Source organism: Oenanthe melanoleuca, chromosome 23 (genome assembly GCF_029582105.1).
Source record: "Oenanthe melanoleuca isolate GR-GAL-2019-014 chromosome 23, OMel1.0, whole genome shotgun sequence".
NCBI lineage: Eukaryota > Metazoa > Chordata > Aves > Passeriformes > Muscicapidae > Oenanthe > Oenanthe melanoleuca.
In genome coordinates, this window is record NC_079356.1 from 1,636,748 (window position 1) to 1,777,505 (window position 140,758).

A 140,758-nucleotide genomic window follows, 5' to 3' on the forward strand; every position below is an offset into this window, starting at 1 on the left:
TCCAACCTCATGGTGATCCTATTCTGTGAGTCCAGAGGAGGATCAGCTACACTGATCCCAGGGCTGAGCCCCTCTGGAGCCAGGCTGGGAGAGCTGGGGATGCTCAGAGCCCCTGCAGGGCCTGAGGGGCTCCAGGAGCTGCAGAGGGACTGGGGACAAGGATGGAGGGACAGGACACAGGGAATGGCTCCCACTGCCAGAGGGCAGGGCTGGGGGATCCTGGGCAGGAATTGTTCCCTGGGAGGGTGGGCAGGGCTGGGATGGAATTGCCAGAGCAGCTGTGGCTGCCCCTGGATCCCTGGCAGTGCCCAAGGCCAGGCTGGACATGGGAGCACTGGGACAGTGGGAGGTGTCCCTGCCATGGCAGAGTGGCACTGGATGGGATTTGAGGTCTCCTTCAATGTAAACCACCTGGGATTCTCTGATTCTATCTCCACCATCATGAGATGCTTTTGTCAGTCAGGACAATCACACTCACTTGTGGATTTCATCTGATTTCAATTATCTCTGGAGCAAAACAGACCCTGTGAAGTGCAGGCTCCAAGCTCATTACAGAGCTCAGCAGAGCTGCCCTCCTGAGCCACCCAGTCACCAAGAGAGTCATTTATTCTGGGAGATAACCACAAGGAGCCCCATCCACAAGCCAGATTCCATCAGATTCAAGATTTGTTCACCTATAGGCAAAGCAATATCTCAAACTCCCCATCAGCAACACCCAGACATCAATCCCAAAAAGTGCAGCACCAACATTTCAGTGTGTCCCAGCAGTCACTTGTTGCCATTTCCCTGCCTCTTGCCTGCTGGCCCCTGGGCTGCTTTCTAAAGAAGTTCCACAGTGAAACCAGCCAAAGTTGAGAATTTCCAAGAGATGTGAAAATAGCAGAATGCAAATTTTGTGGAGGCTTGAAATTTCAAGTGATTTACCGGTGTCAAACCCGTAAAATCAATTTGGCAGGTGTTCATCGGTTAAAATTAGTTTTAACTGAGAGCTGGAGGCATTATTGTGGGAGTCTTTGAGCATTGTTTGGATGCACAGGGCACAGGCAGGACTGCACACCACACGTGTGGTGGGGTTAATCCTGCTGGAGCACCTGTAATGCTGTTTGTGGGCTCAGGGAGCTCTGGGGCTCAGGCATGGGGCAGCACCACAATCCAGCACTGGCAGAGGTTTTCTGGTGTTTCCTCAGGCTCTGGGGTGGTTGGTGTGTGGGGGTCCCACCCCAGAGCAGTGTGAGTGCCTGGGATGGGCTCCCAGGATGAGAACAGCTGAATTCCAGGGGCAGTGAGGGGAAGAGATCCCTGGTGAGCTGATAGAATCACAGAACCACAGAATCCTTTAGGTTGGAAAAGACCTTTAGGATGCTCATGTCCAACCATCCCAGCACCACCACTGTGTTCATCACAGGGACCCCCACACAACCCATCCTCCCAGCAGAACCCAGCACAGCCCCCTGTGCATTCCCCCCAGTGCCATGGGGATGCCAGGCTGCCCCAGACCCTGCTGCACTGCAGGACCCCCCTGACCCCACAGGGTGCTGCAGCACCACAGGCACCAGTGCCAGCAGTTCCCTCTGCCATTCCCTCCGTCCCATCCCTCACACCAAGCTGGCAGTGATCCCCACAGCCAGGGATTTTGGGAGCTGGTGCTGGCAGCCAGGGTGGCCTGCCCTCTGTCATGGTGCTGGGTTGAGGGGAGAGCCCTGGGGTGCAGAGGAACAGCCCCCAGAGCAGGTGTTGAGTCCTTCAGCACACTGTGGAAGCAAAACATTTTGAACTCCATTGTCCCCATCAAATCCTCCTGCTCTGGTCATGTCTGACCTCCTCCCTGTCCTCTCAGCTTGTGGCTGGAAAGAAAAGCCTTCCCACCCCTCCTGCTGCTGCTGTGCAGCAGGGCTGGAGCCATGGGGTGCCTGCAGGGGCTGTCCCCAGGCTGTCACCATGTCCCCAGACAGGCCAACACCTGGGACTCCTCTGGGGGTTTCACTCTGGGGCTCCTCTGCAGCCTGAGACATCACCCAGGTCCCCAGACAGGACCCATTCCCAAAAGCTTTTGGGGATCAGAAGCTGCTCCAGGACCCCAGTTCCAAGGGAGAGGGCTCTGGGCTGGCTCTTCACTGAGCAGCAGCAGGGCTGGCAGCAGCATCCTGTCCTCACTCCGGGGTCAGCAGTGAGTCCAGAGGGCAGGGCAGGGCAGGGCAGGGAGCCCTTCATCTTCCCTTTGGAAATTAAACAAGAAGCAGAAAGGGTTTGGTTTTCATTAATATTTTTCTTCAAAAGTTTTCTGGCTTCCCTTCTCCATCTTCTGCCAATATTTCTTCAAGGGGGCGGGCAGCGAGGAGCAGGGAACGTCTGGCAGCTTTTTGTTTTCAATTTGCACAAACCCATTCTGTGTGTGTGTTTTTTCTCTTTCTGGAAATTCTCTGCAGACAGGCACTTCCTGCAGAAATCATAATTTGCAAGGGAAAAATATCTAACAAACGTGTTTTTTCCCTTTCAGTTTGCCCTGGGTCTGCAAAGCCCTGGGCTGGGCTTTGTGCTGCTGAACCTGTCAGGCAGCAGGCACCAGTAACACCAGTAAGAGCCCTGCCTGTCCCATTCCCTCTGCCAGCCCAGCACAGCATCACCCTGGGCTGCCCCATCCCTGTCTGGGTTTGTCAGAGACCTGGAGGCAGCTCCAAGTGGTGGGGTGAACACGAATTTGGGGTTCTGCCAAGAGAGGGGTCGTGCTGGTTGAGCTCCACCAGTGTGTCCTGCCCAGGTGGGGCAGTGACGTCCTGCCTTGGCAGAAGGCCACTCCAGATGTTTTACCAGCTGCTCACATCTGGTTTTCTGAGCTTTGGAGGACGGGCAGGCAGTGATGGCCACAGCTGGGCAGGGGCACATGGGAGAAGAGGGGGAACCTGCAGCTCTCAGACCTGTGTGGGATTTGGTCTCTGCCCAGCTGGGTCCCCTCTGATCCCATCCCATCCCAGCCTGGCCTTCCCTAGATAAGGTTCCCTGGTCCTGGAGTCTGGGCAGGCACGGGGGTAGCCAGGAGTGTGAGGTTAAATAATTCATTCCACATAAATCTTTCCTAGAAACAATTTTTTTTCTTCCCAGGGAGACACATTACCACCTCACACACACAAACCTGACCAGGAATTATAAGAGCGCGTTTCTGCCGCGGCGAATGGGGCAGGGAGAAGGGAGAGGAGGGAAGGAATAAAATATAGATTCTTGAACTCAGACCTGGGAAGCGGCAAGGCATCAATCTTGTTAAAGGACTAGTGTGGACTCTCCAGCCAGCCCACTTCATCCTGACTCCTGACAGGCCCCGATGATTTGTGCCTGCTCAGCACAGGAGAAGTCCCATAACTCACCCAGCGAGACGGCGTGGGATGGAGGCAGGGATGACTCACACACCCCGCATCCTGCCGGGCACCGCGGCTCCTGCCGTGCCCAAAGCACCTGGGACAGCCTGGGCACCATCCCCACCTGGCACTCAACCCTGGCAGCGGGGCAGATTTGCTCAAAATTCTATGGGGCTCGTGGTGTTGTTAGCCATTGCACAATCTGGATTATAAGAGGGGGGCAAATTCCTGGATTGTCCCAATTTTACTGCGCTGCTTGCCTGGAAAACAGGCGCAGCAGCTGTCCCCTGTCTTGCCAGCCAGGAGGATTTGCTCTTTCCACCCAAGGCTCGCCGAAGCAGAGGAATCCTGGCACTGCTGGCAGGCCGGGCCCGCAGGGCTGTGCGGGATGTGCTGAGCATGGAGATCGTCCCCGAGATGGACGAACCTCTGCTGCGAGCCCTGCCCGCAGGCGCCGGAACTGAATGCTTGATTAGTGCAGAATCCCAAGCAAGGAGAGGAAATTCTCCCTGGAGCCTTGCCAGGCCAAGCCCGCATCCAAAAATACATCCTGCCGTCCTGCTCGGAGCCCAAAGGTTTTTTGGAAGGGAGAACGCAGCTGCTTTGCAGGCAAAAAATAACAGCAGCCCTGAGAGCCCCCCTGTCCTCTGAGCAGGGCTGGAGTCACTTTCAAATCACAGCACTTATTCCAAAAGAGAGATGGGGAGAAGAGAAGAAAAACACACATGCACCACCACGGATCTGGCAGGCAAACACAGCTCCAGGGCTTCTGTTTGCCCATCACAGGAAGATTTACTAGGGGAAAAAAATATAGGCTGATTAATTATGCAGCCGGTTTGGTCCATTATATCATAAAACCCAGCTGTGTAGGACAACCTTGGAGATGCTCCTCTCCAGCATTATCTCAGCCTGGAACCAGGCGCCTGGAGCCAGCAGAAGCTGTCTCGGCACCGAGCACTCGCCGCCGCGCCGAGCGATAGCGTCTTCCCAAAGCCACCTTTTCCATTGGAGATTAGGAGTGCACTGAACTTTGATACGGTACCAGCGCTAATTTCAATCGGCAGGCCCCTCGCTGGTGTCACCGGAGGCCTCGGGTTCATTCAGAGAGCTGCAGCAGCGCGAGGGGAGGAGGGAAAACAGCCAAAGACTCCCCTTGAATATTAATGAAGCATCAAAGCTTTTAGCTGCATGGCCGTGTCTGAGCGCGACTGCTCTCCAGGGCTCTGCTATGTTTGGCACAATAAAGCCTTGGTAATTATTTCCAATAACTAATTTAGATTATCATTAGCCCCACATTGGAGGCACAGAGAATGCTGCCCTTTCAAACACTTGAACCACTGAGCCTCAAAAATAAAACGTTCGCTCTCTGCAAAGAGATCCTTGCCAGCTCTAATAAATTAGAATATATTTGTGTGCGTTAGCGCCTGTGGTGGCTCCGGATAATGAGAGCAGGTTGTGTCTGGGAATGGAGGAGAAGGCGGCACCTCCCCTGCCCCCTCCTCCTCCCGCTCCACCAGCACATTCCTTCGGGCCCCAATTTGTCCCCATTATCCTCCCAGACCCCTCAACCCCGAATCACCCAGGCCTGGCAGCTGACCCTGTCACAGTCAGTAATAAGCCATAAATCATTCCACACCTTCAAAGAAAATTTCTGCCTGGTGTTAACAGGTTCCTGTGCCCCCGCCCTGGCCCCGTGCCCAGCTGGGCTCTGCATCCCAGGGCGGATGCTCTGCCCCAACCCTGCAGCCTCTGCAGCCAGGGGGGCTCCAGCAGCTCTGCTCACACCTCTGCAGTGCCCAGGAGAAGCTCCCCAGCTCCTCAGCTGCCTGTGTGTCACCGTGGCACAGCCAGCAGGGTCCCAGCACTGTCACCCCAACACCTGGGGCTCCTCCAGCCCACGGAACAGCCCACACTGCAGTGTCTGCATTCCCTGCATTGCCCTCACTGCCTGCACTGCCTGCATTCCCTGCACTGCCTGCACTGCCTGCATTGCTGCACTTCCTGCATTGTCTACACTGCCTGCATTCCCTGCACTGCCTGCATTGTCTACACTGCTTGCATTCCCTGCACTGCCTGCACTGCCTGCATTCTCTGCACTGCCTGCACTGCCTGCACTGCCTGCATTGCTGCACTTCCTGCATTGTCTACACTGCCTGCATTCTCTGCACTGCCTGCACTGCCTGCACTTCCTTCATTGCCTGCACTGCCTGCATTGCCTGCACTGCCTGAATTGCCTGCATTCCCTGCACTGCCTGAATTGCCCTCACTGCCTGTACTGCCTGCATTCCCTGCACTGCCTGCACAGCCTGCAATGCATGCACTGCCTTCACTGCCTGCATTTTCTGCACTGCCTGCAGCCACCCACTGCACAGCCCTGGAGCAATCCCAGCCAGCAGGGATGTCCTGGGAATGGGGAACACTCCCAACCATCCAGCTGAGCTCCCACTGCCCCAAGGCAAGGCAAAGCTCACAGTGCTCACCCCAAGCCCTGCACCGTGGCTGCCTGGAGCTCCTGGCTCTGCCACCACAGGGGCCTGGGGACCTTGGGTGGATCTCTCCAGCTTTCACAGCCTCCGTTTCATCAACCATGTCATTAGGCTAATGATAATTAATGCCTGCAAAGGGCTTTATACTCTTCAGCTGGAAGGTGATAGTGAAGGGTAAATTATTGTTATTACCATAAATACAGGGTACCTGCCACTTACCAGGGTGGGACCTGCTTTCTGACTTGCCTCAGCTCTTCTTGGACTGGGACCAGGGTCAGGTGTGGGCTTTGCTTCCTCTGCTGTTTCCAACTGATACTGTGCTTGAGCCAGGCAGGACTCAAAGCTGAGAATTTTTCATGCAAAGTCTCAAAAATAAGGGTTCAGTTCATTCCATGGAAGTGTGCACATTGGGCACTACTGGGTAGTTCCTTCACTGTCCTTGATGGACCAGGGCCAGTCTATGATGTTCAACAGGTTGGTGTGCCAGGTTCTGAACCTGGGCCATGAGAGCCACAGGCAGTGTTTTGGACTGGGGGCAGAGTGGCTGAAAAGACCTGCAGGTGCTGGTTGGCAGTGGGTGAACATGAGCCCAGGTGTGCCCAGGTGGCCAAGAAGCCCAGTGACACCTGGGCTGTGCCAGCCATGGTGTGACAGCAGGACCAGGGCACTCACCACAGCCCTGGGGGACCTCCAATCCTGAGGTCAGTTTTGGGTCCCTCATGACAAGAAGGACACTGAGGGGCTGGAGCATGTCCAGGGCAGGGAACGGAGCTGGGAAGGGTCTGAGCCCCAGGAGAGGCTGAGGGAGCTGGGAAGGGGCTCAGCCTGGAGAAAAGGAGGCTCAGGGGCCCTTGTGGCTCTGCACAACTCCCTGACAGGAGGGGACACTGGGGGGTCGGGCTCTGGGAGCAGGAACAGGGACAGGAGCAGAGGGAACGGCCTCAGGTTCTACTGGGTGAGGATTCTCCAAGGGGATGGTGACCTCCCCTTCTGGCTGTGAAACAGCTGAGCTACACCCCTGCTGCAGTGCATGTGGATGTGCAGGGCGGTGTGTGCACCAGGAATGTGTGGGTGATGGGAAACTCCCTGTGCATTCCAGCAGGGATGCAGCAGGAAGGGTGTGCAGACATCCCACACTGTGACCCAGCACAGCCCTGTCCCTGGAGCTGTGGCCCCACACAGGGCAGCTGATGGTGATGGGATCTGAGCAAACCCTGCAGCCCCAGGGCAGCATCCACATCCCACAGTGCAATTCCCATGTCCCAAACCTTCCAACACAACTCATCCACACCCATCTCCACCACGGCTGTGCATCCCAACACCCTTCCAGTCACTCTCACACCACTTCTTCCCTCTGCTTTATTAAACTTGTTTGTGGTTCATATTTGGTTGGACGGTTGATTGACTTCATTGTTTACTTTTTTAAGCTCCTATTCCCTATGGATGGTTTCAGTTTTCATTAAAAGTCTTTCATCAGAAGGAGCCAAAATTGTCAAAGGCTGTTCCTGGGTTTTCATTAAAAGCTGAAATCTGCAGTGAAAAAATAATGTATTAGCCTCCATCCTTTCCCTTCTTTCCTTTCCATTTTTATTGAAATCTTCCATACAGAAAAATCCTTAGCTGATCTGAGGTGTTGCCTCACATGGAGCAGGGGCTCATTTACCCTGAGCCAGAGAGAGCAGGAGCATCACTGAGCCGTGCTGAAGGCTCACAGCAGGCTCAGACCAGGGATGTGGTGCTTGCTTGTCTGTTGTGCCCAAACTGGGATATCAGTACCTGGCATTAAAATCACAGCATTGTCCAAGATCTGAACACTTTCTGCCACTCACAGGTGGACCAGGAGCATTCCCACAGCCAGCTGCTCCAGGGGACATCCCTGCACCCTCCTCCCAGGCTTCACATTTTGTTCATGCCATCTACATCACTATCTGTGAAATGCAACTGCCTCTTCTCCTTCCCTCTCCTGCCCCAGTTCCTCTCTCTCAGTCCCAAAGTGGTTTCTTCCAGCCCTTGTTCTGTTCCTGGAGGAAATGAGTTATCTTTCCTATCTTTCCATATGTGCAGAATCACAGCTCCTACCCCCCGGCACATATTAATGGGGAGGAGGCTGAGATTGAAATGTATCAAAATGCAAGAACTCAGCTCTGCTTTTGCATCCTCCAAAGCCTTATTTTGCTTTTTAGGCCAACATATTGTGCATTTTCTGTAACAATGCACTTCTCACACTTATTACAATAAACTGAGAAGGCACTTCCCACAGTAGACAAAAATCCCACAGATTGACTTCAGCTCTCAATTATTTTTGGATTCCATGGGTTTTCCAACAAGGGGAATATCGTGACTGCAGCCAGTCCTCGTGTGAGCACAGCTGATCTCCAGGCAAGGGGATCTCTTGCTGCTCTTCTGTCCCCTGGGAGGGAGCAGCTGGTGCTGTGTCCTTGCTCCCTGGGGAGTGCCAGGGCATTGCTTCCCCTGCCTCGGACTCATCTGGACATACTGGAAAATATTTATTTTGCACTCCAGGGTAAGTCCATCCCAGCACTGTGATCACCCAAGGCACAGGGACTTTTAGGATGTCCCACCCAACCTCTGCTACCACCCACTGAAGAGCAGTGCAGAAGTCTTGAGCACTGTTCCTTGGGTTCCTGACTGCAGGAGGCAGGGAGAGCCTCTGGAAAATGAAACCAGGCGTGTGTCCCTGTGGCTTTGCTCTCTTGCTGAGCAAGATGAGACAAGAGGTCTCGTTCACACACTGCTCCACCACAGCTAAGCCACCATGGCAAAAATCCCAAGCTTAGCAAACATCTGGCAACTACAGCTGGAGCATTTCCCTGTGTGACAATCCACGGGGACAGCAGACACTCCCCTCTTTGGACCTCCCCCCCTTACCTCTGCAGACACCTGGTTGCACATTTCAGAGCTCCACCACCACCTGCATCCATCACATCCCCACCCAGCAGTGCCCAACCACCATCTCTAGGGGCCACAGAGAGAAATCAGCTTACAAACACACCAGACAGGGAATAAAAGTGTTTTCCTCTTCACACAGATTGGCCAAACCTGGAAGATGCTTCATGGGGATAAATGCTGAGGATGCAGCAGCCCACTGCCAGCTGGCCAGACTGTCCCTTGAAGCACATTTGGTGGAAATAACCAGCATATCAACCTCTCTGGGAAATAAGAGTGCTGTGCCACGATAAGCCTGGTGGCACAGAGTCACCCCATAAGTGACTCTGGCCTGTACAGGGCAGGATCTGGGGCAGTGGGGAGCTGCGTTCTGGCACATCACCTCCATCCTTCACCTTCAAAATTGAAGCGTGCAGAAAACGAGAGCAGAAATGCCTCCACTGACAGGTTGGAATTAGAGATTCCAGCTTTTTATAAACAGTCTTCGGATTTCCTGAAAGTTACAGCACCGGGCATCATTTGTATGCAGGATGTGTTGCAGCTCAAAGGTACCAGAACTAATGCTGTCCTGTTAATGAACTGAGTGAGTAATAGCCATGGGTATAGAAAGCTTATGTCTGAAACTAATCCTAGTTAATGAATCTATTGTTACAGGTATTAAATGGTGACAGGGGGTTTCATCCATCAGCCCTCCATTAATCACAGCGTCCCTGCCTATGCTTATTATTTAGAAGCCAGCAAAGGGATCTTAATGATATTAGTAATAGAGCGGTTGTGGTACGTGACCTGGGACAAGCAGGGGATTGGAGGTGATAAGTGTCTGATGGCATAAGGCATTTTAGAGGTGATCCAAGCAGCTCTGCTCCCCCATGGCATGTTATCTTGTCTCTGCCAGCCTGCTCTGCTCAGCCAGCGCTGCTCGCAGAGCACCGAGCCGTGGTGGCCACGCCAGAGCCTCCCCTGCCTGCTGCTGCCTGCAGGAGCTCCCACTGCTCCAGGGGCTCCAAACCCCTGCCTGCTGCTGCCTGCAGGAGCTCCCACTGCTCAGGGTGTTCCAAACCCCTGCCTGCTGCTGCCTGCAGGAGCTGCCTCTGCTCCAGGGGGCTCCAAACCCCTGCCTGCTGCTGCCTGCAGGAGCTGCCTCTGCTCAGGGGGCTCTAAACCCCTGCCTGCTGCTGCCTGCAGGAGCTCCCTCTGCTCAGGGGGCTCCAAACCCCTGCCTGCTGCTGCCTGCAGGAGCTGCCTCTGCTCAGGGGGACCAAACCCCTGCCTGCTGCTGCCTGCAGGAGCTGCCTCTGCTCAGGGGGCTCCAAACCCCTGCCTGCTGCTGCCTGCAGGAGCTGCCACTGCTCGGGGTGTTCCAAACCCCTGCCTGCTGCTGCCTGCAGGAGCTGCCTCTGCTCAGGGGGCTCCAAACCCCTGCCTGCTGCTGCCTGCAGGAGCTGCCTCTGCTCAGGGGGCTCCAAACCCCTGCCTGCTGCTGCCTGCAGGAGCTCCCTCTGCTCAGGGGGCTCCAAACCCCTGCCTGCTGCTGCCTGCAGGAGCTGCCTCTGCTCAGGGGGCTCCAAACCCCTGCCTGCTGCTGCCTGCAGGAGCTCCCTCTGCTCCAGGGGCTCCAAACCCCTGCCTGCTGCTGCCTGCAGGAGCTGCCTCTGCTCAGGGGGCTCCAAACCCCTGCCTGCTGCTGCCTGCAGGAGCTGCCTCTGCTCAGGGGGCTCCAAACCCCTGCCTGCTGCTGCCTGCAGGAGCTCCCACTGCTCCAGGGGCTCCAAACCCCTGCCTGCTGCTGCCTGCAGGAGCTGCCTCTGCTCAGGGGGCTCCAAACCCCTGCCTGCTGCTGCCTGCAGGAGCTGCCACTGCTCAGGGGGCTCCAAACCCCTGCCTGCTGCTGCCTGCAGGAGCTCCCTCTGCTCGGGGTGTTCCAAACCCCTGCCTGCTGCTGCCTGCAGGAGCTCCCACTGCTCCAGGGGCTCCAAACCCCTGCCTGCTGCTGCCTGCAGGAGCTGCCTCTGCTCCAGGGGCTCCAAACCCCTGCCTGCTGCTGCCTGCAGGAGCTCCCACTGCTCCAGGGGGCTCCAAACCCCTGCCTGCTGCTGCCTGCAGGAGCTGCCTCTGCTCCAGGGGCTCCAAACCCCTGCCTGCTGCTGCCTGCAGGAGCTCCCACTGCTCCAGGGGCTCCAAACCCCTCCCTGCAGACACCTCCAGCTGCCCAAGTGTGCAGGGGATGCTCTCATGGGCACAGGAGGGATCTGTCTGCACAAGTAGCCAGGTGCAAGCCCACGTGCACGAGCACAAATACCCACCCACCCACACAAGGCTCAGAGCAAATGACTCAAAGGTTTCTCTGGAAAGACGTGAGGAGCATCTGATATTCTACGCTAATTCTCCATCTGGATGTTCCCGGCGTGTGCGTCGGGATGAGATTCATCTCATCGTGGTGCCCTAAAATCAGAGATATTTCTGCCCAGTGGAGGCACCACCATGCCCAGAGCAAGGCAGGGTCTCTGAACGGGCCAGGACAGTGTCTAGGATGAACTAGGCCACTGGAACTGCCTTGTGCTCTCCATGAGGTTGGCTCACACCTCATGCACCTCGTTGGGATGCTGATGGTGGGGATGAGCTCCAGCTTGGCACAGCTTGGCTCTGAGCAGGAGAGGCTGCATTGCACGAAGGGGCCAAGGAGGAGCAGGTTTGGAGAAGGTCTTGCTCTGAGGGTTCAGTAGTTCCCTCCATTCTCCTGAAGAGTGGCGTGCCCTGAAGATTTTTGAAGAGGTGGAGGACACCCAGTGCATCAACTCACTGCCCCCATGGCAGCAGCAGGGCCAGCAGCTCATCCTGGTGGGGTGGGCAGGGATGCTGTGTGAGTCAGGGCCTTCCCTCAGGGCGTGAGTGCAAAATCCCAGATATAAAAACCTACAGCATATGAACAACCCCGAGGTCCCTGCACAGCTTTCATGTTCAGCCCCTCTGCAGTTCATGCTCTACTGAGTTTCCAGCTGACAGAGCAAGCTCCTCAGTGGTGCCACAACTGCAACAGCCCTGCTGATGTGCTGGAGCTGATGGGAGCAGAGAGGTGCCACACACACAGCCATGGCCCTGGAGGAGCAGCAGGATCCCCCTGACCCCACAGAGCTCACAGCATGGGGAGAGCTCCTCTGCCAGGCCAAGGCTGTCAGGGACAAGACGTGCTGGTTTAATGGCCAAATGCAACACAGAGTCACTGAGCCAAACCCTTCCTCCCAGTCTCGTTCTCATAAATCTCCTCCCTAGATAAGGGAGGCCAGTGGCACCTGGGCTGTACCAGCCACGATGTGGCAGCAGGACCAGGGCAGGGACTGTCCCCTGTGCTGGCACTGAGGAGGATCTCCAGTCCTGGGATCAATTTTGGGTTCCTCAGGACAAGAAGGACATTGAAGGGCTGGAGTGTGTCCAGGGCAGAGAACAGAGCTGGGAAGGGTCTGGAGAGGCTGAGGGAGCTGGGAAGGGGCTCAGCCTGGAGAAAAGGAGGCTCAGGGGCCCTTGTGGCTCTGCACAACTCCCTGACAGGAGGGGACACTGGGGGGGTCGGGCTCTGGGAACAGGAACAGGGACAGGAGCAGAGGGAATGGCTTCAGTTTACACCAGGGGAGGTTTGGGTTGAATGTGAGGGGAAATCCCTGTCCAAGGCAGAGGAACCTGCCCTGGCAGCTGTGGTGGGAGCCCCACAGGACACCCACCCTGTGTGTCCTGCTCTGGGGCAGAGCTGAGCTGTGGTCAGCGCTGGGCTGGGATCAGTGCTGAGCTGGGATCAGTGCTGAGCTGGGATCAGTGCTGGGCTGGGATCAGAGGTGAGCTGGGATCAGAGCTGAGCTGGGATCAGTGCTGAGCTGGGATCAGTGCTGAGCTGGGATCAGTGCTGGGCTGGGATCAGTGCTGGGCTGGGATCAGAGGTGAGCTGTGGTCAGTGCTGAGCTGGGATCAGAGCTGAGCTGGGAGCAGTGCTAGACTGGGATCAGAGCTGAGCTGGGATCAGTGCTAGGCTGGGATCAGTGTTGGTGCCCACACAAGAACTGGGCACCCTCAGGGTGTCTCTCCTCACAGAATGATTTCTCAGGGTCATTCCCTGGTGCACTGGCACCAACAAACCAGGCATGAGGCAGCTCTGGGGACCTGCAGGGGGATCAGCCCTTCTCTATTCTCTGCAAGGACTCCAAGCCCTGCATTTCTGTGGAAAACCAAGACAGGTGATCTGCTACTTGGTTATATTTTTAGGCTAATAACAGATGTGTAAATATATATATGTCTCATCTTCACAGGTACTCAGAGCCAGAAGCTCACCACTTGCCAATGTTTAAAACAAGCCCAGAGATAACTTGGTAAACTGACAGTAAATCCAGCTCTAAGCTGACCCCCAGCTCCCAGGCTGAAGCTGCAGAGCTTCCCACACAGCTGACACCAAAATCTGCCCACAAGCAGAAGTGTGATCCCTCCAGCTGAGTGCTGGTCCCAAACCCTCCTGCCACAATGTTTTTGGGGGTTGTGTTTTCTTGCAGTGTCAAGAAACCATCCTCACTTTCCTGCCTACTGCAGAGGGAGAAGAATGAGGGCTCCAAGGGGTGCAGACACCCACAACCCAGGAGACTGCCTGGAAATCTCTCTGTAAAAGGGTAAGGAACCTCGGTGCCTTAGCCTTGTCAGTCTGTACTCACAGCTTTCTTACCCATCAAAGAGGGAAACTGCTTTTATCCAGCAAGGGGAGCTGAGATCCTCCCATCCCCTGTGCCCAAGAGCACAGGTTTTCAACAAAAAAAAACAGGGTCTGGCAAGCAAGGCTAAGCAGGATGTGGCCAGCAAAAGCAGCAGAGCCTGGTGAGCCCTGGCATGGAGCAGGTGGGTACCTGGTCTCCAGTAGTGCCACACTGCACCAGGACAGCAGCCAGCAGAGGAGGAAAACGGGACAGAGATAATTATTAGTGATTGAAATTGATTGCATGAAAGAAGGACAGATGTTTCTAGTTGTGCTGGTGTGCCTGAGGCTACAGAGCCATGCAAGAGACTGGGGAAAACTCCTTCTCAGGCTGGGAATGCTGTGGCACTGAGCCGCATTCAAATGAGGGCTGAAACCTCCCTCTGACTCTTTCAAATCCCAGGATCTGGTTAAATCACCAATCTCCTCACTCCCTCATGCAGGCAGGTGATGTCCATTACAGACCCCACCCCCCCTCCAGGTGCTGCAGAGACTTCCCAGCTTCTCTCCACAGCCCAGTCCTGCTGCCATCCCAGTAAGGGCCAGGCTCTGGGAGATGATGGGACTGGAGGAGCACAGCCAGGCCAGGCAAAGCAGGTGGGGAGATGAAATTTTGAGCAGAGCATCTATAAAAGTACAGGACTGAAGTCACCCTGCTGCCAGAGCAGAACAGCCTTCCTCTGAGAACAGGAGACTTCAGCAGTCACCATCCTCCCTTGCAGGACCTGGCATGGGGCATCCTGCTGATGTTTTCCTTGAGAAAGGATGGTCACCCATGGGGAGAGCCAGCTGGTGTCCTCACCAGGCTGAGGAGAGGCTGCTGAGGAGACACAAAGCCCCTGTGGTGTGTTCTGTGGGCTGTAGTGCATGTTTAATGCTATAAAATATGCAAATAGAGGCTTGTCTTAGCGATGTTACTGATGGTGGTGATGTGCTCCTGGCACCGGTTCAGCTGGCTCCAGTGCTGAGGCAGGATGGAGCCAGAGATGCATCAGGGAACTGAGCAGGGGTCTTGTCCCACCAAAGGAGGAATCAGCCCCCCCAGCATGGCCTGGCTGCCTTGGCATGGCCTGAGCTCCTCCCTGGGCAGCCCTTGGAGGCACCATCCTGCTTGTGACCATCAGGACCCAAGAGCCCCAAGCAGCGCTCGAGGGGCAGAGGGGCTGCAAAAAAGGATCTGGTGCTGACAGTGGCTGAACATGGACCCAGGTGTGCCCAGGTGCCAAGGCCAGTGACACCTGGGCTGTGCCAGCCATGGTGTGACAGCAGGACCAGGGCACTGACCACAGCCCTGTCCTGGCACTGATGAGGCCTCTCCAGTCCTGGGGTCAGTTTTGGGTTCCTCATGACAAGAAAAGACACTGAGGGTCTGGAATATGTCCAGGGGAGGGAACAGAACTGGGGAAGGGTCTGGAGTCCCAGGAGAGGCTGAGGGAGCTGGGAAGGGGCTCAGCCTGGAGAAAAGGAGGCTCAGGGGCCCTTGTGGCTCTGCACAACTCCCTGACAGGAAGGGACACTGGGGGGTCGGGCTCTGGGAACAGGAACAGGGACAGGAGCAGAGGGAACAGCCTCAGGTTCTACTGGGTGAGGATTAAACTGAATATTAAAAAAAATTTCTTCACTGAAATGATGATCAAGCTCTGGCACTGCTGCCCAGGGCAGCGGTGGAGTCACCATACCTGGAGGAATTTAAGAAGTACAGATGTGGCACTTGGGGACATGGGTTAGTGATGGGCATGGCAGTGCAGGAGTACAGCTGATCTTGATCTTAAAGTCTCTCCTAAAATTCTGTGTCTCTGTCCAGACTTTGCCCTGCTTTGGTTTTACTTGAAAGAACAGTTTGATAACCTTGGATACAGGGAGGCTCTAGGGAATGTCCGCGGGAGGCAGCGGGGCTCAGACCAGAGCGGGTCTCACTCCAGGAGGAACCCAAGGGAGATCCAAGGAGCCAAGGGCACAGCAGGTGGGTGAAGGTGACACTCAGCCCCGGGGGTGACACCACCAGCGCCTGCTGCCGGCTGACCCAGAGCTCAGTCACCCCCGCAGGTCCGTGTCCCGGGGGATGGCTCTGGGTGCCCCGAGGATGAGGAGGGGCATTTTCCCACCCACGCAGGGCACGGGGCTGGATCTCTGCCCCACTGCTGGCTGACCGCAGGGTCTTACCTCCATGCTGGACTGGCTGTAGGGCCGGTCCCTCTGTCCCGGGCTGGCTGCGTGGACACCGCCTGTCCCGGTCCCCCTGTCCCTGTCCCCTGTCTGGGATGGCCGCAGGGACATCCTCTGTCCCGGTCTCCCTGTCCCTCTGTCCCTCTCCCCCTATCCCCCTGTCCCTCTCCCCCTGTCCCGGTTTCCCTGTCCTTCTCCCTCCTGTCCCCTATCCCCCTGTCCCCCTGTCCCGGCCGCCCCTGTCCCATTCCCCTTGTCCCCGTGTCCCTGTCCCCCTGTCTCCATCCCCATCTCCATCCCTGTCCCTGTCCCTATCCCCCTGTCCCTGCCCTGTCCCTGTCCCCGTTCCCGTCCCGCCCTCCCGGTCCCGCCGATCCGCGCGCGGCCACTGCCCCCTGGTGGGGACCCGCTGCCGGGCCCCGCGGTTGCCACGGTAACGGGATGTTGGCTCCATCACCGCCCCCCGAGCCCGGGCACAGCGGGGGCTGCAGGGCCGGGGGCACAGCAGGGGCAGCAGGCCGGGGGCACAGCCGGGTATTCAGGGGCCCGGGGGCTGCAGGGGCCGGGGGCACAGCCGGGTATTCAGGGCCAGTGCGGGGCTGCTCCCGAGGCACGGCTGCTCATCCCCCCCGTGAGCCCTCATTGCCGTGGAGGCAAAGGATCAGAAACTGGCTTGGCTTGGAAAGGACCTCAAAGCTCTCCAGTGCCACCCCTGCCATGGGCAGGGACACCTCCCACCGTGCCAGGCTGCTCCAAGCCCTGTCCAACCTGGCCTTGGGCACTGCCAGGAATCCAGGGCCAGCCACAGCTGCTCTGGGCAAACTCTGGCCACTCTTGCCTCTTCAGTTTAGGGGAAAGCCGCTGATCTTCAGAACATCAATCCTTCTTGGCTGTTCCTGCTTGTTTTGGGAACACCCATGCATGTACGGCCTTAGGATGGCCGTGGTGGCAGCCAGGGACCAGCCCCAGGGTTTCTCCAGTTGCCATTGCCCTGCACTGGCCACTGCCAAGGCAATGCTGTGTTTGTCCCACTGGCAAAAATCACCTTCCTCCAGCAGCGAAGGGCACTGAGCTAAGCCTGGTTCTTCCACACTGCAGACATTCCCTGGATGTCACGTCCCCATGTCAGGCTCCCAGGGTGGGCTGGTGCTTCCGTGTACAAGCCAGTGACATCTCCATGCCCAGCCACAGCTGTGCCCTGCCCATGGGGCAGATCCTCCACCACTGTCCTGGCCTTTCTCAGGGACCAGCAGCTGCAAATGCCAGTTCCTTGTGTGCTCCCTGCCTGGGCAGCTGGTCCTGTCCCTCTGGTGGGATTCAACCCCACCCTGCAATGAAGGAACAACCCATGTGCTGAGATAAAAGCAGGTTAATAACTGAAATTAGGTCAAACATTATAATAATACTAGTAATAATAATAATAATAATAATAATAATAATAATAGCAATGAAAATGGAAAGGGATATAAAAAGAGGAGAGAGAGGAACAAAACTCGAAAGAAATAAGTGATGCCCAATACAATTGCTCACCACTCACTGCCCAGCCTGGCCCCCAGGTGACTCCCCCAGTTTCTACACTGGGCACGACAGGCTGTGGTGTGGAATGTCCTCTGGCCAGTTTGGGCCAGCTCTCCTGACCATCACTGGCAGAGGATGGCTACTGAAAATTCCCTGATTTAGAGAAAGCACTACTCAGCAGCAGCTAAAACATCACTTCATCACCATTATTCTCATTCCAAAACCCAGAACTGTACCAGCTACTGGGGAGAAAATTAACTCCACCCCAGACAAAAGCAGGACAGCCTCTGCCATGTCAGGCTGGCACCAGAGCAGGTGAGGACAGTCCCCTGGCAGGGGCTGTGCAAGTCGCACTCCTGAGGCTCTGATGCAGCCACTGATCCAATCTCTGCTCCCCCAGCCTGCCTTGGCTGCACTGACCCTGCTCCAGCAGATCCAGGGCACGGGACAAGCTGAGCACAGCCCTGCTGCCTGCACCCCCAGCAGCCAGGCAGCTGCAGTGACTGCCTGAGGCTGTGCATGACCCAGCCCCAAACCAACAATCAGCCTCCAGCTCCTGCTACAGCCTTGGCCAGACTCCTCTGCATTTCCCCAGGACCTGAAATCACACCCCGGAGCAAAGGGAAGCTCCTAACAATGGTTTAATCACAACCAAATCCTCTCTGCAGGAAGTTTGTGGTTTGGGAAATCGCTGCTCAGTTTTTGTCCTGGTGTAACTTGGTGTTCCTGACTCATCTCAAAAGGACTCTTGTTCTTTCATCACTTCTCCCCTCACACTGGAGAATAATATTTTCACTCACACGCTGAAATTAGATCCCGGTGTTTCTGCCAGCAAGGCTTTCAATAACTCGCTTATGTTCCTGGACAGAAGTGCCTGGCAGACTGGGAGTGTGGAAAAAGCCCCATGAATTCCCACAGCAGCCCCCAGGGCTGGCTGTACCACCAGAGCCAGATGGGATGGGCAGAGAGTGGCAGACAGGGGTGACCCCTCAGCACAGCACAGGGGGATCCTCTTTGAGCTCTGGGGGCACCAGGACTCCCTGTCAGCACCTTGCAGCTCCCTCACACGTATCCATAAGGCCCAGATCATTCCAGCAAGAACTCTCTCCAGGAGACCTGCAGGGCTCTGACAGTGGATGAGGGTGCCAGCAAGGGGGACACAGGTGTCCCTGCCCCACTGTCCCCCTGGCAGCTGCAGCAGCAGACCCCAAAGCGCTGTGGTGCCAGAGATGGGGTTTAGTTTCAGGGTTCCTCAAGCTCACAGCTTTCCTGCTGGCCAGGCAGCACCTGGAAGTCCTGATGATTGCAGGTGCTGAGCACACTGCCAGGTTGCCGAGTGCTGGGCCAAGAGCCCTGGGGAGCAGGCTAGCCCAGGGATGCTGAGAGCCTGCCAGAGCCAGCAGGGAGCAGGGGATCCCTGCCAGCCCAGGGGTCCATCTGGCACGCTGTGGTGAGGATTGGCAGTCCCCACTCTGCAGCAACCTGCGTGGCAAGCTGCTGGGGGCTCAGCGAGCCTGGAAGCCACGGGTGCCCATCTGCCAGCCTGGAGGAGCCCCAGCTCCCAGCACCAGCAGGGAGGAGCTGGGAGGCAGCAGAGCATCCTGCAGGCCACTGGCAGGAGTCTCAGCAAGCTTGGCAGGGGCTGGAGAGCCCCCACCACTCTTAGCCACTTCTTACCACACCTCCAGCAGCAGCTGCTGGTCATTCATGTCACAATCAGCTGTGCAATTTGGAGATACCTCACTGCACTGCCAGGGGGGACAGGATTGGGCAGCCAGAGCTCAGCTCTCCCCTTACGCCGAGCAGGAGTCACCTGGTCTGTCAGGATTTATGGCCTCTGTAAAGGGGCACGATTGGATGTTTGCTGTTATTATGGGCTGTATTTCTCTCCCTCAGCAACCTGCAGCTTTTACCCCCTGTGGCAGGTTGCTGCTGCCATCACTTGCTGGAACCTGCTGGGTTGGGAAGAGCTGGGTTTGGGTTCTCAGCCTCATCCCCTCCTCTCAGGGAGTGCACAGCACCATGGTGCTGCAGCCCCTACAGGGGACATGAGCTGACCAGTGGGACCACACGGCCAAAGTCCCCTGGGGCAGAGAGTTCTTCTCTTCCAGCCTGCCCATCCACCTGGAAGGCACGGCTGGGAAGAGCTGCAGCAGCACAACCCAGTCCTGGACCCCTTCTCTGCCTTCCAGGTAAGGGGTTACAATAAATGAACCACTCATGTTAAAAGTGACACCATTCACCCCTCGGCTGTGGTATTGTAAAACAATCAACTCAATCAATGAGTACAAACTGAAGGCTTTGCCTCAGAAGTGTCTGCTCTGGATGTCCCCACCAGGCTCTTCTGTAATGAAAGGTACAGGACCACACACAGCCAGAGGGAATATGGAGAGCCTGGTTCAGTAGCTGCCTCAGTTTCCCCCTTTGGATACTAAAATAGTCCAGCACCAAGGACTCAAACAAACTATTTCCTAATAAGCATCCATACCCATCTTCTTCAAGCTCTCCAACCCATCTTCTTTTCCTTTTCCCTGATGTGATCAGCTTCAAGGCTATTCAAGAATCGGCCTCAGCTTCACCCACCCCTCCTGGCCAGCCCAGAAAGAAAAACACTTCATTTTAAAATCCTGATATCACAACTTCATCAGTTTCAAAAAATAAGTTTTTTCCTACCCTATGCTGGAATTTTTGTTTTCCTTTCTCTTCTAAGCATTTTCTCCTCTTTTCACCATCCTCTGCCTGGCTACCAAAACACTGTACCCTGGAAAGGATGCAAGCAAGACCCCAAAACTGCCTTTTCTTCACTGCTAATTCTGTCAAATTGGAAATGTAAAAAAAAGTAAGCTTCTCCAGGCATTTTTCCCCCTCATTTAACTGAAGGCTCTGTGGCAGGGGAGCATCCCTCTGAGCAGCTGTGCTTCCAGGCTGCTCACAGTGTCTCCTACCTGTGGAAGCAGATGGAGGCCCGTGGCACCTGTGAGGTGTTATCTCCTATCTGCTGTTCTCTCTCTTTTTCATGAGCATCATGTGTTTATGTGTTTATTCCCCCTTTCAGGCTCACAAGTCCCACTGGAATTGCCCCATGTTTTGCATTACTTTGGCTCTTCCATTTTTCCTATATCCTGATCAAACTTACACATCAGCAGATCATTCTGTCTAGGATTTTTTTTAATGAGCTTGTTGCTACTCCCTTACCACAGGTTAAATTCCACCAGGTTTTTAGCTCACAGTGCTTCTCTTCCTATGCTTAAGCTGCCACAGCTGCTCCCAGACACAGTCCCTTGGAAAGAGACTTGTCTGATGTCTTACAAAGTCCCTTGTCTGATCTCTGAGCCCCTCCTGGGGCTCATCTCATTCTGCCTTTCCCACACAGACACATCACACTCTTCTGGATTATCAGTGGGAAATAACTGCTGGACACTCCACAATGCCACGAGCAGCCACAAGCTCAGCTCAGCACTGGTTTGCCCCTAAAATAAGAGCTGCTCCCTAAGGAGAAGTCAGAGCTCTTTTAAAAAGAGGAATATTTTGATTTTCAGCCACTGCATGAAAACTACTCCAGTTCTTCTCCACCACAAAATTTGGATCAAAAAGGGACGTGCCCTTCCCTGACCTACCGAGGACCAGGGGAGTTTTTGCTTCCTTCACATCAGGAGCATCCCTCACCTCCTTCTTATCTGGCTTATTTCCCTAATTTTTGGACAGCAGGAGCAGGAATCAAGGCAGTAGCAGTGCCCATTCTGCTGCCTCCAGAATGGCTCCAAGGCTCCATGTGCAGCATCCTGAAGATCTCGTGTCTCTGGCACGGTTGGTGACACTGTAATAAACACTGAAACTAATAGCAGGTATTTTTGAGCCATGTTTTGTTCTCTGCAAAATGTTAATAGAGAAAAATCTGCAGCACCATGCCAGGAAATCTTTTTATATCTTATTTCCAGACTACCCTAATAACAATTTATATCTGCAATTCAATTAATGTTCTGGGAGAGGCAAATTAGCATCCCCTAGTCCCTCCTGTCTCAGAAAAGCAAGTTCCCATGGAGAGAGAAAGTCTGGCACAGCCTCTTTCAGGGGCTCAGAGTCGATCAGTGCAAGACACCAAACACACAGAGATCCCCTAAAAAACCAGGGGGTAGCTTCAGACATGTCCTGAAATACCTTTTGTGTCATGAACCAGCACTTAACCCCTCCTGAAACTGGTAGTGGGGTGCATGACACTTCACCTGTACATCTGCCTGCTATGTTTGAACTCTATAGATTTAAAAATATGAATCAGATCAGATGATGTCACTCAGCTGTGCATGCATCCAATGGATTTTATGCTCACAGAAGCAGCAGGATGCTGCAATTTTAATTTATGCAAAACAAGGGAGCTGGTCTTAAAAAATAATCAGGGCCCATTCTCAGCCTTCTGAGGACACTGCCTCAAGTTGTGCTGAGGGAAGTTTAAATTGGATAATAGGAAAAGGGTGAAAAATAGGAAAGGGCATTAGAACAGGCTTCAGTCATCCTTTCTAGGGTACAGTGTTTTGGTAGCAAGGCACAGGATGGTGAAAGGAGGAGAAAATGCTTTGGCACTGGTGGAGTCACCACCCCTGGAAGTGTTCAAGAAGTGTGTGGATGTGTTTTAGTAGCAACCCTGGCAGTGCCAAAGGCCAAGGTGTAGGGAATAGGACAACTCCCCTTCAAAATCCCTGCACAGCACAACCCACTGCAGACAGGGTGGGACCCTCTGCTCCACGGCTTGGGCAGAGGCAAAGCCCTGGAAATTAAAAAACTCCTCATGTAAGTCTCCTCAGCATGCTGGCAGCGTCCCGAGGAGAGTGAAGACATTACTTAGGAAAAGGACTTCTGAAAGCAAACAGCTCCATTTCCATACTGAGCAGCCCCATCCCAGAGTTCATGTCCTGAAATAGCCCCGGGAGCCATTTCCCAGCAGGATTGCACAGGAACCTCCCCCTTTCTCCAACACAGGCTCTGTGTTTTTATCTGTACTGATGGGCAATGAATAAAGCAGTGACACATCTGCAGGAAAACACAGGATGCCCTGGAAAATGCTCCAAGCCCAGGATCTGCCCGTGGCCCCTGATGCCTGCATGTGTGGGAGCTGTGTCCCACAGAGCCCAGCCACCCATGAATAATCCTAATGAACAACTCACAAATTAATTCACCAAAATGATTTTCCAACTGGCTTCGAGCTGAGCATGCAGTCGAGGATCTGCTGCAAGTGGTGGTGAGGAAAAGGCAAAGGCAAGGTAGAAATGGTTGCCAGCTGTTGATCCAGGGAGTGGGAGCATCCCTGTGGCACCAGGAGCAAGGAGTCTGCAGTGAAATTTGGGCAATTCCAGCCCCATAGTAATGGCCAAGGGCTGGCCCTGCTTTCCCACCATCACTGGGTAGAGGATTTACCCCCTAGAGCAAAGGAAAATGGTTGATGTCTCTTGACCTGGGAGAGGCAAATAGGAAATAATTCCATCAATTTGGAAGACATTAATTGGCCATATGGCTATTTCTGCCAAAAGACCACAGAAGGACTAGAGAAATTAAAGCCAAAAGTAACTGTTAGAGACCACTTACTGCAACTTTTATGTGTCACAAGTCTCTGCTGAGCCCAAAGATTGTAGTGAAGCTGAATATTTCAATCCTGTAAAACTCAGTTGCCAGAAGAAAGGGAGCAGCAAGGCCACTGGAAGGGGTGGGATCCACCATGATCCCCCCCAGGAGAACATGGAAACCACTTGCATTGAGTGAGATGGAAACCCTCAGGTCTCTGCCAGCCTGAGGAGTAGGTTCCTCCCAAGGTTTGTGCTCCATTAAAATACCTAATAGACAATTCAGGGCCCTAGGTGAAAGCAGAGTCCACCATAGTGCACTTCCAGGTGGAGCAGGCCTGAAATAATTTGGAGAAAGGAAAACCCAGAAAGGCAGGACAAGTGTTTCTGCAGTTCCAAACAGAAGCTCCATATGTGCTGTTTAAATACAATCTCTGCTCTGGAGTAGGAATTCCTCTTTTCAGCCAGGATCAGTGTGAAGGGGTAGAGCCCCAGAGTGAGGTGCTCAGCCTCTCTGGCCAGGCCACCCCTGGCACTGACATCTCTCCCCTCCCATTTTCATTCCCAGCCTCTCCATCTCATTGCATCTTGCAGCTACTTCCACACGAGCAGGGCACACGCCATGGCAAAGATCCTTCAGCTTCCTGTGCCAAGCATGAAGAGCTCCTTGACCTCAAGTCAGGGAGGTTTTCTAGCCCCCAGAAGACTTTTGTAGCTTTTCTTCCTGCCCTCTTTGTGCTTCCACAGCCCTGTCAGAGGCTGACAGCAGAGCTGCTGTGTTGTTCCTGGAATAGCTTTTCCAACGCAGTGTGAACGATCTAGGTCACTCCTGACTCTTTGCTCTTCCCCTTTTTATAAACCCAGTGTCAGGCAGATACACAGGATGACTCTGAAGCTGCCCTGAATGATGCTTTGTGAGATGGAGTCTCTCATCTTGGAGTATGCATTTTCCAGGCTCTCGTGGGTGGATTTGTGGATGGCTTTTCAAATACATTGGCTGGACTGGGGCTATTTAATGGTCCCAAGGGTTTGGCACCCATAACCTCAGGATTGCTCAAGATTTTTTTCACCTGCAAACCTTATTGTAGATTTTATGATTGTTATCATCTTTACTATAATTATTTCACAGCTCTGTCTTTCTAATTTCCAGTCCCAGTAGGAGCAGCACCTCTCCTTCATCTCAGCACAGTGGTGCTGGTCAGAGGGTCTGTCACAAAGCTGGGCACAGCTGACATTTAACATGCCAGTTTACAGCATTAATGATGTCCTTGCTGGTGCAATAGATATGGAGGCTTCCTGGTGAAACTTTGTTTTCAGATGCTCAGAATGGTCACATCACTGCAAGGAGAGCAACAGCTGAAATCTGTCCTATTTCACTGGAAAAGGAGGGGAAGAAATAGCAAATTGATGATTCCAAATTGATATGTATGTGTCAAAAAGCGGTAAGGGCAAACAAATAGCAAGACACATAAATAATAACATTTTATATTGATCAGTGAGTCCAAGATGACCCTGAATCTAAGCAATGCCAGAAATTCAATGGGAGGTTTGAGAAAAGATGACTCAAGTTGAATCAATACCTTGAGCTGTTTCCTCTGTCCAATAGTTTATTATGATTCTGAAAAATTTCCTGCTTGAAATTTTTTACAGTAATTCAAGAAGCTGAGCAGGTGCTGTGTTGGTAAAAATGGCAAAAAGGAAAGAAGGGAGAAAGTGCAGGAGGGGGATTGGACATGAGAACTCCTCAATTAAATTAAATTAAATTCCTCAAATGGTTTGAAAATTTGGGTGGGAAAATTTTCAGCCAGCTCAGCCTTGCTGGGTGTCAGGGGACAGCACTTAGGGAGGTTATTTACACCCTGCCACATCCCTTGGGAAGGTTCTCCCCTCTCTCTTGGCACTGGGCAGGGAGCAGTGAGCGCCAGCTCTGCCACGTCCCTGCTGCTCTGTCCCCTGTGTCCCTACCCCTTCCCACAGCCCAGGGCTGCTGGCTGGGAGCCCAGCAGCAGCTCCCGTGCTAATGACCCATCACAGCAGCCTGGCGTGTCCCGGGGAGCCGATCTGGGGATCAAAGAGGGCTCTGGAGCCGGGAATCCCTGCGGGAGGAGGAGAGGTCGGCTGGGATTAAGACGTGCAGTAGAAGGATTCGTGGCTGGCAGGATCAAAGAGCAGCAGTAGGAAATGTTTAGAAGGCACTGGGAACAAAGGGAATTCAAACCCATATGAGTCCATTAATAGACACAGGAAATTTATTAACAGCGGCAACAAATCAAGTGTTCAATAACTTCCTAAATTCTGCTTTTGCAGAGAAACCAGATATCTTTTCATAAAGCAGATGAAGGACTTGCAAGACTGCTATTAGCCAAGAAATTTAAACAACATACCTAAAAATAAACTGATATTTTACACCTACACCCAGATAACCCAAACACAATCATCCTTAAAGTGTTGACAGAAGTGCATAGCAGTCTTTGAAAATACCAGACAACTGCCAAGTTAGGACTGAGTTATTGTGACAACCTGAAATCAGGTAATTATGGGTTGTATATTGACATTAAGTAATAATTAGATAATTTCATATTAGAATAACAGAAGGATTATAAATCTGTATGCAAGCTTGGTGACGTGCTAAGCAGCAAAGGTGGGGTGGGATCAAGAAAGCAGCAACTCTGTGAAGAAATTCGGGGTGAGCAAAGCAGACCTGAACTGCAAGGAGTGAGTGTGTAACAGAGGGGTTTTAGCTTAAATTTGGGTGACAGGAATGGGTACATTTCACCAGGACAGGAGGTGCAAGCCATGGACATGGCACAGTGACACCCTGGCACTTTGGAGTCAGGCTTGTCATCCACCTGGGATGTGGAAAAGATAGAAATAGTTATGAAGAGCCATAAGAAACAGTAGAAATAAATATGTGTTATGGTGAGAAAATGTGTTCTTTTGCCTCAGGAGGATTTTGGGGGCTCAGAGGGGTTTGCAGCAGGCAGCCCCTTTCAGAGGGTCACTGTGCAATTGGACAGGGAAAGGCAGAGCTGTTTGCACATGTCAGGAGATTTCCTACTACCAAGAGAGCATTCTGGTATTCACAAAGGTGATTTTCCAGGATATGAAGTCTTCAGAGCAAAAATGGACTCTAGGGCAGACAGACCCTGGTAAACTCAACAGCTGGTCTCAATATGAGACTGCTTTGGGAGAGGAAACTTATGGCAGGCCTGCAAAGTGCTCTGCTGATTGCTGGGGCTTTAAACTCTGTAAATAACCTCTTCCTCTGCCTTTTTAAGGCATGGGGAGAATATTCCTACCTCCCCTCTCCAAGAAAGTTGTCAGGTCAAAGAACATATCTGTGAGAGAAGCAGGAATACTGGGTGCACATGTTCCTCTACATCCATCTCTGTGCCCTCTTATTCACCTTTTAATGAAGTATCAGATTCAGGATAAAAGGTCATGGACCAGATGACATTAGGCTTTTTTTATTTCAAGCAGAACATGCTCTATATTTTCACCAATGCCAGACTGAGGATCAATTTGTGGCAGAAAACGAAGTTCATTAATGGGAACACTGCAAATAGTGGGAATCAGACTAGGAGGGCATTTGATGCTGCATTGCTGAAAGCATTAATGGGGGGGAGGAGAAGGGAAGACAGCAGGAGGTTTTCTTCCCAGTCACGTTGCCTTATATTCCATTCCACCTTCTCCTCCTGCAGGTCCTGCTCCAGGGTGCCCAGCACCCTGTGCATCAGAACACCAGTGTCCCTTTGAGGGGTTCCTCCCAGTGCTCATCTCTGGGAGCTGCTCCAAACCAGGCTGCAAATGTGCAGAGCTTTCCTGGCAACACTTCAGAATAAAGGGCAAACCATTTCTGCAGCTCCTTTCCATTGTAGTATTAATCAAACTGAATTCCTGTGGTGCTCATATGGATGTCATATGTAAATCCCACTGCTCATTCCAAATTAAAGCCAATGAAGAAATTGCACTCCTTTCTCTATCTTGCAGCTCTGAGCTCTTGCACATTTATTCCCTTCATGAAATCCTGATTACTGTGGACATGAGGGAATACCAGAGTTGATGACACCCATGAGAAGAGTTGGTAATACTTGTCAATTTATTGAGAAGGTGGTCAGGTGCAAGGCTGAAGCACACATACTTCCATGTCCTACCTAAACCAAGTGCTCACATCTCAAAACAGAAGCTCTCACCAGCATTTCAAACTGTCCATCCCCTAATGTATTTCAGAACAAGAGGTTTTCCAGGCCAGTGCTGGCCCTCAGCAGTGGCCAGTGTCACCATTGAGAAGAAGATATGAGAATCATCCAAACAGCAGCTCTGGAACAGTTTCAGAATTTTCCCCCTCACTATTAGAAATCTCACCCTGTTTGATGGAAGTATATGACTTTATTTAGATTTTTTTTTTTTTTTTTTTTTTTTTTTTTTTGTTGTTGTTGTTTTTGTGAGAGACAGGTAAATACAGGTTTATTTTGTTCTGAGAGTATTGATTCCTTTTTATTCCCCTTGAGAAGGGGGTCAGAGCTGTGGACAAATTGCTGGACCCCAGAAGTTAGCTGCTGATCAGGCAGAAGCTCCTTTGGCCTTGGGCAAAACCTCCATGTAATCTCCCAGAACAAAAAATCATTCCGGGGCAGGCTCCTACATTAGCTGTGTCATGACAGGTACTTTGGAAATTGTTCAGGTGCTTTCTCGCTAAGACTTGTCACACATGTCTGGGTCACTCCAAAGGTATGGAGGAAAACATATAGGAAAATATATTTAGGAAAAAACTCTTCCCTGTGAGGGTGGTGAGGTCCTGACACAGGTTGCCCAGAGAGGCACTAGCACATCTCTGGAAGTGTCCAAGTTGGACAGGGCTTGGAGGAAGTAGAAGGTGTCCCTGCCAATGGCAGAGAGGTGGAACTGGATCACCTTTTCCTCTTCCACACCAAGTCCCCAAATACATCTGTACATCTGTGTCTCTGGATGGCACTGTAGGGAGAGGTCCTGCCAGGCTGGGAACAAAGGGAATATCTGAGGATTGCAGCCCCCAGGATTTGGCCGTGCTGCATGGAGTGCACCCCAGTCCTGGCTGTCCCAAGGAGGGAGCCAGACAAGGCTGGGCATCACTGCAGTACCCAGGGGGGCTCTGCAGGAACAGGGTGCAGCAGGTGGCAGTGGGGTTATGCCCTATGCCCAGAGGGTCCTGGCTGGGCACTGGGGCACCCACTGCCGGGTGTGGAGATCATGGTAGGGGTCTGCCCTGTGCCCGTGTGTCCTGGGTGGGCAGTGGGACACCCACTGCCGGGTGTGGAGATCATGGTAGGGGTCTGCCCTGTGACCGTGTGTCCTGGGTGGGCACGAGAGGTCTAACCCAAGGCTGTGACTCATCGGTGGAGCAAGTGTGTGTTGTGCCAGGGCTCCTGGGATGGTGCAGAGGAGTCTGTCCCCAGGCTGGGGCTCACAGGGGGGTCTGCCCTGAGGCGCCATGGGGAGGCTGTCCCCAGATCACGGGCGGGGGTCTGCCCCGTGCACAGAGTGCGGGAGGGGACGGGCTCAGTGCCTGCCTGAGGAGTCCCGAGCGGGCACGGCCGGGGCGGCGCGGGGCGCAGCCACTGAGGGGGTTCGTGAGGGCCGAGCCGAGCCGGGCCGACCTGAGTCGGGCCGAGCGGAGCCTGAGCGGAGCCGGAGCGGAGCGGAGCCGTGCCGTGACGAGACCAGCCGCACAGAACCGAGCCCAACCGACCTGAGCGGAGCCGCACCGACCCAGCCGAGCCTCTCCCTGCCTCGGCCGCTCAGCCGCCGGAGCCCGGCGCTCGGCGGAGCCGTCCCGGCGGCGGGGGCGGCGCGGGGCCGGGCCCGGCCGGGCCGCCGGTCCCTCCTCCCCGATCCCCCGCTGCTCCCCCTTCGCTCCCTCCCGTTCCCTGCCGTTCCCTCCCCGCCTCCCTGCGCAGCGCGAACATGGCGGCGGCGGCGGCGGCGGCGAGGGACTGAGCAGCGCCAGCGCTGGGCGGCCGCGCAGGTGAGGGGCGGCGCGGGGCGGGCGGCTCGGATGGGGTCGGTCCGGCCCGGCGCGGGGAGGCGCGGCGGGGTCGGGCCCGCAGCCCGGCCCGGGTCTCATCCCTCCTGTCAGCGCGGCCCGGCCGCCGCCTCAGCGCGGTTCCCGGGCCGGGGGCGGCTGTCACCGGCCGCACCTGCTGGTGCCCGTCCGGGACTGGCCCTCCCGGGGCTGGGCAGCGCCCCGGCGGCTCCGCGGCCCCACGGCTGCTCGGCCGGGCTGTGCCTACCGGGGAAGCCTCTTGCGGGGCTTTGTTGTTCTGCCGGGTGTCCCCGGGCAGGGCCTCGGGCAGCCGCGGTGCCGCCTCGCCCCGAGCCGTCGGAGCGGTTCTTGTGCCGGCCGGAGCCGCCCCCCTCCCCGGAGCCCTCCGGGATCAGCCGGGCGCTCCTGGCTGCAAAGGGAGAGCGGGACCGAGCTGCCGGGGGTTTGCAGGAGGTGGCCGCGGCTGCGGGGTTTGTGCCCTTCCTCCCCCTTCGGTGACCCCCTCCTGTCTGCCCCGTGTGTGTGTGGAGCTGGTTCCCGGTGCTCCTCGCTTGATCCTGCTGCTGGAGGTAGCAGGGGTGACTCCGGGGAGCAGCCGGAGAAATCCCATTACCACCATGCCTGGGGTAAAGCAGGCTGCGCCTCCTTCGCAGCCGCCCCGAGCCGAGTGCTGGGATAGAGCTGGGAGCGAGACAAGATTCGAGCGTTTCGTGCACAGTGAGATGTTTAAAAATAACCCCGGTGACGGCTGGCTCCTGCCGCGCGGGTTTAATCCGAGAGCGCTTTGAAGCTCCCATGAAAAACTGTGGCAGCACTTTGGAGTCTGGATGACTGAAGGTAGAGCTGGCAAATCCGAGCAGGCTGCCTGAGTTTGGGATGCACTGAGCAGCTTGGCTCCCTGCGGCCTCGGATGGTTTAGGTTCAGCACCTGAACATGAAACTGATTATTTCCATGGGGAACATCGGGATGAGGAGACCCAGCTCTGGGGTCTTTCATTTTTTGGCTGAGTTTCTGTTTACTGTTGTTGTTTATAGTAAACAGCGTGCACTGAGTGGCTGGGAACAGCCATGTGGTCGCTGCAGTTCGCAGCCAGTAATATTGGGGGAAAATGTTCTTCCACCTCGGTTCAACGCCTGAGCGCCGGCTGCGGGCTGGGCCTCCTCCTCTCACCTCCTCTCCTCTTCCTCTCACCTTCTGCTGTCCAGGCTGTGCTGTCCATATGTGTTTGCTGGGAATATTTGGAGTATGGGATGGTGGTTTCATTCCTTGTGCTTCATCTCAGGCACCAGCGTGTGGCTTGGTGTTAATAAGGAGAACAAAACTTGGCTCGTGGGGGTCTCAGCCTAGGACAAGCTGCCGTGGAGTTCAGCCCTGCCTGTGCTGGTGGGTAGTTCAGGATCTGCCCAGTAGATGGTATGAAAATGCAGATTGAAATCAGGCAGTCCCCTACAATGGGCATGAGGGAAATACAGGTATTTCTGTGCTATTTAAAATATTTATTTAATTAAAAGTTTGAGTGTGTTGTATTTATGAGACATAGGCTGAGTCTTGGTCCTCTTGGTTTGGTATTTATATCTTGGCAAGTAGCAATTCTGCATCTTGATAACCTGCTTTTCTTGAGGCTCTTCTGTGGAAACCTGATGAATTTTACAGGACAATGTGGTGTCTATAAGTAAAAGATGCTGTTAGGATATTAAATTATCTTATTCATCAAGTAGCTGTGCTTCAGTCTAGACAGGAATGCTCTGGGAGCTATGTCCTTGCCCTGTGTCTAATCTAAAGGAATGTCTGAAGCTTTGTTTCATAATCTCAGACATCAGGGACCTCCAGAGATGTCCTGGTTGTTTCCCAACCCTGGGTAAGGTCAGGTAGACTTATAAACCCTTCCTGAGTAATAGTTCTTTCTTTAAGTCTCTTTGTGCTGGCAATTCCACATCCTGTGCAGGTGATGTATGTCAACACTTAGGCGTCCTCATCACTAGAGATTTTTCGGGGTCTTTAATCTAAATCTTCGTCTTGCACTTTAAAGCTGTTCTTTTTCTGATGTCTAGAGCTCATGGAGAGCACCCTGCTCCCCACATCGCTCCACTTCCTATGTGTCTGCAGCTCAGTTAGAAGTATTTGAACTTTTCCCCTCTCCCTAAGCTGAGCAAGATGAGTTTCTCCAGTCTTCTCACGTGGGCATGTCAGCCTAGCTGACCTCTGTGTCTGACTTGGGTTCTGCTTCCATGCACTTCACTTGAAGTGCTGTGGTCAGTCAGAATAGGACTGTGCCAGTGGGCTTCTGCAGAGCAGTTCTAAGAAGCTGAGTTCAAATGACCCCATTTTGGGTATATCTCAGCACTGTTATGTGAGGAGGAATGCAGATCACATGTTTGTGTATTTGTGCTTTTAACTGTGTGTTTGTGACAGAGACCTGGCGTGCTCAGTGAGCCCCTGTTGGCAAATCTGGAGTAGTGTGCTTGCAACATGAGCTAGGAGCTGTGCTGAGTTTGAGCTGTAATGTTTTCATCTAGCACCCTGCCTTTTCTCATTTTCCTTGCCTGCTACTGAAATTCAGTTTTTGCAATGAGACAAAGAGATTTTGAGTCATTTATGAATCCATTTATGTTTGAGAAGTTTCCTGACAAGGAAGGGTCCTTGAGAAGTGAGGGAAGATGCACTGAGGACAGAGCAGCAACTCTGGCTGCCAGCTTCTCTTGTGAGGTGGTTAATCTCCTTCATATAAGGAATTCAGAGACATGCCAAGGTAAAAATCATCTCCACAATTGAATTCATAGTGTAGCAGAATTACTCTGACCCCTCCTTCACCCCAGCACTACATCCTGGTGTAGCACCTGCACTCCAAGCTGGGACATGAATGTTTCATCTCACTTTATTTGCAGGATAACACAGCCTAATCCTAAAGGAAATGCATTTTCTGCATCTAATAGAGTTGTAAAAAACTCCTTTCTTACCCAGCTTAAATATCTACCAGTGGAAGCTTTTTTAGAACATTTGCACTATGTTTAACCTGATAGTACAGGTCTGAGAGCAGCAGGAAGCACAAGAGAACTTCCCTGTGTGTCACCAGGTCTCACTGGGCTTGGAGTGAACAAATCCAGTGACCTGAACAGGTGGTGTCAGAATCGTATCTGGTGGGGGCCCCTGAGCACTGGAGATCAGCACCTCCTCCTCTTGGCAAAGCTGTGCTCTGTCCTGGGTGGCAATGTTCCTTAGCAGGACATTTCAGAGGTGCTTTCAACTGTGAGCAGGAGAGATCAGTACAGGGGCATCATTGCAGCCTGGCTGGTGCTGAAAATAATTCCCAGAGTTCTTCATTCAGTTCTCTTAAAAACCAGAGAAATACTTAGCTCTTTTACCAAGGTTTCTTATACACAGCACCTCTAGCAGATTTAGACTGATACACAGTTTGCAGTCTGCAGGGTTCAGTCAGGCACCTACCAAATGCTTCTGCCTCTCTAGCAAGGATTTAAGCAGAATTTATGTCTGTTCCTCAGCTCCTAACTGGGCTGAATCTCACACTTTTATGCAGACTCATCCTGAGCAAAAAATCAAGAATTTGGCTGAGAACTGAAGGAAAAGATGAACATCTGTTTTGCTGCCTCTGCTGTTTGCGTGGCAGCTCGTCCAAGAGGCCAGATGGACAGGTGATGTCTGAGCTGCTCTATGGGAGCTTGAAGCACTTGACTCCCTGAGAGCTGACTTGATCAGCAGAGGGAAGTGACCCCTGCAGCTCCAGGGCCTGGTTGGTAACGTATCACTGGAGATAAGGAAACAGCAGAGTAGATGAGGTCATTGCCAGCACAGAGGAGCTGACGTGGGAGTTCAGGGCAGTGCCGTTTTTCCCTGGCTTGTGCTTCTGCTGCTCTCCATTTTTTGCTCAGAAGTTTTTTTTTCTGTTTGTATCATAAATTGAATGGTGTTATCACCAGTCAGAAATTAAGCTGCTGCTGGAGTTGTCTCCTCCCTGCTGATGTGCTCAGTTACCCAGCTCCAATTATCTTGTACATTTTCCAGACTGCCACAGTGGGAACAGCCCAGAAACCTCCCCATGGCTCAGGTTCGTTTTCAACAACGGAAACTGTAGGAGTAGATGCCAGTGGAAATTTGTGAAGCTCAGTGTTTGCCCACTAAGTTTTTTGCAATTCCTCCCCTCTCCTGGCCCTTCCAGGTTTCACTGGACACTAGTCCAAGTCCTTTCTCCTAGATGTCGTGGCAAGGGAACAAGTTTGGTTCACCCATTTCTGGAGTGACATCTGCTGCGGTTTGCCTGGGGGTGAGGGGAAGTAGGTGCACCCTTCTGATTCCTCAAGGTGCTGCTGATGTTTGACTCCAGGAAAAGATCCTGCTGGGAAAAATGGGATTTGTGCCTGGGGGGAGCTGGGGAATACTTAGCATGTTTGAGTTCAGTGTTGGCAGAGGCTGCAGAGGATGAAGCCCACCTGTGCTCCCCTGAGTGAGCCACAGTCCCATCAGCTGCTGCTTGCAGAAATCTCCCTATTGCCCACTTGGACAAGGCAGTGCTGGAACACCTGCAGCCACCACCTGACTGGCTTGCATGCACTCTGCCCTCCCTGTGCCCCTGCTGCAGGATGTCCCTGCTCCTGGGCCCCTCTCCCTTCCCATTCGGAGCAGCCCCTGCCTCCTCCCCCACGCTGAGCCCTCAGCAGTGGGATGCACATCCAGCTGTGTCTGTGGTGAGTGGGAGGGCAGCCTGTGTTCCTGTTCCCCCTTGCTCCCTCCTGGCTGTGGGAGCCTCCCTGGCCTCTGCCAGGGCCTGCCTGCCCTCCCCATGTCCCAGCAGCTGCAGGGAGACCAGGCCAGGGAGCCTTGGGGACACAGACCAGCAGCACTTTGGGGCAGGAACCCAGGCCTGGCTCTGGCTCTGGATGGCACAAAATGTTCCCACAGTGCAGTTGAATGTCCCTGAAACCAGCTGGTCTGCAGAGGTGACAGCTCAGGGTGAGGGTGGCTACCTGAGCTCAGGTTGAACACACTGGGGGAGCTCTGCAGCGTGCTGGGCACCTCCCAGCAGTGCTCTCTCCCTGCAGTCACTGCTGCAGGGCCCCTCGCTCCCCACTTTTGCCTTTCCTGCCCAGCTGCAACACATAAGGTAGGAAAAATTTCTGCTCTATATTTGTTAGTTAAGTGAAGGCATAGAGAGCAGGCAGAAGAGCTGATGGAGTCTGCTGTGGACCAAGGAGGAAGTTGTACCAATTCCACTTTCTAAAAATAAGTCGAGTGGCTGTTCACACAGCCCAGAGACTGCTGCTCTCTGTATGCTGACTGTGGTTGCTTTTTTTTTTTTTTTTTTTTTTTCTTGTTACAGCAAAACTTAGATGCTGCAATCCATTAAAATTGTACAGTGGCTGTGTCATCAGAGAGGTATCTATGGAGAAAGTCTTGTGGTTTCAGTGTTTCTAGAAGTGACCTTGAAGAGCCACCCATACATTATGTTTCCTAGAGGTTTCTCTAAGGTGTTCTAAAATTTCCAGTGATGCTGATTCCTACTTTCCTCAGCAATTCACTCCAGAGCCTGACTATTCTGAGATTAAGGAGCTTTGCTTGATTTCAGGCTGGTATTGCTGTACTTTAACCCCAGCATTCTGGCATACCACCTTCTCTTTCTAGCAAGCTACCAAAGAGAAGAAAAATTCTGTAAATGTAAAAGTAATCATGGTGTAGGGTTTGATCTTCTTTTCTGCCTTTCCCTTCTGTGCTCAGAGAGCATCTGCTGGCTCTTGGGCAGTGCTGTGGATTAAATTACACATGTGTGGCAGCTGGGCAGCCCCAGTCCCACTTCTCCCTGTTGTGTTGGCCATGACTAAAAGCTCTTGATCTGCACTCATGTCACTAAAAATAGGGTGCTTGAGGTGACATGGGTTTTCTTAAAATTGTGTATCATTGATTCCCTAATTATCCTATACCTCTGTAGCAAAATGTGTATCTTGAACATTTAAAGAGTTTTTGGTTAGTGATACATTTTATAAAAATCAACAAGGTGACATTAAAAGTTATCTTATTTCAAAACATGTTTTGCTGCCCAGAGCAGCTGTGGCTGCCCCATCCCTGAAAGTGTTGGGGGCCAGGTAGGGCAGGGCTTGGAGCAACCTGGAATGGTGGAAGATGTCCCTGTCCATGGCAGGGGGTAGAACCAGATGAGGTTTAAGGTCCATCCCAACCCAGGCCATTTATTGATTCTGTGTGTGCATACACCAGCTTCCAGACCTGTGAGGTTGGTGAGAAGTACCTGGCAGGTGCCAAACTCCCTGGTTTTTGCTGGCAGCTGCTCAGTGTGAGGCAGCTCTGACCCAGCAGTCATGGTGCTGTGTGGTGCTGCCTTTGGGCTGAGCAGCACTGATTGCAGCTTTATGATTTCAGCTCAAAGCTTTTGTGCCTGCCTTCAGAAAGATCAGAGAGACATTCTCATCATCAGCTGGTGTCTTAAGTTATTAGTCAGACTCTTACAGAAAGTAACTCTTGAGGTAGTACAGCATCATTGAAAAGTATTTTCAGGTATGATACTCCATTGGAGTATCAGCTGCAAGTGAAGTACTGTAACCTGCTGATGTGCTGAAGGGCCATCAGCCACCAAGTGTTGTGATTGTTGTTAGTTTACATCTGTGTCAGGAGTGTTTCTAGTTCAGTAACAGTGTATAATCCAGTTCCCATGTAATGCCCGGGCTGATAGAAGTTTAGATCTTTCAGGTTTTGCTGCTAGTAGTATTTCTGTCCTTGTGTGTAATTACTCAGTAAAATGTTAGTTTTTTAAAGTAGCTAAATACCTGCTGTACAGCTTGTTTTGTACAGTTGACGTTACCCAGAGAATATTGGTGGTATCACTTCTACGACCTTGCTGCTCACCTGGAGCTCTTGATTCTTACTGCAAGTGGACACTGCAGAGTTTTGCATGGCTGTAAATGCCACGTCTCCCCAGCATGGCAGGAGGTAGCAGCTCAGGATGGTGAATTGCTGTGCCTGGAGAGGGCAGGAGGAATTTGTTTCCCTTGGGCATTATCCAAGCCCTGCACTGTAGATGTGGGCGTTCCCACTGTTGTTCCAGGATTATGGTGGGGTTGAAGGATGGCTTTTGAATCTTGGCTCATTTTCCATCACCATGAGCTTTGGTCTGGTCTTGCACATTGCTGGCAGAGTCTCCAGTTGTGTGTGTGTGTGTGGTAATATCAGTTATCCTGTGCCTGACCAGAGGACTCTGTGTGTTCTGGGGCTGCTCAGTTATTTCATATTGTTGTCAGCTGGAAAATCTGTAAATGCTCTGTGATATTTCATGGCTTTATAAGCTGTACAAAATGTCCAGCAGGTACTTGAATGTGGAGCAGATACAGTCTGCAAGAGTGCCTTGTTTTCATTAGCTCCTTGGCAGACACTGAACATACTTGCAGAGCTGCAGGATGGACTCTTGGTTGCTTGTGGTCATGGTTTGGGTTTTTTTTTATTGGCGTCTACTGTGTGTTGTACAGAAAACAGTGAAGGGCCTCACTGTATATTTTTTACTTGTCCAAACTCCTGGCCCTTCAGGAATCATTAAGCAGCCTCATAACTTTTTCTTTATATAATTAACAGCAATATGTTCAGGGTTTCCTGCAGAAACTGGCTAGTGAATTTTTTTGTCTCTGGGAGTAATTCTCCTGAGCTAATATTTCTGTCTATGTCTAGATTGTTGTTTCTTTTGTTTTTAAAATTGAGTGTAATTTTGATAGATATGTTGTAATTTTTCTGTATTGAGACTTTGTACCCAGTAGAGGATATTTCTCCTGTTTGAGTAGATACATGGTTTTGAGCACTGGGATTTTATCTTCTTAAGTCACAGATGAGACCAGAGTTATACACAGGTTAAAAATAGCAAGCAGTAATTAATACTCATCCTCAGTGAGCCTGGCTCTTCTGGTTTCTCTTGACATGTTCCACTGCAGTAATTTCCTTTCTTTTTCCTAAGAAATAGATGAATTAATATCTTTCTTCATGAGCAAGAAAATAAAACAAAGATGCTTGTTTCCTGCCCTGGCACACCATTCCCGTGGGGTACAATGAGTTCGTGGGAGCTTTTCTCTCTTTGCCATGATTGGGCTGGAGCAGAGCAGGCAGCAGGAGGAATGGCACAGCCTCTCCCTTCCCTCTCCCAGACATCCTTCTTTCCCTCTATCAGGGCTGGATTATCTCTGTCTCAGTGCTCGAAGCAGCAGAAACTGACTCCTCTTCCGCTTTAACAGGGGTAAATCCAGGTTTTGTGGCTCTGCTCCATACCCTGAGGGTTTGGAGATTTTATCTTTCATATTTCTTTAGCAGATGGGGTAGATCAGTAGGAACTATTTCTCATCTGTCCTTTGTTTGCACAAGAAGAATCAGCTGCTGGAAGTGTTGGAGGGGAGTCTGGCTGTGCTTCCTGCCAGAGAGACCCTGAGTTTTGTCAGTCTAAGAGTAGATTTTTATTTTATATATAGATATATATATATACACACACACACACACTCATATTAAAGGGATAAAATTATCTTGCCTTCTCAGAGAGCAAGTTCAGGAGGGCAGAGAGAGTTGCATTTGGGAGGTTTGGGAAAGTTGGCTGTAGGGATGTTGGGTCAGGGACAGGGATTTGTCAATGGATCTATGAGGGATCCAGCCTTGAGTGTGACTGGAGTGGTGCCCCCCTCCCTCCTCCCATTTGTCAGCAGGGACATGTCTGGGTTGGTGGACCTCAGGAAGGTAAGAACTCCTTAACTCCATGGAAGGTCATTCCTTTGTACTGGATAAGGAAAGAACGCACTTTAGGTACTCAAGTAATGTGTTCAGCAATTTCTTTGATGCCATGTGAGGGTCAGGGTGAGTTTCCATCCAGTGTATTCTCCCAAGGGATATTGCTCAGCATTCCATTGAATTGTTGGGGCTAGTTATAAAAGGAAAGCAGAAGAAAAATGCAATTGTAGGTGTATGTAACCATCATCATCCCCTGTGTCTCAGTATTTAGCTCATTAGAGTGGTGATTTTGTCCCTCATCTTTTCTTCAGGGCTGGTTTGTTCTCCTCTGCTCCTTGAGCTCTCATCTCCCTCCCTGCCATTTCAGTGGAAACCCTTGCCCCGTGTGTCTCCCTGAGGATCACCCTCCTCCCTTGTGCTTGCAGATACAGGGTACTTTAAAGGACTGGGTTGTCTCCTTCCCCTCTCTTCGCAACGTTTTCCTCATTTACATTTCTGTTGTGTCCCCTCATTATCATGCCTTTGGTTTTTTATTCCCCCTCAAGCTGCTTTTCCCTGCTTATGGTCTCCTGAGGACGTTCTGCTGAAACTTTATCAAACTTACATTACTAGAAATAGTTAATGCAAAATTTTCTTTGAGGAATTCTCACATCCTGCTTACAGCATCACTGCACAGTCTGTCATGGCATTTCCAATAGACACACAACTGGAAGTCAGTTCTTTCCTTCTGGATTGCCTCCTGTTTCTCCTTCCATAGGGACACAGGAATACATTGTCTTCCCATATCTTCCATCCCATAAAGAGCTTATTTTTTAATTAAGTATAAGGTTGATTAAACATTTTATGTATACATATATCTACTGGGGGTCAACTAGAGACCTGTGAGGAGTTTACACTCTGGAGCCCATTTGGGGGCCACATCCATCACCCGTGTGACTGCTGTCTGGGAAAGCAGCCATGGCTGACTGTGCAGGGGGGGCTGTACTAGCCTGTCTGGGGGTGATATGGAAACCATGCACTGGTTTTTAATGTGCTCCTGTTTAAATTCTTATTTAAAGACTTTGAAGCATCCTATTGTGTGCTTTTGTGAGGGGTGACTTTGTAAGTGCCTTGGGCAGAATCCCATTTCAAGGTCTCCTGTAAGCCATCTGCTTTCAGTAATAGCTCTTAGCTTTGGCATGTGGCTCAGTGCAGGCTGAAATAGCCACATTGCTGCAAACCTTTCTTTACTGCCTGCTTCAGTTTGGGCTTCCCACTGTGCCTGCAAGGCTGCTGCACCCTCAGGGTGCTCTGCATCAACCCTGTCCCTGAGATTCACCCTCCAGCTCGTCCCCAGGCAAGGGGGGGCATGACCCAGCACAGGAGTGTGGGGTGCACCATATCCTGGCACCTCCCCATGTTCTGGGATTGCATGAGAGGAAGCTCAGGTATGTGCAGACATGGCCTGTGGCCTGATTCCCAGTCACCAGGGTATCAGGGTACAGTCAGAATACGCTGGCTGGGATCAGGCACAGAGCCCCATGTGTGATAAATCCTCTCTACTTCCAGGTGTCCTCAGTGGATTGGGTACACTGCTGTGCCAGTCTATAACCCAAGCCGTTCCTCTCCTAAAGTCAGGAGACACTAACTTTCAGCTATGGGAGTCCTGCTGACACAAAATAGCTGTAGCACAGATGGTTCAGTGTTAGAAACAGCAGCCTTGGGCACACAGATTCAGTTCCTTACTTTGGCATGTTCTTCCCATATGGCTCTGAAGTCCATCAGTTCTTTCCTTTTCTATATGAAATGGGCACCTTACCTGCCCAAAAAGCCAGTCTCTGTGTCGAGTTTTGTTACAGTGCATTTGGGAGGTACAGTGGTGGTACAGGTCAGAAATGTCTCTGCTTCACACCCAGAAACAGAGATCTGCAGCTTTTCCCAAAACTCCTTCAGAGCAGTTATGGAGAGCAATGGGTTGCTGGCATCTTTCACACTGGGAGTGGGACATGAACATTACTCACCTCAGAGACAGAGCCCCAAAGTGACTCCAACAGTAGGACCAGCCATGAGGGAATTGCTGGAATAATTCTGGAGCACAGTGAGACTTCCTTAACCCAGCTATTAGCACAGGAAATTTGTATGATTGGCTGAAGTCTGCACCACATCAGCACAAGTTCATGGTGGGACATTCGCTGTCCATGGCCATGGGAGGCAGTCCAGGCTCCAAGCCCTGGACATGGTCTTGTCTGGAGAGGAGCAGCACGGGATCCCCTGCATGCTGCAAGTCCCTGCCTGTGTCCAGGGGGCTGGAACAAGAGGATCTTCAACGTACCTTCTGACCCAAACCATTCCATGATTCCATGTTACTCTGTATGGGAAGGCTTTAGGTTTTGCACCATTTTATTTTTACTTGAGTGGGTGGGAAACTTATCAATACCAGTCTTAAAAGCAGCTGATTTTTCAGCAGTGTGAACTTCTTACAGCAGTCAAGCTCCATCTTTCCAAAGAGGATTTGCAGGGCTGGAGTGCTCACCCCACTCACTGCAGAAATGGCAACCACAGAGCTGTAACTCTCAGCTCACCAGTAAATACGTCTAAGAAAGGTCCTTCCTTTAACAGACTCAAGTCAGTTTATCTTATTTGACTTTTATTTTAAGCCCTTTTATCTCTCCATTTCTCTCAGCCTGGGTATCCTGTTCCTGGAGTGTGCCAAATATGTTGTGTTCAACATATTTCTGTTCTCTTCAGCCTTTGTGGAGAGCAAAGTCTGCTCACAGTGATACATGTCAGGATGCTTTTGGTTTGATCCAAGGCCCATGCTGGTTTGGCGGGGGGGTGTTTTGGTTGTTTTTTGGTTGGTTGGTTGGTTGTTTTTTTTTGTTGTTTTTCTGGGTTTTTTTTTTTAACAGGGAAGAAATCTTTATTGAAATCCTGCAAGGTTTTAGTTTCTTCCACGATCATGACCAGCCGTAACTGTTGTAGCTTTGCTCACAATGGTGGTTCCTCTCTCTGATCCCTGGTTTTTTTATACTCACCCTGAGGATGACCTCTTGAGCTTGACTCAGCAGTGTCTGGTGGTCCAACTGCCATTTCCTGGGAGGCTGGCTTATCTTCTCTCCCCACCAACCTGAAGGTGTTCAAAAGGAAGTAATAAAATTTATATTTTCATTGTAGAAACACGGTCTATTCAAGTTTTCCACGTGCTTTTGTCTTTTAAAATATGTACTCCCTTGAGGTTTGGCTCTGGGGCTGACGAAGTGTGTTACTTGTGATCACATCTTTGAGACACCTCAGTGTGTTAACACAAGAATGTGTTTGTGAGGAGCCTGTCATGAAGTCTGGAGTTCATCAGTCCACTTCTTACATGGCAGAAAGATAAAATTAATTCCAGAGAACGAGAGATGTTGGAAATGACAGAAAATCCTTTGGTAGAAAGAGAAGTAATGGTTTGCAGGCATTGGGCATTTCAGATCACACAAGAGGATCAGCACTGCAGATGGAAGTAGCAGCATTCATCATACAGTGTTAATTAGAAATATTCCCTGGTATGAATGTAAGGACTCCCTAGACCTAATGAGGCGATGTCCTGGGTTGGTGTTGTGTCTGCTCCTCTCCCGCCCCCACACCTCTCTGTCTGCATGGAGCTGCCGCTGGTGCCCTTCTCCCCACCCTGGTGGGGGTGGGGTCCCGGGGCTGTGCTGCTTGGCTTGCCTGGCTGCCCGGCTGCTGCTGCCCACTTGTTAGCTACCCCGGCCGCTGTCCCGCTGCTGCTGCCCGGTTGCCGCTGCCCTGCTGCTGCTGCCCCGGCTGCTGCCTTCCCCTCCCCCTTCTCTCCTTCAGCTCAAAGATCTGTACCAGCTCCGGATGGGACCTGGACATCAGAGACTGCCTCCGGAGCCTGCCCAAAGGCTTCTCGCCCTTCCCAGCAGCGACCGTCTCTTACTTTGGTGAAAATGTTTTTTGTCATCTAGGATTGTACTTTCTTGTTGCTGGGAAGTGTTTTTCTTGTGTTTGTTAATAAATAGGTTTTTTCCACTTTCTCTGGTTTCCCCGTACGGACCACCAAATTATTTGTCCAAGTTTAGGACAAACCTGGGGGGAAACTTCCAATGGAGCCCCCCAGAGAATAAGCCCCCCTCACAATTCCTCCCCCCGCTGGGCTCAGAAAGAATTTTACTCGGGGGGGGGGGGGGAAGTGGAAAAAAACTGTTTATTAACAAACACAAGAAAAACACTTCCCAGCAACAGGAAAGCACAATCGTAGATGACAAAAAACATTTTCACCAAAGTAAGAGACGGTCGCTGCTGGGAAGGGCGAGAAGCTTCTTGGGCAGGCTCCGGAAGCAGTCTCTGATGTCCAGGTCCCGTCCGGAGCCGGTACAGATCTTTGAGCTGAAGGAGAGAAGGGGGAGGGGAAGGCAGCAGCAGAGGCAGCAGCAGCAGAGGCAGCAGCAGCAGGGCAGCGGCAACCGGGCAGCAGCAGCGGGGCAGCAGCAGCGGGGCAGCGGCCGGGGTAGCTAACAAGCGGGCAGCAGCAGCCGGGCAGCCAGGCAAGCCAAGCAGCACAGCCCCGGGGCCCCACCCCCCCCAAGGGGGGGGAGGAGGGCACCAGCGGCAGTTCCATGCAGACAGAGAGGTGTGGGGGCGGGAGAGGAGCAGACACAACACCAACCCAGGACAGGGGAGATGCTTCCAGAGGTGCTGTGTCTTCATCAGCCTTTGTTCAGAGCTGCCAAAAATGTGACTTTGCACAGACGTGAGAAATAAAACTCCAGTCTTGCCCAGGAGGATGGTAACAGGGAGGTAAAAGGAACTAAAATCATTGGTTAAAATAAATTGACTCACCTTTTCAAAACTTGGAAGCTGAGAGTTTCCTCCTTTCCTACATGAACATTCATTCGGGTTTTTGGTTTGACTCCTTACCTGCATGTCAGGCTCTGGAAAGGCTGGTGCTCAGTCCTTGCAGCTGGTCTTTGGCTTCTGCCCAGGAAATGGGTCAGTCGTTCTGATCTTTTTGTTCTTGCAGCTTACGTATTTTCACAGTTTCATCGTCAGAGGTATTTCTTTGCCAACAGGCTGCGTAAGTAAGTTGTTCTATATCTGGACACTCCCAGGTTCTCAGATATTGATCTAACTGTGAACACATCCATGGATCTCCTGTTCCATACAAAGGCCACTCCCCCTGCAAGTCTAATTTAGGCCATACATATATAGCAATATATGATCTTATCTAGGCTTTTTGTGGCCTCCCGGGCATCCCATTGATCTAGCATCTGCACCAGGGGGCTATCAAAGAGGATATTTTTTATCTTTTTTTCTTGGTTCTTCTTTTCTTACTCATATACTTTGCCATTGTCACTGTTTAGACGAGGCCTTCAACAAAAACTTAAGGTGCCTCAACCTGAACAGAAAATTACTGACAGGCAACACAACTCCTAAACAACTGAAATTTGGCTCTTCTTAAATTTTTTTAAACTACTTTATTGAAATTGAGTGGTGCCCCTACATAAAGAATTACAGGCAGTCAACACAACAGCTACAGTGGGGCTTGTAATTCTTCTCTGTGGCTGTCCACACCAAAAGTCACGCAAATAACGACGAAGACTTCCAGAGCTAGTAGTTAAAGAAGTGATTTATTGAAAAACTAAACTCCATTTATAGTGTGGTTCACAAGCTGCAAACACAACAGTAGTCCATTGGACAATAGAAAAAAAATAACCCGGTCACATAGCTCGACAACCACTTCTCAATCAACACCTACTGCTTTTATTAGTAATTCGTTTTTGTTTTTCCCAAATGCTATTGGAAAAGGGTCAGGCCACAGGAAAGATTTCCTCAGCTTGAGAGAAGAAGCTCCGAGCCTGAGAAGCCTAGTAAATTTTTCCTGGGCTTTCAATGTTGTCCACGCTTGTCCTTGGAGTTGGGTCCCAACGCTGCTTGCAGTCACACCTTGCCCTTTAGTTAGATCCTTAACAGGGCTTACACTCACAGGTTGCCCCTCCCTACACCTCTTTTGTGTACCACACACACCTAGCCCAGGCCTCTCCACACCCGGAGGCGGAGACCCTCTCTACCCCCAGGAGACACGTCAGACACTCACCAGACACTCACCAGGTCGTAACAGACCTCTCTCGCTTCCCCCCCTTCCTGGCCAGCCCCCGCGCGGAGTCCGAAACTGCAGCACTAAGGGGTCCACACTCGCTTCGGGGAATCCGAGCTGCCGGCCCCCGTCTCACTCACGCAACACTCGCTCACCTCCTGAACCCACCCACCACCGCTTTACTTACCAATCCTGGAGCTCCTCGCGTCACAGGTCCCGTGCTGTTCTCTCGGGTCCAGCGTGGTCAGCTGTCTCCTGGAGATCCTGTAGTGCGGGCTGCAGTCCCAGCCTGGGTCCTCTTCAGGTGTGGCTATTCCTGACGGGTCCCCAATTGAATTAAATGGGCCAGGAGACCTGCTCCTTTATAAGGCCTTTATTAGAAATCAGCTCTGGGCGGGGAACCCGAAGGACTGCACACACCACTGCTGTTCCTGACAAGCAGCACGGAGGAGTTCCTCAGGTCTATCTTCGCAGAGCAGAGCTGAGTCTCTCCTCTTCACATGTCCGCAGGAAACTGAGGTGGCTCATCAGTGTAAGGGGTGGTCCTGATGTTAGGGTGCGATTGAGGTCACAGTGACAAACTGAGCAGCTCCGGGTGGTGACCTTGCCTTCTCCGTTACTTTTCCCAGCTCTGGAACGCTGTTTTCAGTCTTAGATGTTATTTGGGCTCGTAATTTTAGGGGTTTCAGCTCTGGAGGTGTCCCAGCATTCTCTGCATCTTTCATTTGCATGCACTCCACTGACGTCACTCCTCCTGCCCTGTCACAGGCGCCATTTTAGGGAGCAGCGAGGGCGTGAACCCGACGCGAGGGGAAAGGGATATGGGATAACACAACTGGGGCCGAAAACAGCGTGGGCCAAGCGCTTAACATTAACAATTACCATTACAGACAACCGGGAACATTTATAAAAACATACAACTTTAACCGCTGTAAAACTTTCTCTGGGGAATGTCCCCGGGATTTATTTTTTATCCCCGTGAAACCACTTGCCCTGCCCGGAATCTCAGAGCGGGGCCGAAGCCACGGGCAGCATCCCCTTCCCTCCCGCGGGAACGGGAATGGGGTCGGGATCGGGATCAGGGACAGGAAGGGAGCGGGATCGGGATCGGGATCAGGGACAGGAAGGGAGCGGGATCGGGATCAGGGACAGGAAGGGATCGGGATAGGGATCGGGATCGGGATCAGGGACAGGAAGGGAGCGGGATCGGGATCGGGATCAGGGACAGGAAGGGATCGGGATAGGGATCGGGATCGGGATCAGGGACAGGAAGGGAGCGGGATCGGGATCAGGGACAGGAAGGGGAGCGGGATCGGGATCAGGGACAGGAAGGGAACGGGATCGGGATCAGGGACAGGAAGGGATCGGGATCGGGATCAGGGACAGGAAGGGATCGGGATCGGGATCAGGGACAGGAAGGGAGCGGGAACGGGATCGGGATCAGGGACAGGAAGGGAGCGGGATCGGGATCAGGGACAGGAAGGGAGCGGGATCGGGATCGGGGTCGGGATGGGATAGGGATAGGGATAGGGATAGGGATAGGGATAGGGATAGGGATAGGGATAGGGATAGGGATAGGGATAGGGATAGGGATAGGGATAGGGATAGGGATAGGGATAGGGATAGGGATAGGGATAGGGATAGGGATCGGCTGCAGTCCCGCGGGGACAGGAGCAGGGAGTGGGGACGGGGCAGGAGTGAGGACGGGACCAGAGGCAGCAGCTGTCCCGAGGAGACAGGAGCAGAGAGCTGGATCGGGATCGGGGGCGGCTGTCCCGAGGAGACAGGAGAGGGGAGCGGGATCGGGATCAGGGGCAGTATCCCGCACAGACAGGAGCGGGGATCGGGATCGGGATCGGGATCGGGGGCAGCCATCCCGCGCAGACAGGAGCAGGGAGCGGGGTAAAACTTTCTTTCTCTGAAGGATTTATTCAAACAGTTTAGACCAGTAAAAGTTCTGCTGTCCAGGTCAGGCAGAAATGTCAGGAACTAAGTCTGGTGTGAAAACTAAAGCCAGTAAGTGTCAGATCATGCACTGACAGTCCTCTGATTTCTCAGGTAGACTGAAAATGCTTTTGTTATTCCACCACAGAAAATAAATATGGCAAAAAAAAGGTGTTAAATGAGCAAGCAGGCTGAGTTTGCAAAAGGTTCTTCCACTGCCAGAGCTGCCAGAGCTCGAGGAACAGCTGGAAAATGCTCTCAGGGACAAGGTGGGATTGTTGGAGTGTCCTGTTCAGGGTCAGGAGTTGGAATTGATGATCCTTATGGATCCCTCCCAGCTCAGGATATTCTGTAATTCACATGATCTGCTCATCATGTGCCTGGTTTTCTGATTGGCTTGGGATGCCACTGGATGTGCCTGTGTGCTCATGGTCACACAGGGGCTGCCAGAATGGAGCTGAAACATTGCAGCAGGGAGGCTGGAATGGCAGCACTGCCATCACCCGTGGCAGGCAAATTCCTGAGGGACAGCTCTTTACTGCTGGGAACACTGATGGTGTTTGATAGAAACATGACTGTGAAGAAAACCTCAACTGAAGCAGAGGTTACATGGAAGGGATTTTTAGTGACTGCAGTGGCCGTGGTGCTCCAGACCTGTGCTTTTCTGGGGAACAAATCAATGACTGCAGGCACTTTGCATCATGAGAAACTGCCAGGATTTTCTGTGGCAGCCCCATGGGAATTCCAAGAAGCATCATTCTCACATTCTCTCTCTGTCAATATGCAGAGTTTCCTTTTTTTTTCCCCCTCCAATCCTAATCTGTGGAGTATGTATCCATCCTAATAAAACCATTTTCCACCTTCACTGTTGGTGGTTTTCTTCCTCTTCTGTCTGAAAGCCTCTGGCCTGCTGGCAGTGGCATTGTCCAGCGAGGCTTGAAGCTTGGCATGCTGTCAACAAACCTTCAGGTTCCCTTTCAATCAAACATGGTGGTGCTGAGATCTGACTTGGGATTCCATCCCAAGGTTCACCGTAATCATCCTTGTATAATAGGAAGTCCAAACAACCCCAGGAAATAATTCAGACGTGACTGGTGCCTTGAGTGGAATAAAGAAGTGCCTAGAAGAGACATTAAGAGCTCTAACTCTTTTTTTATAATTATGCACTCTGAAGGAGTGGAGGCTTTGGAGATAAAGGGATTACATGCATCTCATGAAGTCTGGAAAAATAGGACAGCATCTTTCATCCACATTTTCTCATTTTTGTTTTACTGATATTGTGGCACTTGCCACATTTGGTGGAAGACCATTTCAGAGCAGGCTGCTCTCTACCCCTGCAGTTCCCTTCCAGTCTGGCACAGGTAAATTGAATCTGTCTGCCCTTAGGGATGAGCTTTTGGAAGAGCCTGTTGGCAAGAGCAGTGGGGGGAGAAGTTAATTAGATTAAGATGCATTTCTGCAGTGTTTGTGCTGTGGGCTGGGTGGTGCTGGAGAGAGCAGTGCTCAGAGCTGGGGATGCCCTGGGTTGCTCTTCCAGCCCTGGCTGCCTCTCTGCTGCCTGAGAAAAAAGAAAATGCACCAGAGGTGTGAATGTCAGTGAAACCCAGCACGGGGCTCACCAGGCTGGGAACAAACCATGGCTGTGAGCATGGCAGCAGCCTGGCAGGAGGGCAGGGGCTCAGCTTTCCCTTGCCACAGCCCAGCAGCTGTGGCAGTGCTGTGGGCAGGGTCTGGCTGAGCACCCAGCCTTCATGCAGCTCTTTGTGAGGCTGGCTACTGATGGCACATGGGTCTCATATTTGATACCCTTAAAATACTGGTTTGCTTTTCAATGTCTGTGTTGTTTGTAAGGTTACTCCTTTGCTGCTTTGATAACTTCCTCCATAAGGAAGTTGCATCTCTGTTAGTTTCCAATGAACTGTTCCTTCTCCCTGCTGAATACTTGGGAGTTTTTACTTTTGTAGGTTTGCTCTGCTGCACTGGGAAGGGATAATTTGGAGTCCCCAGTTCTCTCTCTTCGTGCTACTCATTATTTTATATGTCTCTCCTGTGGTCTCTCTCCTTTTCATTACTAATCAGGTCTAGTCTTTTCAATCCTCCTTTGTGTGATAGTTTCATTTTACAAAAGCTGAACTAGTTTCTATCAGCTCAGTTGATGTGATCTTACTCATATCAAAGGTGTTTAACAGCTGCAGTCCCGTGTACTCACTGCAAGCTCAACTTAAATTGTGTCAAGTTTTGTGCTGCTTTGCGAGTGCAAGTGGGAATGTTTGTTACAGCTGTCTTTAAATTTAAATTTGGATGTTTTAAATGAATTAAATATGAACATGAATAATGCAGCTGGCAACGCAGCCCTTCTGCAATTAAATGCAAACTTTTTCATTTTGTCTCTCTGCTTTCAGGTTTTGCTATGCCTCAGTGTTTGTACTGACTCTGCTGTCTTGTAGGAGTGATGGGGAACTAGAGCCCATGACAGTTCAGTGGAGCCCTTGGCACTTTTGATATCTCGGTGAGTGAAAGTTGTTTGAAACCCTGGGAAAGGCACTTCATCTGCTACTAAAGGCAGCAAATCAGTTGGTCTTTTTACATTTTTAAGGTAGCATCCCTCTGGAATGAATTTGCACATTGATCTGTCCTTTCAGGTTATAAATTCTGGAAACCAACACTCTGTAATGCTGTACTTCATGCTTGGGAGATTATCTTGATCTCCACAAGCAAGAGGAGCACAGCTTTTGAAAACAAGGGGATTTTTAACTCTGGTGTGCAGCTCTGTGCTAGTGACAGGCTCTGGAGATGGAGCACTGCAGCGTGTGCAGGGCTGTGGGAATCTCAAAGGCTTTATTTGATGCAACAGCAGGATTGTGTCCTTTGTGCCATGGATCCAGGCAGCAGGTCCTCATCAGGGGCAGGTTTGTGCCTGAGGTGATTCTGGAAGATCTGTCTCTGGATAGCCCTGTTTTGCCCCTTGGATACCAGCTAGCTTCTGCTATTTATTACTTTCACATTTTTTCAATCTTCAGTCCCTGAATGGGGTAAAGGCCACGTCCATTGGTACCACAGTGCTCCTGTCCTGCAGTGCCTGTGAGCTTGTCTGTTCTGCCTTTGACTTTCTTCTCTCTACACTGAAGTCTCCTCACTGGGGCATTTCAGCCTTGTCAAAACCTACAGAGTGATTCCTCTTGCCATCCAGTCTGTTGTCAGTGAGATAAAGTCCCTGGGTGTTTCAGGTTGGAAGGAGCTTTGGGATGTTGTCTGGTCCAGTGCTGCATGCAGAGATGAGCTGACTTTGAACTCAGAGTCAGCTACAAGGTTGGATCAGGCTGGCAGGGGAGGGAGCTGGTGATGTTTGGAGTATCTCCAAGGGTGGAGATTTTACAGCTCCTCTGGGCGACTATAAATTACAGTCAGTGGGAATCATCAGTTCCCAAGCCCTGTGTGAGTAAAGCCTGGGGCAGCAGAGGGGCAGCTGCTATCTGTGCTCCCTGTGACCAGGGACAGGACTCAAGGGAGTGGCTGGAGCTGTGTCAGGGGAAGGTCAGGCTGGATATAAGGAAAAGGTTCTTTCACCAGGAGGTAAATGGTCATGACCCTAAGCCTGCCACAACTCCAGGAGCATTTGGACAAACTCTCAGACACCCCCAGGGTGGGAGTTGGATTTGGTGATCCTTGTGGATCCCTCCCAGCTGTGACTGACCAGTTTCAGGAGGGCTGGGGTACACAGTGTCTGTCTCCATGGCTGAAGAAGAGCATCCCTGCATCCCAGGGTGGAGCTGGTCCCAGTAAGGCTGGTGGCTCCCAGCTGGCTGTGTAGGTCCAGCTGCCCCTGGGACAGGCAGGCTGAAGCATCATGGAGCTTGGCTCTGCCTCTTCTCTAGGCTTTGCAGGACTCTGAGCACACAAATTTTGCTTTTTTTTTTTCCTTAAGTTATGATTTTGCAGGATTAACCCACGTGTTGCTGTGCTGTGATGTGAGATGTGTGGGGGATCTGGGTGGTGCAGAGCTGTGCCAGAAGCTCATGAAGACTGGCAGGAGTCAGGCTGGGGCTGCTGCATTTGGGCAGTTTCCTGGGAGCTTATTTTGGAGTGCAGTGTCCTTGAGCTGGCATCCGTGTGGCTCTCAGCAAAGTGGGACTCCCCATGCAGCTTAAGTCTCCTCCTTTGGGAAGGAGTCACCATTTGTTCATTTATTTATTTAAATTGGACATTTACAACATCTGATTCTCTTCCATGACATGAGATCTTGCAGAGAGCTGGGGAATACCAGCAGTCAGCTCTGTGCTTTATCAGTATCACAGAATACAGAAGCAGCACCAGTGCCACATCCAGTCATTTCTCCAGTTCACCACCACCTCCCTGAGCAGCCCATTCCCATGTTTGCCAGCCCTTTCTGTGAAGAGATTCTTCCTGGTGTCCAACCTGAACAGGAACTCCTGTGCCAAACACATGAGATTTGTGTGAAATTGTGAGATTTGTTACTTGAGAAAGTCCCACAGACAGCAGAGGGGCAGAGCCAGAGATGGTGAATGCTTGTCTGGTGTCTTTATATATAAACACCTTTCAGCCTGGGTTTTTATATCAAGGGGACTTTTCCTGCCATGACTGCTAGTCTTTAATAAAAATAACTGAAGCAAATTATGAAAAGAAGCTTTAGAAGTTGTAAATAACCTTTCTCATGTAGGTTACCTTTTGCTATTGAAAGGGACACCAACCTTACTCCTTTCACAACTGTGTGCAGACACACACACTATTTAGGAGAGAGGCAATAAGTGACTACTGTGTGACCTTTTGATTTGGATTTTTTAAAAAAACAGATTTTTTTTTTTCCTTTAGTATTTAATATTTCTTCTCAGGATGTTGCTTAGTGTTGCATGTAAAGAGGCCATAGTTTGTAGAGCTGTTATAGAAAATTAAACTCTATATTACATTTAGAAGAAACCTGGTTTCCAAAACCCCAAATTCTTGCCAAGTTGGATCTGTAAATAACCCTTTAAGCAGCTACTCAGTGCTTCATCCTAAGACAGCTTCCTCCTCCTCCTGACTGTCCCACTGTGAACAAAATGGAATTATATTGATACAATTAATCTTTCATTACTTAGTGGAGTGTCAAAACATGCTATTCCTGGCTTTCCCAAGAGCTTGTTTGTGGCTCAGCCATTCATTTGGATGTTTTTTGGCAGGGCCTTGTGGGTGTGGCAGGCCCTGCCCTGTGAGAGTGGCTGTGCTGGAGAGCTGGGTCCCTCTGCATATCCAGCACACATCTCCCAAGAGCTCTGATTTTTCAGGAATATTTCATTATAACAAGAATGCAAATGCCTTTGCTTGTTGGGCACAGTCCAGCCAGTTTTCATCCAACTAGGAAAAAAAAAATTGCAGCAAAACTTGGACACTCATGGCAGTACTAACAGCAAAAGTATTTCCTGGGTCATTGTCCAATTTCTCATCCTTATTCCCCAGAACTGCTGTGAGCAGTTTGAATTGTAAGTGGCAAGCTGGGTTGCTGTGCTGCTTTGCCAGAGTTAATGTTATGTTTCCATGTGTTTTCTTTCATAAATTCCAGCTCTGCCTCCCTCTGTCAGTGAGGGGAGCAGCCCCTCCTTTCACACACAGGGTCTGGACCTGCTGTGGGGTTAGCACACAGATAGACATGTGCTCCTTTTTCTTATTTACACTGCTCCTGCTGCCAGGATTTGATGTTGTCCACACACTGGAGAAAGTCTTGTGGTTTCATGGGGTGAAATGAGTTGTGTGTGCTCTGTGCAGGCACAGGTGACAGAGCATGTTTTCCCCACTGTGTGATGAGCGAGGTGCAGATGATGGCGTGCTCCAGAATGGGGAGTTTTCTCATCTCTATTTCTTTTGTCCTAGACATCTTCAGTTCTGTAAGAGCCATTGCCAGGATAAAGACAGCAGCAGGTGGTAGAATGCGGAAGCCAGGCCCTCAGAAAGGTGAGCAGTGCTGCTTGGGCAGCCAGGGCCCTGCAGGAGCTGCTGTGGCCTGGGGGTGGGAGCTGAAGGGATGTGCTTGGAACCCAAAACAGAGTTGTGTGTTTCTCCATCAGCGTGCAGAGAGCAGTTCATCCACCCCCTGTGACAGGAAGAGCAGAGTCCCTTTTGGGGCATCCCTGCAGTGCCCTGCAGAGCCCAGGGCACCATCTGGCAGAGCTCCCAGCATGGGGCACAGTGCTGTGCTGGCACAGCCTCCCCTCTAATGAGCTGTGACAGCAGAGAGAAGCTGCCTTGTGGAGGGGAAACCTGCCAGGGCTTCCCTGCCACCCAGCCCCTCACAGCACGTGCTCCCCAGCAGCAAGGCTGAGGCAGGGCAGGCTGCCTGCAGCTGAGCTGCTCTGGCTCCTTGTGCTCCACAGAAATATTGATTTCCTTTAGTGCTGTGCCATGCATGTGTGTCTGACTGGAGTGATCTCATCACACACACTCCAGAGGAGGGGGGAAGGGAGAAGTGAGAGGATGCAGCATCCTCCACAGCTCTTTGTTCACATCTGCTCCACACTCCCAAGGTTTATTGCAGGAGATTTCTATGCTCCATTTCTCTCCTCCCTTTATTTTTTTTTTAAATGCCTCCTTTGCTTCTGTCATGGTTCATCTTACAGCAGCATTATCCTCTTCCTAACACTGCTTGTCCTTTAATGATGTGAAAATAAATGAAGGAAAGGAGGGAATGGGGAGACCCTGCTGTGAGGCAGCTGGAGGGCTTGGCAATAAAGGAGGCTGCTTGATTAGTCAGCAGCATGGCCAAGGCCCAGCCTGCCTGGATTCAGCTCAGTCCCACTTGTTCTGTGTGCTCCTGCACCCAGCCTGCCTGGATTCAGCTCAGTCCCAGCCTGTTCCCTGTGCTCCTGCACCCAGCCTGCCTGGATTCAGCTCAGTCCCAGCCTGTTCCCTGTGCTCCTGCACCCAGCCTGCCTGCATTCAGCTCAGTCCCACTTGTTCTCTGTGCTCCTGCACCCAGCCTGGATTCAGCTCAGTCCCACTTGTTCCCTGTGCTCCTGCACCCAGCCTGGATTCAGCTCAGTCCCACTTGTTCCCTGTGCTCCTGCACCCTGCCTGGATTCAGCTCAGTCCCAGCCTGTTCCCTGTGCTCCTGCACCCAGCCTGCCTGCATTCAGCTCAGTCCCAGCCTGTTCCCTGTGCTCCTGCACCCAGCCTGCCTGGATTCAGCTCAGTCCCAGCCTGTTCCCTGTGCTCCTGCACCCAGCCTGCCTGCATTCAGCTCAGTCCCAGCCTGTTCCCTGTGCTCCTGCACCCAGCCTGCCTGGATTCAGCTCAGTCCCACTTGTTCCCTGTGCTCCTGCACCCAGCCTGCCTGGATTCAGCTCAGTCCCAGCCTGTTCCCTGTGCTCCTGCACCCAGCCTGCCTGCATTCAGCTCAGTCCCAGCCTGTTCCCTGTGCTCCTGCACCCAGCCTGCCTGCATTCAGCTCAGTCCCAGCCTGTTCCCTGTGCTCCTGCACCCAGCCTGCCTGGATTCAGCTCAGTCCCAGCCTGTTCCCTGTGCTCCTGCACCCAGCCTGCCTGCATTCAGCTCAGTCCCAGCCTGTTCCCTGTGCTCCTGCACCCAGCCTGCCTGCATTCAGCTCAGTCCCAGCCTGTTCCCTGTGCTCCTGCACCCAGCCTGCCTGGATTCAGCTCAGTCCCAGCCTGTTCCCTGTGCTCCTGCACCCAGCCTGCCTGCATTCAGCTCAGTCCCAGCCTGTTCCCTGTGCTCCTGCACCCAGCCTGCCTGGATTCAGCTCAGTCCCAGCCTGTTCCCTGTGCTCCTGCACCCAGCCTGCCTGCATTCAGCTCAGTCCCAGCCTGTTCCCTGTGCTCCTGCACCCAGCCTGCCTGGATTCAGCTCAGTCCCACTTGTTCCCTGTGCTCCTGCACCCAGCCTGCCTGGATTCAGCTCAGTCCCAGCCTGTTCCCTGTGCTCCTGCACCCAGCCTGCCTGCATTCAGCTCAGTCCCAGCCTGTTCCCTGTGCTCCTGCACCCAGCCTGCCTGGATTCAGCTCAGTCCCAGCCTGTTCTGGTTGCAGAGGCAACACCTGCCCCGTGCATGTGTGGGTTTCTGTCCTACTTACCTGCTTTTTTAATAATGCATTAAACTTCCACTGTTTCTTTATTTGTCTGCAGAAATTCTTGTTTTTCTCTCTCTCTCTCTCTCTCTCTCTGCTGCTTTTGTATCCTGCTTAATGAGGATTTTTTGCATGTTAAAGGTTAAGAACAAAATGTACCTTCACCTGCAGAGTATGGTGAGCAGCTCCTTTGAGTGCAGGGATGCTGTTAGAGCTGTCCTGCAGCACTGGGGGAGCCTTACCCACCCAGGGGGCTCTTTTGCTTCTGACTTAAATACTTTATGTCCTTTATTCTTGCTTTCTTAGGGAGATGGCACAATACTGTGCCTCGTGGTAATGCATTTATTAGGAAGGGTGTCCTTCAACCCTTTTCATTCATTTATGCCTCTCCAAGGAGTCTCTTTGTCTGGCCCATGTCTGGTGATGCTGTGGCCATACTCCATATGTCCCTCGTGTTCATGTGAGGGATGCTGATCTGACTCCCTGTGTTGGGCTGCAGGCTCTTGGAGGCTGGGTGGGCAGCCACCACTTCTGGCTCTATCACTTTCCAGAGCAGTAAAAGCCACATGCTGTCCTGTCCATTGTGCTGAAAAGAACATGTCAAGAGAAGAAAACTGTAAAAATAATTGTCCCAAAGCAATTCCAGGCATGTTAAGACACCCCAGGCCACTTTAGAAGCAGCTCTTAGGCTGCCTCTTCCAGCAACTTGTCAGAAGATTTGAAAACTTTTCCTTTCACAAGGAGCTGCTTTTCAAGGGGGCAAGGCACATTTCATAGGGCACCAAGCTGCTGTCCACAATAGCCCTAAAGATGGTGTGTGAAATAAAGGAGCTGGAGTGCAGCAGCACTCCCAGGGTGCCCAGCCTGGCAGCAGCAGGTCAAGGAGCATGGCTCAGGGATTCTTCATCCCTCCTTTGGGCTGAAGGCTGCTGGAGGCCAGGATGAGCATTACCCACTTCTTGCTCTAGCACTTTCCAGAGCTGTCTTGAGCACTTGAATTTTTCTGGAGCTCTGAGACCCAAAGCTGTCACAAACAAAGACAGCTCAGGTGAGCTGCTGCTGCTTTGCTGTGCTCTCTTCAGAGCAGCAAGGGACACAAGGAAACCTGGTGTTGTGTGTGTGGAGAAGGCACTTTTGCAGAATTTCAGAGAAGTCCTCTCTCTTTCTCCACAAAGGGTTGAGGCTGTTTGTGTGGAATAACCTGGAGCTGATACACGAGGAGCCATTCTGCACCAAAGATTCACACCAGCCATTTTTAGTGGCTGTTATCTTTGTTCCTCTCAAGCCCTTCTCACAGCTCAAACGCTGGAGCTCCAGCAGTTTGCTGGTTTTTGTGATTGCTTGTGAAGGAGAGCAGTGGCTGGTGGGAACTCAGCAGGGATTGAGGTGCAGGTGTGGGAACCCCTTGGCAGGTACCTGCAGAGCTGTGGGGAGGAGGGAGCACACCCCAGGGGCAAATCATCCCTGTCCCTGGGGTCATGAGAGGGAGGTCACTGCTCTCTGAAGTGCCTGTGAAACAGACAGTGTTTCCCTGACACAAATGCTCTGTTTCTTGTCTCAGCCATAGACTGGAAGGATGGTAAAAAGCACAAGTACAGCCGCCCATCAGAGTCTCCCTCCCAGTACCAAGGTAAGAGAGCTCCCTTTCTCCTCTCTGCTTTTTTCTGCCCTCCCTTCTCCCTTTTGTGATTTCCAAAGGTTTTTTTTTTTTGACAAGTGCATGGTGCAGCAATGAGGATTGGCAGTCACCTGCAAGAAACTCTGAGCAGTTCATCACTGCCCAAAGCTTGGGCACATCCTTGTGGGGTTTGGGTCTGGAGGAGAGAAAGCTCTGAGGAGACACAGAGCCCCTTCCAGTGCCTCAGGGGCTCCAGGAGAGCTGGAGAGGGACTTTGGACAAGAGTCTGAAGTGACAGGACAATGGGATTGGCATCACACTGTCAGAGAGCAGGGTTAGGTGGGATATTGAGAAGAAATTTTTCCTGGTTAGGGGGGCAGGCCCTGGCACAGGGTGCCCAGAGTAGCTGTGGCTGCCCCTGGATCCCTGGAAGTGCCCAAGGCTAGGCTGGACAGGGTTTGGAGCAACCTGTGGAGACACCAGTGGAAGGTGTCCCTGCCCATGGCAGGTGGTGGAAAGGACTGTGCTTTGAGGTCCCTTTCAGCCCAAACCATTGTGTGATTGTGCACAGTGAGGGGGTAAAACTGCAGCACCTTCTGCCATGGAGCACCCTGGAATCCAGGCTGGGAGGATTTTGGGTCAGAGCTGCATTGGGACAGCAGACAGCACCATGGTGTGTGAGAGGTGTCAGTTTTGACTGGCACATTGTCAGATTTTACTGAGCAGGACAGTGAGCAGTGGGGCTTGTTACTGTCTGTAGCTGTGTCCAGTGGAGCACCTGTATGGTACACCAGGATGTACCTGGGTGGGGCAGGAGCTGTGCCTGTGGGGGTGCTGGCCCCTGGGATCTGCACAGACAGTGCCCTGCTCATTTTCATACTGAGCTGCTTTCATGGGCTCCTTAGCAGCCACACATATGGGCTGCAGACTTTAATAGGATGCCTTGATCTGGGTAGGGCACATTCTCCTTCACAGATGTGACCTGGGACACACATGTATTGTTTCCCTTGGATTGATGACCCCTTGGGAGCCAAAATGCTAATGGAGCCCAAACCAGACTTCAGTTCAAGACATAAACAGAAACTCCATCTTCATTTAAATTCTGGGCAGAGGATCAATGTTAAATGCAACATGAAGAGAATCAAAACATGAGGGTGCAGAGCTGCATTGTTCACAACTACTGCAGTCTGACCCCTTGGATGTGTGAGTGTTTTGTTTGGAGTAAATATTTTTGAAGGTTAAGACATCAGAGCCCAAATCTGACTCTCTGCCTGGAAGTGATATCTGTCTTTGGCTTTCCCAGGGCAAGCACAAGTGACAGACAGTCACCCCAGTGGCAGTTCCACAGCCAAGTCACAGGCAGCCACACGGGTTCCCAGTCCTTGGCTGTTGTTTGGCTCACAGATGTAAAAACATGTAAAAAAACACGTAAAACATGTAAATGTTTCTCATTTAAGTGTCTTTCTCTCATTTCTTCCTGTGAAGAAGATCCAGTGTGCAGGAGAGAGGTGGAGAGGGACTTGGGACAAGTGCAGGGTTTCCTCTCGTGCTAAGGCTGTGGTGGCAGCTTCCACCTGCAGCCTGCAGTTTTTACCTTGGTAATCCTGAAAAAGAAGTGCAGGTTGTACCTGTGCTTGCCCTGCCATCTGTGTGTAAGGGATGAACAGGGAGGGAGGGAAGGCTGAACACTGCTCTGTCAGCTTTCTTTGTTCTTAGAAGTCTTTCTGCTGCTCCTGCTTTTCTTTGCAAAATAAGTCACTAGTTGTAGGAATCAGAGAATTATGAAATATCCTGTGCTGGAAGGACCCACCAGGATGATCCAGCCCAGCCCCTGTCCCTGCCCAGACCCCCAGCAATCCCCCTGCCCATCCCTGGAGCTCTGGCAGTGCCCATTCCCTGGGGAGCCTGGGCAGTGCCAGCACCTCTGGGGGAGGGAAGAACCTTTCCCTGAGCTCCACCTGAGCTGCCCTGGCCCAGCTCCATGGTGTCCCCTCAGGTCCTAGAGAAGCTGCAGTTCTTGTGCTGTGTGTGTCTCCATATAGTGGTTGAATCCCAGCAGGCTTTAGAATTAATCTGAAATAAGTTCCATGCCCAAATGCTATTTTTAGAGGCCTGCAGCTGTCTCAGAAATTCTCTGCTCTCACTGGGTTGTGCAGCATGGATCTCAGTGGGGTGAGGAAGGCCTGGCTTGGTGTGCAGGGAGTGAAAAGTGGAAAGATTAAAACCATGACAGCTTTTAATAGTGAAGGATTGAAACTAACTGATGGGAGTTTGTTTGTTTTTTAAATAAAATTGTCAAGCACAGCTGATCCTGTTCAAGCTGCTTCCTCAGGGGTTGGGGCTAAGGCTGGCACTGCTCACCCAGTCCTGTCACCTGGGCATCCTCTGTGTCCAGGGCAGCAGCCCCTGAAGGGCCCCCCCTGTATGAGATGAGCCCAGATCAGCTTCCAGAAATAAGGGGTGGGGTTCATAAGGCATTTCCTGGCCTAGAGTGCCCAGCTTTGCTTTGCCTGGGTGTTTACTCCACATCATTCATACAAAGAGTTTCATTGATAGAGCCAAGTATAAAATCATATCTTCAATTAAAGCAAAAGGATTTGGGTTTTGTGAGAGCATCATTGCAGTAACTCACTGAATTTCTTCATTCACCCAGTGTGAGACTGTGGCTGAAAGGAAAATGTGTGCCTAGGAGCTGAGTACTGTGGGGCATGGAGAGTGCTGTCAGCCTGGAAACAGCAATGTTCAGCCAGTGAGGCAATGAAACTGTAATTTTTCTGTTCATTTTCCCCATTTTTAACAGTGTACTAGTCATCTACATAGGAGGTGGTGAGAAATCAGCATTCCTTGTATTCATTTGAAGCTTGTAGATGATGAAGGCTCCTCTGTGCACGAGGCAGCACTGAAGCAATGTGTGCTGACCTTATGCTCAGTTTTCAGAGGTGTGGTGTGTGCTGCTGTAGCTAAAATGGCTCTTAATGTAGCTTTTGTTTTGAAAATAGACTGATTAAGAACTTGCCATGACTCAGGGAAGCAGTGGCTGACTTTAATTGTGCTGCCACCAATGCTGTTGAAATGCCTTGAAATCAGTGGTCTCCTGGGAGCTGTTTGGATGAATACAAGTGAATGTCATGCTGGAAGGTTCCTCTCCCAGCTGCTCAGTTTAAATGGCAAAAGTCACGATTTGCTCAGATCACAGGAGCTTTTAATTCCTCATTTAATCACAGGTTTCCCTGGGTGGCATATTGCTTTTACCCTTCCTGCTGTACATGAGGAAGGTGCAGGCAAGGATGAAATGTGCTTCCCCTGGCAGCAGCACTCAGTGGAAGGGGTTTGATATCAGGTACTGAGCTCAGTAAATCCCTGTGTGGAGGGATCCATCCTGCCCTGTGGGCTTCATGGCACTTCAGGAAGTTAATTGCTGACCTGTCCACTTATTGCTGGGGTTGGGCTGTGTGTGTGCTGGACCAGGGAAACCATCCAGTCACCACAAATCCATGTTCTGAAATCCACAATTTAGAGTCATGGGATCACAGAATGGCTTGGGTTGGAAATGACCTTAAGTATAATCTTGTTCCAGCTCCCAAGCTGTGCTGCTCCTAGCCCACTGTGACTGTTTGCAGTCCCAGACTGAGTGATGTGTTTAATGAATGGTTTTTAAGGGACAGTTGTCTGGAAGCCCCCACAGATTCCCATCTGTGCTGGGTGTTTTCCATTAGGTTGTAGTTGTTATCCTGACTCTGTGCAGCCCCTCTCTGAGGCAGGAGGATGCTGAAGGCAGCACTGTGCTTTGTTCTGCCTGTCAGCTGCAGTTGTAAATCTTCTGTGCTCACAATCATCAGAGGTTCTTGATGAAAACATGTTGCCTGTGAGCACCTCCTCTGTGAGAAGAGCAGAACTGCTGCCTTAGGAGTCTGGCCAGTTCTTTTGCTGAGAATTTTGCTCATCTGTTCCTATTTGAATCCTTTTGTTTTTATTTCTCAGGTCACTTCACCTGGGAGAAGTACCTGAAAGAGACATGTGCCATCCCAGCTCCTGCCCATTGTTTCAAGCAGGTAAGAGGGTAAAAACAAGAAAGGTCCCCAGAGATCTGTGCCTGGGATAGGCCCCTGATTTGGCAAGGAAGATACATAAGGATATTGGAGAGTTAACAGAAATCCAATTGCTGAAGCAAAGATTAAAAATATTTTCCTCTCAGATGTGCATGTTGGGAATGAGTATGCTGTTACTCTGTCAAGTGTGGGCCCTTGGAGAAAGTGCCTGGGTAGTCTGGGATCCAGCTTTTGGTGGATCCTGCTCAATCAGGAGATTTTCAGCAGAATTCACCCAATTGTTGTGGCAGAGCAGCAGCCCCTGGGCAGCAGGTATTGAGCCCAGAGGTGGTTGTGCAGGAGTGAATCAGTGTGGGATACCTGGGTCTGGGCAGAGGGGAGCACGAGTGTCTGTCTGGGTCTGGGGTTGGCTGGGTGAGTCTTGGCAGGGTTAATGCCCTATACTGGGACTGGTGGGGCCCCTCACAACAAGGGGGCTGGAGCATGTCCAGAGATGGGAACAAAGCTGGGGCAGGGGCTGGAGGGGCTGAGGGAGCTGGAAGGGGGCTCAGCCTGGAGAAAAGGAGGCTCAGCACAGGAGCATGGAGCCAGGTGAGGGTCAGGCTCTGCTCTCAGGGAACAAGGGACAGAATAAGAGCAAACAGCTTCAACTTGTGCCAGGGGAGGGTCAGGTTGTATATCAGGAAAATTCCTTCACTGAAAGGGTGATCAGACCAAGGAGATGTCTGTCCAGGGCTCTGGTGGAGTTCCCATCCCTGGAAGTGTTTAAAACAAGCAGTAGTGGTGCTTAGGGGTAATGGGTTAATGGTGGGCTTGGCAGTGCTGTGGAAACAGCTGGAGCCAATGATCTTAGAGGTGTTTTCCAGCATTAATGATTCTGTGATTGCAAGAGAACAGGCTTTAGTTGCCTGGATGATGCAGGATGGAAGAGTGGGGGTCTGTGTGAGAGCTGCCAGGGCTTGCTGAGCTCTCTGTGGTGCCTGGGGGGGCACTCAGCCTTCGGCCAGCTCCAGCTGGGCGCTCCTGGCTTTGTGCCTGAGCTGGTGCAGTGCTGGCAGCGCCGGCTCTGACCGGCCCCCGTTGTTCCCAGTCCTACACTCCGCCTGCCAACGAGTTCAAGATCAGCATGAAGCTGGAGGCGCAGGACCCGCGGAACACCACGTCCACCTGCATCGCCAGCGTGGTGGGGCTGACGGGCGCCCGCCTGCGCCTGCGCCTCGACGGCAGCGACAACAAGAACGACTTCTGGCGCCTGGTGGACTCTGCTGAGATCCAGCCCATCGGCAGCTGCGAGAAGAACGGGGGCATGCTGCAGCCTCCTCTGGGTGAGCCGCGCTTCTCCTGCCCAGGGAGGTGGGATTGGTGGTGGGGACAGCGTGGGGGTTTCTGTAGATCTCTGCCTGCACCTGCCTGCTCTGGTGTGTGAAGCACGCCAGGACTGGATTGCCACATGGATACATGGACAGGGAGATGCTTTAGAGGGTTAAATGAGCTGCTTGCCCTGGGTGTAGCTCAAGCTCTGGGTTGTTGTCCAGAGAAGGTGTGGCTGCCCCATCCCTGGAAGTGTTCAAGGCCTGGTTGGACAGGGCTTGGAATAACCTGGGGTAGTGGAAGGTGTCCCATGGCAGAGGGGTGAAACTGGTCCATCTTTAAGGTCCCTTCCAACCCAACCTACCCTGTGATTCTAGGATTTAGTGCCAGGTCACCTGAAGGAAGCATTATGTCTGAAAGACTCACAGTGACTAAAGTCCTGTCTCATGTGAGCTCTCCTATCCCCTGTGGTTTTGGCTCCTTGGGTTGGTTTCCAAGCTGACCTGACAGAGCTCAGGGTGTGACCTGTGCTGAGCACTGCAACCTTGGCAGAGTTTTGCCATGTTCTTGGTCCAGGTCCAGTGCCAGGATTACCTTCAAAACCCCTCAAACACAGAGCAAACACAGCTGAGCAGCAGAATTTGCCTGTGCAGGAAGATGCACGTTTAGAGAAGATGTTCTGTGATACCCAGAGCCTTCTGTTGGTTGTATAGTCACAGTCAATGCCACATTCTTCAGAGCATGTGAAATTGCTTTTTTTCTTCCCATAAGCCCTCTCTTGTTATTTCTCCACTTTTTTCACAGCAGGTGCCAAGCCAAAACCTGACATTCTTCCCTATAATGGTTACATCTGTTTCCCAGCCAAGTCAAAGCCTCTATTTCTTCAGATTAGCTTGCCTGCAGCTCACACTAGAGGTGGAGGAGGCCACCCAGGAGCTGTGATTCCCTGTTGAGGAAGAAATTCCATAGCCTGAGTGTTCACTTGCTGATCCATGTCTCCCCTGCAGCAGGATCACTGGAGCTGGCAGCACTGATGCTGCACAAGTGCTCTGCCTGGATGGCCAATGGGTCAATGGGATTGTTATGATAAGTGAATATTGCAGTCAGACAGCTGTTTCCAGATGTTTCTGTTCAATAACACAAGTGCTTTGCATTAAGAATATCTGGATAAATCCCACCTGGCTCCAGCATGGGAGGAGGGTGGTATGGGATCACAGCTGGGTGAGCTCCCATCAGAGCAGGCATGTGCTGCCAGATCATCAAGTCTGAAGTCCCCATCCTGCTTCCCTCCCCCCAGGCTTCCGGCTGAACGCCTCCTCCTGGCCCATGTTCCTGCTGAAGACTCTGAACGGAGCAGAGATGGCTCCTGTCCGGATTTTTCACAAGGTATTTCACTCTTTGTGCAGATCCTTCTGGCCATGGCCCCTTCCCTGCAGAGCTGGTGTCTCATGAGAGCTGTGCTGCTCCCACAGGTGACACTGCACAGCTCTGCCTCAGGGCTGCTCTGGGACAGAGCTGTGTCCTCTCCAGCTGTGGCACAGCAGTGTCAAAGTGGAGCCAGAGCTCTGCCAAGGACGTGCCTTGGGCTTCAGGGCTCAGCCTTGAGGCAGGAGCTGTGTTTTCACTGCTGCTGCAGGGGCTGCTCAAAGTGGGGAATGCAAGGTGGGAATGTCAGCACTGCTCTGAAATGTCCCTGGGGTCAGTCCAGCAGCCAGCTGAGGGCAGAGCAGCCACTAGTGGACTTTGCTACCTCTTGATTAAGGGGCAGTGGCTGTGTAGCCCTGGCAGTGTGTGAACCTGCTGGGCTTCAAATCCAGCCCACTAACTCCCTTCAGCTGCTTGTGGAGGTGAGGGCACAGCCCTGGTGTGGGGAGGCACTGCCATATCCCCTTTGAGCATATATTCCACTTCTTCTTGTAGGAACCACCATCTCCTTCCCAAAACTTCTTCAAGACAGGTATGAAGCTGGAGGCAGTGGACAGGAAGAACCCTCACTTCATCTGCCCGGCCACCATTGGGGAGGTGAGAGGTTCTGAGGTCCTGATAACATTTGATGGCTGGAGAGGTGCCTTCGATTACTGGTGCCGATATGATTCCCGGGACATCTTTCCTGTAGGCTGGTGCTCGCTGACTGGAGATAATCTGCAGCCCCCTGGTACAAAAGGTAAGGCCCACCTTGTTGTTTAGTTGTCTTTTTCCTCCACTCAGCTCTCAAAGAGCAGCAAAGCAGGCAGAGACTGGCAGCAAGGACAGCTGGGTGCCCTGTCTGGTTTTTGTGCTGCTTTGTGCATGGTAAAGGCCCAGGTGATCAGACTGTAGCACTGAGCAGCCTTGGCACCAAGGTGCTGGGGAGCAGCCATCCGTGGAGATGAGCAGGATGGTGGCTCTGGGGAGGGATGGTGCTGTACAACATTGCTGAGCTCTGCTCCTCCCCAGGAATTTCCCTGAAGTTTTTCCTGCGCCTTTGAACCATATTTTCCTCTGTAGTTTTTCTCGGGGCCTGGAATAATGAGAGCTATGAAGCTGCAGGGCTGCTCCTCTTTGTACTTTGGGCAGTTTTCTTGGTGTGCCTTATGCTGTGAACATGGACAAAGCAGGTGTGAGCAGGTTGTACCTGCTTGTTTCTGGATATTGTGGTTGTTGGGTAGGAGCAGTGCTGGGGAGTTGCTGCCTTGCAAAGGCCTGAGCAGTGGCTGGTTTGATTCTCAGACATGTGTCAAACTTTCTCACATCACAGCTGTGTTTGGGCCCAGGGGGGCTGTCATTGTCCCCAAGCACATCCCTCTGGCATGTGCTGGCTGGGAACATGCACGTGCCTGTCAGTGAAATGAGGGGCAGGAGAACAAGCTCTCTGCCAGAGCTGAAGGGTTGCTTAGGAAAGGCATTTCTCTGACAAGACTGTTCCTCTTGGAAACCCTGGGTCAGCTGGTGCTGCCCTGTCAGGCTGGTGTTGCCCTGTGTCCCTGCCATGGGCCAGGGCTGGTCTCAGTGATTGCTGAGGTCACCTTGCATGACCTGTGTGCTTGCCCAGCTGTGGGCTCCCCTTGGCTGAAGATGATTCCTCTCTATCTTGGATTTCTGCATTTTGCCTTGATGTTGCCAGCCTCTCCCTCTCTCCCTGCTGGTTGTTGTGCCTCACCTGCTGCTGCCCTGCAGGCTCTGCAGGGCTCTGGGGCCCTCTTGGCCAGTGACTGACTCCTGCAGTGCTGCCCTGGAGTCAGGGGCTCCCACCAGACATCTCCAGGCTGTCTCTCAGGTACTGTACAAGTGGCTCAAGACATGTTTGTGTTTGGTGGGAGCTTTCCTGGCAGTACCCCTGGGAGTGGGAGGTTTCAGGAGCACAGTGGAAGCTGCTTCTCAGGAGAAACTCTGTCTGACCCACAGCCCAGCACAGGCAGCTCTGTTCCTCCCTAGCCTCCTCTTGCCAGAGGCTGAAGCTGTGAGTGAGCAGAGCCCAGTCAATTATGCAGAAACAACAGCCTGGGAAGCTTGTGCTCCCCCCTGGCAGGTGGCTGTGATGTCTTCTCCCTTTCCCTTTGGCTCCATGTGCAGTGACTCTGCACTTCCTCATGTACAAATATATGACCCCTGAAAGTCACATCTCCCCACTCACAGGCAGATTTCTGCTCTCTTTGTCCTTTTTTTTTTTCAGCTCCTGGGACAAGAGCAGGGGCTGCATGAGCCACACAAAAATGCCAGGGAGTTGAGATCAGCCTTGTCTTTGTGGTTTTACTTCTCCCTCTGTGCCTGTCTGCTCCCTTTCCTGCCCAGGAATTTCTGACTTCCACTTCATGTGATTAAAGCAAAAGAACAGAGTACTGGTGACTTTCTCTGATGAAATTCCTCTTGTGTTTCCTCACTCCTCAGCCCTGCTGTGGTGAAGGGTTGAGCACTTCTCCCAGTGCTGCTCTTGGGAGGGTTGGGGGATGCATCACCACAGAGGAATTGCCCTTTCCTTGAGCTCCAATAAACCTTCTCCATGTGCCAGCCTGGAGCCTGCAGGACCATGTGGTGGAGTCAGGCAGCTTCCCTTTCCTGGTGGGAATTCCTCTGAAAGAGAACTGCAGAGATTTGCAGTCAGTCAAGTGCTGCTGTGCTAATACAGGTCTGAGCTCATATACTGGACTGATCATGTGAGGCCCTTGAGGAATTTGGGGAATCCTGAGAAGAGTTAACTCTGTGGAACTGAGGAATCCTGTGAAGAGTTAACTCTGTGGAACTGAGGAATCCTGTGAAGTTAACTCCATTGAGAATGAATAACCCCGTGGTTTCCTGGGGCTGAGCCTTGTGGAATGAGCTCATGTTCAAGGGAAGCAGAACTTCAAAGAGGACAGGCATGTTTATTTAATGCTGCTGACTCCATTTAGCTCTAATCTCTCTCTGCTGCCAGCAGAGGTGCAGGAGTGCAGGGCTTCTCCCAGGCATGGTCCTTTCCATCTCCAGGGTCTCCCACTCCCAGCAGTGTTTGCTTAGCTGCAGTGGCTGGGCAGGAGCTGGTGCAGCTGGGGCCCAACCAGCCACTCCAGGGAGCTTCCATTAGAGCACTTGTGTGTGTTAAAGAAGGAGAGGGAGGTCAAACAGCAAGGAGGAGCACCCTGCATGCCTGCTTGGTAATTCCATTGCTGCCTGCTGGCTGCAGCAGCCTGCTGGGACACCTCTGTGGCCACTGGCCAGAGGTCTGTGGGCTCCTGGCATCTCACAGAGTCACAGGTTGGAAGAGATTTTCAAGATCATTGAGTCCAACCCAGCCCTAACACCTCAACTAGACCATGGCACTGAGTGGCACATCCAGTCTTTTATTAAACACATCCAGGGATGGTGACTCCACCACCTCCCCAGGCAGACCATTCCAGTACTTTATTATTCTTTCTGTGAAAAACCTTTTGCTAATATCCAGCCTGTATCTCCCTTGGTGCAGCTCAAGACTGTATCTTCTCATTCTGTCAGTGCTGCCTGGAGAAAGAGACCAACCCCACCTGACCACAGCCACCTTTCAGGGAGTTACAGAGAGTGATCAGGTCACCCCTGAGTCTCCTTTTCTCCAGGCTGAACACCCCCAGCTCCCTCAGCCATTCCTCACAGGGTTTGTGTTCCCAGCCCCTCACCAGCCTCAGTGCCTCCTCTGGACACACTCAAGTGTCTCAACGTCCTCCCTGAACTGAGACAGAACTGGACACAGCACTCAAGGTGTGGCCTCACACCATGACCTCCCTGCTCCTGCTGGCCACACCATTCCTGATCCAGGCCAGGAGCCCTTGGCCTTCTTGGCCACCAGGGCTCACTGCTGGCTCATGTCCAGCTGGCTGCTGACCCCCAGGTCCAGCCCCTCTAACACTGTCCCACCCTTCTGGGTGCTCTGTGGCAGAGGGAGGGTGGCTCTGTGCTGTGGGAGAGGGGCAGCAGTGGAAGTGTTAAGGCTGGGCAGGGCTGGAAGCTGCTCCAGCTCTGGAATCTGGAGGGCTGGAATTGCTGCCCTGGCAGCAGCCCAGCTGGCAGAGAGCCCCAAGGCCAGGCAGGCAGGGCAGAGCTAGCACACAGCTCATCCTCTGCTGCTGGGAGCTGGGTGAGGCACAGGGACACTGCTCAGTGCCTCACAGCTCTGGGGGCTCTCAGACTCTGCTCCCTCTGCCTGGCAGAGCACAGTGTGAATTGGTTCAGGCAGGGACAGGCTGGAGGGGAGCTCCCTGCACCCTGGCTCACAGCTCTGTTACCCTGGGACCAGAGCTGCCTGCTGTGCTGCTCCAGGGCCTTACAAGATGCTGACCCTGCACAGAAAGTTCATGAAGTTCTTCCTTTCTCACCACCATTGCTGCCATGTGATTTGTTGTTTAACTGCTTCTCCTCAAAGGAAGATGATGATCAGCTGCTAGGTTTCCTGCCCAGGGGCAAAGGTAATGTGTATTTTATTTTATTTTGGGTCTTGCCTGGTTTCTCTTCCTTCTTCAGGGTGAGAACATAGTGGTGGGAAGAGGAGCCTCATCAGGAGTAGTGGCAGGGTAACACTCAGGTGAGCTGCTGTGCATTCCTGCTTGGAGGAGATGGGAAAATAAGAATTACTGTCTGTCCAGGGCTGAGCTGGGATTTGGAGCTCACACATGAAGCTGGGTGACATTGCTTTGCACTGGCATGGCTGGTTTGGGGACCACACAGGTAGAGCTTGTGCACCAGCAGCAGGAGGAAGGAGGGTACAGAGGAGCTCAGGATTTTATCCATGAGTGCAGTGCACAAGCATTGGAACCTGGGTGGTGCTGCCTCTCAGGCTGCTGCTGGAAGGTCCCAAGAAGAATCTCTTGAGCTGTTTGGAGCACAGAGCCAAGGCTCTTGGCAGTGAGCCTGGCTCACCCTGGGAGTGTGTCCTGGAAAACACAGGGGGGTTGGAGGTCTGGGGGCTTGGATAAGAGAGCCCAGCACTGCAGGAGCTGGCAGTGCCTGTGGCTCAGTGGCATGTCAGACACCTGAGGTTACTGAGTGATCTCTTGAGGCTGGCAGGAGCTCTGAGAAGAGCAACTGACCTGGGAAAAGCTGTTGCAGTTTCCTCTGGTCTCCAGTGTGTCCTTGCTCTCAGTGTCTAGATCTTCCTTCTCAACTTGACTTTTCCTCGTGTTTTATTTTGAAATATTTAATATCCCGGAGAATCTGGGTTTTGCTCAGGATATTTCCTTCCCTTTTCCACTGTGCTTCCTGGCCCAAAACAGAGTTTCAGCATCCCAGGGTGTTACTGAATCTTGGCAGGAGGTTTCAGCAGGACCCTGCTGTTGGATCTTCCCTCTGTGGCTGACCAGGGTCATCACTTTGTTTCTGCAGGATCTCTGGCCAGTAACAACACTCCTGGTCACTGGGACATGCTGCAGGGCTCTGCCTGTGCAGGCTGCAGGTCTGAGTGCTTCCAGGATGGAACTGGACAACCTCAAGGAAGAAGAGTGTTCCAGGGGCTCTAAAAGTGCCTGACTCAGCTTGTCCTGAGCTGCTGGTTGCAGTCAGGGCTGGTGGCTCTGCTCCTCTGCTTTGCCCTCTGGGGCTGGAATGGGCCATGGCAGGGAGAAGAGGGGCTGGAGAGGCAGGAATGTGCTGCTGCTCTTCCAGGCTCCAGACATGTCACTGCCAGCCTGAGAGGTTTGGGCTGGCTGTGCAGATGTTCCACAGCAGATGTGCTGAGACATGAGGGGCTTTGAGCTGCTGTTGAGGGAGAACTTGCTTGGTGGAACACTTTTTGAGAGGCCATTTTCCCTCTCCATGTGCCAGACTTTGCAGGGTTTTATAGCAATGATGTGTGACTCAGTTTCCCATTCATTTCCTAATGCTGCTCAGTGGGTACAGAGCAGTTCTTTCTGTGTGGAAGAGAAATGAAGACCTGGGTTTGGGACTGAAGAAATCTGTGTGCTCATCACAAAACCAAACATGACTTTTGCTGAGAACAACAGTTTGGGCATCCTTGCTGTGCACAGGCTGTCACTGTGTGTCTGATCACGAGCCAGTCACTTCTCTGGGTTTATTTTGCCCTAAGCAGAGCAGAGGTGGTGCTGATCCTGGGCAGTCTGGGGGATGCCTCCACTGTGGGGCACATCCTGACACTTGTGTGCTGCATCTCAGAGCACTTCCCCTCATTGAGGGACATCTCTCTGGCCAGTCCAGACCCCCTCCAGGTTTCTGCAGGAGCTGGACTGACACTGCCCAAGTCACCCACATTGCTCTTGTGGGCTGTGTTCTGAGTAAAGCCTCTGTTGTGTTTTGGAAAATGTTTTAGCAGATGCATCTTGTGCTTGGGTAGAATTTTCTGCTTGGGTTTAGCCAGTGTCTGGCTGAACAGAGCAGAGTGAGATGCCCTTATGGAGAGATCTCTAGGTTCTGAGTTCTGGTGTTTGTGTAAGCAGACCCTGGTGGTCCAGAACAGGGTTTTGTCTTCAGTTGCAGTGGCACTGACTGCAGTCTGCAGCTCTTTTCCACATCTCTGTGTGTGGTTACAATCAGAGCTGGGGCACTTGGGCTATTCTGCAGTTTGGTTACTGCTCTGGCACTTGAGGAAAGTCACTGAAGCTCAGGCTGTCATTGCTGCCCCACAGCTCTGAGATTTGGTACAAGGTCCTGGGAGCACCTGCCCAGGTTTGCAGGATCTGAGCTGCTTCAGAAAGCACTGGGTGAAAATGCCAATATGGTTTATTCTCACACAGAAATGCTGCTGAGACTGAAAATGTGGCACAAATAGCAAAGAGAAGTCACTGCTATCACTGTGACTCTTGAGACTCTTTTTTTTCCCAGTTGTTTTATTTGATAAATAAAACAACTGAAAAAAACAAATAAAATAATCATTAAAAAATGGCACAGCTCGTGCCAGGGGGATGTACAGTGGCATCTGCAGTGTCAGAGCTCATCCAAGTGTCTGCCAGCACTTGGGAACAGTGCTGCACCAAACCATGCAGATTTCTGAGCCTTTGAGAAATGGGACACTGATGATGAATGTTCAGAGCCTGTCCCAGGTTCAATAAATGCACAAGGCATTGCTTTAATTTGAGGTTACAGCTTTTCCTGTGCTGTGGATGTCCTGGCCAAAAAAGACATTATAAAGCATCCAGGATGAGCTGGATGCACAGTTTTGGGGACTGTGGGTTTGGGTTTCTTGGTGTGCCACTGTGTAACCACCACACAGGGGATTAGTGGATAAAAGAACCTTATTTCAGGAGTCTAAACCTGCAGCCAGATAAATCCTGTGTAAGAAGAAAGTATCTTTTGGAGAAGAAGAGCTCATTGTGACAACAGTAGAATATGCCAAATCCTGCAGTGCTTGGATCCCCACAGTGTGCTGGAGATTTCCTCTGGTCTCAGCCTCATCTCAAACAGGTGTTTCAGGCTGGAGAGCACAGATCCCTGCAGGAGATACTGAATTATCAGAATAATTGTCTTCTCACCTTTAAATTCCAGGCTTTGGAGTCTTGTTCTCAATCCCTGTCTTTGCAAGGAGCCCCTTTGTCCTGTGCTGTGTCTGCTGAGAGCTCAGGGCAGTCTGAGCCCCTTCCCAGGGCCTGCATTTCTGTCCCAGTGTGCTCATGGTGCCCAGTGATGGTGGTCTCTGCTTTGGGAAGAACCACAGGGCTTTGAGGCTTTCACACTTTGCTCTGGAGCTGCAATGAGCTCTGGTTCCTGTGCAGCTCTGACCTCAGGATGTCAACCATTGAAATGCCTCATGCAGGGAAGGATTCAGCCAGACCTCAACAAGATTCCTCCTCTCTGGCAAGTTTGCTTGTCTTAAATGGGTCTCTTTAACCCCCCTCTCTGAGTGCTGCTCTGCCCATGATGCTGAAGATGGGGCAAGGGGCACCAAGGGACCCCTGAGGGGTAGCCTGCAGGACCAGAGGGAGTGGTGTGCTCAGAAATCTCCCCCTGCACTTCAGGACACTGCAGGGGCCATTCCAGAGACCTCCAGGGAGGAGCACATGGACTATGGCTGCCCCTGAGAGTACAGAGCCCTTGGCACAGCAAATGGGAATTTGGGTTTTGTGCTCCTGCAGCTCTTGGTAAATGAACTTTGTAAATAGGAGAGAAAGGTAGGAAACCTTTCTGCAACTTCAACTTTTCTCTTCCATATTTCTCTACATGTTTTGACTTTGTATTTCTTGTCCCAAGGACATAAATTTGTCTTCTTCAAACTGTGACAAGTCTCAGATAAGCTGATGGGTGACAAGTGCTGCTTCCTAGCATTGACTAACCCTCAGAGTGTGGTGGCAGCTGTGCAGTCTCCTGTGAGCAGCAGTTTGAGTCACAGTGGGCAGCTGCAGGTGCCATGTGTCAGCTGACAGGGAATATTTTGGCATTAGGAAGTAGAACCTGAAATCAGGAATTCTCTGTCAAGTCTCTTTGTTTCTGCAGAGAACTCAAAACTCTTGTTTAAACTAGTCCTTCAGTGATTAATAACATCATCAGTGGTTCCCAGGTTCTCCTTGGCTCTGAGCTGAATCTTCAGGGGGATGTTTCTCATGCCAAATGGATCCAATGCCAGCCCAACAAGGAGCCAGCCTCCTCCTCCTCCATGTCTGCCATTGTCCTGAATGCCTCTGTGACCCAAAGCAAGATAGTTCAGCCAGCAGAAAATTTCCAGTGATTAGTTTTCTGTCCCCTTAATGAGCTGAAATAACCATGAGTTCAGATCAGTGAATAATTCAGGTCAGAAGGGATCTCAGGGTTGCATGGCTCAACTCCTCCAAAGCAAGGCCAGTTTTGGAGATGGTTAGATTGCTCAGAGCTCAGGTGAGCAACAAAGCTGTGGCACAGAGAGATGCTGCTTTACTCAGGAACAGCAAACTGTTGATTTTTTAAGAGGCCCCACTTGATTTTTTGAAAATGTGGCTCCTCTCAGTGGCTTGTACAAGGAAGAAGGAGGTGAGGATGTCTCTGGCAGCTGCCCACTGTTGGGCTGGCACTGTCACCAGCTGAATCACAGAATATCCTGAGTTGGAAGGGACCCACATCTGCATGATGGGGCTGAAATCCTGCAGGAAAGTAACAGGCACCTGAAAAGAAACTGCAGGCTCCTTTGAGAAGCATCCAGTCACTGGAAGTGGTGCCTGGGGGGTGAGGCAGAGTGTGGCCAGCTGTAATTCTGTGTTTGGGGCTGCACCATTGTGCAGGGACAGCTGGTGGGAGGACTCTGCCCTGCACCTTTGGAGTCTCCTCCTCACACAGCTCAGTGCATCTGGCAGGGCAAGAGAAATGTATTAGCACAGGCTGGTGTTTGCTCAGATCCTGGTTCAAATCCAGCAAAAAGCCAGGCAAATCTGCTGGATTGTGGGAGGATAAGACCTCATTTCATTAAATCACTTCAGGTCAGAAAAATGTCTGTGCAGTGCATCAGTCTGATGGAATCAGCCCCAGGGAAAGCATCAGTGCCTGTGTAGGGCTGTGCTCAGGGCTGGTTCAGGGCTGTGCCCAGGGCTGTGCTCAGCACCAATCCAGGTCACAGGCTGTGTCTCTCTGGCTGCACACTCAGGTGGAATTCAGCCTGGCTCCTGAGCAGCCTCCCTTGCTGTGGCAGCCCCTCCATCCCTGCAGGGGCCATGGCTGCACAGGGACCAGGGATGTGCTGCCAGGGCCACAGGCACAGTGGGAGCTCCTCTGGGTGTCCCATCAGGGGATCTGCATGCACCAGTTATGGGCTTTTATTGCCCAAATCCCAAAACCAATTCTTCAAGGAATTTACTACATGTACTATCTTCACAGCTGAAGTGGGCAACAGATTTTTCCTGCATTTATTTCACTATAACCTTTTAACATAAAATTATACAGTGAAATCTTGCACCCCAGGACTTCACTGACAGCAGTCTCCTTTTTCCTGGCACTGAGGTGCCAGGGATGTGGTCCCAGCCTGGGAGCAGAGGGTGCAGTCCAGCTGCTCTGCCTCTTGCATGGCAACTTCCCAAAGGCACCATTTCTCTGGGTAAAACTGAGAACACAGGTTTGTCCCACAGCTTGTCTCAGTTTTTCCTCCACATTGGAGAAACCTCATTGTGGCACAGCTTGGTTTAGACACTGAGAGTTGTGCAGATCTCACCCTGCCCTGGTTTCCACATCCCTTTGATATTTAACAGTTTCTTTGAAGTATGGGCAGTTTTGGAGTCATGGATTGTTGTAGGCTGGAAGGGACCATAAATCCATCCCATCCCACCCCTGCCCTGGCAGGGACACCTCCCACTGTCCCAGCTGCTCCAACCCCAATGTCCAGCCTGGCCTTGGACATTCCAGAGATCCAGGCCAGCCACAGCTGCTCTGGACACCCTGTTCCATTTTACCTGTGTTCATCCTTGTTCTGTCAATTATGGAATTCCAATAAATGGTTTAATACAAACATTTCTCTGCTGAGATCAGTCATTCCACACCTGATTCCATGCTCAGCACCTGCCTTGCCTGTGCCATTCCTCCCTGCAGCTCAGATGTCACCTGGAGCAGGTGACACTCCTGCAGTAAGAAGCACCTGAGCTATCACATTCATTTTCTTAGCAGCAAAATAGTCTTGCTTTTAACATTAATAGCTCAGACAAAGAGTAGTAGAACCCTGTTTCTGCCACATTCCCTTGTTTGCCTGACACAGAAAAGTCTTTATTCAGGAAGTCAGGTAGATCCTGATGACTGGGTGCTTCTTCCCAGTTTCTGATAGAGAATTCTAATGCACAAAAGCAAGGAAATAAAATCAAAACTAAACATGCCCAGATGGCAAACAGAATGGGGCTCAGTCCTGGATGCAGTGTGTGGTTTGGGTTGGAAGGGACCTTAAAACTCACCTTGTTCCAACCCCCTGCCATGTCAGGGACACCTTCCACTGTCCCAGGCTGCTCCAAGCCCATCCAACCTGGCCTTGGGCACTGCCAGGGATCCAAGGGCAGCCATAACTTCATAGTTCCAGAGAATGAATCCTTGCTCACAGTAACTGCTCCTAAAATCCTCATTACAGAGATGTTAAAAATCTCTGTATATGCCCAGAGTTGTGCCATCCTGGCATTAATCTTTTATTGCACTCTGTTTCCCTGGCTAAGACTTTTTTCCTTAACTACAAAGACCATGATTTTGAAAGTGTTTGCCTTTGTTTTTTCCTAATTCCTTGCCTCTATATTGAATATACCTTGAGGTTCCCAGATGTGAGAAACAAGACATGCTAAAGATCACACTGCAGTTTTCAAAATGCAGCAGGATTTTGGTTTGTTTCTTTTTAGAAGAAATTTAAAACAGAAGGAAATACTGGTCTGCTAGGCTGGGCCAACATATCTCTGGCATTTAGCAGGCTTGGGAAAGGTGACTGACCAAGTTTAGGAGATTTGTGGGCAAGTATACCAGAAACTTGGTTTTGTGATGGAAAGAGTGAGAAGATAAGAAGGAGCAGACCTGCCTCTGGCAGTGTGTGAGAGGAGCAGGGCAGCTGGTGCAGCTGAGCTGAGCTGCTGCTCAGGGCCAGGAGCAGTGAGCCTTGCAGGCAGCGAGGATGGAGCTGCTCCCTTCCACTGCAGTTTGCTGGAAATTTAGGGACAGAGCAGATTTGACATCAGCCTTGAGAGAGGGGATTTCCAGTGTTTGCAGCTGGCTCTGTGGCTGTCAGGCAGGTTTTGGCTGGTCCCTCCTAGGAATGTCTCAGAGCCTTTGCCGTGGCCGTGGCAGGTCAGCACTCGCAGGAGGAAGGGCTGTAGGTGCCAGTTGTTCTCAGGAAGGAAGGGATGGCTGCAAGCACGATCCTGCTGGAGTTCAGCCCATGCAGGTCAAGCCCCAGTGTCCCCCAGCTCGAGTGCTGAGCCAGGGATCCTGTGGTTGGTTTTTACTCTGGCATGGAGAGCAGTCCCCTCACCCAGGGCTCTGGGAGTACTCCAGCTTTTTCCATGTCACACTGTGTAAAGATGGAGGCTGCTCTTGCTTTGATTCTCACCTGATTTAATTACATTTGCTTTTTCTCTTTTTATTTCAGTTGTGATTCCAAAGAGCCCTTTACCTGCCTCCGAAGTAAACTCGGAGAAACCTAGCATGCACAGTAGCACAGAGACTGGTTTGGGGCAGCACCAAGGGCAAAGGCGTCGCAAAACAGGGAAGAAGCGTGGTCGAACGACCAAAGCACTAATCCACCACCCCCTGCCTACACCCTCCAAGTCAGTGGAGCCTTTGAAATTCCCCAGAAAGAGAGGCCCCAAGCCTGGCAGTAAGGTAAAAGCTGATGCTGATGCAGGCGGGTGGACAGCAGGTGCTGCAGGTCCTGCCCGGGTTGGTGCATGCGTGTGTCTGTGCACCTTTGTCTCAGCCTCTGGCTGTGTGACTGCAGCAAGTAGGAGACCAGAGGGGTGTGTGGGCTGGGAGTATGCTCAGAGCCCAACCCTGGAGCTGTAGAGAATGTCTGTGTCCTAAAGATCATTTCCATCTAGAGCCCGTGTCTTTGGAAGTTACTGGCTGTGGAGTAGCATGGCAGATGCTGGGAGCATGACAGGATGGCCAGAGGGTAGAATAAGCTTTCCTGGTCTTTGTGTGTGGCTAGTCTGAGCCAAAGAGAGGTGGCAGATCCCAGACTTGTCATTTTTCAGGATTTTGGTTTGTAAGATACACACATGTTGACTACTAGGCTCTGGAGACACCCCATCATCACCATCAGAAATGTGTCATGTTCCACAGTGCCTTGTCTGTTGGATGCAGAGGAGAGAGTGTAGTGATCATGGGTGGTAAAGGAGAGCAGTGGTAAAAGGAGAAATATCTCCTCTTTTTCTGCAGAGGAAACCTAGGACACTGCTGAACCCAGCACCCACCTCTCCAACAACCAGTACCCCAGAGCCAGACACAAGCACTGTGCCCCAGGACGCTGCTACAATCCCCAGCTCTGCCATGCAGGCTCCCACAGGTAAGGAGGGTCTTGGACCACGTTCTTGACAGGATTGCACAGTTAGGAGCTGCAGCAGGCAGACAGCAGCACCCTGAGAGAGTCCCATTTCCTCCTGAGCCTGTAAACCAGCAATCCTTACCACTCCAGAAAGGCTGGCCTGGGAGAGGCACATGAGTCCAGAGCAGCTGTTCATTTATCTTTCTGTTGGAAAGAATGGAGTAGGAAGGTTGCAAGCTACTGTTGAGTGCAAGGACCCCTTTTCCCTGCATGCTGGTGACTCCACAGCTCTCCAGTGCATTGTGCCCAGGGCAGTCGGGTGTGCAGCACCCCTTGTGAGCCCTGAGCTTGAGCTGTCACACTGGGCAAGGCACAGCTGCTAGAACTGCACAAGGGGCAGAGGAGGTGCTGGAGGACTGTGATCTGCCCAGCTCCAGCCAGCATATCAAGGCACACAGGGACAGGAGGGAATAGGGGAGGAGGAGGAGCAGCAGTGAAGAGTATAGGTACTGCTACAGCTAGGGGTGAATCTGGCCAGGAAAGTCAAATGCAAAGCTGCTTTTGGCATGTTGAGTCAAGCACTGGATATGGGCTGAGCCCTCTGTTTGCCCAGAATGTAATTGGCCAGTTTTCAGAGGAACCTGAAGAAGCCAGTTTCCCTAAAAAGGAAACGCTGTGGGAACCCACAGAAAGTGGGGCTGCATTCCTTCTTCCCCTCTGAACATCACAGCCACCTTAGCTGGCTGTCATGGAAATCACTTTACAGCCTGACTGCAGGGGAGAGCATGGGAGAAATAGCAGCAGTCTGGAAGGTGAGCATGAGGCAGGAAGATTTTGGAGGTGATTCCCCTCTAGAAGCGGCTCCACTGTGAGGATGCAGCCAGGCAGTTGTGGTGGATTCCACTTTGTGAGTGGTTGGACAGTCTTAAAATCTCAGCATCTCTCAGGTTGGATTTTAGGCATCTGTTTCTTGCTTTCTTGAGTGGGTTAATGGCAAACACATTTCTCATCCTGGCAGTTTGCATTTACTTGAACAAGAACGGCAGCACTGGGCCCCACCTAGACAAGAAGAAGGTTCAGCAGCTGCCAGACCATTTTGGACCAGCTCGAGCTTCTGTTGTCCTGCAGCAAGCAGTACAGGCCTGCATTGATTGTGCTTATCATCAGAAAACAGTCTTCTCCTTCTTAAAGCAAGGCCACGGGGGAGAGGTCATCTCAGGTGAGAACGGCAGCACTTTGCCTCCAGAGAGGTTGTTGCAAGAATTCTCTGGTTGGAAGATGTCTGTCCTGAAGCTCGCTGCAGCCACAGGCCAGGGGCAGACAGAAGAGTTCTGTCTTCTCTTTCTTGCCACACATCTGTGTGAGTGAAGCACCAGCTGGCTGAGAGCAGAGCAGCTCCCATGGCCTGCGGGCACAGCTGCTGGAGCTGGCTGTGCCCTGGGAAGAGCCACAGCTGGGGCATTCCCCAACTCCTCAAAGACAAGCAATAGCCAGGTTTGAACTCTCCTTTAAGGCTGTGTGTGGCTGGATCTGCCCTGCTGGCATCCCTTGGGCTGTGCAGCAGGCTGGTGCTGGCCTGCCCGGCCGTGCAGGCAGGGGCTGTGCTGGCTCTGGAGCCGTGCTGAGATGCAGAAGCTGGCTGTGCCCTGGGAAGAGCCACAGCTGGGCCATTCCCCAACCCCTCAAAGACAAGCAGCAGCCGGGTTTGAACTCTCCTTTAAGGCTGTGTGTGGCTGGATCTGCCCTGCTGGCATCCCTTGGGTGCAGGCAGGGGCTGTGCTGGCTCTGGAGCCGTGCTGAGATGCAGGAGCTGGCTGTGCCCCGGGCGTAGCCTCCCCTCGGCGGGGGGTTCACCTGTCGGGCTCTGTTTGTTTCTGTCTCCAGCTGTGTTTGATCGGGAACAGCACACTCTGAACCTGCCAGCAGTAAACAGTATCACCTACGTCCTCCGCTTCCTGGAGAAGCTGTGCCACAATCTGCGCAGTGACAACCTCTTTGGGAGCCAGCCTGTCGCTCAGAGCAGCCCCATGCAGCGCTCCCAGCAGTGCCACCACGACAGGTACCTACCAGGTAGGAGCTGGGGGGCGGCGCTCCAGGGACCCAGTGCTCCGTGTCTTAACCCAGGTTTATCTCTCTCTCCAAGGCTGGCCTGTTCCAGAGCCCTCTCACAGGGTTCATTCCATCACACCCAGTGTCGTGCACATGCCCTCAGGGCTCTTGTATAGGGTTGCAGTTGCATTTTCTGCCTGTCAGTTTGGTTTCCATCTCCGCTGTAGGTTCCCGCTCATCCGTGCTGTCTGCTTGTCCCCCCCTCTCCTTGTCCTTCCCTTTTCCTGTAATCTGCTTGTGGTGACTTCGTACAGCTAGGAATTCAGGTGAAGGAAGGGAGAGTGATAGCATGCAGCAGATGACCTGTAATTAGAAATGAATTAAAGCAGAGTGGTTTCCACAGGGGCTGTGGATCTGCAGCGTGGCCGGTGCAGGGATGATGCTCATGCAGCAATCCAAGGCAGAGGTGCTTTTGTTTTCCTTGGCATGGCATTGAAGCAGCTCACCCCAGCAAGACAGTTCATGCCACAGTGCAGATTGTCAGGCTGCAGAGCTGCTCTGGAGTAGAAGCAGTGGAAAACAAACCTGCTCGTTTGCCCTCAGTGCTGGGCAGTGGCAGCAGGCCTGGGGTGATGCTGCCCACAGGCTGGCTGGGGGTCTGGGGCAGCTCCTGCTCCAGGAATGTCTGTTGTGGAGAGGATCAAAGCTGTCTGCACCCTCTTAGGTGGCTGACAAGTGCTGATCTCCTCTCCTGTCTTGCTTTCTTCCCCCTCTAGTCAGCAAACAGCTGTTGTGTTGTTTGAGGTCTTTCCAAAGTTAATCCTTTGCATAATTATGGTTCTGGCAAGAAAAACAAAAGTTGTATGAATCTGAAAGGATGGGCAAGAACTGTTTAAGGAGAAGTTGCTAAGCATGAGGTGCAGGAGCAGCAGCCAAATGCCACAGTGCTTCCATTCATTGCACTTCACTAAGCACCTTAGGCAGAACCTAGAGAACAAGAGGATCTTCCCATCCTCTGCTTCCTCCTGGCTGGAGCCAGCAGGGCCAGGAGCAGAGGAGCTGTAGGATATGCAAGGACAGGAGCAGCAGGACTAGTTACTGGGACTGGAGGAACCCTCAAATACAAGAAATCCCCATGTTTCAGTGTGGAGGTTCCCTGTTATCATAAGAGACAGCAAAACCTGAGTGGGAGGAAAAGCACTCAGCTCTGGACATGGATGGGCTCACAGAGAGTTTCCAGCCTCCATGAGAGGTCAGTGGGGGCTGTGCCAAGAGTTGGGCTGCTGGGCAGAGTGGAAAAGTATAAACCAGAATTCAGGGGAGCTCAGGCAGAGCACTGCATCTGACATGATGCTGAGACCTGCCCATCCTGAGCTCTGACTCAGAGTGTTTGCAGCACTTAAAGAAAAATTAACCACAGTCAGAGGTGTGACAGCACCTAGTCCTGCAGTTCATCCTGATGTCATGTAACACCTTTCTCAGTCAATTGGTGAGGGCAGGGAAACAGTGCTGGTGGTTTTGGGGAGTTTGGAGGAATGAGGGTGGAGTTGCACATCCTCAAATCACAGCACATGTCCAGGCTGCTGTGGTCTCACCCTCAGCTCTACATGTCCTGCCTTGTTTCCTCTCCAGGAATGCATTGTATGGGGCTGGTTCTTCCAGTGAATGGCCACTGGTTGGGACTGGGAGCTGGTCTGAGTTCCCAGAACAAACTCTGCAGGAGCACCCTGTGGTGCCCTGGAGGATTGGGGTGTGCTGGGGCAGAGGGAAGGTCTGCAGCAGCCAGGTCAGCAGTGTCCTGCCATTCTGCCTTGCTAAGTAAATGGAAAAAAGGGAAACAGACTGAGCTGTACATCAGGACCTGTTTGCAGGGACCTGGGCACTGACTGCTGCTCACAGAACATGAACATGATGTGTCCTGGAGCTGTCTGAGAACAGGATTGGAGAGACCTGGGCCACAGAGCCCTGGCTCCTGCTGGTACAGCACCACAGCACATGGTGTTTCTTGGACTAACTCTGGAGCTGTGGACTTTGCTTTTCCTCTGGAGACTTCTCCAGGGTTTAATGCTGAGATTTTAGAAGCTATATTGTAATTTCCAGCCCTAATTTATTCTTGGGCAACTTGGTATCTGTGTCTCCTGGTCTCAATATTATCTGGTAGCTTAACTTGGTTCTCTTTCTTCTGGAAGTAGCTGCAGAGCAGTTGTAGCCCTCAGAGGGAGTTCATCTTTTGGCTGCTTTTTGCTCACCTCAGACAGTGTTGGTTTTCACAGGGTGGCCAGAGTGCCACCCAGCACTCTGGGGAGGAGCTCATGGGGACCTGGTGCCACAGCAGGGGCACCACCATGGTCACAGGAAATGTCTCTGCAGTCACTTTTAGTCCTTGTAACAGGTGATGATCAGCCTGTCCTGGTTCTTCTCATCCACTGTTGTCACCTGCAGGTGACCAGCTCAAGAGACATCAAGTGCACATCTGGATTTAGCTGCTGGATTTTCCTCCTTGCTGGTTCTTGGTTCTGTATATCCTTCCTGCCTTTAAATGCTGCTTTGTCTGGCCTGACATCAACAGATTTCATTGGTAAATCTCTAAAATTTCTGCCTGAATATAATAATAACTGAAAAATAATAACTGAATAATATAATAACTGAAGTTATTACAGTTATTAAGTGGGCTCAGGGGTGATCCTCAGGCTTTTCCTCTCAAATCAGATTTTTCTGCATAGAACAAGGCTCCTGGTAATTCATATTCTGTCTCAGCTGGTGGCTCTCTGTGTGTAACACCTGAATTCCAGGTATATGAGGCTGATTTCTCTTCCCTCATGTGATAGATCAGGATTTCCCCATCCCAGGGAGGTCTCTGATGTGCCCTTTCCTTCAGAGCCTGCCACAAACCTTGTGGTGCTGCTGTGGTTGGACATAGTCATTTTATTGTAAAAATCTTTTTTTTACACCTTTTTTTCAGATACTGGCACCACATTTCAGCAATGCAGTGCTGAGCTCTGTTAGGATTTACTGCAGCAGGCCCCGAGTTTCAGGTGCAGTGTCACTCTTGGCTTCCTCTGCCCCCTCAGGTTTGAGGATGTTCAGCTGACTTAGACGATGGTGGATGTTTTGGTTCCTGCCCTGTTTTTTTTATCCTTTGCCCCCACTACTCAGCATGGCTGCAGCTGGAAGTAAACCTCAGAGTGGTTTGGGCTGGAAGGGACTATAAAACTCATCCCATCCCACCCCTGCCATGGCAGGGACACCTCCCTCTGTCCCTCCTGCTCCCAGTGTCCAGCCTGGCCTTGGGCACTTCAGGGATCCAGGGGCAGCCACAGCTGCTCTGAGAAACCTGTGCCCTGTGTCCCTGTCCTGTCATTCAGAGGCAAGGACAGCCCTTTTTCCTTTTCTCAGTCCTTACCTTTCTGCCCAGTGTCCCTGTTCCCCTGTGCTTGTTCCTTCTCTAGCTGAAGTAAAGGCCCATCTTGGCCTGTGCACTGCCTCAAAACACAGAATGAGTTCAAACCTGCCTTCACCCTGCACTCCCCATCCTCTGGGGTGCACAGCCCATGCTGAGCAAAAGTAAATGATCTGCTTGTTCCCAGCATCCTGCTCAAAGTGAGCATTTATCCACTGAGACTGGGGTCCTTCACTCTCAGGTTATTTCCTCTTTGATGATACACATTCATGAGGTTTATGTCATTTCTGAACTGAAGGTATTTTCTTTTTATTCCTGATGATCTGAATACAGCTCTGCCTGTTACTGCATTTCTTTATTTTCTTAAAACTTGTTCTTTAAAACCAGAATTTTATTTTTGGTTTATCCTCTCATTAATTTTCACAGACCTCACTTTTGATTCCTAGGATTAACTTCTATAATGAAGTTCATTCTGACCTGCTGTGTTTGCATTACTTTTAACATCTACCACTTTAAAAAAATAACCCAAACCAAAACCTGATGAAACCTTTGTAAAGCATCACCTTGTGTTGTGGTTCTGTGGCTGTTGGGTGAAGAAGGTTTGGCACAGAGCTATCCAGAGGGCATGTGTTCCCCTCTCTGGGCAGGGAGGGTTTCTTACAGGGACTCATCCTGAGGATGGAGTTGGTTTTTCTGGCAATGTCACAGTGATTTTTGGTCATACTGCTATGGAGGCCTCAGTGCAAGCAGCTCTTTCATTTCCCTGGAGGGTATTGATTGAACAGGTCCCTTCTCTACCTTTGTGTTTCTCCTTGATGGACTCAATTGTGCCCACCTGGTGCTTCCCCCACCTGTCCCTCTGTTTGTTGGGCATTCTGCATCTCCCTTGGTGTCAATCCCATTGCTCCCCAGCACACCTGTCACCTCCTGCCCCTGCTGCTGCCCTGTGCCAGCTGTCAGGTCAGCTCTGGGCTGTTGGTGGCTCCTGGCATTTGTGCAGGAGCCTTTGCCCCCTCTGTGCCCACAGCCAGGGATGCTGCAAGGGCCCAGCTGGGAGCAGGGGGCAGCTGGGACAGGGCCTGCCACCCCTGTGTCACTGAGCTGCTGTCCCATCAGTGCCAGTGCTTCCATTGTCCATCCACCCACTGATGCTGTGTGTGCAGAGATGTGCCAGCCCATCCCAGTGTCCTGTCTGCTCTGCAGGGTGTGGGCAGTCCATCCTTGGGGAGGAGCAGCAGTGGCAGCACCTGTGGGCTCCACAGATGGGGGAGACTGCAAATTGCAGTGGGGTTTAATCCAGCCCTGTGTATGGCACAGAGGGGTTGTAAATCACCCAGAGCTGTTTGCCTGTTGTCCAGGGGTTGTGTGCATCTGAAAGGTGACAGTGGGATGGGCAGGAGCTGTGTGGGGTGAGCCAAGGCACAGAATGAGGAGAAATGAAATTAAGTCAATTAGAAGTGATATTTGGGTGAAATATGGCAAACCATGGCTAAGAGTCTTTTCTCTGCTAAAACCTGCAAACTCTGCTGCGTTGAGCCCTGCCAGACGTGCTGGATTGCAGCTGGAGCAGCTGCTGGTGCCCAGGCTGGTGATGCACACAAGGCTCAGGGGACTCCAGGCTGCATTTCCCAGCAGGTCCCCACTCCTAAAGAGGGCTTGTTCTCTTTCCCAGACAGAAGCAGCTCGTTAGAAGGCTCTCTGCAGGGACCAGGCCGGGCCACAAAGCGCTTTTCCCAAGATTCCCCTCCATACACTGCTCCTCTCTCCCCCAAGTTACCAAAGAATGACCGTCACCCTTTGGAAGGTGAGCACAGTCTCTTCCCACAGCTGCCTGTCCCAGACCCTGCCCTGGGCAGGGTCACATCTGCCATGCCAAACCCAGCTGTGGCCTTGGCCCTGGCGTGGGTTGTGCTTGGTATCCAGAGGGGATGGATGAGCTGCTGTGTGGTGAGACAGGTTCCCCACACAGATGTGTGGAATGCACTGGGAATTCCTTCTACCCCTGGCACTCATCATCTCACACCGTGATCTGGTTCAGCTTCCCACACAGTGCATGGGATTAGCAGTGCTCAGACTGCCCAGCTGCCTCAGTCCATCTGCCCCTGGGTTTTCCCTGAGGGTTTGCTGCAGCTGTTGTACAGATGCTGATGTGCAGCTGTACAGCCAGGAACTTGCTTCCCTTTTCTCAGGATCTCATCTTGTTCCTCACAGGCCCCCCTAGAACAGCTGGGGGGTGTCACTGGCTCCACCAGCCACACCTCTCTCATCCTGCACTGCTGCTGCTTCCCAGCTCTCAGGTTGTGCAGATGTGCTGGGCCATGTTCCCAGCAGCAGCTGCAGGAGTGTCCTCTTTGGTGTGGGATCCAGGGTGTCCCTTGCATGCACATGTGGGAGATTGCCAGAAGGTCTGGGTAGCTGGAGGACTCCCTGAACTCAGTTATCTCCAATAAATACACTCCCACTTTTGTTCTGAGCTGCACACCCTTCATAATCAGACTGAAGATTTCATCTTACTGAGGCTTTTAATTAATGGATGGTGAAATCTGCCAAGATGTTAGTGATAATTCTTTATTATAATTTTTATGACTGAAATCCCTGAAAAATTGCTGAAGACTCCTGGCTGGGCTCACAGTTCAGTGGTTTCATGCTCTGTGCTGTCTGTTTGGAATGCCCATTTCCCCGGTTTTGCTGAGGTTGCTGATCCCAGGTGTGGGTGCCCAGCCTGGCACCACTGAGGGTGATTTTGGTCTGCACCCATCCCTGTGTCCTGTGCTCTGCAGAATCCCTGACCCTGTGTCTAAGCCCAGAGCAGCTGTGGCTGTCCCATCCCTGGCAGTGTCCAAGGCCAGGTGGATGGGGCTTGGAGCAACCTGGGATGGTGGGAAGTGTCCCTGCCCATGGCAGGGGTGGGACTGGTCTTTGAGGTCCCTCCCAACCCAAACCGTTCCATGATGCTCTGATGGTCAGTTTCTAGTGATTAAAACTGTAGGTTTGTCACAGAGTGGAAGTGAACACACAGGTGGTGTGGCAGTGCCTCATCTATTCCAGCATATTGACCAGTCAAAAACTGTTCCCTTCTGTTTCTCACCTGCACATGGATGCTGGTCTCCTTGATTCCCCTCTGATGCATCAGCCACTGCATGTGGGTAGCACAGCCCAGCCCCTCCTCCCCAGCAGGTGGGACATGCAGTGTGCAGCCTGAAGCACTGGCTTGCTCCAAAGGTTCAGATGCCTTGGTTGGGTGTGAATATTGCACACTCTGTATTGTCAGTGGAGAGAGAAGCTTCCATGGTGGGTAATTGCAAGGAGGAGCCTTCACTGGGTTTCTACAAGATTGATTCTTATTCTGCTTCAAAGTCTATTCAGTTATTCCCTTGGCCTTCAAAGGGCTTGTGCCATCCAGAATTCTTCAGAATTCCAGAATTCTTCCAGAAAAACACAGAGAAGTGGGCAGGAAGTGTCTGTCATGTGAGGGGGTTGATCCTTCTGCAGCAGCTTGGTCTGGTTCTGTTCTTTGTCCAAGCAGGGAGCAGGTGCAGTCTCAAATTCCATCTAGAAATCCATTCTTATCCCACAGCTAAAAGCTATAATGAATACATCATTCTCCACCATCAAATTGAGGTTCAGGCAGGAATATTTGCATTTCAGAGGATACATTTTAAGAATATGCACCTGAAATACTCAGATATTGAGTATTTCTTCAGCAAGGTACATCTTGTCATGGGAATGAGCTGTGTCTCAGACAGCAGCTCCTGAACACATCCCAGTTTGCCATATGGAGGGCTGGGAGCAGCAGTGGGACATCTCCATTCACCCTGCATTTGGCAAGAAGCAGAGACATGAGGAGGGGATCTCACATCCCGCATTGTTTTTCCTCTTTTCCAGTGGTGTTTGTGTGGCTCTTTGCTGGAACACTGCAGCTCCAGCACACTGGGGACCTGCCTTCACAGCCCATCACTTGCTGGAAGCAGTGGGTGTTCAGGAGTAGTGCACATCACAATTGTGCTTGTGGCCAAACTCCCATGTTTTAGCAGCAAAATGACACTGTTGAGTCTATAGCACTATTTGTTTAATTAAACTTTAATTATCTGCTCCCTGCCTCTCCACCACTAATTGTGGCATGTTTCCCTATAATGTGCCAACATTTAGTTAAATCCAGCAGTTTGTGTAAGGAAATCTGCCTAAGGATCAGCCACCTCCTCCTCCTCCTACTCTGGTTACCAAGGGTGAGGGATCCTGGATCTTGCCTGAGTGTACTTGTGCCCTGCCACTTGCAGGAGCATCTTGTCTACAGATGATTCCCAGGGGCAGGAATCATTCCCCTCTTGCCTCATCTCCTTCTCCCTTCCCTGGAGGTGTCACTCACTGAGCAGTCCCTGTGTATTTGTAGGAAAAGCCTCCATCTCTCTTGCACTGACCCTGCCACAAAGCCCCAGCTCTGCTGCAGTGTTACAGCCCAACCAGGCACTGACATGTGCAGGGAGAGGGAATCTGGGGATCACTGTGCACCTTCAGTTTTACCTCCTGGGCAAAAAACATCATCCCCCAGGGCTTCATCCATGGCCCTGGAGTGTGTGATCACCAGCCTGTGAGAACAGGCTCACATATTTGCAGAATGCATCACAGCACACTCCTGTCATGACACTCTGTTCATTTTTGGGTGAAGTCATTTCTGAGGGTGAGTTTTGGATCCTCAGGAACCTGTGCATGTGCTCTCCCAGACTGGGCCTGAAATTCCTTCTGCTGGTGCCAGTCCCTGCTGTGAGAGCTGTGGGGATTGGGGAGCACTCAGATGTGTGTTGGTGTGACCCAGCTCATCTGGGTGAGTGTCCCAGTGTCCTGGGAGGCTGAACTCTCTGTCACCTTGGAAGGTGCAGGGTTTCCTTGGAGGGCTGAAATGCAAGCTTGGAGCTGTTCCTGTGCCCACAGCCACTGTCCTGTGCCCACTGACCCCTCTCCTGCCTGTCCTTCCCTGGCAGTCAGCACCCTTCCCCAGATGTTCAATGGGAAGTGTTTTGGGGATTAAACAGAACTGTCCTGTTGAGCAGGAGACCAAATGTAGCTGCAGTGGAAACCCCTTGGTGTAAGTGACACCCAGAGGTGGGTCTGGCTGGGCAGGGGATCCCAACCAGCCCAGGGCAGCCAGCTCTGGTTTGTGTCCAGTCTGGGGCTGAAATGCAATGGTGGGAGTGCAGGAGGGGGTTGAAGTTATTCAGGAATAGCCATGAGTCAGCAAACCATTTTTTATGCATCCAGAGCAGGTGAGAACAAACCTGTCCATGCAGGAAGCAAGTGACAAGTGGGCCAGCACAGGACAGGTCACCAGGGGTCAGAGTCTTCCCACCAGCAGTTTGTAGGTGAGATTTAAGGCTGTGCTACAGTTTCTGGGCACATCCAGAGACCTGAAAGCAAAGGAAGGCAGCAGTGCCTCAAGTGCAGAGTGGCAATGGCCTGGTGTGGGAACAGCAGTTGCAGTGCTGACCCCACACAGGGCTGGCCAGCAGCAGACAAGGGTGTTCCCATTTCATATCCTTACAGTGTGAAGGGAAGGGGCTGGGCAGCTGAGCTGGCCTCTGGATCTCTGCTCAATCAGCAGCAGGACACGAGACAAGAGGATCCCAGCTCCCACAGTAGTGCCACAGTTCACAGAAACCAGAGCAAACAAGGTGTACCAGGAGGGGCTGCCCCAGTCAATGCACCCACTGTCTGCAGCACTTGGGAGCCACCTCAGGCTCTGGCAAGCTGCACTTCCCTTCCCTGGAGCGTGGCAGCCTCAGCTCAGCAGGGAATTTGGGAAAATCTCAACAGCTTCTGGGTGTCACAGGCTGCAGCTCCTGCACCCTCACCATGATCCCAGTGCTGGCTTCTCACCTGCTGCTCCTGATGGAACCCAGGCCAGTGCTCAGGCTTCTTCAGCCTTGTCTCCTGCTGTGGTGTTGGGGTGGCAGCAGCTCAGGGCTGGGCTGCCCTCTGGGTCCCTGCAGGTCCAGGAGGAGCTGCAGCTCCCAGCCTCTGTGCTGGCAGCTCTGGAGTGCACAGGCAATGCCTCTCTGTGGAGCTGCTTCCCTCCTTGGCAGGTGTTTCACAATAAAGAACACATCTGAGGGTGTTTGAGGGTGGCTCATGAGGCACAAGGACCACCTGGGCTGAGACTCAGCTGTGCTATGGTAGAAGCTGCAGGGGTGGCCCCACAGTGGAGCTGGCACAGTGGAACAGCAGAGGCAGATCTGTCACCCTGCACAGTCTCCCCAGCCCCTCCATCCCAGTAGTGCCAAGGACAGCTGCTAATTCAGTGCCTTTCTGGGGAAGGTGAGGTGCTCTAATACCCTGCCTGGGGAGAGCCCTCAGCCCAGGCCCTCCTGTGCCTGTTCCAGTACAGGGAATTGGCCTCTGATGTGGTCAGGCTGCAAAAGGGCCCAGCAGGAGGCCAGGAGGGATGAGCAGCTCATCACCAGCTTGTTGCCTTTGGTGCCAGAGGACTGGCACAGTGTGGGAGCATTGGCTGGCCCTGATGGCAGAGCTCCCTCCTGCATGTGTCTCACACCCCAGTGCCAAACACCAGGGCTGTTCCCTTGCTGAGGATGTGCAGTGTGTGACCCCTCAGGGACCATCCCCTGCCCTTCCCTTCAGGACTGTCTGAGTCCTGTGCCCATTGGCATCCAGATGGGACAGCCCTGCCCTAGGGCAGGCAGGGCACAGGGCTGGGCCACAGCTGCTGGTGGCATGGACAGAGGAGCAGCTGCTCCAGTCTGGGACCTTGTCACTGCACTGGTTGGACTGGCACTGGCTGCTGGTGACAGCAGTTGCAGAGTGCAGCTGGTGGCACCAGGGCTGCAGCAGTGCTGGGTGGGTGCCTGGGCTGGGTTGGAGGCAGTGAGCACTGCTGTGGCTCTGCCCCACGGGGCACTAACTGCAGCTTGGTGCATTCCAGGTGAAACCTTTGTCCTGGGAGACGGCCCCCCCGGGCCCTTAGAGCCTCGCCTGGACCCCATGGACTCTGCCTTGAACTCTGTCAGTTCATCCAGCCACAGCAGGAGCTCCAGAGACCATCGCCTGCCGGGATACAGGCACCTGCAGCAGCCCTGCAGCCTGAGCCAGGGCGGCTCCTCTGCCCTGCGCAGGCTTAGCTCTGGGGGTAAGAGCTCACAGCAGCACACTGGGCAACAAAGGGCTATTCCAGCTCCAGTTACACCTTTCTGACTTCAGCAAGCACCAGAGGCTGGGCTCTGCACAGCCAGCCAAGTCTGCTAGGTGTGATGGCACCTGGCAGGTGGCAGTGTGGACAGGGGACATTTCTTCTTTGGCTGGTGACTGGGTGGACCTGGAGGTTAGTGGGGAGAAAGGAACAGGCAAGAGCTGAATTGTGTCCAAGTGGGAAACGGGTGTCTGAGTCCACAAGGATGGATTGGGAATGGCTGGAGAGCTGGAAGTTGCCTGGTGGGACTGGGATGGGCAGATGCATGAGTGGCATTTGTCTGAATGGAGGAAGAGGGGCAGGAGAGCTGAGCTGCTCATTGCAGCATGTGGGGTTGTCATTTTAGGTGCATGGTGTCAGTAAAAGCCTCTGAAAAGCTCAGGCTGCTGGTGCCTCCCCCTCAGGTGTTCAGGCAGAACTGATACAAGGGGCTGTGCACACTGGAGCAGCACCTGTGCCAGCTCAAGCTGTGCTTTTGGACAGTGGGAGGTCACCTGTGGGTTCAGTCCATCAGAAGATGCAGCCAGTGAAAACATAAACCAGCTTTGCTGGTTAAATGTTAAATGTGCTGCAGGTGTTGGGAGGAGGAGCCATGCAGGGGGAGGGAGGTGAGAATGGCAGGGGGTGTTCTGCTCAGGTGGGAAGTGTCAGCCCATGGACAAGGAGGAGAGGGAGCTGGGGACAAACAAGGACTTTGTGGGGCTGGAGAGAGGGGACAAGGGCTCAGCACAGAAGGCTGCCCTGGAAGGAGAGGGAATAAGGTGCCAGTGCCTGACCTGAATCTGGGGCATTCCTGGGACGTGCCCCTGCTGGTCTCTGCCCTGCTGAGGGAGAGGAGCTGAGTGCTGGATTGAGGGGGGTGAGTTGGGGCAGGGCCAGGGCCCCCCCTAACAGCAGTGTGTGCCATCCCCAGGCTCGGACAGGTACCTGAGCTCCCGGGACAGCCCCCGGCTCAGCCGTGACCCCTCGTCCTGGACGGTGGAGGAGGTGATGCAGTTCATCCGGGAGTCAGACCCACAGCTGGGCCCCCACGCTGACCTCTTCAGGAAACACGTGAGTGCCATGCCTCCTGTGCACAGGGCTGTGTGTCACACCTGGGAGGGGCAGATCACACCAGCAAAATCCAGGAGAGCCAGAACACGGCAGCACTTCAGATGGAGTTTTGTGCTTAATAAAAAGATACTCATAAATCCTGCTCATGCTCTGTCCAGGCTTGAATCCTTGTCAGAACCCCCTGGAGCAGCCTGGGTGCACACAGAGCCTCTGCAGTGAATCCCACTGAAAACAAACTCTGCTCCTCCTGGAGTCTAATACTCACCTCATGGCAAATTTCTCCTGGCAAGAAACACATTCCAAGTGGGATTCACAGAGTGTGTTGCTGCTCAGCTCCTGTACCAGGGAGTCTCCTAAGGCTCTGGTCCTTGTGCACATCTGTAAGTGTAAAACAGCTGCAGACACAGCGTGGAGTTTGTACCATTACAGCTACAAGGGAGGTTTGGCAGCTGAGCCCTGCCAAGAGCTGTGTTCCCTCTGCCTTAGGATAACATCCATGTTCTGCTGCTGCTCGTGGGGAGCAGTGGGAGCAAACACCAGACTGGGGTTCCATACTGGGGTCTCATACTGGGGTGTCCCTGCTGGGATGTCCATACTGGGATGCCCAGACTGGGATCTCCATACTGGGGTCTCATACTGGGGTGTCCCTGCTGGGATGTCCATACTGGGGTCTCCATACTGGGATGTCCATACTGAGATGTCCATACCAGGATGCTGCTGAGCAGGGCTCTCACTGCCAGCCCTGCTGTTGGATTTTGGGCCCTGGCTCGGGCAGGGCTGGGCTCCAGGTGCCATCACCAGCACTGTCACTCATCCTTGCAGGAGATCGACGGGAAAGCCCTGCTCTTGCTGCGGAGCGACATGATGATGAAGTACATGGGGCTGAAGCTGGGGCCAGCCCTGAAGCTCACTTACCACATCGACAAGCTAAAGCAAGGCAAGTTCTGAGAGGACTGGTGGCAGGATGGATCCTGGCAGCTCGGTCCGGCCGTCCCGCCGCGCTCACCTGCCGACAGGTTCGCATGCACACGCCCCTCCCGCCGCAGACGGACCCGCCCCCGGAGCCGCCCAGGAGGAGCCGGCACAGCTGGAATCCGCACCAGACTCCAGCTGTGGGCGCTGAAGTGGAGGGTCTCTCCCTGCTGCTCTCCGTGAGCTCCTGGTCCTGCTCCCCCGGGATGGAGCCGCGCTCCAGGCAGTGCCCCTGGGCACTGAGCCTGCCCAGCCTCGAGGGCTCGGTGCCCCCGGGCACCCCTGAGCCACCCAGCGAGCTCAGAGCACTGACCCCCCCATCCTGCTCTTCCCCGTGCACCCGGCTCTGCCTACCCCAGCCCCTGCCCTGGCTGCAGCTGGGCACACGGGCAGGGCTGCAGGGTTTCACGGATTCCAAACTGGAGCCCATGTGGGAGTGTGGAGCGAGCTGGGAGAGCTGAGGGCAGGGCTGGGCCTGGTGTGCCCCTGGTGTTGGAGGCTGCCTGGATGCTGCAGGACTTGGCTGATCCTTCTCGCCTTCTTTTTTAAAAAAATTTTTTTTTTATTCTGAATTTTTTTTTTTTTTTATTAAGGAGTTGTCTGTTGGAAACGATGAGATGATTTTTCTACCTGTGTTGAACTCGCAACTCTTGGTGGTTTTTAGCCAGAGCTGCTAAGGTTTGTCTTCCCAGGAGCACTCCTGCTCCTCTAGTTTCAGTCTGTCCCAGCTAAGCGTGTGCAAGAGGGTTTTGGGTCTGACTGGAGCATCCCAGGCTGGTGACCTGTCCTGGCATTGCTCTTCCTGTGAGGGCATTGCCCTTCCTGAGGCACCTGTTGGCCCCAAGCAGTTTAATGTATTTATTTCTGATGGCACTTGAGTGGTTCCCATGGTCACAGACACATTTCTGCAGCTGCACGAGGAATGTTGGAGTGGAGCCACCAGCTGTGCCACCACAGTGTCCCCTGAAACAGCAGCTGCCAGCTCGGGGCTGCCTGGGCACGGAGCATCACTGGGACCAGCCTGGCCTGAGCTGGGACAGGGCTGACAGGCCAGGGGGGACAGGGAAGGGCTGACAGGACAAGGATCACAGGACAGGGATGATGTGACAGGACAGGGGGACAGGGCAGGGGTGACAGGACAGGGCTGATGGGACAGGACAGAGGGACAGGACAGGGATGATGTGACAGGGAAGGGGTAACAGGGCTGACAGAACAAGGGGAACAGGACAGGGATCACAGGACAGGGATGATGTGACAGGACAGGGGTGACAGGGCAGGGGTGACAGGGCGGACAGGACAGGAGTGATAGGACAGGACAGGGCTGACAGGAGAGGGATGATGTGACAGGACAGGGCTGATGGGGCCAGCACGGGCTGTCCCCAGTGTGTGCCCACACATACACATGCCCCATACACACAGACATAGACAGGCACACAGACACAGACACACTTCTCTGCAGTGACCAAAGGGCTGGGACAGAATCTCCACTCCAGGCACTTCCTCCTGCTGTCCCCACTCACCCTCTGCCCCCGGAGCCGCAGCTCGCCCCTCTGCAGCCTCGAGGGGCCCCTGTGGTGACCAACCCTCCAGGCTCTTGCACTGAGTCAGGTTTACCCCTAAGGGGCAAAGTTGCAAAAAAAAAAAAAAAAAAAAAAAAAAAAAAAAAAAAAAAAAAACCCCAGAAAAGAAGAACCCAACCCCCAAAGTAATAAAAAGGCAACATGGCTTTTTGTCCCATAGCGCTGCCGGCGGGGCTGGGGGCTCCGGCTGCTCGTGGCGCCCCTCGCACGGCCGGGACCCCTCGCTGTGACCGGCCCGGGGGTCAGCCCGTGCTTTCCTCTGCACTTATTTTACTTGATTTGTTTATAAATAAAAGGATACCAAGTTCCTCCCCGCTGTTCGTGCACTGATGGCAGCGCTGGGCGGAGCCCCGGCCGTGAGGGGAGCACAGGGGCGGGCAGTGGGTGCTGCCCCGGGACTGACCCCCGGCACTGACCCCTTGCACTGAACCCCAGAAATGACCCCCGGGACTGACCCCTTGGACTGAACCCCGGGACTGATCCCCTGCACTGACCCCAGGATTGACCCCCGGGACTGATCCCCTGCACTGACCCCAGGATTGACCCCCGGCACCGCTCCTCCGGGCAGGGAGGCAGCGCAGGGCCGGATGGCGCTGAGGGAAACGAAGGGTGACGGGGCAGAACGAGCCGGGGGTAATCGGTGAGGCACATCATGTCCTCCGTGTCCTTCAGCCCCTGGGGCACCCCCAGGCTGATCCCCCCTGTCCTTCGTGCGCTGTCTGGTGCTTCCAGAGGCTTTTGTAATTCTCTGTTCCGGTCGGGAGTCTGAGGGGGATGTCGGGGCGGGGCAGCCCCTGAGGCCATGGCTGTCCGCACCCCTCAGAGCCCTTCTGGGCCCTGTGCCGGTGAGGGAGACGGGCAAGGAGCCCCCGCAGCCCGAGCCCCTCACCCTGCTCCCCAGCACAGCCCACCGCCATGAGCACGGGCCCACACGAGCCCCTGAGGGCTGCCGCGGGTGGCTCCATCCCCGGCCTGGGAGCACCGAGGGGCCGGAGGCTGAGGGGCCCAGATGGGGCTCACAGCGCTGGTGCTCCATGACAGGGGTGATGAGGGATCAGTGAGGGTCATGGGTCTCAGCCCTCGGAGCTGTGGGTCTGTCCCAGCTGGAACTGCCCCTGGAGCAGCTGGTGCCATCCCACAGGGCTGGGGGCAGAGAGGGCACCCAGCCCCATTGAGGGCACCCAGGGGGAGCTGCAAGGTCTGAGTCCAGCAGCAGGGGAGGGGCAGAAGCCCCCAGGTCTCTCCCTGCAGGCCCAGCTGTGCTGCTCCCAGCTCCTGTGCAAGTATCTCAGCCCTGGGGCCACTTGTCACAGCACAGGGACCCTGCCAGGCTCATGGGGTCCTGGGGCTCCCCCACAGCACCATCCACCCCCTCAGGCTGCAGCACATGTGTCTGTGCCCACAGCCAGGACAGCAGGACCATCCATGCTTTGGGCTGGGACTGCTTTTGGGGCACAGCAGGGCTTGGGTGAGGCCCCAAAGCCACCAAACTCCCAAACCTCCATGACAAAGCCCAGGGATGCCCAATTTATTTGTAAAATTTCACTGAGCTCCACATCTAAACCCTCTGTGAATACAGCTCACGAGATTTTGCTAGTTTAAAGGGGATAAAAGTTTTGTGCTTCAGTCCTTTCCTTCTTTCATTCCCTTCGAGGCAGCAGGAACAAGCACAGGGCTCCTCACTCAGTTTGTTACAAATGAGCTTTTAATGACTGAATCAGTTGCATGGCTTTGGCCATGTTTTGTTTCTTTCAGGAGGAAAAAAACCACAGTTGTGCTGCAGCTGAGGGAGGCTCTCAGCCTGCCCCAGGAGTGGCCAGGCCAGGGCAGGACTGCAACCCAGTAACTCCTGCACAACAGCTGGAATTGGCACACAAGAAATGCTCAAAGCTCTCCAGGCTCACAGCAGCTTTACAGGGAGTATTTAAACCAACTGAGGACTAAAGCAAGGGGGCTGGGGAGGAGATCACTGAGGAGGAACAGGACAGGGTTTGGTTCTGTGGCTCAGCCAGGTCTGACCGTGCAGCCCTCCCCAAACTTCACAGAGCTGCTGAATCTGAGTGTGTGACACCAAACAGACACTTTCCTTCCTTCCTTCCTTTCCCCTGCATCACCAAAGGCCACTCAGGGTGCTCCAAGGCAGGAGCCAAGGCAGTTCAGCCCCCTCAGCACTGCACAGGGTGAGCCCCTCCCTCAGAATGCAGGAGCACAGCACACACAGCTCCAACAGGGACAAAAAGGCAACAGAAGGCTCCACTTCAAACCCATTAAAAAGCACCAGGAGCTGCTGTGCCCCAGCAGGGACACAGTTCAAGGCAGCAGTGGAAGTGGCTCAGTGTTCATCTGTCCCCTTGATGCAAGGGGTCAGAGCTCCCCCAGCCCCAGGAGTGCTGCACAGGGAGGGCTCACAGCCCTGGGGTCAGGGTGGCCCTGGCAGCTCTGCTCTCCTGCCCCCCAGCCTGATCCCAGTTTATCTCATCCCTGCAGTGACACCTCAGCCACAGCTGAGCATGTTCCACAGTAACACTATTCCAGGAAAATCTTCCTGCTTACAAATTCATAGTGACAATGAAAGCACCAAGTGCCAAAGGTTTGTAAATGCTACTGAAAAAAATTAACCAAAAATCCCCTTGACCCTTTCCCTGAAAAAGAAAAAAAACCCAAAAACCCAACCAAAAAGGCTGCATGAAGCTGCCCAGAGCCCTCTCAGCAGAACAGCCCAGCCCAGACACTAAGCCAGCCCCCAAAATCTCATGCCATCCATAATTTCACCAGTAAGTAAAGACTGAGGGGGGAGCAGAAAGACTGAGAAAGCAACTGCACTGTCAGTGTCCAAGGCACCCTGATGCCAAGCACTCCCTGCACTGGGAGGGATGTGTGCCATGGGATTCCCCTCAACACAGCAACCCCACACCCCAGCTTGCTTTCACCTCCAAGCTGGTGCAGCTGAAGGAAGTCTGGAGGGGCCTCTGTGAACTCTGCTCCACAAATAACCAAGATCTATACAGAAAATAAAGGAAGGACAGAAGAGCTGAGGAAATAAGGGACAGGATCTCAGAACAAAATTATAAACCCTTAAGTTAGGAAAGCCCAAAGCTGAGGGTGTTGAAGCTACTGCTGTAAGAACACCTGGAAAACCTAATGGAGACTCCTCTCTGCAGCAAGGACACACCTGGAGAGGGAGAGAGAAAAGCAGCAGGAATTACTGAAGGGAAGAGCCACAGGCTGGACTGCACAGCACTGGGGGCAGAGTCTGACACATGGGCCCTGGCAGGAGCCCTGAGCCCAGCTGGAGTGTCTCAGCTCTCCAGGGACACTGTGGCACCACCAAAGGCTTTTTCTTTTTTTTTTTTCCAAAAGGCAGAAGTTGAAATCATGAAACATTACCAGTAATCAGTCATGATTTGCTGAAGGGAACTTCAGTTCTGTGATCTCCAGGTCAGGAGAGCTGCTGCCACTCCTGTCACTGTAGGTGTCCCTGCAGGAGTGAAAGATTTGGGGTTAGGGAGCACAAGTACTTTAAGGACTCTAAAGGACTTTACAAGTACTTTAAGGACTGATAATTAATGTGGGATGCTGCAGCAGAGGGAAAACTTCAGCTCCTCTGCTGCAATTTCAAACTCAAATGTGCAAAAGGAGAGAATTAAAACACCCCTCAACCCTTGGAGGTATTGAAATGAGAGTCCCTCACACATGAAACTCTTCTGGAGCACACCTGGCACTGTGATGTCAACACCAGCACAGGAATCCTGTGGTGCAGCTGCACTGCAGCTCAGCCCACAAAGCCAACATTTTCCTTTTGGCATTGCACTTGCCTGGCTTTGATACCTGCCAGCTCTCCTCTGCATTTGGTCTGGTTTTTGTTTAGTGCCAGTCATCAGCCAGCAACCCCTTGGTGTTCTCTGTGAGGAGAACAGCTCAGTACCAACCAGAATTGCAGGCACTGGGGAACAGCAGCACCATTAAATCCACCCAAAACACCACTTGCTTTGCAAACTGAAACAAAGCTGAAGTTAGAAAAAAATATGAGGCTGCAACCACCAGGGTCTGTTCTTTAAACCAGCAACAGGAACAAGGTTCTTATGGACCAGCCTGTACATGGGACTGTCTGAGGAATGAAGGGGAAAAGCCCACGAGGTCTGCAGTCAGGTAAAAGAGCAGGCCCAATCTCAGTTTCCCCAAAGACCCTGACTAACAGCACAAGGCTGCAGCTCTGCTCTCCCTGAAGCCAGGGCCTCTCTGCAGGACAGCTCTGTGGCCCCACAAGACATGAGCTGAGAAGGGTGGAAAGCAGGGGAGGTGCAACACCAGTCATCCCCAGGAACTCTGTGCCAGGAGGATGCTCCAGGTTACCCTGCAGGAAGCAGCACTGTCCTCTGACAGCTCTGGCTGGGGTCTGTCCAGCACCCACCTGGGGGAGAGCCTGCAGCCCTTCTGTAGGTAGTGGGTAAGTCTCCCTGCAGATGCCAGGAGGAGCCCAAAGTAAGGGGGTGATGGCTTGATGGGCCTGGAGAGGAACTCGGGGTGGTACTGAACACCAACGAAGAAAGGATGCTCTGAGAGGAACAAACAAAACATTCATGTCAAGTCTCTCAGGGCTGAGCTGCAGGTGAAATCCTGATGATGGGGAAGTATCATTTCCATGCCTTTTGTCCATAATGGAAAGGGACATGGCATTTGATGGATGGAATCATTCCAGGCCAGTCTGAATGGGTCCCACATGAAAAGCTGCTCCAGTACCCTCCAAACACTTTCCCTTGTCCATCCCACCCCCACAAACCAGCTGCTTAAGGACTCACCTTCCAGCTCAACCACTTCCATCCGCTCTCCCTCCTCATCCTGCCCCACAAACTTCAGACCTTGCTCTTCAAAACACTTTTTCAGTTCTGGATTGACCTAGAAAACCAGAAAACCAGCCATGATCTCTTATGTCTGGATTACACAGGAAAGCTCAGTACCTACATGAGCATTTTTACCTCAAATCTGTGTCTGTGTCTCTCTTCTAAGAAATCATGATCTCCATACAGCTTCCCTGCAGCAGAAGTGAGATGTTCCTCAGAGCAGTGATCACAGCTTTTATCTGATTCATTTCATCAGCATCCTTCAGAATCTGCCACTTCTGGAGGGGATCAAATCCCCTAATCCCCATTCCCCACCAGAACAGCCTGTGAACATCTGCCACTCAAAACCCCAGCTCTCACTTCCCCACCCCACCAGACATACAAGCCCTTCCCAGGAACTATTTCCAGAAGAGGGAAGAAGAGCCTTACTCATGATTGAATTCTTGGTTTGGAAGAGTGTCCTCCTCTTGCCAAGCCTCATTGTCCCACCCATCTGCCCAGGATTATGTTCTGGCATGTCTATGACCTGTGGAAAGAATTCAGAGGGAGGTGAGAATCAGGGAGGAATAACAATAACAGGCAGACTCTGACACATTAAAGGAAAAAAATCCCACCAACATTCATGCAAAAAACCAAGAAAACCAGCCTAAGGCAGACCAACAGAACTAGGTTAGCTGGCCAAGTTGTTCAGCACATGCTGCACATTTCATATGGGAGCTTTGTGGATATTCAGGAAACTTTCACACAGGAAATGGCCTCAGGATTTACACAGATTGCACACACCAATGCTGTGCTGTTTACAGAACTGCATGTTAAACAAGCAAGCAAATTTATGGCAACAAAACCCCCAAATCAGTATTGCTTACTCTTGGATAAATAACATTATAAGCTGTTTTTTGATAATTTCCTCACTTTGAGTAGCATTTTAAATTATAGCAAAGCCAATCCTTATGGTGGACCCAGGGCCAGAAGCACAGAGCCTTCTATAAATGTTGCCAGGAATTTTGGTCTGTTTGTAGCTATCATACAACAGTTTGAGGTGGGAGGAACCTTAAAGCTCATCCTGCCATGGCAGAGACACCTTCCAGTGTCCCAGCTGCTCCCAGTGTCCAGCCTGGCCTTGGGCACTGCCAGGGATCCAGGGGCAGCCACAGCTGCTCTGGCAATCATGCCCAGGGATGTGCAGCAAAGTCTAGTAAGGATATCACAAGTAAATCACCATCAACTCACCACTGGATGAGAAGTTCTGGGGTCAAACTCTGTTGAGTTTGCATCTGCAAAGTAACATTCAGCAGTGAGAAACACTGAGTGGCATCACCTACAGGAGCTGCCCCAGCTACAGCTGCTCCTCATGCCCAGCTCTGCTGAGCCCCCCTCAGGCACAGAACAGCCCAGGCAGCAGGAACTGGGCTCCCAGAGTGAGAAACTCCTTTTTCCCAACCCTCACTACTGGAGAGAATCAAGAGTCAGGCTGAGAACTCAACTCAGCACCCTCTGAAGGGAGCTGTGTTAACAGGGACCTGCTCAGTTCAAGCACTGGGGCTCAGAAGGTAACTGCACTCACTGCAGGAGCTGCAGCTGCTGCCTGGCTGAGCTGCTTTTTGGGCTTCATTCCCACTGGGAATTTGGGATGCCCAGCACACACAGGCCACCAAGGTGCTTCATTCAGCAGCTCAACCTCACATTAAGCAACAGGAAGTTTTCTGTCATTATAAGCATGATTTACTCCACTGATTTTTATTTAAATAGGGAAGGAAATTGCTCTTTTTACTTTGAATTAGCAAAAGAGAGAGGGATTTTTACAGGTCTAGGTAAAAAAAAATTAAACCTACCTATGAAAAATTAAAAATCACAGGTATCTAAAAAAATCACAGGTATTACTCAAGCTACCCAAGAAGTGACCAGAAGCAGGAAGGGTTTGTGCCATTACCTTGCCAGCCCAGGACACTGCGAGCAAACTCCACCACTGCCAGCTGCATTCCCAGGCAGACTCCTGTGGAGGAAAGGGCAGGACAGGGAGCTCTGAGCCCATGCTGCAAAGCACACACACCTTCATGGAGAATCCTGAGCCACAGGATGAGGCAGATCTGACTGGGATTGAGGGGTCTGTAGTCCTGACAAGCTTCACTTCCCTCCCTTTCCCATCCCCTCTGCTCACAGAGTCCAGTCTCTCAGCACAGACACTCCACTGAAATGCAGACACACATTTCTTGGTGCCAAGATCACCCCAGCCTGACCTGAAACATCCCCAGACTGCTATTCCCTCATTACATTGTCAGCACATCCCAGCCAACTCTGACCCACTCAGAGCTAAGCAGGGATGAGTTCCAGTCCCAGCTCAGCTGAGCACAGATCACTCACTGCCTTCCTCAGACACCTGGCTGCAAAACTGCTCCTCCCAGACACCACTGAAAATCAGGGGAGCTCCTGCTGCAGACCAGCTGCTGTTGTTCAACCTCCTTCCCTCTGCTTTATTTCTTCTCATGGATGAAACATATTTCTCACCTAAGAAGGGTTTTTTCTGTTTCCTTGCCCAGGAAATAGCTTGAATTTTGCCTTCTGTCCCTCGAACACCAAATCCACCAGGAACCAGAATTCCACTGCATGAGGATGAAAAGATTCCATTCAGCATGGCTGCCCCAAGCCACACCCCCACATATCAGCTCCCTCCCATGCAATCTGGGGCTTACAAGAGCTCTCCCCTGAAAAGGGCAGCAGTTTCCACATCACTTCACATGAGCTGCCACATAAAGTGGAATTTACAGGGAAATATTTTATCAATGCCAATTTTACCTTCCCAAATACATTGCAGTTACCACACTGAAATGGTTCATGCTGTGGGACTCACACACCCTGCACCAAATGTGTTTGCAAACACATCACCCAGCCAGGACCATGCTTGGGAAGCCTCTGGCTACAGTGTCAGCTTGTGCTAACACCAAACTCTGCTGGAGGTTCTTTCTTCTGATCTCACTCAAATCCTGCCATCCTCAGGGGTAAGAGCCCCCACTGTTGTTGTGCTCTGCATACTAATGCTCCCCCCCTCTCAAACTTTATTTCTCAAGAGCTTCTTACCCCATTTGCACATTCCACTCTCACTCTGGCTTTAGCAGCCTTCACCAGTACCTTTCCTTTCTCCTGATCTCCTGTTTGCACCTGATCATGCAGGTGTGCATATCCTTCACCACCTCCCTCACCTATTTAACAATCCTCCATTTAACATCTTATCCTAAATGCCCCTGAGAGGTGCCTGGGGCCTGTCAGGGTATGCTGAAAACAGTCTCCAGAGAGGCCCTTAATTCCCAAGCTGTCACAGCAGCTTTATCAGACATTCTCCAAGGAAAGGCCAGAGCAGAACTTACTCAGCAGCACAGAGCTTCTGCCAGGCCTCGTGGTACCTCACAGGCTCCTCCTGCAGAGTCTCTGGCTCCAAGTCAGCAGAGTCAATGTACTGGCAAGAAATCCAAAAAAAAAGGATGATGAGATATTGCCACAAGAGTGTACAGGACCTCCTGAATTCTCATTAAGATAGCACCATTCCTCCTGGACAGCTCTGGATTTGTTTCCTAACAGATACTTGAATTTTTTCTGGGATGATACCTGTCAGCCAACAAAACTCCTTTCCTCACCACCTACTCTTGGTGCACAAACAAAACCCATGATTTCTCTGTCCTCCCCTCTCTGCAGCTCTGCTGTGACTGACACCAAGTCCCTGAGCCCAGCCTGAAATGTTAACTGGGAGGTGTTAATGCAGCACAGCAAGGTGGGAACATGGGGCTGTGCAGGCACAAACCACCACAGAGAGAGGAAAAAAACTACCCCTCTCTCATCAAATAAACACCTTCTTCAAGAGACACTGGAGAAGAAAAAGGGCAGGTGTAACACAGGGTGCTGTAATTAAAGGGTGTTACAACAATGGAAAAAAACCTGCAATTTTTCCATCTTCTCATCTCCAGTATTCCAGCACACTGAACTGCTGGATGTCCTGGCAGGCTGTTAACCTTTACAAGAACCATCTTGTCCTTCTTTGTTTGTTTTTTGGAAGTTGCAAAACTACCAGTCAGTTCTTTAGCACAAGATCTCCATGCACAAGGCTCACAGAGCTCACCTCACTTCTGAGCCACTCAGGCCCAGCTCTGCCAGGGAACACCCACAGATGCATGTGCAGGGTTTGCACCTCACCAGTCTTACTTGTTTTGCTCATTTTCACCTCTACTGATTTTGGAAATGGAAAGGAAACCCTGACCTAGAGCAACCACCTATTTCCATGACTCACTGGCATCATGAAACTGCTGGGCATTTAGAAGTCTGTTGAAATGAAAATAATATTTCTGGCAACAGGTACATATTGCAGCTCTTCAGAGCATCCAGCTATGACAAGACCCCTAAAAGCATCTGTGCAGCCAAACCAGCATGAAAACCTTCAAAAGCCTGAGGAAGGAGCACCACAATAACAGCACCAAGCCCCAAAAGAATCACTTGCAACAAAGAGCAGAGGAATTAAAGCAGAGTGCCCTCCTCCAACCCATCCACCCCTGTCACAGCTCAGCACACAACACTGAGGAGTTTCCATCCACTCCAGACACCTCCTGCAGCTCACAGGAGAGGCTGGTTTGCTCTGGAGCTGCTTTAGGCCTGGTAACAGCTGTTTAAATGCTGTTATAATGGAAACAGCTCTTTTGATGCAAGGACAATTTGGATGATGTTAACTGGCTCAATCACTTCTCCCTTTCTGTCTGTGGGTTTGTGAAAATTTGAACTAGCATGGGCAGCACAGGTGGAAGTGGGACAGGGGGAGTTTTTTTTCCTCACACAGACCCATCCCTACCTTAATGTCAAGTTTGTGGTTGATGGCCAGGGCAGAGTGCTCCAGGGCTTTGATGACAGATGCATAGGAGTCAGAAAACTTGGTGTATTTGCCCACAAGGGCAATGGAACAGGTTTCCAGCAGACGGTCGTACCTACAGAACACACAGCAGGGATGGCACTCACTTCATTCTCTTCAGCTGTCCAAGGAACAAACAGCTGCCTCCCAGTCTGTCCAACAGAGCTGACATCTTTGCAAGAGTGACCTTTTCTAATAATTATTTAGAAACATCAAAGCGAGATCAAAACCAAAACAATGAGGAAAACAGTTGCAGAGCCACACAGAAATTAACTCATCTCTCCTGATGATGAAAAGCCACTCTGAGCAGATCCAAACTGCCCTTCCAGGAAGCTGTGTTAGACTCAACTCCTAGGAGAGGATCAAAGCACAGCTTGCTGTATGTTTGTACTGCATGGCATCTTCCCAAACTGCTGCTGAGCTCACAGGAAGCATTCTGGAGTCCTGAGGCTGTGCTGCCCACACCTTCAATCCAGCAGCACAGGATTCACACAGCACTCCTGGCCAAGAGCTTGCTTCAAGTGTCTCTCAGAACTGCTGAATGCCTCCAGCCCAGCTGGTGACCAAGGGTTCAAGGAAATGTTATTGACAGGCCTGGCTTGTGTCAGGCACAGATATTTCCTTTATTAAGGAAAGCATCTAGACCTTGAAAATTAATTTCTTATAAGAGCAAACACATTTAAGGCTTCACCTAACATTCAAGCCCTTTCTGAAAAGACTCCATTCACTATTTTCCCATGAACACTGAGTGTACTCCTCACAGGAAAAACCCCAGTGTCCAAGGAGTCTCAGAACAGGTACCAAACACTCACCTGAAAGCATACTCAGATATATTCTTTATTGACACTCCTGACATCTCCATATAGCTACAAAAGGATTTCAACACTTTGTAATGTTTCTAAGAGGATTTTTTTAATAAAAAGGGAGAGCAGAGTTGTCCAGCTTTTAATTACTTCAAGCTGGGTTTGACTCAGACAGTACATTTCCAACATAAGATAAGGATCTCACCAAGTTTATCTCACAGGATTTTATGGAAAAAGGCTGAGAGAATTGGGGTGGTTCAGCCTGAAGAAGAAAAAGCTCCAGGGAGACTTTATGGCAAACTTCCAGTAAGAGGATTTATGAGAAAAATAGGGACAGACTTTTTAGTAGGGTCTGTTGTGCCAGGACAAGTGGTGATGGTTTTAATCTGAAAGAGAGGAGATTTAGGCTGGATGAAAGGATGAAATTTTGTACAGTGAGAGTGGGGCTGTGGATGCCCCACCTTGGAAACATTAAAATTCTGGATGGGGCTCTGAGCAAAAGGGAAAAAAACCAATGTGAGCATGTAAGAGCACTTGAGGAACAGGAAATAAAACTCATCATCTCACCCAACCAAGAACAGATTCCAATGCTGAGGGGTGCTGCAGTGTGGCCAGCAGTGCAGCTCACCTGTCAGCCATCTCCTTCCACTTCATCAGCATCCTCCTGGGCTGCCTCTCAATGGGAAGGTCCAGCCTGTGCCTGAAGTAATCCACAACTCCCTGCTCCTCTAACAGCAGAGGAACCCGGTAGATGGAGGAGACATCATGAACACAAATGACCTGGTGACAAAATGAGGGTCTCATTAAAACACAGGCATCCAGTGCCCACAGAATCATTTTTACTCAGATATTCAGAGTGTTCCTGTCTCTAGCAGAAAACCATATGACCTAAACTTCCAGGCAAATAATATGTTGAATTACATAATATATCAATGGCTTAATACTGGTTTCCTTATGCTTGAAAAAGCCATTCCTCAGCATTCCCAAGGCACTAGTGCTCCCTGGAGCCCCTTGGGAAGGGCTATAACACAGTAACCCAGCAGCAGAGCCAGCTGTGTGCCAGCACACAGAAAAGTTCAAAGAACACTCCAGAGACTCCTGTGATGCAGAACCCCAGGTGAGGGTACAGCCAAACTGCCACAGGCACAACCTGCCCCTTCCCAACCAGGGCTCCCAGTCTGACTGAAACCCAAGGACACCTGTGACCCCAAAACACTTCATAGGCTGCCCCTCATCAAATTTAAGATGAAACAATTATGAGCAATGAATTCTTAGGTTAAGGAGGAAAATCTCCATCAACAGTTCTAGTTCACTGAAATGGGAAAAGGTGGCTCAGGACAAGTGTCACCTGTCCATTAATAATGAACCTTTAAGGATCCAAAACACTGGCAAAACTTTTTAAAATCCTCATTTCTACTGAGTCAAAAGAAAGCAGAGCTCAACACTGCAGCAGCCAAACCTCCTTGGCTGCACATTTTCCTCTTTTAGCCTCAGTGCTGTTCACTTCTTAACCCAAGTGCAACAGCAGCCAGAGCAACAGCTCCATAGAACTCCATTAAACTTCCTGGAAAGGGACAAGAGCCAGCTTATTTTGAATTCCTGGCCAACAAGAGGTAGATATTTTACTGATGACACATCAACATTTTTGCCAGCAGTGCAGTGCTTGAAATTGCAGGACTCAAGCTTGGTCTTGCTCTAGAGCAGATTAATAAAAATTACTTGACAGAACCTGGGATTGTGAAGTTCTACTCAGTTTTTCACAAAAAGAAAACATTTTTCAAGCTCCAGCTGGATTGGAGAGTACTAATACTCATCCTGCAAACTTCTGACTATTTTCCAAGGTCCACAGCACAGTGTGCTAAGAGTCTCAGGATAGAAAGAATCATGCAAAATGGAATTTGTGCACATCACAACCTTCAAGTGAAGTAATGCTTCCCCCAAAAACCATTTCAACCTCTCTGTGAAATCTCTCCTCAAGAATTCTTAGGCACAAGAATAATATTGTGAAAAGAGCAGTGTATGAAGTGCAGTCATATATCCTTTAAAAGTAATTTTGGGCAATCCTTTCACCTCTAAATACTGGAAAATCTCATTCTTCAATGTTCACAGAAGGAAAATTAAGGTCAGAACAGTGATTCAGAAACCACCTTGGATTCCATAGAATTCTCTAAGCTTATACCAATCACCTTACAAGAAAATCTGGGTGCTGGCACAAAAAGAACTGGTTCAGCAACAGGTCCATGTGTCAGGAAGGAAGGTAAGACAAAGCAGCAAATGAATGATGCAGCTACCAAAACACAGAGCTGGAACTGCTGCACTGAGACAAAACTCCCCTCAGCATCTGCCCAACAGCTCCAATAGTTACTGCAAGGAAGGACAGACAGCAATCCTTACCTGTTCTGGTTCAACATGACAGAACATGGAAATCTTTTCTTTTACTGAGGTATCCAGGGGAGTGGAGCACCTGCAGACAATCTAACAGAGCAGCAACATCAGGGTTGTGACACAAGACAGAAATACTCAGGAATTCATAAAATAAACCTCCAAAAAGGTCTCTGTGCAGTTGTCATGGTGTGACTTGGATTTGCCCATTTTAATATATTTAATTTCTTTTAGAGATAGGATTTAGGAGCAAAAACAAGGCAGGCCTAAAACTTAAAAGGATATAAGAAGAAATTTATTAATAACACACAAAAGAAGAGAAATTCAGAATAAGACTTCCAAATTATTCCCTGTTCCCCCTTCCCACAACTCCACCTCTTTTCCTTATTTATCACATCACCACTATACAAGAACTCTCAAGCATTACTCCAACAAGACTGCTGCTCCAACATGCCAGATTTTTAAATTCCAAGCCAAGCAACACAAACCTTACCAGATCTGGAGAGAGCCCGAGACCCCTGAGCTCACGAACACTGTTCTGGGTGGGTTTGGTCTTCTGCTCCCCTGTGGAGCTTGGCTGGTCAGAGAAGAGCAGTTGGTGTATCACACTGAGATAAGCAGCAATGATTCAGCAGGTCCATCAGGACTCTCAGACATCTCATAAAAACTTTGGACAATTCACATGAACCTCATGTAGCCCATTTTAATCCCCAGGACTGAAAGCAACATCAGGAACCCAAGTTCCAATCTGCCCACTAGTGCAGGAAGGAGAGGGATAGAGAGCATAAGGTTTATCCACTGCTCCATCCAAATACCTCATGTTTTGAATTTCTAATTTTTCTCTGGCCTGGACAGAAGGGGAAAAGGCAGAAGAGAACAAAGACTGATATGCACCCCATAATTATCAATTTTCTCTGTCAAGTCCAGTTCAGTCTGACACAAGGAATGCTCATGCTGCATTTCTGCAACTCCCAAGCATTTATTACCCTTTGAAAAGTTCTTGTTCAATTCCTGTAAAAATTTATAAATACACAAACATATAATCTCTGCACTTCTGCCAGAAGTTTCTATATACACACAGAAATACAAAAGTGACATCACTCAGAAATACAGCATTTCAGAAACACCTATTTAGGAAATTTTGGACTGAGGAAGCCTGTGACCAGCAGTATGTTTCAGGTCCTTACCTGGGGAACCAGGCTGACATGGATGTTACAGAAGTTCTCCCTCTTGGCTTTGAACTGGAACTGGCGGAAGGCCTCGATGAAGGGCATGCTCTCAATGTCACCCACGGTGCCCCCCAGCTGCCAACACACACAGGGGGAGCTAAAGCTACTGCCAAAACAGCACCTGGTGAGGGTGCACTCTGAAGACATGAAATATAGATAACACACAACAGCTCCCCAGCACACCCCTCTGCCTGAAGGAGCATGAACCAACACAGATTTCTCCCAAGGGACAGCTCCAAGCTCTGCTATGACCAGGGACAGAGCCAGGGAAGGGCTGGAGCTGGGCCAGGGCAGCTCAGGCTGGAGCTCAGGGAAAGGTTCTTCCCTCCCCAGAGGTGCTGGCACTGCCCAGGCTGCCCAGGGAATGGGCACTGCCAGAGCTCCAGGGATGGGCAGGGGGATTGCTGGGGGTCTGGGCAGGGAGAGGGGCTGGGCTGGATCATCCTGGGGGTCCCTTCAGCTCAGGATATTCTGTGATTCTATTCCACTCAAAGCACCAGGATTTACCAGCTGCATACACTACTTTCACAGCCTCCAATCTACTCCAGGTACTATTCTCCCTTCATTTCCCCCCAAATCAAAAAGCCACAAGAAAAAGAGCTTCCCCTATGGCCAGCACCCCTCCAGAGACATCAGCTTGACCTCAATTTTCAGAGAGGAGACTGAGATGTGAAAATTATGATTTATGAACATTAGGTGGCACTGAGAAGCAAAATTTCTGTTAAGTTTTAGGAACTATATAGAATGAACACACACAGCAACAGATCCAAGACCATAACTGGAGCCTCCCAGGCCCATCAGACAGTGCCTCCTTGGCTCTTCAGATCTGGGCTGTGATCCTGGCACAGAAATTGGCACCCAAGCTGCAGGCAGAGTCCAAGTCACCATGACCTCTCCTGTGTTAGCATATCCAGCAGCCAGCTCAGCAGTGTCAGAGCCTTCACCCTGCTCATCTCCTTCTGGCAGCAGAATGTTCCATAACCACACTGAAAACAGCCACCACTAACTTGTGCCATTGCCTGTCACATGCCTGTGCTTGATCTGGTCACTTTGAGCAGGAAAGACAACTATTTCCAGAGGGGAATTTACCTCCCCTCCCTCCACCCACCAAGGAAGAGGGCACAGCACAATTAACTCAGACTGGCATATTAAGTCACGAGAGCTAAAAATTCATTCTGTTTGTTAACTCATGGAAATCCTGAGCTGGAAGGGACCCACTGAATCCAACCCTGGCCCCTGCCCAGACCCCCAGCAATCCCCCTGTCCATCCCTGGAGCTCTGGCAGTGCCCATTCCCTGGGGAGCCTGGGCAGTGCCAGCACCTCTGGAGAGGGAAGAACCTTTCCCTGAGCTCCAACCATTCCCTGGGGTATTGTGGGGCTGACCCTCATGAGGCAGCTGCAGGTTGCAATTCCAAAGATTAGAGTAAGTGAAGTTAACAAGGGGAATTTTTAACCCATTCACTAACATGCAAAGTGGAATATTTCTCTAAAGAAATAAGCAAAATATGGATATAGGTCAGATTACTGCATACAAGAAACAAAACTACCTACTTTAAAAGTTACAAACCTCTATCACACAGACTTGGGGCTCAATGCCATCTTCATCCACAGGAATCCGTGCCTGCCTCATCACCCACTCCTGTATGGCATCTGTGATGTGGGGAACAACTGGAAAAAAAACCCAGGCAAGGGTTAAAGCCCCACACACACATTTCTCTCTCTTAACTCATTACTGGCAATCACTAGTCAGTGCTTCCCATAGGGCTTGAGCAGGAATTTGTGTCTTTAAAGAACTATGCATTTTTGAAGTGGTTGTTCTTGGCTGTGATTTTCAAGGGCCTTGGCAGGAAATGGAAACCTGCCTTAATTTAAACACATGTAAGCAACATTTCCTTTAAGCTGAAAGATCCAAGCACAAACTGTTCTTTGCTCTAAGCAGAGAAAGTTGCTCTGTTTTTAACTATCTATAAAAGGCCTATTGTCAACCAGCTGTGGAGAGTGGTTAAAAAGGAGACTGATCTGACACTCACAAATCCTCTGGGTTTTCTAATGACACGAGTTAAGAAAAGCATTAACCATTTTAACCAGCTAACAAACAACCCCAAAGTGGATTGGTCTGAAGTCTGTTCACATTTATCACTGGGTACATTAGACAGCTGGACCCAAGTCCAGCACAGTCCAAACACAAGCAGAGCCTCAAGTGAAGATGAAAGGCAAAAGCATCCAGACAGGACTGAAACAGAGAATGCATCTCTAGTACCAGGAAAGAAGTTTTGCATCACCTTGGACCGTTTTGCCAAGATAATCTCCCTTCCTCTCCTTGTTGATGACATACTGGTAGATCTTCCCAGTGGTCAGGTTGTTGTCTTTGGTCAGTCGGATATCGAGGAAGCGCTCGTAGTTCCCCAGGTCCAGGTCCACTTCCCCTCCATCGTCCAGCACAAACACCTCCCCTGCACAGAACAGCCACAAGCACACACGGCAGTCATGTGGAATAGCTCACTATAAGGAAACTCCCTTCTGACTGCAGTTTAGGAGTGGAGAACAGAACTAAAGCCTTCCATAACGGGGAGGACAGAACCGCTTAAGCAGCAGCAAGAAGAGGCCGGAGCCCATCTGTGCTGCGGGCAGAGCAGCGCTGGCAGACCCAGGCTCAGCTCTGCAGCTCCAGGCAGGACCGGGCACAAAGGGCCGGACAAAGGAGACGATTCACTGCAAGCCAGGCCAGCCCCGGGCACTCACCGTGCTCGTACGGGGAGAAGGTGCCCGCGTCGATGTTGATGTAGGGGTCGATCTTGATGGAGGTGACATGCAGCCCGCACGACTTGAGGATGGTGCCGATGCTGCTGGCGATGATCCCCTTGCCGATGCCCGAGATCACCCCGCCCGTGACCAGGATGTACTTCATCTGCCCCGCGCCTGGACGCCACAGACAGCGGCAGCGCCTCAGCGCGGGCTCGGCGAGGCGCCATTCCCGACAGCGACCCCCGGGCCGTTCCCCGCCCGCCGCCGAGGGCCGGCGCCCCGCCCGCTCCTCCCGCCACAAATTCCCGCCACCGCCGCGCGCCGCCCGCGCCGCCCCGCCAGGCCCGCGTGGCCCCGCTCCGCCGCGCGCCCCCCCCGCAGCGCTGCCCGGATGGTCCCGCCCGCCGCTCTCACCTGTGGCCGCCGGGCGCGCGGACAGCGCGCGCGGGGGGGGGGAGCGGGCGGGAGGTGCGGAGCGCGCGCGGCGCCGATGCCGGCCGGCTGCGCTGGAAACCGCGTGCGGCCCAGCCGCGGCTCTGCGCCTGCGCGGGGCGGGAGCGGGGCCCGGGGGCGGGAGCAGGGCCCGGGGGCGGGGCTGTGCCGCTCTGGTCAGGCCCCGCCCCGGCCCCTCAGCGCCTCACGGGCAGCGCGGGTGGCATCGCCCGGTCGGCTGGTTGGAAAAGAGCTTTAACATCATCTAGCCCAACCTCTGCTCTAACACCTCCTCATCGTGTCCCCGAGCGCCACATCCACACCATTATTGAACGCTTCCAGGGATGGGGGCTCCACCGCTGCCCTGAGCAGTCTGGGCCAGGGCTGGACAATCTTTCAATGAAGAAAATTCCCAATATTCACCCTGAGCCTCCCCTGGCCCAGCCTGAGGCCGTTCCCTCTGCTCCTGTCCCTGGTCCCTGTTCCCAGAGCCCGACCACCCCGGCTGTCCCCTCCTGTCAGGAGGAACCACCTGCTCTCACAGTTACCTGCCCGTGCCAATTCAGTTTTCCACGAAGAACTCTTCTTATTTTCTGCTGTCCTACAAATAGCTCCTAAGTGGGAAAAAAAACTCACAAAAAAACAACATTTCCAGCACTTTTTCTGCAGACAAAGCCCTTCTCAGGGAAGGGCTGTGTGTGCTTGGGCTGTCACTCTCACTGCCTGGTGGCACATCCTGATAACAGGAGTTCTCCCAGGTCTGCCTTTAGACATCCCAGCTTTTCCCATTTCATGAGTGGGCACAAGACACATGTCTTGCAGCTGAAGGGAAGTCCATTCTTGTGAAGATGTGTGTAACCTCGACGTGAGCATTAACTTCAGCACACACAAATCCTTCTCTCAGTGCCTCATTAAAGGCCTCGGGGCTTGGACATCCCGTGGTTCCCAGGAGAGAGCTGCACTCCGTGGGAGCTATTGTGAACATTAAATGGTGTGGAATAACAGTGACCCAGAAAAGTCAGATCACAAATGTCTCAAGTTATGCAAAATTACATCAGCTTTTTACAGAAGTGGGTAAAGATGTATGTAGGTGCATGTGTTTCACCCTTAATTCTGCCCTCAGTAAGTTTTGCCCTTGCAGTGCCTTGTTCTCAGCTCTCAGTTAAATACAGACCAAATACTTTCCTTTCAGAAATGTGAAACAAGATGAAATGGATCTGCTCTGTTTATTTAACAGGATTTGATTCACAGCAAAACAAATTAACTGGAAAACATTGCTGGGAAGACTGGCATAGCTCTGGGGAATGTTAATGTGTTACTGGGATTATGCAAGGAATGAATAGACTGGAATCCTCAAACCCTCACTTGAACTTCCTTGTAGTTAGAGGCCTATTTGTACAGAAAAAGGCTTATTGTGGTGTTATATGTGTATAATATTAATGACAGTGATAATAATAAATTGTATAATATGTATGATATATTCATGCAGTTATTCCAGTCAGGACATTCACAGCTTCCTCCTAGCATGGTCCCTCCTGAAGGTGACAGGGTGACCTGTTGCAACAAGATTTGGAGGCTGAGGTACCAGTTTCAGTGGCTCTTTTCTCTGTGACCAGTGAGAGATGTGGCTAAAGATGGCCCTGCACTGGAGTGTTCCTGACAGTGACAGAATATCCAGGAGCTGCAGAATCCATGGGGTGAGGACTGCCACCCACCCCTGGGCAGCACTTTGTCCTTATTGTTACCAGGTGTCTGATATTTACATTTAGCACCTGTCCCACTCATTTCATGTGGGCTGGCGTCAGCTCATGCTCTTCTCCAAAGGCCCTGCACATGCCCCAGATGGCAGCAGCATGGGTGGGGACATCCCTGTCACCACCCCCACCTATCCTGACCCCATCCCTTGTTAGCAGCAGAGGGCTTTGCAGAGGTCCAGTATCACCAAGGACAGGCAGGACACTTGGAATCACAGAATCCCAGAATGGTTTGGGTGGGAAGGGACCTTAAAGATTCTCTTGTCCCACCCCCTGCCATGGCAGGGACACCTTCCACTGTCCCAAGTTTCTCCAAGCCCTGTCCAACCTGGCCTTGAACACCTCAGGTAGAGCATCTCACGTGCTGCCAAAGTGCCCTGGGTATTTCTGCCTCTGAGTACCTGTGGAAAGCATCTTGGCTGATTTTTAAGTACAGAATATTGCTAAAAATCAAAGCATGAAGGTGATTGTCATCTGCCCTACTCCAGATTCACCCTCAGTTCTCACTCTGTGACTGCTGAAGTAGTGATGAAATAGTTCCTGATGGATCCAAATATCTTCTGAAAGGATTCTGCAGTGGTCTGAGGTGGAAAGTTTTGCTGAGTACTATCTGAGGTAGGATGCTGGAACTTCCTTCTATAGAGGAGAGTGTAAAAATCCTCATTTTTAGGTTCTCCTAACCAACTCCTATCAGGATGTGGATCAAAGCCAGGATCCAGTGTCAGCCAGCCTTGGAACACACTGGGGAAGCTGTTCTGTGTTTGTTTCACTGTGTGCTGATCCCTGGGTTTTACCTCATGATTAATATAAACTTCCCAGGAGTGATGTGGGGTCACTGGCAGCTGTCCTGTCCCAGTGCCATGCAGCAGGATGCTCCCTGTGAGGAGCTTCTGTATGGCTCCTTGAGGTCTGCATTCACAGGATTAATCAGGGTTTGTGTAAAATGTTCTAATCCTTTTACAAGTCTACACTTGTGCTCTGAACTTGATCAAGTGTTCATCTAAAGTGCAAAGTAACACATCTGTTACCCAGAGCAACCAAAGGATCTGGGCAGATCTTGAATAAGATTCAAAATAATGTAGGAACTGGAGCTGTGACTTCATGTACCTGCTCAGGAGCACAAATCTGATAAGGAGCAGCTGAGGGGACAAGTGACAGAACAGGGGAAATGGCCTCAAGCTGTGCCAGAGAGGTTCAGGTTGGATATTAGGGAAAATTTCTTCACAGGATGCAGGGTGGAGACACCATCCCTGGCAGTGCTCAAGAATGAGTAACAGTGCCAATTCATGATGTGGTTTGTGAACATGGGGGTTAGGCAGAGGTTGGTGATGATGATCTTGGTGCTCTTGGAGGTCGTTTCCATTTTTAGTTGTGCTATGGTTCTGTGTCCTGGGGCAGCTCTTGCCTGCTCACCTTGCTGCACTGTGTCCTCTCCGAGATCTCCACTAGGTGGTGGAATGGACCAGTAAAAGGGTTTGTGCAGCAGCAAAGGGACTGATCAGGCTGTGGTGACACCGGGGCATCTCAGAGCTGCTCTCAGGACCAGATCCTGCAGGACCACACCTGTTGTGTTTGTATTTTCAAGTCTTATCTTTTATCTGCTGTCAAGTAACACCTTCTGTTCTTATTGGCCAAAGAGACTAATTGTTCCTTTTTTTTTTTTTTTTTCTAGCAGCAAGGAGCCATCATAAAACTATCTCACAGAGCTGCTCTTCAGTTGTGGTAATGAACCAAGTGTTCAAGGAAAGGCTTGGTCCAGAAAGGACAAGGTGAGAGATCTGCAGGAGCATTTCTTGAGATGACTGGGATGTCAGGGTGTGCCTGTAGGCTCTACAAACAAACACAAGCATCTCTGCCACTTGTGACCTTGTCAGTCAGAGCTGTTTTGCTGTTGTGATAGAGCACAGGACAGGTTTCCCGGCTGGGCATTTGGTAAATGGGCAAAATTGCTGTGGTGGGACCTGCATGGGGGCAAGAATGTCACTGCCAGGCACAGAACAGGGTGTCAGTGCTTGGAAAAATAATGCAGTCACCCAGGGAGGGCGAGGTTCAGCAGACCTGAAGAGCTCTGCAGGGCAGGAACACTCAGCAGAGCACTGAGGTGCCAAGAGGCAAAACAGGTTTTGGCCTCACTATGTGCCAGGTACAATAATAAACAAAGTGTGGCCAAGGTTTACTTTAATGCCAGCCAGGTGTGCCAGGCCCAGGGCAGGAGGTGAGGCACTGCACAGACACACAGGGAGGGCTCTCATCCCTCCCAGAGTTCATATCCTCAACACAGAAGCCAGGGAAAAGAATAAATGTGATTCTCTGTAGCATTTTTCCTTGAATTAAAATACACACCAGGGTCACTGTTCCCCCAGTGAACAAGAGGGACATTTTCAGGTACTGTATGACAAAGTCCAGGACAGAGCTGAGCCCTTTCCCCACACTGGAGCTGTGAACCATCTGGTCAAGTCCAGGATATCACACAGAGGCCACCACAGCTAGAAAATCAGGTGGGAGCATCCACAGGAGACTTTGAACCTGATTCTGCAGGTGGCCTCTTCCTCCTGCTGTGTCATTCAGTTTCTAATTTTGAAGGGGCAAAACCTTGAGGGATTTCAATCCTTTTCTGAGTGCATACATGCTTTGTTGGTTGGCAGTGAGAGTGTCACACAACTGGTGTGAGATGTCTCAAAAGAGTTCATGGAAAAGGACAAATCACTCATCCTTCATGCAGCCCTAAGGACACCAAACCCTGCTGTAAGTGCTCTTTAAAATCTTTACTAAATGTGTGAGAAATACAGTGACATTCAGATAATTCAATTGCAGCATTTGAACTTCTATTTAATTCAATCAAAACTCCTGAAATAAAACCATTTGTATTCTTGACACAAACCCATTTGGACTCTACTTCTGGGCTGATGGATGAATTGATGTGATGAGTTTTTCACTTAAAGGCCACTTCACAGCTAATTTTTTTATACTGTTTTTGCTTAACTGACAATAAAGAAGTACTCACACACTTGTGCTACAAATTCCTGCCTCAGTTTATAACATTTCCTTGCACAAAGTGAGTCATTACAGAAGGAATCCTCAAGTACAGAAGAAACCCTTAAGCCAAAAGGGTTGAGTGCTCTCTCCTGCTGTGCTGCAGCCAAACCAAAGCTTCCAGTTCTTTTATTTTAACATTCCTGCACACACAGACGGGACCTTGTGAGGTGTGAGCAGGCTGTAAACCCAAATCCTTGCTGAGAAGGGGCCAGCATTGTGAAAGGCTCGAAAGCATGAAGAGCTCAAAGGGGCTGAAGGTGTGAAGAGAGGCAGTGCCTGGTGCTGGACTCCCCCAGCAGGCAGGGACAGTGCAAATTCCACTGACAGAGCTCAGTGTGGGGGTTACAGGATTTATTTCTTCAGTCAGGAGTGGGAGGAGCTGGGTGAGGAGGAGGGGGAAGCTCTGCAGGAGCACACCTGGGCTGTCTGCAGGTGTAAATGGGTGCCACCCATTGCCTGTGTCTCAGGAGAGGGAGCAGTGAACAGCCCTGGCAGTGTCAACTCCACCCACAGGGAAGCACTTGCCATTTTAATTTGTTTTTCCCCCTTGATCTCTCCAGCATAAGGCTGAGCATGTCCCCAAGAGTCCAGCAGCAGGAGGGATGTGCCATGAGGGCAGATCAGGGAAGCTTTTGTCCCTGCCATCCCCCTGGGGCTGCACTCCTGCTGTGCTTGCACGGGGGTAACTGGATGGGGCAGAGGAATTTTAATCCTGAATGATTTCCACATTCCTTCCAGCCTGGCAAAGGATTCTGCTGAGGCATCAACTGCCTTGTCCAGCTCAGCCAGGCCTGCATCTGATAAGTTGATTGAGGATTTAATTGAGGAATTAATTGAGGCATTCTGCTGGTTACCACAACATTATCAGTCAGCTTCCCAGAGTTGGAGCTTTCCAGTTCACTTGGACTCAGTCCTGTGAAAAACTAAATACCATTAACTTCCTCCAAAATCCCTGGAGTGATCCTGCTGCAAACTTGAGGGATCAGTATCCTTTTTGCCAGCCTTTCTTTGAGTGCTGTTTTGCTCAGCTCAAGTAAGAAAGTTCACTTTGGAAGCAGAAGTGCTGAAAAGTCTTTTTTTCCTTCATGTCCTGGTTCTGCAGCTGCAGCTGGTTGTGCTGTTCATTAACTCCGATTCTGGCATTTGTCTTGGTGGTCTAGGAAGATGTTCAGCTTTTGTTCTTAAAATCATACAATACCCAGAGAGATTTCCACCTCTGTTCAGTGCAGTTGTGCATATTGGAGATGTAAGATGTAATGGAAGGTAATAACAGCACTTCTGTTAAATTTGAGCTCCTGAACTACAACATTTTAAACCAAAAACCTGACATGATTATCTCTTTATCCATTTGGGATCCATTGTGGTCTTATTCAAATTGGTGTGAATGGGAATAAGGTAATGGGATAGTCATGGGACAAGGAGACAACTCTGTTTTCATAGAATCACAGAACAGCTTGGGTTGAAATGGGCCTTAAAGCTTATCTCAATCCATGGACACCTTTGGCTATCCCAGACTGCTCTGAGCCCCATCCAGCCTGGCCTGGGCACTTCCAGGGATCCAGGGGCAGCCACAGCTTCTCTGGGCACCTGTACCAGGCCCTCACAACTCTCACAGGGAACAATTCCTTCCCAATATCCCATCCATCCCTGCCCTCTGGCAGTGTGAAGCCACTTCCCCTTGTCCTGTCCCTCCAGGAATTGTCCAAAGTCTCTCTCCAGCTTTTCTGTAAGCCCCAGTTTGCCCTCAGTACACCTGCTCTAGCTCTCTGTGGTCACTTCCCCATCCTGCACACATCTGGATAAGGGCTCCCAGAGGACCTGCTCCATCACCTATCATGGCATAGACTGGCCCACTGTTCCCAGTCCTCTTCTTGCCCCAGCTGATGCAAATTCAGCAGGAATATAAACTCCTGCCCAACTCTGTCCCTAGGCGTTTTTACTGGCTTCAAATGATGAAGGAATGCCACTGATGAACAAAGGCAGAGTACAGCCCCAAAGCTCTCCTGGGTCGGAGGTGCCTTTCACTCCTCTTTTTCTTGTGCCTCTTTCTCTTCAGCTGAGCAGCTGCTGCAGCTGTGCTTGTTCCAAATTGCAGCATGATGATGTTAATTTTCTCAGATCTGTCTATCGAGGAGGATTTCATTTCAGTTGGCAAAAGACAATGCACTTAAACAGCTACATCCGAGACAAAGATGGAAATTAACATTTGCAAAGAAAGAAAGGGACAAAAGAATGTTGGTGACAAGAAAGAAAGTGAAACAAAACTGAAATCATTGTCATTGTCTGACTACAAAGAAGAAGGGTTCCAGAGATGAAGATTCCTGCCATGCCAGCCTGCTGCCTGGGACTCGTTCCAGAGGGGGAAACAGTTTGTCCAGGAGCAGGACATGGCTGTGAGCACCGAGGGCTGCATCACCCACCCAGCCCAGGAGGAGGGATTCAATGATCCATTCCATGGTACTCACTATCATACCCCTGTGTTAGGCAGGTTGTTTAAAAATGTCCCCCCAGGAAGAGGGAAGATGCCCCAGCTGCCTGTCAGGTTGCATTGCAAGCTTCTCCCTGATCCTGAACCTCCACCCCTTGCTGGTGATTATCAGGAGCAATCCTGACCCCTCAGCTGGGAAAGGTCACTCCTACCTTGCACTCTTGTGTGTTGAAAACACAAATTCCTCCTGCTTTTATTTCCAGGAGGTCCCAGAGGGGGCTGTGGTCCCGTTGATGTCCCCACAGTCACATCCATGGCAGGCAGCTGTGGTGGCACCACTGTGATGGTTATTGGCATCCTGGCAGGATGGGTGTTCTCCTGCCAGCCAGCACCCACAGCCCTTGTGCTGTGCAGCCCAAAGCCTCTGCCTGGAGTCAGAGAATAGTCAAACTGGGCAAGTTTTAGCACAAATGTAGGTACCAAGCCTGGAACATGGGAGTTTCTACATGTACAGCTGTTGTGCTGAGGGACTCCAGGCTGGGAGTGATGGGTGAACTGACACCACCCATGAGGGCTGTGCTGAGGGCTATAAACACCCAAAATCCTTGCTGAATACCCACCCTGAAGTAGAAAAGTCTCTTCTGGAAGGACTTGGCTGTTTCCTGAACGTTCCCATGGCTCCATTCTCATCTTCCTTGGGCAGGCACCATCCTGTCTTCATATCCCAGTGCCTGGCTGGTGCCCTCCCAGTGCTGGGCATACCTCATGCTCATGCTCTCTGTGGAGTCTGTTTGCTTGTGAGAACCTTCCACAAGGTGATTTTCTCCTTATTTGTGCCTCAAACTTCACCTCTGTGAAGTCTGAGATGGGTGTGGGAAGATAATCCAAGGAGTGCTGCTTTGTGTCTTGTGCATCATCTCTCTGAAGTGTTGGAAGTTGTGTGCTCCTTACTGTGACTGCCTCACTTCACAGAGAGGGACTTTGGACATGGGCATGGAGTGACAGGAGGGATATTGGAGAGAAATTCTTTCCTGTGAGCCCTGGCACAGGGTGCCCAGAGCAGCTGTGGATCCCTGGAAGTGTCCAAGGCCAGGCTGGATGGGACTTGGAGCAACCTGGGACAGTGGGAGGAGTCCATGGAATGAGATGAGTTTTAAGGTCCCTTCCGACCCAAACCTGATTCTGTACAGGAATCATGGTGAAGTGCAATTTGCTCTCTTTATTTCTAACTCCCATCTCCGTTTGGAGCTGACTCGAGGTTCTGCCCTGGAGCTGTTGCCCAGTGGGGAGCTCACTTCGCAGCCCTGAAGTCAACAGAAATTTTGGGACCTAAAAAAAAAAAAAAAAAAAAAAAAAAAAAAAAAGGTCTTTTTTTCAAGAAGATTATTCTTGAAATGGCAGCTAGTACCTGGAACTCGACAGTTTCCCCAGCAGCAGGCTCAGGCGGGGAAAGCTCAGCCTAAGGACAGATCTGAGGGTTTTGTGAGGCTGGGAATCGGCTTTGTGCGAACCGCAGGGACTCATTTACAAGTAATGAATCATGAAACAGCAGGAAGCGAATGAGCCAAGAGAAAGTGTGAGCTCTGCAATTAACTCCGGAGTGCTGAGGTGAATAACAAAGCCACGCGATAGCAGGGCAGAAAGCAGGTCTCCAAGCTGGGAGTGTTGCAAAACTAATTTCTGTAAGCTACAGTTTTTCCGAGCAACTTTTAGTCAAAGAAATTGCTACTTTCTCTTGAACTGAAGCAAATCCCATGTGTCTGTATTTATCAGGCAAAACAGCTGACAGCTTTTAACTCGGATTTAAATTGATGAGTGACCCAGATCAGCAAAAACCAGGAAAGCATCTCCTTGAGTAGTCCTGTTGGCAGGTCCTGTGCTGAGCCAAGGTGAGCAGCAGGGATCAGGTAAGCCCTTGGGGCAGGTGAAGGATGGGTTTCCACTGTAAGAGACACGGGTGGGTTATCAGTTTACAATGAAGAGGAAGGAAAACGTGTTGTTAATTGGATGTGGGGAGGGGTGGAAGTTCCAGTGAGAAGGCAAAGGAGCCAGGGCAGCACAACCTGTGTGTGGCTCAGGACAGTGTGTGCTGTTCCCAGCCCTGTAAGGATACAAGTGGTTACACACTGCCTGGGAAGGGAGAGTTCTCTTTGTATGGAGCCTGGAGATAGACACAGAACTCTTTCAGGACAACTATCTTTTATTAATGTCACCCAGGTCCCAACAATCCATCCCCTTTGTCTGAGGCACCGTGCCAGGAGCAGCTGTGTCACAGCAACTGGCTCCCCCTGCAGTTCTTGGTGCCATCATCTGGAAGCGAGGAAATTCCTCAAGCAAACGTGAATTTCAGCTGATAAGCACATGTTTGGTGTTCCTTCTCCCATTCGATGTAATGGCAGAAACCATGCTGTCACCTCTCTTGGGTGGTCAAAGCTCAGTGTTACCAAACTGTCTCTGGGTGTGGCACCAGACACCATTACCCTCTGGACACAGGGATGGAGCCCAGCAGGGACAGCACAGCCTCACTGGGTCCAACAAAGATCCAGTGGATCCTGAAGAGTTACATGGCCCAGGACTTCCCCTGCTGTCCCTTTCCTCCTGGTCTGTACCCACAGAATTTGGGTCACCCTGGCCCTCCACGTGCCCCGTTCACCCTTCTGCTGGCAAACATCAGAGGAACTGCTCTCCTTCCCTGTGCCTCTCATGTGGAATAACTGGAGCAGGCACAGGAGGAGCAGATGCTGTTTCTTTTTGTGTCCCTGGTGCAGCATCCCCTCTGAGAGCTGTCAGTTCACATGTGCAGCTCCAGTTTTTGCCTGGGCTCTGTGAATAACCACAAATGCCACTTGGCTGGAATAATTACTTCCAAGCATGCAAAGGATAGAAGGCACAGCCAGAGGCATGGCTGAAAACTTGTTGGAAGTAAGAGTTCAAGAGACTTGAGCAGAAACCCTGAGTGGAGTCAGCATTTGTGGCCTCAGCTGTGCAGGGATTGCCACACAGAGTCCATCACACCAGCTCCTGCTGCTTTTCCACAGCAGAGTTTCTCTGCCCCAGTGACCCCACCATGCTCACCTTTGATCCAGTGACTAGAGCTGCTGCAGGGCAGGCTCTGGGGGTGGGAAATGCCCTCTTCCCTTTGGATTGCTTTCAAAGTGCCATCTATGAAAAGCAGTGAGGTCCCACACCTGGCATCTGGAGACCCTTGTTCCTTTGTGTGTGTTTTCTCTCTCTGCTTCTTCTCTGACCTCTTTTTGTTTTCTTTGCACCCCTTGCTGGTTTCCCAGACCCATGAGGAGAGCAGATCAAGCAGATGGGTGCTCTGGGCTGGCAGAGCTGAGTTGGGCAGAGTGGGGAAGGTGGTGCCTGTCAGTGTGAGGCACCAAACCTCTGTGCAGATGCTGTCACTGAGCAGCAGAGCAGCACTCACTCCCTGCAGCTTAATCCCCTGACCCCAGACCTGCATCGCTGCAGCCACAACATTCTTGATGCTTACATGGGTCAGCAGCCACACAAGGACTTGGCTGGGGATTTTCCCAGCAGGTCACACAGCTATTTGCCAATCAGTGGTAGCATAAACACTGGCAGGCCCCTCATGGGTCACTTGCTAGGGACAGGCTAAACAAACCATCACCAGAAGAAAAGCAGCATGGCTGAGTGGATGAGATTTGAAACAACTGTATTGGAGTCCTGAGTCTGTGCCCTGGAGGAGTGTCAGGGCTTGTGAAATGGAGAGGTGGGTAGCTGGGAGCTCAGCCTGGGTCCTGGACTGGGCAGCAGGGTGTATTGAAATGGGCCCCATGTGAGCACATGAGCTTGAACCCACCAGGGATGGGAGTGTCCCCTCCCTCAGGCTGCCTGTGCCAGGCAATGCCCCAGGGAGCTTGGTGATAGCTTCATCTCAATAACTACTCTGGCATGTGTGTGCTTACCTGGAGATATGAACTGTCCCTGGAAATCCCAGCTTTACCTGGAGATATGAACTGTCCCTGGAAATCCCACCTCAGCTGCCCTGGCAACACTTGTGCACTCCACACTGCAGCAGTACAGAGGAGACCTTGCAGCTGCAGAGTGTGAAATTTGTGGTTCTTTGTGTGTTGGTCCCTTCCACCCCTGTCCTAGGCTGTGGCACAGCTAAATGCAGGAGTGATTCTGGCACAGAGGTCCCTGAGCTCTGCAGAGTGTGACTCCTCCTGGGATGGGGTAACCCATCTGGCACCTGGACACAAGATCAAGGGCAGAGCTGGGCCAGGAGTGTGTAAGATTTCTTCTGAATGTGACTGCTGGGAGCTGCAGTTCAGCATTCCACCACTAAGAGCAAACACAGAAACAAAATGCTCCCAAAATTCAGGTTTCTGGAGATGATCCCTAAGAACTTTCCCAGAATATCTGGGGTATGAAGGAAATTCAGAGCAGGTGAACGAGGCTGTGGCTAAAGCAGCTCTGTGCTCCCTCAGGGCTGGCAGAGATGGAACAGCAGCCTCAGGTACCCCTGAAAATGTGCAATGTGGGTTGGAAGCCAGATCTGTTTTACCTCTCAGCAAATCTGCCCGTGTGGGGCTGAGGAAGCAGGGATGTTATTGATCTTAAATCAAGCAACACAAGGGGGCCAAGAGCCCCATCCTGAGGCCCAGCCCATCCCTGCCCGCCAGGACCTGCACTCTGCAGTGCAGGCAGACCTCAGTTCCCAGGCTGAATCTGCGAGGGCAACATTGACCTAATTAGTCTGTGAAACAAACGGGAGAGGAAGACTTGCTGCCGAACGCCGCGGAGTGAAATCCTCTCCCTCTCCTCTTGCTCTCCTGGCCCCGGGGATTCATCCCAGGCAGGTGCATCTTTGATTGCAGCAGGTTTTGAATCCTCTCCCCTCTCCTCACGGGGTGCCACATGCTGTCTTCTGACCTCGTTAGCTTCTCCTCCTGTTCCACTTCCCCGCCCTGCACTCGCAGCCCCAGCGATGTGCTAATTGCCCAAAGCAATCAGCGGGAACGCGCTCCTGGAGCGGGGACACGGGGGAGGGAGAAACGGGGGAGCAGGAGCTGAGCTCGGCAGGGCTCGTGTCGGAGCTTGTGCCAGGCTGTCCGTGCCAGGGGTGTCCGTGGGTCAGTGCCAGGAGTGTCCGTGGGTCAGTGCCAGGAGAGCCCGTGGGTCAGTGCCAGGAGTGCCCGTGGGTCAGTGCTAGGAGTGCCCGAGGATCAGTGCCAGGTGTGCCCGTGGGTCAGTGCCAGGAGTGCCCGTGGGTCAGTGCCAGGAGTGCCCGTGGGTCAGTGCCAGGTGTGTCCGTGGGTCAGTGCCAGGAGTGCCCGTGGGTCAGTGCTAGGAGTGCCCGAGGATCAGTGCCAGGTGTGCCCGTGGGTCAGTGCCAGGTGTGCCCATGGTCAGTGCCAGGAGTGCCCGTGGGTCAGTGACAGGAGTGTCCATGTCTCAGTGCCAGGTGTGCCAATGGATCAGTGCCAGGTGTGCCCGTGGGTCAGTGCCAGGTGTGCCAATGGCTCAGGTCCAGGAGTGCCCGTGGGTCAGTGCCAGGAGTGCCCATGGGTCAGTGACAGGAGTGTCCATGTCTCAGTGCCAGGAGTGCCCGTGGGTCAGTGCCAGGTGTGCCCGTGGGTCAGTGCCAGGAGTGCCAATGGCTCAGGTCCAGGAGTGCCCGTGGGTCAGTGTCAGGAGTGCCCGTGGGTCAGTGCCAGGAGTGCCAATGGCTCAGTGCCAGGAGTGCCCATGGGTCAGTGCCAGGGGTGTCCGTGGGTCAGTGCCAGGAGTGCCCGTGGGTCAGTGACAGGAGTGTCCATGTCCCAGTGCCAGGTGTGCCAATAGATCAGTGCCAGGTGTGCCAATAGATCAGTGCCAGGGGTGTCCGTGGGTCAGTGCCAGGTGTGCCCGTGGGTCAGTGCCAGGGGTGTCCATGGATCAATGCCAGGAGTGTCCGTGGGTCAGTGCCAGGAGTGCCCATGGGTCAGTGACAGGAGTGCCAATGGCTCAGGTCCAGGAGTGCCCATGCGGCACAGGGTGCACAGGAGACAAAGTGTCCCACGTGGGGGTGTGCAGAGCAGGCTGTGGTCTGGTGTGAGCTCCCACACCCCCACAGGGCCTGGTGTGGTCAGGGGTCGCTGTGCCTGCTGCACCCAAGGTAAGGATGTGCTGTTATCCTGCACGGGTGCTTTTGTCAACTTGGCAGTCTGAAGTTCAGGGTTGAACTTGGTGATCTGTCCAATCTAAGTGATTCAATGGAGCCCACAGGGTCTGGGTTGGCTTCATGTCAAGTGGGTCAGGAAACTGTTTAAGCCAACCCAGGGCAAAAATCTCATTTCCAGGCAGACAGGGCCATTTGCTGGGACCAGCACAGTGTATTTCAGCTGTGCCAACAGGCCTGTACAAGAAACAGAATTTCTTCAGAAGAGGTTTCTAGCTGTACAATCCAGGCCAAATTCTGGCTAAAAGATACTGTGATCTTTCCCTGGCATGTCCTTGTTAACCCTTTGCTGTTGCACAATCATTTAAACATATATACTTAATTTACATAATTTACATAATTTACATAATCCTAACTTACCCTGTGATTTATCAATACAAAATTCAGTCATTGTTAAATGCTAACAATAAAAGTGTTGTCATATTGAAGAAGTGAATTTTAAGGAAATTGGACAAAAAGGTTTTTTTAGCTTATGTGTTTTCTCAAGAAAATACATATTCATATTAGTTTGATATACCAGCTCACATGGGCAAGTATATTTGCATAAATACTCAAATGAGAATATTTGCACCAGTAATTAGGACATGTTTATTTTTCACAAGTGCTTGTTTAGAAGGAAGTGTTTTTCTACCAAATACTCCTATATAAATGAGGCCATGAATGCAAACAAAATGATTCATGGGGATTAGTCTGAAAGAAGATTTCCCTGTGTGTCTGTAATATTTCCACTCACCTCTGGCTGCAGTAGCCAGTCATCTGCAGACCCTGATGAGCTCTGACAAGGCCTCTCCAAGTCTGCAGGGTCATCTGGAGCATTACTGCAGGTTCCCCAAAGCACTCAGCTTCTGCCAGTAATTAACAATATAAGAAATAAGAATATTAATTATAATAAAATAATCCTCCCTCAACACAAGACCCCGAGTCTGGGCTGACACCTGTTCATTATCCCCAGGATGCTGCTCCCTGTTAATGCTGCCTGAGCCCATTAAGTTGGATCCAGGGCACTGTTCTGTGTCTTGCAGACCCAGGAGACCAACAGCAAAGATGCTGCTCAAGGATTTTGCTCCATGTGAGAGCCTGCCTTGGTTCCAGGCCCTCCTGATGCTTCTCCCACTCCCTGTGCACAGCTGACCCTCGTGGCTCAGCACTGTGCTGATGGAAACCATGGGGCAAGTCCTGCTGCCCTCAATCTGGCTTGCCTACAAACAGAGGCCACACAAAATTAAAAAGATAAAAATGTATATATTTAATGAGGGCCCTTCAGGTGCAGTTAGGGAAGACAAAGCCTCCCCAAGGGGCTACACCCAAACTGGATGATAGCCACGAGTTTTTCAGACAGATGTAAGTCTGGTCTCTGCATATTAAGGGTTAATTCTCCAATTCTAGTTTCAGGTAATGAAGTCATTTACCCCCAGTTCACTCCCCCATCCTGACTCACTTTTGTTTACACTTTTTGGGGCCTGAGGCAGAGGATGTCCTTGGATCTCAGACCTGGAAGGATTGTTTTGTTTGACCACAATGTGAAGGGAGTTAACTAACACTCCATGTGGAGTTCAGAGTTCTACACTAATGCAATACAGGATCTGAAAAATATATAATCTTAAGGCATCAATTCCAGCATGGTCATGCTCTCCTGCCCTTCTGAGGGCTCAAGGCAGTGTCAGGGAATCAGCTGGATTCTGCTGGGATGTCTCCCCCTCTTCCAGATGAAGTTCTTTCCACACACATTTCCTTCCTCTGTCAGTGTGACCAGGAGAAGCATGAAAGAGTCTTTGTTCAGGATTGAACAGTCCCACAAACCCTCTGCCCCTGCAGGTTTCTGAGTCTGAGTTGGCTCTTCAGAGCAGATCAAAGCAGACGTTGTCCAGGTGCTGTGGAGCTGCAGCAAGGGAAAGGCAACCTGGAAATAATTGTTCAAGCCACCAAGCCCTGGTCAATTCATCCTGCCTGAGCTCCACCTCAGGACGTGGCTCTCAAACCTTTGATGTCTCTTGCCAAAATATCTCAAAGGGAGCAGGATCCAACCTGGCCCTTTGGATTCTCTGCTCCTGCTTTGCAGCTGCTTTGATGGCTCTGGAAAAGTTTTGATGCAGGCAAAAGCATCCCTGTGGCAATGAAACCCCCAGAGCCTGGCCTCATTGTGCAAAGGAAAGTGAGTGAAAGCTGACAGAGATGCTTTGATACCCAGGTGTGATACATTCTCCTGGTGCAGAAATATTCCCAAAGCACCCGGAGAAGCTCTGAGTGGCAGAGGTGTCACTGTTCCCCCCTGGTCCCCCTTGCTCCTGCCATTCCAGGGTCAGTGGGTGCTGCACTCCCCTCCCCACTGAGCCCCCTGCAGCAGCTCCCCACAGCAGAAATGCACTGCAGTGACCTCCCCAAATGAGAGCACAGCCCCAAAAGAACACACCTGGGGGCCAGGGGAGATGATGGAGGCAGCCTGGCATGAGCTGTGCCCCTTCCCCAGGAGCAGAGCTGTGCCAGAGAGGCAGAGTCCTTGTGCTGCTCCTGCAGTGGGAGTTACTGCAGTTTACTCCACTCAGCAAACCCCCTTTGCACAACTGGAGGTTGTAGGTTTGGGGCTGTTAATGCTTTCAGGAATTGCCAATATCCTCTGCTGATGCCATCAACACCTCACAGCTCCAGGAGAAGGGCTGAGCTCAGCAGGGTGAGCTGGTGAGCTGTGCCCTACTTAGCTGGTGTGTATATTTGTCAGTAAGTGGGGCACTCCATAACCTGGGATCTGACAGCCTTCAGATCCTGTATGGAGAGGTGTCAATCATCCTGGCTTACATTAAACATCTTCCCAGGCATCTGGACTACATTACAATATCCCATCAGTGCCAAATTATAAACATGAACCACACGTGCTAATCCCTTAATTCTGGCTTATTTCCCTTTCAGACAGTCCATGGAAGAAGGAAAAAAAAATGTCCTTTGCCAGCATAATAGAATTATAAACCATGTGTGAGGGAGGGTGGAGCCATCAGCCAGTGCCTCTCCTGAGCCACTTATGGATTTTTGCAATAACTTTAGTGGGTTTGGACATTTTCACTCTGCACTGGTAATAATCATAGAGAAGACACCCAGTCAGCAGTAAATGGAATTACAACAGAGGAAATCCTTTGATGTTTTGTGTGTGCTTCTCAGTTTGCTCTATGGCATGGTCCCACCTGCCCAGAGCTGGAGCTGCTGTCCAAGAGGGCAGTGACCACAGAGAGGGAACTTGTCCTGCTCTGGGGCAGTGCTGGGAGCTCTTCAGGAGAATGTGGAAACCACTGGGAAGCTCTGATCAACTAACAGGTGACTTTTACATCTTAAAGCATCTTCTGGTTTATTCTCCTGAGAATCAATTAGTGAAGGTAAAGTCCTGGAAGTCCTGGGGATGGGATTCTTTGCTGGATAACTCACCCCTTTTCCCCATCCAGCTCTGCTGCAAAGCCAGGAGCCCAGGCCAGCACAGGGGGTGAATGTCCTCGGAGGGACCCTCAGCTCCATCTCTTCTCAGGCAAGGACAGAGTTACTGAGGAAAGGAAACAACAGGAATTTCCTGCATGCCCTAAGGGCACAGAGATGGAATAGCTTGGCAGCATCTCTGGAGAGATGCTCAGCATCCCCAGGAGCTTGGGCAAACCCAACTGTCTCTTTGGGAACCCTCTCCAAGGAGCTGCTCCTGTCCCAGGGAGCACCAGAAATTGCAGATCAGTCTAAGTGGGATCCAAGAGGAGGAGCTGGACAGGCCCTTCCCAAGGAGAATGTTAGAAAATCATAAGTTTGAGCTCTTCTGCCACAGTGACCTTCAGGTGACCTTGCTTCCCAGTGTGAGAGTAGCAGCAGAAGTGGTTTCAGTCCACTGCAACTGGAATGGACTGGGCAGTTTGCCAAGTGAATATCTGCTGGGTTAATCACTGTGCAAATCTAATCAGGAACTGGAATGTGCCAGGCTCATTACTGAAATTAAATTCACCTCCAATTAAAGAGAGAGCTACAAGCTTCCCTGGTGCAGAGGTGCCCCCAGGCTGCCCCTCCCAAAACCAACATCAAATCCAGTCCTGCTGAACTGCAGCTCTGCTGAGCTCTGGAGGAATTTCCAGGTGTGAGAAAGTGAACTGCTGCTTGTGATTCCCCCCAGGCTCTCTAAGGAGCTCTCTGATGCCTTTAATAAGTCACCTTGCAAGTCAAGAGTCACTTCAGTGGCAGCATTTCCAAGGAGCACTCACCTAGAGAAATCTGGGGACAGGGTGACAGGAGCACCTCCATGGCAGGATTGCTCTTGTGGGCACCTCTACAAATTCTCACCATCACATTCTGAATCTTTCCTTGGGGTCTATGCACCTTATGTCTACACTGTGGAGCCCAAATTAAGAAATCAAGTTTGTGCTGAGAACAACAAGGCTGCAAAGTCAAGCAGGCAGAGTGTAGAGATGCTGACTGAAAAGTTGTTCAAGCTTTATTTTCCCCTTTGGCTTCTACATTAAACTTGCACAGCCTAATCACATCATCACTGCACATCACATCATCTCTGCCTCCATCTCTCATTCACCTGGGCAGTATCTGATTGCAGGGAAAAACTTTTACTATCTTAGGTGTAAGTATGTGCCTGGAACTGGAATCCAGCTCTGAAGATTTGGATTTGGCAGGACTTGGCAGCACAGGTGGGTGTTCAAGGCCCATCCTTGCCTTGATGCAGAAGAGGATCATGAAGGAAATTCAGAAGTTGGACAAGTTCATGGGCAGGTGTAAGATGCAATTGTCTCCTTTGATGCACCTCACACACTGTCAATTTGTTTGACAATTTCTTTAGTTTTCTGAAATCTTGTGTTTTGATGTGGCTGTGTCCTTGTGGAGGCTCCTCTGAGACTGTGAATCAAACTGAGCATCACTGAGTAGTGATCTCCTTATTCATGTTGAGTGATATCACATTTCATAATCACCCTACCAAGATCATTTGGAGTCACAATGGGAAATAATTCAAAGGCAGTGCTAGAAGATGAGATCTGGCCTTTAAATAATTTCTATGCTTTATGGTATAAAAATGTGATTTTTTTTTTGCCATTCTAGGACCTATTTGAGAGCTGTCATTCCTTCCTTGTTCCTCCACTGGATTTGCACATCACTCTCCTGGGTTTTTGTCCCTTTGCTGTGAGCAATGTTCCCATCAGTGTGTGGATCTCTCTGGGCTGTTCATGCTGCCCCTTCCAGCCTGAGCTGCTGCCTGATGGTTTCACTGAGGATCTCTGTGAAGGGTCTCGAGACACGAGCACCTGCAGCTTCTGTTCTCAGCTCCAGAGCTAATTGCCCACATTTCCTCTCTTCAGGAAATTGCTAGGACCAGATCCTCTGGGTTATTTAGCACTGAGCCTCAGTAGTTTCTTCTCTTATGTGCTCTGGGAGGCTTTTCCAGGGAAGGGACACTAATTCCTGCTGGTCTCTGGCAATCTGCAGACCCCCATCCTGACTGGTTACCTGTTGGAGCCTCTCCAGGTTTCAATCCTAAACCCAAGCCCCACACAGGTGAGACTCTGTGGGGTCTGGTGCTCCTCTGCTTGACGAGTTTGTGTCTCAGCTGTGCCACGGAGCTCTGGGGGAGCCAAGGGGACAGCAGGAGCGAGGGCAGGGCTGCTCCTGCTCCCTGCCTGCTGACAGGGCACTCCTGCCTTATCCTGCACTTCTGCCTCCTGCATTACCACCTTCACAGGCAATTCCCTCAGTGATGGAGCTGCTCAGGAGCTGGGAGCACAAGGAGCAGCAAAGCAGCCTCGGGTGAACTCATTCCACGTGTCAAACACCTGCTCCGAGAGCAGAGCAGAATCCGGAGCTCAGCTGCGAGATGCGAGGGATGCAAAGCCCCGGGATGGAGCAGAGAGCTGAGCTGCCCCAAGGGTTAATCAGCCTTTGGAGGTGCCCAGCTAAGCCCTTCCTCACGGACGGACAGCCGCCTTTGTTGCCTGGATACTGCGGCTTTGAGCAAGATACCTGGAGCTTCATTAGAAGAGAATGTTAGTGGGATTTTCAGGTTATGTAAATTAGCACCCGGGGCAGCCCTGAGGCAGAGTGGCTGCCGGTTACCATCAGCCACACATCGCACCGTGCTCTGACAAGACAAATAAGGGTAATTGTCTCTCTCCCCTTAATCAGGGGGATGTGATTAGCCTTGGCCAGGTGCTCAGCGCTCCCAGGTACCCGGCCCTGAGCATCCCCGCAGAGCCGGGGGGGCAGGAGGAGCCAGGTCCAGCACCTTCAGCTGTGGGAAGCGAGCAGCAAACAAGCAGCCACCTCTCATGGCTTGGAGGAAGGCTGCAGAGAGTATAATAATTAGAAAATAAAGAGCACTTGTGAAGTGGTGACCTGTTCCTGGTTTTATCCATGTCACCTGTGCTGTACCTTTGCTGCAGCTCACCTCTCCAGCCTGAGATGTACTGGATCTTCCTGATGCCAAGGATCCCAGTGGGACTGGGAAGGATTTGCACCCAGTCTGGGAAACAGCTCAGGATCAGACAAGTGGAAACACATGTGGATGATTTCCTGAGATGTGTGTCTTCAGTGACTCTTCATACTCTCTGTACCTGTGATGAGTGAGATGCCCTGGGAGATTTTCCCCAAGTTATGGAGGATATCCTCCTCCACCTCCTTCTATTTTAAGGATAAAATTCCAGTTAAACTGGGCCCGAGTTCCTTGGATCCTCCCACACTCTCCAGTCCCTGTTTTTATTCACCACAGGACCTAAAGTCAGACCGAGTGACATTAGGCAGAGCTATCAGCAAAGTAAATAACCAGCCACCCTTTCCCTGCTGCAGGGCAGAGCAGCCTGCCAGGGTCTGACCCTGTCAGGGTCTGAGCAGAGGAAGGGCAGGAAATGAGGCAGAGGCAGCAACAGCCTCTTAATTGGAAAGCAGTGCAGATAATTAGGATGGTTCATGTTTTCCTCAGAACAGAGGATGTTGTACAGTGGCTGTGCCAGAAGCTTCTCCTTGTCTGGGAGTGAGGAATTGTCTGTCCTGGCTTTGCTGAATCCTTCCTTGAGTGTCCTGAGGTGGGACAGTGCAGCACTGCCTGGAGGTCAGCCCTGAGGCTGTGTCACATCTGGGGCAGCTGCTGGTGGAGGGTTTGGGGTGCCCTGGGAAGGACCTGACTGCAGAACTCTGTCCCCTGCCTGGGGGACAAACCTGTGCATCCCCCCAGCCACAGCAAAAGCATCTGCTGGTGGCTTCAACTCAAGTGCCTGCCAAAGGTGCAAAACATTTCTGAGTGTAAAGAGAAGGTGAAAGCCCCTCTCCCAAGACCCTGAGACATCTCCCCATGCTGCTCCTTCCCTGAGGCACAGCCACAAGGGCTCTTCTGTCCAGCTGGGCTGGCTCCCAGTGTGAATGCCTGGGAGATTATGGGACTTCAGAACACCAATTTAACAAGAAATATGTCAATCACTTGAAAATGACTTGATTTAGAGATAGACAGTCTTGGTGCCAGATTTAACATTTAGAAATGCATTTCCTTTCCCTTGTTGCAATGGAACTATAGAATAGAATCACAGAATCATCAAGGTTGGAAAAGACCTCCAAGATCATCAAATTCAACCTGTGACCAATCCCCACCTTGTCAACAACAGAGCAGAGAGTGCCAGATATTCCTCTAACACCTGCAGGGATGGGGACTCCACCACCTCCCTGGGCAGCCTTCCAATGCTTAAACACCCTCCCAGTGGAGAAATTTCTTCTGATGTCCAACCTGAACCTCCTCTGGCAAAACCTGAGGTCGTTTTCCCTCATCCTGTCAATGGATGTGTGTAATGGGCTCTCATTAATTGTGCAGCACAAGTTCCCCAAACTCCTGGGGTGCTTACACTCATGCATGTCTCTGGCTTCATTAGAGTATTTTGATGTAATTAGAAGCATTTCTACTCCTTTTGCCTGGAATAGGAAACACTTGTTCCAGAGTGATCCCTGGCAAATTGGCCAGGCAGCTGATGGTGGTTACAGAGGGTGCTGATGCTGCAGCTTGTCCTTCACAGATGTGGTTGATGGTGCCATTTGCAGCTTCCACCCACTGCTTTCCTCCACCTATTGATGGTGGTTTCATCTCCTGGTTGTGCAAGAGTTTTGGGATTTGCTGTTGTGAATTGAGGTGCACAACTGCAGCTGTGTGTCCTCCATGCCATGAGCAGAGTTTTTCAGTGTTTTGGAATGAGGATGTGTTCTGTCCCAATACCTTCCTCCTCTTTAGAGACATTTTGCAGTAAGGTTCTGACCCCTGGACCAGAGGTGTCAGAGTAATGAACCAGCCAGGCCAGCTGACAGCAGGATTGGTGACAAAGTTATTGCTCCCTGAGTGTCCTCCCATCTGCTGCACATCTATCAGAATATTTCACTTTTCAACACAGAGTGTACGAGGCAGTGACTCATCACCAGCCCAGCCATCCATGTCTGGGAGCTCAGCAGAGCAGAGACCTTGTCCTTCCCCCATGGGAGCCAGAGCAGCTCTGACCTGGATCTGCTCCATCAGAGGAACAGGGTGACACACACTCCAGCAAATTCTCACCAATTCTTCTCAAAACCCCACCATGCAATCTGTGAGGCCAGCCTGGGTGACTCTAATTCTAGGAGAGATTTCAGAATGAGCAGGGACAAATCACAGAATCTCATCTGGGAGGCAGATACCCCCCAGGGCAATGCCAGCACACCTGAGCAGTTTTACTCTGTGAGCAGCACTGCTCAAGAGTGCACTTGAGAGGAGATCACAAAACAAAACAAGAAAAACTGGCAACAGTTTGGCAAAAAACTCAAGCCAGACCTGCACTATATTAACTGTGGAGCTGAATGTCCCTGAAATGTGTCCTGCAAAGAGGGAATTCTGCAACAACTGGCACAGAAATGAACATTAAGCAAATACATGCAAAGTTATCAAGGCTATGTAATCACAGTCAGTGATAATGCAGAGAGCAGGGGAAAATCTTCACTGTGATGATGTCCTAAAGAGAGAAGATAGTGGAGGAAATAAAAAGGAACATGCACAAACTCAAATCAAGCTCAACCAGGGCTCTCAGGTGATGTGTGGGCAGAGTCATGAAACCCAGGAGTGTGAGAATGTGAGTCAGAGAATAAAACAAAACACTGAAATGCCAAGCCATAGGGAAAGCAGAGAAGTTCCCAGTGACAGGGACAGAGTTTGCAAAAGGTGTGTTGTGTGGGGTGGGCCCACCTGGCTGCAGGGACACTCTGGGGACTGGGGGGATTTAAGGCCAGGAGCTCTGACATTTGTTTAGTCAATGAGGCAGCTGGTTGTGCTGCACCCTTTGCACTGAGGAGATCAGGTTCTGCAGGAACTGAACTGCAGAGGGGATGGCATTGTTCCATGGCTGCTGTGATGGTGGAAGGGTGCAGGGATGGCAGCAGGGAAAGGCTGTGGCCCTCAAGAACCACCTTGTACAGGTACCAAAAGGTGCTGACTCCAGGCTGGGAAAAGCTGCAGAGCAGCAGCTCAGTGCTCCAAACATTCAGAAAATATTCTTTTCTTATCCAATCACTCTACATCCTGAAGTGGCCCCTAGTGTGTCCTGTTCACCTGTGCTTCAAACACAGCACCTGAGGGCTCCTTGAGGAGATTATATTGGATAAAAATGGAAAAGTCACAGAGAGCAACACCACAGTTACATAACCAGCCATCAGCCCAGGGTCTTGTGGACTGTTTTTATCTCATGGATCACAGAGGGTCGTGGTGTTTGTCTCCTCAGTCAATGTTATATATGCTGAACAACCACTCTGTCTTTTAAGGGCTTCTCTAGACCAGGTTGCCAGGAATTATCCTTTGATTGAAGATATCCAGAATAAAACTTCCTTTTCCATATTCTGTCCCACCTCTTCCATTTGCAGGTCCAAGCATGTTTATCGTACAAACCAAATGCCCTCAGTTGTGTTTGTGGGGCAAAACAGACAGCCCTAAAGCAGAGGAGGCAGAAGAGCTTTGTGATTCCATCAGCAGCAATGTGAAGAGCAGTGTCTGCCTCACTGAAGCAGGAGTGTGGAAGAGCTGGGTGTGACATCCTTAGACTCTTCCTGAGCAGGACAGGGACTGAGATCCAGCCCAACATCCCAACATTCTGCATGGGAAAATCCTGCTGTGCACAGCATGGTGTGAACACCCCAGGACTCCTCCTGGTCCCCTTGTTTCATGCAGGACAGGTGTCACTGGAGACATCCTGAGGACACTTCCAGGGAGGCAGAAGTGCTGCTGCCCTTGCTGAGCTGGGATCAGGGACAGCCCCAGACATGTCAGAGGGTTCTCAGGTTCAGCCCATGAGCAGATAGCTCAGCAAGGAGCAGTGAGTTGATGTGATGAAGGGCTTGGCCACCATCCCATGGCCACTCTTTCCAAGGCACAGTCATCTCTCAATTTCATTCATTCAGCCTGTGGAGGATAGCACAACAAACTGGAGCCAAGTCAAATTAGACAGGTTTTACTGTGTCCAGCTGTTCCTCAGAGATGTCACTGCCTACAGCAGAGCAGGAGTCTCAAACAGGTGATGAAGGGCAGGGATTCTTGCAATGCTTGTTAGCACTGAGGCCAAGGTCACCACAGACCATTCCAAGTTTGCCACAGATGGGAAGCTTTTCCCAGTAACAGCACGGGCTGTGGATGTGGCTTCCCAAATGCTGCCCATTAAACACTGGGCACAGTCCAGGCAGGTGAGGAGCTGCTCACATCTCCCTGTGGTGAGGCTGCCTTGGGGCCAGGAGGAATGACTTCACACACACAGTTCATGAGGTTTCATCTGTGAGGACCAAGAAACTTCCACCAGGAATAATGATGGAGCTTCCTTTGAAAGCAGATTTATGGACAGAGCACTCACATTTGTGAATAAAACAGTCTGGACCAAGCAGGAAGTTTATCCAGGGCTCAGCCCCATCACTTTTAGTTGAAGCACACCCCAGACTGGGAGCAGGGCAGTGGTTCTCACAAACTGGCCACAGAAAATAGGCCAGTTATGGAGGAGCAATTCTATAAACCTTCATCTGGAGGTGGAGTGGTGTGATCTGACATTCTCAGCACCAGCAGTGCATCAGCCCTGGCAATCAGTCACCCTGGCTGTAAACAAGAGTGTAATCACAGCCCTCACTGTGGCATTCCTGGCAGCACCTGGCCAGGTGTGCTCCTGAAGAGAGACCCAACAAAGAGCTTTTAGCCTGGCAGATTTTGATTGCAGATGTAATTATGGGATGCCTTGGTTTCATTAACACCACGAGGGCTTCCTTCTCTGTTTGTCCCTGGCAGGGGATGGCACAGAGCTCATGCAGGGACAGGTCCCTCTGACCCACCTGGGAGCTCGTGACTCACAAACCCTCCGTGCCACGAAGCAATGCAAACATGTGGCCCTTTATTATCTCTTTTCACCCAGATGAATGAACCCTGAATCAGATGTCAGTAACTGCTTGGCATTCCTGGAGATCTCAGCATGCTGCTGAGTTTATCTCCCTGCAATTTCCTTGTTGAGAAAGCAACAAATGGCCCCAGCACCCACTGCTCTGTGCAATAGGAAGCTGTGGCAGGGGTTGAGCAATCCAAGGAATGCTTGGAACACCCACTTGAGTTTTGGCTCTGGATCCCCATGTTTTGCTTTTTCTCCGTGTTCTCTTGGGTAGATGTCTCAGTTTCTCAATTCCTGCCACTTTGGCCTCAGTGTTTGCAGGATCCTCTCTGCTTGCCAGAGGCCATTGCTGTGTTTGTGGAGCAGAGTGCAGGGGTGGAAGCAGAGGAAACACAGGGGGTACATGAACACATCACAGCCTTTGTGAGACAGGAGAGAGGAGAGAGGAGAAGGGAGAAAGAAAGGAGAAAGGAGAAAGGAGAAAGGAGAAAGGAGAAAGGAGAAAGGAGAAAGGAGAAAGGAGAAAGGAGAAAGGAAAGGAGAAAGGAGAAAGGAGAGGCTGGGAGGGGACTGGCCATGACATGGAGCTGTCAGGACAAACACAACAACCTCCTCCTCATGACACAGTGTCTTGGTTCACACCTTTTACCTGCACAGCTCACCTGGCTCCTGCTGAGCCTTGGGCAGCTCAGCTGTCCCACTGCTGCCCTTGTCCAGCACACTCAGCCCACCCAGAGCTCTGTGCTGCACATGGGGGCAGTGCAGGTGGCAGCTGCCCCACGGTTTGAACCCCAAATCTCTGCAGAAATGGGAAGCTCAGATGGCTCAGCAGCTCCCTGCCCAGCCTGCCAGGGCTGTGTGTGCTACAGGTGCCTCAGCCCAGAAACCCCCACAAGCAGAAGCCACCCCTGCAGGTGGAATTGGGGGGTCAGTGTCATTGTCACCCTGCCAGGCTGCTGAGCCACCCCCCACCTTTCCATGGGACAGGGAACAAGGTGCATCTTGTGACGTCTCCCAGCTGTCACAGTTTGAATTCCAGATGTCAGAGCACACCTGGAGCTTCAGGAGTCTCCATTCCATGTGTGTTTGTGCTTTTCTAACCCACAGCCTCAGCTCCAGAGCACAGATGGGAGCAGGGCTGTGTGCTCCTGGCTCAGACCAGCCCACCCAGCTCTGGGTGTGGGCAAGGGGGATTTTCTCTGGACTGCACTGGGTTTCTCACAGTCCTCTTTTTGGTGCTGTATAGAAGGACTTTTTCCTCTTGGAAATACAGAGAAGAACTGACTGATATTGTAATTCCACCTGGGAGGTTTATGAAGTCCTTTCTACCAGTGTCTGAGTTATTGCAGCACTCCTGTACCTCCTCCCTCCCTGCTGCTTTCCCAAATCAGCACCTCTGACTGCCCATGACCAGAACATGACCATAATAGCTCCAGTAGTGCTGGAAACACCATCCCCAGGGGGAATGGGAGAGCCCAGCCTTGTGGACACATGCTAATAGCTCCAGGATCAATTCCCTGCTCCCCAAGAGGAGAATATCTCCCAGCTCCTTGTCTGGATGACAGGGAAGAGCTTTCTGCCCACTCCTCACCTGCCTGTGACCTGCAGGAGCTGTGGCTGTGGCTCTGTTCTCAATCTGAGCAGCCTGGAGGACACCCCTGGGATCTGGCCAGGCTGATGAGCATTGCACTGACACAGCACGGGCAGAAAACCCCAGTTTGCTGCACAAATCACTCTTTTCCTTCTCTAACAGAGCTCTGCAGGAGCTGTCTCCAGCCTGCTGAGTGCCTGCATCCTCTCCACATTTCCTGTTTTCATTCCAGTATCTGCAGTGCTAACATACCAAGTGCTTCAAATTCCAGCCCTGAAGCATCAGGAAAAGGGGACCAGGACAGATTCATGGGATTCTCAGAGTCTCTGGTGCCTTTCCTCCAGCCAGGCTGGGGATACTGATAACTCCCTGACTCTTTCCTTCTTCCTTTTTCTTCTTTTCTCTCTTCTAATTCCCAGATGTGCTGTTATCCCTCAGCATTTTGGTGCTGCAGTTTTCTGACAGGGAAGGGCACAGATTTTGGCTTGTTTTCCTAAAGGCAGCAGCTGGGAAGAGCTGAATCAGAGCTGCTGGTCTGGTGAGAAAGTGTGTACAAAACATTGCTGTGAGCTAAGACCTTCTGCCAAAATGTGGCATAGCCACTCTAATACCATCACCCCACGCAGTGGCAGCTTTCTAATTCCCCTCCTAATGGCAGAAATCAGGCGTAAAACCCTTAAGCCACTGGAAGGATTGTCTTGGCAAATATTTGATAACATTGTTTGGAGCTCAGAGTCAGCCAGATCCATCCCTCCTGTGCCTCCCCTCAGCTTACAGCCAGCACTGAAAGCAGGACCCAAGACACACTTAACTTGGCAATTTGAGATTTAAGGGACAAATTCTGTTATTTTTAATCCCATGGTTAGTTGAGGGCAGATGTTGACAGCAGAAAGAGAAAGCTGTGGCCAGTCTGAGACCCAAGCAATGAGCACCAGCACAGGAAGGTATTCCCAGCCCCAGGAATGGCAGCTGCTGTTGGCAGGACCCACCTGTGGATCCCACAGGGAATTGTGGATCTATCCATGAGCTAAACACGAACTTTCAACTGCAGGGACTGATGGCATTGCCCAGGGATTTCCTCCAGAGCTGTGTCTCCTTGTCCTGGTTTGGAGGACAGGTGTCTGCTAATAAAGGCAGGATCTTCTCTTTGAAATGGAGAATGTAAACCCCCTCCCTCCAAATTATTACAATTTTGAAATTAAGGGGCTCTCAAGCAAAGAGATGGGAATTAGCAATAACAGTTCTTTACTAGGAAAATTAAAATAGAAATGCAGTATTACAAAGAACAATCCCAACCCTGCCAGAGTCAGAATCCAAGCTGACACCCGTCAGTCAGTCAGGGTGTTGGCACAGTCCCATTCAATGGTGGCTGCATCCTCCTGCAGGGGCAGATGTGGTTCAGCTGGAGCAGTGCTCCTGGAGCAGGTGCAGTTTCCTCTGAAGCTCCAGGGATGATGTGGAAAGGTCTGGCTTTCCTCTGGAATCCAGTTGGAAGAAGGTACCTTGGTGTCCAAAATCTCAGTTTTTATCTGGGTAGGAAATGTTTGGCTCCTCCCCTGGCTGGAGCATCTCCCAGTGGGATGATGGAATTTTATCAGTCATGCCCTGGGACTCACTGGCCATTAACAGGAGATATCTCCTGGAGGGAGGATGGGCTGTGGGAAAGATAAAGATGATTGCCCAGCTGGTTTAAAGATGGCCCATTAGCAGATAATATGTGCCAGGAGATAAGGGGCACTGCCCCTTAACAGACGGTGACAGAATTCACATTTCTGGCCACATCTTGTATTACAACCCAAGATAAGAAGGAAGCCCTGCTTGTCCCTGCCTCAGAAGCCCACCCCATAAACAGTGCCTGCACTGACCCCTCCCCAGCACAGCATTCCCTGTGAGCTCCAGGGCTGAGAGAAGCACCAGGCTGACCCCCCAGCCCAAGGTGTCCAGCCAGAACTTCTTCTCTTCAGCCCCGTCCCGAGGCAGCTGCAGCCCAGCCCATCCCTCAGAGCTCCTGGGGACAGCAAAGGAGACAATGATGCTGCTGGGTGGAAGTTCCCTCCTTACTGGAAGAAGGTGAGATCTGGGTTTGTCACTGAGCTGTGGGAATGTCCCAATCCCCTGGGATCTGCTGGCTCACCGTGGGGAGCAGTGACATCAGGCCCTGCCTCTTGCCTGTGGCAGCACCAGGGTCCTGCAGCAGAGCAGTGGGGCAGGGGTAGCTCTTTTTTATTTTTTCTTTATGTCTTTCAAATGAATCCTGATGTCACTGTGGGGCTAGGAAGTGGCAAAAGAGCACAGCAACACAACCCCTCTTCCAAGCAGCAAGAAGGAGTGATTTATTGAAAAGCCATGGCATTTATATAAGGGAGATCACAAAAACAAAGTACAAAAGACTCATTGGTCAGAGAAGGCAACACCTCTCTGAAAACATGCTTTGTGCAAAATATCACCAGACACTCACACAGCTCAGTGGTCAACACCAGGTGTCTGTCTGTGTTTTCTTTCTACCTTCCTTTGTTTTGTCTCTGAGAAAGATCCCCAGCCTGGGAAAGATCCAAGCTGGAGCTGAGCAAAATCAACAGCCTGGGAAAAAAGCAGATTAGGTTTCCATGAGCCTTCAGCAGTGTCCACATCCTACCCCTCTGCTTCTCTCCCAGCACATGCAAAGCCACTTCAGGGAGTCAAAAGCAAAATCCAGATTCCCTCTCCTGGGGAACAGCTGCTGTAAAAGTCTTGGAAACTGGAAGGAAACAGCAGGTAAAAGAGCAAGGAAATGCCACTGAAGGTGAGTGACTGTGAATAATCCCTATGCTCACATTTTCTTCTGTGTTATTATCCTTTTTAAAAATTAAAGATGGTAATAGGTTACTGTGGTGGAAAGTGAGATAATGGGGAGATTTTAGGAAGATAAAGTTATAATGGTATCCAGGGAGGGAGGGCAATAGGGACGGAAAATTGAAACAGATTCATTATGAACTTATCCTCACTTATAAATATTCCCCCAGGTTAGGACTTATGGTGTTAATAATTAACCAGAGTCTTATGAATTCTAAAATAACTACAGCATGCACAAAGCTCCTCACTTCAGCACTCACTGTGTGCACAAGCCTTGCCTGCCACTCATCCAAGTTACTGTACATCTGCTTCCCACAAAATCCTTCATTAATCATTTACACACGAGGGAAAAACAAAGTCTTGCAGGAATGATGCCACAGGAGCTACTTCTGCTCACCTGAGCTGGTGAGTGAGACCAGCTCTGAACCTTTCCAGCCCTCGCAGTGCCAGGTGCTGTCTGAAGGAAATGAATTCACATTAATCACATCTATCAGTTGGGAGGAGATATCTGAATGTGCCCATTCCTTGTCCTGCATGGATTTCAGCCTGCTCTGCTTCTATGGGATCTTTCTCTGCAGCACTAGAAAATGGGCCTGTGCTCTGTGGTCCTTTCATCAGTGTTTCTTTCCTTCCACTTCATGGTTCTCATTGTTCCTGTACTGTTGGGAAGGGACCTTTGGAAGTCTCCAGTCCACCTCCCACTAAGCAGGACCATTTCCAGACTGGTCAGTCACCCTGGCTGTGTTTCTGTCCACTGAAGATACTTGTCCGACACTCTCTGATCCAAAAAGTCCAAGGAATCAGTGGGAGGAGGGATAAGAAAATTCCTCTGCCTGTTGCAGTGCAACACCTTTGGGATGTCCCTACCATAAAAGCAGAGCCATGGACCAGGAGATGAAGTGCCCTGTGCACAGAGAGGTGACAGTCACCCTCCAGAAAAGCCTGCTGGGACCTGCAGAGGAGCCTCTGCTGACAGCAGAGCCTGTGGCTGAAGAAAGGGCTGATGGAGTGGAACAAAGGGACAGGGAATGCTCCTCAGAGGGTTAATCATTAATCACACTGTGGCACAGATCAAGCTGCAGGAGGTGAATCACAGAATGACAGAATGGTAGAAACATGGAATCACAGCATCACAGAATGATTTGGGTTGGAAGGGACCTAAAAGCTCATCCCACTCCATCCCCTGCCATGGGCAGGGACACCTTCCACTGTCCCAGGTGCTCCCAGCCCCATCCAGCCTGGCCTTGGACACTTCCATGGATCCAGGGGCAGCCACAGCTTCTCTGGGCACCCAGTGCCAGGCCCCCACCACCCCCACAGGGATCAGTTCCTTCTGTACATGTCACCTAAATTTCCCCCCTTTCGGTTTGAAGCTCTTCCCCCTTGTCTGCCAGGGCTGTGGACTGAGGGGCTGTGGCTGTCCCTGTCCCACAGGTCTCAGCTCCATCTGCTGAGAGCACAGCAAGGACCACATCCAGCATCAGCACAGCATCACTGCAGCTCCAGTGTCCCATCAGCAGGAAAGGCAGGACCCCTCTTCCCCAGGAGCTTCGGTGCCCTGGACAGGCACCAGTGGACAAAGGGAATCTGACCAAAGCATCCCAATGAGCAGGACGTGCCTCTGAATTTCTTAGCTCAGGGAAGAGTGAACCTGCCCCTGCAGCTGGGAGCAGAAGGTGTCAGTGCTGAGTCAATTTTTTACAAACTCTGCCATGAGGAAGGGAGGTGAGAGGACATAGCATGAGGGAGTTACTTGTAGGAGTTGGACTTCAGTGACCCCTCCAGCTCAGGATATTCTATTCCATTTGCAGCTGCAAGAGTGTGCCTGGAGAGGGGGGACTGTGGGAGTGAAGCTCTGGGAACTGGACCTCAGTGCTCCCCAGGTGCCACAAGGCTGATGGGAGCACACACTCCAGGAGAGCCTTCACCTCCCAGAGCATTCCAGGAACTTACTTTAACCACGGGTACCCAGTCCTGGCAGGGAGCTTTGTAATCAGTGTGGAACTCATGCTGGAGTGACTCAAAGTCTCTCTGCAGCACAGAGCCAGCCCTTTGCTGTCCTTTGGGTGACAGATTGAATGGGAAAAGGTGTTTGGGTCTACCTGTCCTGCATCCCAGCAGGGCTGTGCACTGGTTGCCTCAGGCTAGCAGTCTCCATGAAATTTTGGAAATGATCCAACAGAGGAACCCTTTCCTGCCACAGCCACAGCACAGGAGGTGCTGACCCCTGGTTGGCAAGGACAGGACCCACAGAGCAGCCCCAGCAGCACAGCACGGGCTCTGCATGGACCAGCAAGCCCCTGGTCATGAGGACAGCAAATTCGAGCTCTTTAAATAATCAGGACCTCTTCAGGAAAGGGAGCCCAGTCCTCAGACGGCCTGATCTTCACTTAATCCCTGCAAACAGACACCTCTGATTAGGGGGATTGGTTTCTTCTGGAGGGGAGCGGATTGAGGGCTTTGCCTGGCAAGAACGAAACAACATCTGGTGCCGAGTTCTCTAAACCCGGGAGCCCCTGACTCCTGTCCCCAGAGTAATGCTCAGCCTCAATCCTCCTCATCCCAGCACCAGTCTGAGCCGGGCAGGAGCTCCCCATGCCAGCCCAGCCCGGGCACCCACCAGAGATGTGGCGGGTCAGGGAGGAGCCCCGAGCCCCCGCACAGCTGGCAGGGTGGCACTGGGGGCTCGGTGGCAGTTTTGTGTCAGGGCTGGGTGGGCAGCAGCCCTGCTCCTCACCCCCTGCCCCACTGACACAAATCGGAGGAGCCACATCAGTGACGGGGTCTCAGTTAATGAGCAGGGACACTAATGAATCTGTGTGTTATCTCCGGGTATCCTCTGCCTCCGGGACAGCCCCAGGCAAACAAACAAAGGGAACACCGAGCAAACATAACATGTCTATTAGGGCTTGCACCCCTTCCCCTGGAGCTGGCTTCATGGGCAATGCTCATCCAGAGCAGCAATTTATACAGACTCACAGCAAAGATTTTTGCTGATGATTTTCTGCAAGATTTGCCAGGGCTTTTATCAAAACCAAAAGTGAGATTTCTTCTTTCCTCCTCTCTTTTTTTTTTTTTTTTTTCTTCCTAATGTTAATTTGCATAATGAGATTCTGAAATTTCGCCCCTCCCCCAAGATATACACAGTTTTCAGT

The 140,758-nt window shown here is 51.5% G+C and overlaps 2 protein-coding genes across 6 annotated transcripts; one reads left to right on the forward strand and one right to left on the reverse strand.

Moving 5' to 3' along the window:
* Positions 1–28,333: 28,333 nt before the first annotated feature.
* On the forward strand, positions 28,334–91,403 carry SCMH1 (Scm polycomb group protein homolog 1). Of its 5 annotated transcripts, XM_056509045.1 has the most exons (16): positions 28,338–28,709; positions 47,869–47,975; positions 51,332–51,412; positions 55,100–55,168; positions 59,138–59,208; positions 60,296–60,530; positions 61,814–61,902; positions 62,437–62,680; positions 73,952–74,184; positions 74,740–74,866; positions 75,864–76,064; positions 76,730–76,915; positions 81,967–82,098; positions 87,226–87,429; positions 88,403–88,542; positions 89,365–91,403. In XM_056509045.1, exons 3-16 carry the CDS (start codon positions 51,388–51,390, stop codon positions 89,488–89,490), a joined length of 2,082 nt encoding a protein of 693 aa, XP_056365020.1. In that variant the 5' UTR covers positions 28,338–28,709; positions 47,869–47,975; positions 51,332–51,387; the 3' UTR covers positions 89,491–91,403. The 5 variants fall into 5 exon arrangements, with proteins under 5 accessions (XP_056365024.1, XP_056365020.1, XP_056365021.1 ...); XM_056509049.1 differs by lacking the exon at positions 81,967–82,098 and having other exon boundaries at positions 28,334–28,709; positions 62,470–62,680; XM_056509046.1 differs by lacking the exon at positions 81,967–82,098 and having other exon boundaries at positions 28,341–28,709.
* A 1,374-nt stretch (positions 91,404–92,777) lies between these two features.
* Positions 92,778–108,527, reverse strand: CTPS1 (CTP synthase 1). The gene is made up of 19 exons (XM_056509051.1): positions 108,395–108,527; positions 107,978–108,154; positions 107,518–107,688; positions 106,803–106,903; positions 105,193–105,309; positions 104,499–104,582; positions 104,018–104,098; positions 102,252–102,403; positions 100,764–100,896; positions 99,298–99,386; positions 98,441–98,535; positions 97,866–97,928; positions 97,166–97,209; positions 96,365–96,461; positions 96,071–96,126; positions 95,894–95,990; positions 95,506–95,650; positions 94,482–94,572; positions 92,778–94,266 (listed from the first exon to the last, which is right to left on the reverse strand). The coding sequence occupies exons 2-18, from the start codon at positions 108,141–108,143 to the stop codon at positions 94,488–94,490; spliced, it is 1,776 nt and encodes a 591-aa protein (XP_056365026.1). The 5' UTR covers positions 108,144–108,154; positions 108,395–108,527; the 3' UTR covers positions 92,778–94,266; positions 94,482–94,487.
* Between the last annotated feature and the right edge of the window lie 32,231 nt (positions 108,528–140,758).

What these genes read in the sequence shown, in the direction of transcription:
- SCMH1 (XM_056509045.1), top strand. Translation starts at nt 51,388, where the DNA reads ATGCGGAAGCCAGGCCCTCAGAAAG. An exon ending in GCCCCAAGCCTGGCAGTAAG is followed by an intron (nt 74,185 to 74,739) that starts GTAAAAGCTGAT and finishes CTTTTTCTGCAG; the next exon opens with AGGAAACCTAGGACACTGCT. An exon ending in CGGGGGAGAGGTCATCTCAG is followed by an intron (nt 76,065 to 76,729) that starts GTGAGAACGGCA and finishes TTCTGTCTCCAG; the next exon opens with CTGTGTTTGATCGGGAACAG.
- CTPS1 (XM_056509051.1), bottom strand. Translation starts at nt 108,143, where the DNA reads ATGAAGTACATCCTGGTCACGGGCGGGGTGATCTCGGGCATCGGCAAG. An exon ending in TCGGGCTCTCTCCAGATCTG is followed by an intron (nt 104,099 to 104,498) that starts GTAAGGTTTGTG and finishes CTGCTCTGTTAG; the next exon opens with ATTGTCTGCAGGTGCTCCAC. An exon ending in AACCAAGAATTCAATCATGA is followed by an intron (nt 96,127 to 96,364) that starts GTAAGGCTCTTC and finishes CTTCTGCTGCAG; the next exon opens with GGAAGCTGTATGGAGATCAT.